The sequence below is a fragment of the Anopheles coluzzii genome, chromosome X (assembly GCF_943734685.1).
Source record: "Anopheles coluzzii chromosome X, AcolN3, whole genome shotgun sequence".
Classification (NCBI taxonomy): domain Eukaryota; kingdom Metazoa; phylum Arthropoda; class Insecta; order Diptera; family Culicidae; genus Anopheles; species Anopheles coluzzii.
The window spans coordinates 12,719,183-12,847,002 of record NC_064669.1 but is presented as its reverse complement, the minus strand read 5'-3'; the positions used below and the strand labels follow the sequence as shown (position 1 = coordinate 12,847,002).

Sequence of the window (127,820 nt, the reverse complement as noted above, 5' to 3'; positions counted from 1 at the left end):
CTTACTGTTATTATGAATTTTTTGTATGTATTTTTTTTTTGTATTAAACTCCTACGTTTTACCCTTTTATTTCGGGAACAGAAAAAAATCAATCAACAAAACAATCTTCTGTTTACCCTTTTCGAATGGGAACGGAAAAATGCTGACATTCCACAAATCCAAGCTAAACTTGTACCCTTTCTTTGAGAGCGTTCAAAAGGAAAGAAACCAATCAGAACACTAACATTCAAATTCCCCTTTTTTGTCGCATGCATAAAAGACCTCGATGCTGCTTTAGGGGAGGAACGTACTCTTTGTAGTACACTGTGCGTCCAGTTATATGGACGAAGTGTACTGCTGAAAAAAAAAAAAAACACACACACACACACAAAGTTTGCCAAACTACTCGACTTGGGAATTTGCGATGCGAATGATCTTGATTGGCGAAGGAAGTTTGCCGTGCCATGTGGTGTGAAGTGATGTGTAAATACGTGCGTTGGCGACGATCTGTCTGAGTCTGGTAAGCTGCAACTACAGTATAGCGACCAGGACGCAGAGGATGCAGCGACGGTATGAAAGAAACCACAACAATTCAAGATACTGGATTGACCAGGAAGATAGATTTGGTGCTAGAAGAATAAATTACTAGTGCTAGTGTAGAATAATACGTTAACGAACTGAAAACAAACGTCTAACAGGTAGCTGCAAACATCAGCAGCATTAATGCCTTGGCACGTGGTACGGCTCTCAGATGGTAACATCAATGTACATGAGATACTGCAAGCCCAGATTTAGTGACGAACCTTCTGTCGATAAATGCCATTTGCAAGAGAGTTCGCAGAGCTCAGAACACCAACTTCATAGCAGAAAATAGGGTAAAAGTGATGTCAAATCTATTGAAGACAGAACTCCTATTGCAGGGCAATAGACATATGAAGAAGTTTGGAGTCATAAGAAGCCTGATCTGCGACTCATACAGTACTTGCTTCGATGGTTCGATTCGAAGCTAACGCGAGCTATTTTTGCATGATATATCCTTTCGTAGCCTCAGAATATGTGTGTATCAACCAGAAAGGAATTGATTCGAATTCAGTCTTAACGTTGTAGTGATTAGCGGAGAATCAAATGAAGTTTCAGAATATTCTCGTGATGTGCAACCAGTGCAATTTGTGGAATTGTTTTCAGAAGATGTAATGTTGCCGATAGAAAATCAGATACAAGCTGCGGTACAAGTTGAATCAGAAAAATTCGCAGGATATGCCGATGCTGATTGGGGTGGATATCACGATAGTAGCAGCGAAATGTATGGCTCTTTCCGGAAGTGTTCTAGAGGCCATGTGGTGGAATTATCGATCGAACAGTTCCATTATTCTGCGACAATCAATCTGCAATCATCATCACAAATAATGAATCTAGACAAGAGAAATTTTGCACATAAGTTGCATAAGAGTCGAAAATTATTGGGTGTGCAACTTAATAACCGTAATTTGACGTTAGGTGTCCGTAGAAACAAATATGATTAAAGCTTGAACTTTATATATATATATATACTCGAACTTTATATATATATAGATGTCATTTTGAAGGTACATTTGACAATTATCAAAATCAGTCAACAAAACAATTTTATCTTATGTGCATAATTATTATTTTTCACTTGCTTGCTTAAGCGAAAACACAGTGTTTTGAATGGTTTCAACGCTTCAAAAGTGTCGATTTTGACATCCAAGATAAAGAACGCCCAGGACAACCAAAAAAGTTTGAAGACGAAGATTTAGAGACGCTTCTCGATTAGGATTCGTGTCAAACACAAAACGAACTTGGTAAATCGTTGGGAGTGACTCAGCAAGCCATTTCGAAACGTTTGAAAGCCTGCCGGATACATTCAGAAGCAAGGTAATTGGGTCCCCTATGAGTTAAAGCCGAGAAACGTTGAACGGCGCTTGTGTATGTCTGAAATGCTACTTGAGCGCTATAAGAAGAAATCATTTTTGCATCGTATCGGATGAAAAATGGATCCATTATGACAATCCCAAGCGCAAAAAGTCATACTTGAAGCCCGGCCAACCAGCCAAATCAACGGCGAAGCCAAATATCCATGGCGCCAAGGTTATGCTATGTATTTGGTGGGATCAGAAGGGGCCGTTACATTGTGGTATGTTTTGGTGACTGTTACAGTCGCCATTTGGGTAGGAGGACATAACTAAACTCTTTAAATGAGAAGTCGATAGATGGTGGATTCTTATTGGATGATATGAAGAAATTTCTGATTGCAACATTCTCCGACAAGTTGTAAGCTTAACTTGCAATAACACGGGATGGATAAATTACCAGGGAATAATCCCCGAGAAAGAAAGTGACGTAAAGGCCCATTGAAAAATTAAGAATTACACAGTAGAGGACAGCATTTGTTGCTTTAAAATTTGATTAGTCTGTGCATGTTAACTTCTCTGTTGGGTCGTCCAGCAAGAGCATCCAAACCCATTTTTACACCCAGTGTTGGATATCAGAGCGCAAAAATTGGACCGAATAAATCATTACACCGACACACACACACACACACACACACACACACATGAACCAGAATAGAGAACATGGATTGCACCACTCGGCCAGTACGATGCAGTTTGCTCAGTCTGGGCACACCTATCCCGGCAAACCAAGCATACTACGACCCACACCACACCACCAAGAACGCTTAAGTTAATCATGAACTTTAATACTGGCTTTGCGAAACTATACCCATCCTATCCTAGAAGTGCGCTACCAGCATGCTCTCCACACCGGATACAGTCCAACAATACACTTCTTATGCGCTCTCCGGAAACTAAAATAAAAAATAAAAAGGAGGTGATACGGCGCCGGGTAAGTGCAGACGAAAGTTTCACCATCTCATCACTTTAACCCCGACCATGTGTGTGTGTCCTAAAGGCACGTTCCTTGTTGTTGAGCTCGGCTGCAAAACAACACCCTACACACAGCAGCCAGCGCGAAAAAGGTAAGGTTCATTACAAAAAAGCAATTGAAATTGACGGTAAATAAGACAACTTCCTAACAAACTGTTATTGCAACGCGGAGAAGAGTGTGCAGGCAGGTAAGCATCCCCTGGTTGCGGTACAACTAGGGGGAGGAGAAACTCCCAGAGTTTAATGCAGCACATGGCGCTGCACCAGCAGTTGGATGATTGTTTTATCCATCCGGGAGGAATCTGTGGTAACAGGTAAAAACTAAAAAGAAGGACTACAGCATCAGGTAGCGCTCTCTCTAATTTGGTCAGACTGTTTGGGCGGAAGGAAGCACGGGCTAGAAACTTTCTCAAAAAAACAATACTAAAACCCAGGATGCACTACTGGCCATAAGCGATTCGATTCGATTCGAGCGATACGATTCGAGCTAGGTCATGATGAGGTGTCCCAGACTGCTCGAGATCGATGGTTGAGCAGGTTGAGGTTGAGCAAGAAGAGTCCCAGCCAGCCCAGTGCAAGGCAGACTAGGCAGTCGAGGGCAAATAGGGCCTCCTCCACGGCCAGAATAAACTATAAAGAGTCGTCCAGCCTTGTTTCTACGTCGTCACCATTGTACATGAATCAGATAACGTGCTGGGAAATGTTGGTGATGTTCGCGATCATCTTCACGAAGCTTATCGTGCAGATGAACACGTACATCGTGCATGAGCAAGAAGCTTTTGAGGCTAACAAAAGCTTTACGAAGCGATGAGTGCCTACGCATTGGCAGCACAGGTCACAACAAATAGGTATATAGGAATTGACACGACCGCTAGGATCCCGGATCCGAACTGGATCACAACGTCGGTAGGTTCATGATCAGGTTGATGCAACTCGAGATGAAGTTTAACTATATGGGCTCCAAGGATCACGATTTCGGCAACTAACTCCCCACAAACTACACGGCCATCATTCATTTTAGTGTTCGCATGGACATCCGCTTCACCTTTCAGAGCCGAAACAGAACGGGGAGCTAGTTTACGAGGGCAGCACAGCATTTGGTGGTGAATCAACTTGGCCTTGCCCACAGCCATATGCCGACTAACCCACACATCGCCGTCGAGCAGAGCGACAGAGGGAAGCAAATACCGAGCGGAGAAAACAAAGCGAGAAACATTAAAATGAAACAAGAAAGGAAGCAAACACGGGCATCAGGAGACGGGAACGGGAGCAAAGTACCTGATGTTGTTACGCTTTGTTGTGTGAGTAGCTAGAGCGCACTTGGCAAACTTCTTATCCAATGATGTGGTTTCCTCTCCCACAAGTGGCGTCCACCAGCATCGGTTGGTGCTGTTTCCAAGCGAGCGAATAGAAAAATGCAAGTTCAAGCTCAAGTACAGCGACTGGCAACGCTTATGACGCCAAGGAATGAAGTTTAATGCGTACACGGTGCAGTGGTTGGCAACTCCCGGGTGACCAAGCAGTGTGCCGAGGAACTCTCCAGGATTGTTCTGTGAGTTAGCTCTTGTTAAGCGGAAACAATGCTTTTTATGTATCAAAAAAAAACTGGAATTCGTCTTAAAACGCCCAAATATATGCTATTTGCATTACACAGCATTCATATTAAGACGTAAGACGAGTCTTAACAAGGCGCATTTTTGCCCAGGGAACAGAAAACAGGTTCGAGACAATCAAAATCAATGCAGACAATGAAGCAGATACGCAAAAACAAACCACTCGTTCACCTACACAGGATGAAAAGTTTAGCCACTACCCGCATCTTCACGAGCAATCGTCACCAAATCGGCCACAGGTCACACAGGGGGCTGCAGCGAGATAAAAACGGCATCCAGAGCTGCCCACAGGAAAGAGTACTGCCGGGAGAAGGGGTTTTATTGCTTTTTGCTGTTTTCGGTTTGCCCCCGCCCCCATTCCCGTGCAGTTCGTCCAACCGGGGCTTCAACTGGACGACGATGACAACGACGACGACGACTTTACACCGCACGCTATACAGCAACAACTCTGTGAAGGCTCCTCTTGGATCACCCTCCCTCCTCCCGCGCCACAAAGACTTCTTTATCTCGTCAAAAGTTTCCTGTCCAAGTGTGTGCGGTTGGCGTGACTACCATCGCAGCGCAGTTCCACCCGATCCCACCCCATGCAGGAACAGGTTCCTTCATTAAGGTGCAAAGAGACTTTCTTCCTTTCCCAATAAAAACGAGACGGACTCCTCGGTGGTGTGGGAGACAGAGATTAAGACTAGAACACACACACACAAACAAGGATGGAACTACTCTCTAAACCGCAATGCCCACACGGGAAAAGCAACCGTCGAGGGGTTGGAAGCCCTGGCAGAAAGGGGATTAAGCATTATCAAGCTGGAACTATCTCTTCTGGCGAGTACTCCCCGGCACACCCCAAACCCAGTTTTGCGTTATTATCGCACCAAAGTAGCTTAAGATAGTTTTTCGATAATACCCCAGCAGCAAACTCGAAAGAAGCAGATGGGTAGGTGAAAGTGGGGGCTTTGTATTGTGTGTTGTTGCTGTTCTTATTAACCTTCTCTAGCCGACGTTCCATCGTACGCTGCATTTAAAGTTGGCACAAAACTTCACGGGAATGCCCACGCTCATTCAAACCACACATTTTGGGAGATCACACTACTGGTGGGGGTGGTGGTAGAAGCAAGAATTTTAATTCCGCCTGCATCCTCTTTCCCGTAAATTCCCGTGTCCTTTTTTTTTTGCCACCCAAAACTACAGTCACCTACTATCCACAAACACCAACACAATGTCGGTTGTGCCCGACTGCTTTCGACTTAATTTTAGCCTCCCAAACACGGCACCACCAAACCCAGTGTTGGTAGCCAGCAGGTGTTTTAAAGTTCACCCCAGAGACGGAGACCCGAAAACCGATGTGAGCGTCCGTCGGTGCCGGGGACGGCGGTGACCGTATCTTTGATGTACAAATTGGACGGGAAGAAGCAGCAAAGCTGAACAATCCTGCTGGCCGAAAGGGGGGAATGGGGAGAGAAAACACCCACCCTGCGCACCCACACAACGGAGTAGTAACACACTGAGCGTGCTGGATGTGGCACCCGTGTGAAGGAAAGTTGCCTAAAGCTAAGCCTGAAAGGTGCGAGCCGAACGGAATGCGAGATAGAGAGAGAAAGCGAGTTTGCAAGAAGCTTTGAAAACGAGATGAAAGATAAAATGCATGAACCTCTTTGTACATCGCCTCTCATGCCCCATTTTTTGCCACCTGATTTTCACACGGGCAGTCGCGGCAAGGAGTGGTGCAGGGGCGAGGCCCGTGGTAAGATTTCTATTAAGCCTTGTTATACTTTTTGTAGCATTCAGCACGAGAGCTGAGCAGATCGTCTCACATCGTTCTGTCTTTTTTTTATTGTTGCTTCCCTGCTAGAGCTCGTGTAGACGAAATCCGACCCGCTTTTTAGCCGTACCTGAGAACGGGTGGGAGCAGTACGGCAAGGAGCATTACGGAGCAAAAGACAGCAGACTTCCTTCTTTGTAAGGAAGGCTGCACAGGCCGTATGGAGCGAAACCGGAAGGCAGCGGGCGAAGGAGATGTAACACTAGGTGTGAAATGATGGATGAAATCAAGCCTCCAGAAGGTGGGCGGAAATTAAGATAGCTTATGGCGCTGTGAGAGAGCCACTGGAGCAGCACCCACCCACTTCCACCGACTGTTGGAGCTACATTCCGGGCATGAGATTGTTTAATAGCCTAACGGAGGTAATCTTTAGCCCGGCGAGACAAGACGCGACTAGGAAAGGTGGGTGAGAACCAGAATGTTGCGATGCGGAATGCTACGATTTTTTCGTACATGGGAGATGGTGATGTGATGCAATAATAACCTTTGCCCGTCATGGTAGTCACTAGAAGCAGATAAGATATTAAATTTACATCAGGACAGAGTGGGAATGCATCAATAGGCAGTAAAGGCATCGAAATTCTAGCTCAAAAACTTTGATAGTTGTATCTCTCGTGGCTAGGACACAGTCAACGAATTGTGAAACTTTGCTGAAGATCGCATTTTGTCATAAAGAATTAGAAGTCGCTGTCATCCAAAAAGCTTGAGAATGAAATAAGCGACACTGGTTAATCGATCCCGAGGATATGCTGCAATCAGCTGTAGCAAAATACGATCCAGTAGATTAAGATAGTGTCCAAGCGACAACCAATTCCAGTAGATGTAGGGAGTATGTGTTCGGAGGTTTGAGCATCGAGAGTTGTCAGGTTCCAAATTTTGGTAAGCTAGCTTGATCGCTGTTTTATCAGATGAATGTTCCTTCCACAGGTTAGAGTGTATATTTCGGTCTGGCTAGAATGTACACATCGGAGAGTAGGCAGTCTTTCAAATGGAACTTGCCAGTTCTTTAAACCAAAACGGCAAACTTCTCTCAAAAAAAACTCTTTTAACTATTTCTTTTTAAAATTATGTTACAGAAAAAATGTGTGCTGAGAGGTGTTACAGACTAACAGTAGGGTGCATCACAAACTAATAAACTATAATTCTTGTCGAACAGTTGTTTGTGCCATCATCTTTTCGAACTAAATAGAGATCATCTGATTGAGAAATATGAAGATCCGTGGTGAAATGTGTTATGCACTATGAAAACTTCAATCTGAGCAATACAAGAAGCAAACAATAATTCTCACTGCCAAAAACAAATAATAACATCTGTCTGCTGTATGTTTGAGTACGTTGAGTATAGCCACATTGAAACGGTCCTGTCGAGAGTCAATCGGACCCTGTCGAGTGTGACACTAGATGCTAATAACTCTACCGCAAGCCCTTTACCATTGCAAAATCTCCTCGCTGCCCTCGCTGCAAGATAGGCAGCGGCAGCAGCTTAGTGAGAATTTCACCACACGACACTGGTCAGCGTGCACAGTTTCGTGGCAGATTACAAACATTAACACTACACTGCACCGTTCGTCTGAGCACACCTCCTTGCAGGACTTCTCCAGCGCAAGCTTAAGATGTTTTCTGTGATGGGTTGCTTAAGGACATACACCCAAAGCAACAGCACGGACACGCTCGCTATTACGAACCAGGCGGGAGAGCAGGTCGCAAAGTTGATCGAAAAAGTTTTACCACACACACACAATATACACACATTCGACGCCTTATCTTCTTCCCTTACTGCCTGACCCCATCCCTTTCTCTTATACACCGTATGCCGTTACCGGACAGCAGAGAACGGACTTGTGCCAATCTTTGCCAGCCCGGAGAGCATTATGCAAGTCACATAGCTATATCTCGTGAGGTACTGCGCGCGCTGGAACTGAACAGAAAGCTAATGGAAGGAGGGGCGGGGGAGTGTACGCTGAAAGAAACCGTACGTGAGAATACTTCCGTCTTCAACTACCCCTAGTCTCCAGCATACATCCAGCATTCAACACGGCAAAACCCTCCCTCCGAAAGCCTACCGAAAACCGCACGAAGAGACGCGGGTTGGGAATGCTACAGTTGCTCTCCTTCAACATGGGACACAGCACCGTCTACGCTTCATACATACATCTTATCATGCAACCATTCACAGATAAGTATGCTGATAACGTCAAACGTTTTACCGAACAAAAGTCCTAGCGATTGCATCATCCTTCAAAATATTATAAATGGGTTTGATAAATGTTTAATTATATTCGTTGTTATGAAGTGCGTTAGATCGTCGTCAGGATGTTTGTGATCTATGTGTTACACTGGACTCTAGTTTAAATTTCCGTTTACTCATTGACAACACTGCTAAAATGGCATACAAAATGCTAGGTTTTATATTTCGACAATTCCGTGAATGTAGTGATATCTCATGTCTTAAGTCGTTTGTTTACCTGTCCTGTGCGCTCGTGCGTGAAGTACTGCTCAGTACTTTGGTTCCCGAATTGCACTACGACGATTAACAGAATAGAAGCAAGACAACGGAAGTTTACAAGACTTGCTTTAAAATGCTACCAATTCAAAGGGCTTACAACCATGTCAAATTATCGTTCGCGTTACCTTCTGCTTGGCCTACAGACTGTTACATGGTTGGTGAGATACAATGATGAGATGGATACAACGAACCGTTACTATCTATGGCAAGGCAATGCAATACATGGTCGAATCACGAATTTAATTTGAATTTAACGAACAACGCAAATGTTAGGAGAATAAATTAGGGATTTGGTGTAGCATAGCTATTAAGTACTCAGTTTGTCTCAGCCTCAAGATTGCAAAAGACATATGTTGGTAAATAAATAATAATAAATAATAAGGGTCCAAACGCCGGCCCAAGCGTAAGTATCGCATGTTTAATATGAAGGAAGTAAAACGAAAATTTAATTTCATTTTAGCATACACTTACTAACCATACACGTTTCTAATGAAGGTCTTAGAATATAACCTCTTTAGATCACAAAATAAAACATGAAATGGCTCAGGAAGACATTCATCTTAGAGAGACAAATATGTTATGTTTCTATTAATTTGCTGCCGTCAGATATTGGAGTATTTTAGCCGTTCGGCGAAGCAGCCAAGCAATCTGCCATAAAGAGAAATGCAATCTTCTCTGCATGGAATAAACAGTTCGTAAAATTAGTAAAAAATAAAAAATAAAATCTGTCCCATTAAAGCTGCAGCCAACTGTATCAGGACGGAGTGCGCGTGAAGCTGAACAGAGCAATGGAGAAATAGAGTGAACGAAACAGCGTGAGTGTGAAACTGTTGGGAAGTTGTGGCGTAAGTTTTTATCCCTTTTTCTTTTACGTTTTATGGCCCCCGTCCCACCGACCCGACCAGCACTACACCTTTCCCGAACCTTACGCGCCTAACACACACATTTCCATATATACACACACACACCCGTCAGCCAGTTCCAACCGGACCGGGGCACGGAGGCAACGAGTTTAAGCCCGGTTTATTTCTCCTCCCGGGGCAAACGCATGCACACGCCGAGGGGGAGGGAGAAAAGGAGCGAGAGGAGCCGCCCGCGCGAAAGGAGAAAAGTTTTCCCATTCACTTTGCTTGCTTCTTTAATTTCTTTTCATTTCTTTTGCCAATTTCGCAACCGAGTGAAGCGCGAAGGGGGGGAGAGGAAGAAAGGATGCTTGGGCTGGGGTTGCACGGGTACGACGATGAACCACCCCCAACGCCCACCCAGTAACCAATTTGGCAGTGTGTATGTGTGTACATGTGGCTTAGCACGGGGATAACGCCAGCATATATAAAGCATTAAACGCGGCCGCAGCGGATTGTTTCCACGCAGCAAGGGGGAGGGAGGGGGGGGGGAAGTTGATATGTGTTTTATGCTCGATTGAGAGAAAGAATGCGATAGGAATGGAGGGGAGGAGGGGGAGTGCAAAAAAGTTCCGCTATCATCATCTTGCGGTGTTTTCTTTCTCGGCTATTTGCCCACTGAAGCATGACGACGGGTGGCACAAGGGCCCGATTTGCACAAGGGCGGCGCTGCAGCACCGGGATAAACAAATCCGTAGCACGCGTGTGTGTGTGCTCGTGCGTACTCCCGCACTCTTCCCACTGTAGACGGTGAGGCTTCTCAGTTTCAGCACGACTACACGCAAATAAACACGCAATTTGCATTAATAGACTTCCCTTTGCTTGACTTGCGCGGTCATGCAGATCATGTGTGCGAGGGAAGCCGCGTGATCGCTACCCTAGTTTTTGGAGGTTAACCGCAGAATTACGCGACTGCGGGGGCAGAGTAACTGCGTGCGCCGTATGTTGCTCTGGTACACATAATTAAAAAAGCTTATCAATTTACTTTGTTCGCACATGGAGGTAAGATGGAAAAAAGAGGGACAACGGGACGCTTTGAAGATTCCACCATTCCATTTGCTTGATGTTGATTGACTCATGTTTACTGGAATGCGTTGACGCTACTCGGAATTTTCACATCATCGACATTGCCCGACGAGCTAGATAAGAAAAATCTCAAAATATGCAACTCATCTTAACTAGTCCTTTAGGAAGGCTAAAACAAGAATGTTAACTATCATCGATGAACACTAGTATGTGTTCGGGAGTCGGACTGCGAGGAGTCGGACTCTCCTCGATTATTAATTTGATGAATTTTCAATCCAAATGAACCGATTTGAACAACCACTTAAATTTCTAATAGCGCCATTCAGAGCAAGACATCAGTGTGCCTGGCAACGGCCTGATGGCGATCAAGAGCTTCCTACAAGGCCACCTCCTCTCTACTCCATCTTGGGTGAAGCTGGCCCGGCTGCTGGCCGCCCACCAGAACCCGAGGTGTACTCGCTGGGCAGCCTGAGCGCAGCGTATGGGCCGTCGAGGATGCTTCACCCATCCACCGCCGGCGCCGGCGAGGAGTTCGAGCGCAAGTCGGAGTTCCACACGCAGCAGCAGATACGCAACCTCGGCAGTCGTCTGCTGGAGAGCGCGGAGTCGTGGGACCGCATCCAGCAAGCGGCTCGGCGGATCCTCTCCGTGCTGCAGGAGGACTGGCGGCAGGAGCAGCTTACCTTGGCAGTCGCTGAGGCTGCTCAGCCAGATCCAGCAGCCAGCCCGCCCGAGGACATGGCGGAGGCAGAGCGGAGATTGCTGAGGCGACGAGAGGTGCGCAACCGCAGCGCCCGGCGAATGCGGCAGCGGCGTCGGCAGGAGCGGCTCGGCGAGAACGAGGTCGTTCCGGCAATCATGGCACGCGCAGCGGCCAACGACGCAGCGGCCAATGACGCAGTGGAGCCGACAGGGGAGGTCGAGGAGGAGGAGGCCAGCCCTCCAGCGCCAACAATCCCCCCGCGCAGCCGGGGATTGCCTCCCTCCCCACGTACGTTGGAGATGCGGCGACTTCGTCGGAACTATATGCAACAACTGTACCGCCGAAGACGACAGGCCGGCGAGTTGGGAGCTGTTCAGCAGGGTCGCCAGCGACGCGGAAGAGCCCCACCTTCAGCGGCGGAGATTGAGCAGCGTCGCACCAATAGGCGGAATAGGGAGAGGCAACGGCGGCTGGAGCAACGGCAAGCGGAAGACGAGGCTCAGTCTCCCCCGTGGGATGAGTTGCCGAGCTCTCAGCTGGCCGAAAGGAGAGCTGGCCTCACGGAGGACGAGCGAGCTGCCGTCACTTCGGCGAACACTTCGGCACGCTGAGGAAAATTTACTTTTGATTTCGAAACACCGGCTTGGATATGGAAAACGCTTAAGGCTTACGGTACAGCACGCATGTTTTGTGCAAAAGGAAAAAAAAATACAGAGGGAAATATTAAAACTGACAGAACTCAACCAGTTTATTCAAAATAAAGAGTAAGGCCCAACGGGCGGAATTCCCAGCGGGGGGGAGTCCGTTAGAGGTAACCCCCCGCTGGTAGGTGCGGGTTTTCTAGGTTAGAATTGAGATACCTCTAATAAAAGAACATCCAATGAATTAAAAAAAAAAAAAAAGCAGCAGATACGCATACACGCGCGAGCTCGAACGAAACCATTCAGGTGAACAAGCGGCTGAAGGCCACGCACGAGCGGCAGGGGCGCAGCAAGACGGCGGCGGGCGCGCGTAACCGGGCGGCGATGCGCGGCGCGGAGCCGGCACCAAACGCCCGGGACTCTTTGATATTAGCAATTTAAGTGGTTGCTTCATTGACTGAATAGCAACTAAACACCGTTATAGATCTACGACTGTGTCTATTGCAAAAAGTAAAAATATCGCCAACAGTACTGAAAGTTCATGAAGAGCTCCATCGGCAATATCGGTGAAGAACATGAAATATGGCGCTATTAGAAATTGAAGTGGTTGTTCAAACCGGTTCATATGGATTGAAAATTCATCAAATTATCAATCGCAGCAACTATTACCCAGCTGAAACCCAGCTTAAAACATGGAGAAGTAATGCTTAATGCAAACAATTGACATGATTCTGCAAACGCCCAAAGAAATCATGAAGATCCTAAAAGAGCAACCCATCTGCAATGTGAGAACTATAGCCAGGAGAACCAAGAACACTAAAGACCCGAACCCAATGCAGAGCATGATTTCAGCTATAAGCACTAAATATCCAATTTCGGTTGATAAGGAGAAAGCAGCTCACATCGGGATCACCTGCTTGTTCATCGAGGTATATCAGGACCAGGTGTACGATCTGCTGGCGGAGAAGCCGGCCGGCACCAACCGCCCGGGACTCTTTGATATTAGCAATTTAAGTGGTTGCTTCATTAACTGAATAGCAACTAAACACCGTTATAGATCTACGACTGTGTCTATTGCAAAAAGTAAAAATATCGCCAACAGTACTGAAAGTTCATGAAGAGCTCCATCGGCAATATCGGTGAAGAACATGAAATATGGCGCTATTAGAAATTTAAGTGGTTGTTCAAACCGGTTCATATGGATTGAAAATTCATCAAATTATCAATCGCAGCAACTATTACCCAGCTGAAACCCAGCTTAAAACTTGGAGAAGTAATGCTTAATGCAAACAATTGACATGATTCTGCAAACGCCCAAAGAAATCATGAAGATCCAAAAAAAGAGCAACCCATCTGCAATGTGAGAACTATAGCCAGGAGAACCAAGAACACTAAAGACCCAAACCCAATGCAGAGCATGATTTCAGCTATAAGCACTAAATATCCAATTTCGGTTGACAAGGAGAAAGCAGCTCACATCGGGATCACCTGCTTGTTCATCGAGGTATATCAGGACCAGGTGTACGATCTGCTGGCGGAGAAGCCGGCCGGCACCAACCGCCCGGGACTCTTTGATATTAGAAATTTAAGTGGTTGCTTCATTAACTGAATAGCAACTAAACACCGTTATAGATCTACGACTGTGTCTATTGCAAAAAGTAAAAATATCGCCAACAGTACTGAAAGTTCATGAAGAGCTCCATCGGCAATATCGGTGAAGAACATGAAATATGGCGCTATTAGAAATTTAAGTGGTTGTTCAAACCGGTTCATATGGATTGAAAATTCATCAAATTATCAATCGCAGCAACTATTACCCAGCTGAAACCCAGCTTAAAACTTGGAGAAGTAATGCTTAATGCAAACAATTGACATGATTCTGCAAACGCCCAAAGAAATCATGAAGATCCTAAAAGAGCAACCCATCTGCAATGTGAGAACTATAGCCAGGAGAACCAAGAACACTAAAGACCCAAACCCAATGCAGAGCATGATTTCAGCTATAAGCACTAAATATCCAATTTCGGTTGACAATGAGAAAGCAGCTCACATCGGGATCACCTGCTTGTTCATCGAGGTATATCAGGACCAGGTGTACGATCTGCTGGCGGAGAAGCCGGCCGGCACCAACCGCCCGGGACTCTTTGATATTAGAAATTTAAGTGGTTGCTTCATTAACTGAATAGCAACTAAACACCGTTATAGATCTACGACTGTGTCTATTTCAAAAAGTAAAAATATCGCCAACAGTACTGAAAGTTCATGAAGAGCTCCATCGGCAATATCGGTGAAGAACATGAAATATGGCGCTATTAGAAATTTAAGTGGTTGTTCAAACCGGTTCATATGGATTGAAAATTCATCAAATTATCAATCGCAGCAACTATTACCCAGCTGAAACCCAGCTTAAAACTTGGAGAAGTAATGCTTAATGCAAACAATTGACATGATTCTGCAAACGCCCAAAGAAATCATGAAGATCCTAAAAGAGCAACCCATCTGCAATGTGAGAACTATAGCCAGGAGAACCAAGAACACTAAAGACCCGAACCCAATGCAGAGCATGATTTCAGCTATAAGCACTAAATATCCAATTTCGGTTGACAAGGAGAAAGCAGCTCACATCGGGATCACCTGCTTGTTCATCGAGGTATATCAGGACCAGGTGTACGATCTGCTGGCGGAGAAGCCGGCCGGCACCAACCGCCCGGGACTCTTTGATATTAGAAATTTAAGTGGTTGCTTCATTAACTGAATAGCAACTAAACACCGTTATAGATCTACGACTGTGTCTATTGCAAAAAGTAAAAATATCGCCAACAGTACTGAAAGTTCATGAAGAGCTCCATCGGCAATATCGGTGAAGAACATGAAATATGGCGCTATTAGAAATTTAAGTGGTTGTTCAAACCGGTTCATATGGATTGAAAATTCATCAAATTATCAATCGCAGCAACTATTACCCAGCTGAAACCCAGCTTAAAACTTGGAGAAGTAATGCTTAATGCAAACAATTGACATGATTCTGCAAACGCCCAAAGAAATCATGAAGATCCTAAAAGAGCAACCCATCTGCAATGTGAGAACTATAGCCAGGAGAACCAAGAACACTAAAGACCCAAACCCAATGCAGAGCATGATTTCAGCTATAAGCACTAAATATCCAATTTCGGTTGACAAGGAGAAAGCAGCTCACATCGGGATCACCTGCTTGTTCATCGAGGTATATCAGGACCAGGTGTACGATCTGCTGGCGGAGAAGCCGGCCGGCACCAACCGCCCGGGACTCTTTGATATTAGAAATTTAAGTGGTTGCTTCATTAACTGAATAGCAACTAAACACCGTTATAGATCTACGACTGTGTCTATTGCAAAAAGTAAAAATATCGCCAACAGTACTGAAAGTTCATGAAGAGCTCCATCGGCAATATCGGTGAAGAACATGAAATATGGCGCTATTAGAAATTTAAGTGGTTGTTCAAACCGGTTCATATGGATTGAAAATTCATCAAATTATCAATCGCAGCAACTATTACCCAGCTGAAACCCAGCTTAAAACTTGGAGAAGTAATGCTTAATGCAAACAATTGACATGATTCTGCAAACGCCCAAAGAAATCATGAAGATCCTAAAAGAGCAACCCATCTGCAATGTGAGAACTATAGCCAGGAGAACCAAGAACACTAAAGACCCAAACCCAATGCAGAGCATGATTTCAGCTATAAGCACTAAATATCCAATTTCGGTTGACAAGGAGAAAGCAGCTCACATCGGGATCACCTGCTTGTTCATCGAGGTATATCAGGACCAGGTGTACGATCTGCTGGCGGAGAAGCCGGCCGGCACCAACCGCCCGGGACTCTTTGATATTAGAAATTTAAGTGGTTGCTTCATTAACTGAATAGCAACTAAACACCGTTATAGATCTACGACTGTGTCTATTGCAAAAAGTAAAAATATCGCCAACAGTACTGAAAGTTCATGAAGAGCTCCATCGGCAATATCGGTGAAGAACATGAAATATGGCGCTATTAGAAATTTAAGTGGTTGTTCAAACCGGTTCATATGGATTGAAAATTCATCAAATTATCAATCGCAGCAACTATTACCCAGCTGAAACCCAGCTTAAAACTTGGAGAAGTAATGCTTAATGCAAACAATTGACATGATTCTGCAAACGCCCAAAGAAATCATGAAGATCCTAAAAGAGCAACCCATCTGCAATGTGAGAACTATAGCCAGGAGAACCAAGAACACTAAAGACCCGAACCCTATGCAGAGCATGATTTCAGCTATAAGCACTAAATATCCAATTTCGGTTGACAAGGAGAAAGCAGCTCACATCGGGATCACCTGCTTGTTCATCTAGGTATATCAGGACCAGGTGTACGATCTGCTGGCGGAGAAGCCGGCCGGCACCAACCGCCCGGGACTCTTTGATATTAGAAATTTAAGTGGTCGTTTCATTAACTGGATAGCAACTAAACACAATTTTTAGAAAGAAAGCGTTCGAAGAGCGTTCACTTAGCGTTGGATCCCAGTTGCCTTTGCCACAGGATAACGGAAGGTAAATCGTGGCTTTGGATTGGGTATAACAGCAGGTTGAACAGCACCGCACGATTCATTCCTAAGTTAACTTCAATAAATCTGTCATTTTATTATAATGTCTGTATTCATCTGAAGTGCGAAGTAATCGGACCTATCATATAGCGTACTTTGAATAAGGCAATCAAGCTGCGTTCAGAGATACCTCGACGTGACGAATGTTTTAAATCTGCTCTTTGTTATTAAAATTAATACAACAACAAAAAAACCTTTCGCAATAGCGTATCAGAGCACGGTTATTCCTGCTTACGGAAACAGCTGTCTGTCGCAGCTCCACCTACAGTCAACTAGCACTACATTTAGTATCGCTGGCACTACTTCATTTGTCATCATACCCCAAAAACCTTAGATTAGTTGCCACCAGTGCAATTCATTATTATTTCAAATTGTGGTAAAACATGCCTATGACAGTGCGCACACCACCAACGGAATCCGAAACGCAAACATTCATCCCGCCCGCTCTAGCCGAATGCATTGTGCCGAATTGCAACCCCACTTCACTAAAAAAAAAGGGAGAACCATCATAAACTATTTCTCCCTTGCCTTCCTCGTGCTTCCCGCCCTAGCCGCTTTTGATTGGCGGTGCCGCACAGCAAACGGGCGCCAGTGTCATAATTAGAAACACATCGCTCCTAGGTACACATACCCAAGCAAGCATGTTTGGGCAAAAACCGATTGTGTTGTTATTAGTGTTTTATATTTTTACTGTCACAAACGGACCGATGGGACACAGCACCGTGTTCCACAGCACTACTAGCCCGAAACGCAGTTACAAGCGCAATGGACCGGGTAGAGAGGGCGCGGGCGGACGGAGAGGTTGGCCGACGGCAATAATCATAAATTTATTTTTCAGCAAAAAAAAACAAACCTTCGAAACTTGAAACTGACGACGAAAAACTCGAAGTGCATATAGCCCTGTGCTCGGCCACGGCAACACAAAACGAAGGTGGAGTTGGAAGGGAAGCCGTGTAACTGAACGCGAACGGAGGTTTGGCAGGGTGTTGCAATTGCAGCGGCCAACTGCTGTTTGGACAGAATAAAACAAACTTATAGTATTAAATTTATTATTTAAACAGCGGCCGAGACAAAGGGTCACAGGCCGGGCGTAAGCGGCAGGAAAAACGGTCTGAGCTTGGAATGCAAGGGGGAGGGTGGAAAAATCGGGACATACAACCACAAAAAGGCACCACCAAACCCTGCAAAGAGAGGAGTGCGAAAAGAAGAGGGAAGGAGACCGGTTGCCGATCCGCCATACCGGAAGTTAAGTTTTTAAAAACTTCAATAACGGCCGCTAGAAGGGTCAACGGGAAGGTAGAGGGTAGCGAGAAACCGCTTCCAATCATCGCACCATTACGGCAGCCGCCATCATCATCAGCAGCATCACCCGTATCGTCGCCATGGTTCTGAGTTCGCTCTTGATTGGAAGGGGCGCTCTGCTTTGGAGAAAGTGCTGGAGGCAGAGAAGTTGTTGTCGTTGTTGTGAGTGTGTGTGTTCGGTAGTTCGCAAAACTATAAAAGTGTCCCAAAAGCGGGGCACAATTTTCGGACACGGTGACGCGCGCGCGCCACAGCACAAATGGCGCCACGACCAGCGGCGCCACTGGACAATAGAGCTGGCAAACTTTGGAACCAGAAGCACGATGCTGCCTGGAGTAAAAGATGGCACATAGAGCAGTAACGTGATCAATTCTGGCGCAAAAAAACCCTATCCAGATGACACTACTGTGCAAACTCAACGCAGCAAGTGAATCAAACGCTGGACCGCGATTAAAACGGAGAGGAAGAATACGAAAAGAAAACACGCTGAGCAAATCGCGGAAACAAAGCCTACGCAAAGACACCATTTCATCGAAGGATATTTGAAGGGTTTATAGATTCATCCACCAACAAGCAAGGCACTACAGCGGAAATAAACAAACAACCTCAAGGAAGGTAGTAATATGGGTCGACAATCACCCAAAAATCATTAGAAATTAGTCGAAATATTATGTTTTCGAGTAGATGATTGCCGTAGCAACGCGACTCTCGTTGCAATGCTGAGAAGGTCAGTAAATCCTGTAGGGGAATTGGATCGTCAGCGTCCCTCCGATCCCCTACTGGCAAAATCTACGTAACGCGCGCGTATTTCAATACCTATGCAGTCTCATACTAACTACTGCTTTTCTTACCTAAAGTAATGCAAATAAGACAATTGATAAAAAACCAAAATCATCATCGTCATCAGATAGCCGGTGAAACTATTATGCTATAAACACAAACAAACTAACACAGTCAAGCATGCACAAATGTACACAGGGTAAGTGTACCAATTGTGGCTACAGCACCAATTATGGCTGTAACGAACAAAGTTTTCGCTGTAAAACAGTTAATTTGCGTTTTGAAACCACGGATAAATTTCTAATCCTTCAACCCATCAGATTCGACTACTGTTCCTCGTATTAACCAGTTGGCAATGTGATAAAATACAGTTCGTACTGGATTGCAGCTTCCCAGACCATCTCTGCAAGGTATGCAAAAATGTGGGTCATAAAAAAGTCTACTGTAATGTCATAAGATCCAAATATCAAAATAAGTAATTTCATTAGAAATCTCATGGTACAATATCGAAGGCAACGTGGCAACATTTGGGTCAGCCAAATCTTTTTTGATCAACTACATTATTGGATCATCGCATGCATCGAGTGGGCAGTCGGAGCTTATCGGTGGATTTTAATTCATTATTCTTTTCAACGCAATAAACAATTGCTATTGTTTTGTCACATAAACAACACCTGTTCCCGATGTGTTACCCCAAAGCTCAAATAGCACTATTTCATTCGAATGGTTTTCAAAGAATCTCTTGGGCTTTTTTAACTAAGTAAAAAAGCGGTTGTGATTTTATTGACAAGTCCTAGTCCTTGCGATATATCGGTAGTAATCATGGATAGCTTCCTTTAAAGAGCTTCTGGAGGAGTAATCTTTTTGAAAAAAAAAATCAAATCCAATATAGAACTTCATAATACGCTCTTCAAGTGACTAAATATAATTAATAAAAATAATAATGACTAACAACTGCATGTCATCAGATTACATTATCCAAGAGAGGCACACTGTAAGACCTTGGATCGGTATAGACAGATAAGTCTTAAGACTTAATGTCTAAATCTAGAACAGAGCGAACGTTAGGAAATTAAGAATTCAATTCAAATACTCTTGTGAAAGTTCTTAGTCAGAGAACAAGGCACGAAGCCATACTAATATTAATTAATGTAATTAATTATTGCTAAACAAAAAAATGACTCTATCATTATTTTGTGTCATGTTTCCGCTAGTGTAAGAAATATAATTAACAAATGAAATATGTCTGTTTGACGTGCTTAATATTAATAAAAGGCTAGAGGGACAATACATAAAAAAATATAGTTTATCTTTGTGTATGAACATATCCAATCCTTCCGAAGTTTAAAACCAAAACATGTTTCACATTCGTTTTTAAAACGCGGGGCCGGTCAAAGTTCAGTGGAGAATTGAGCATTACTAAAACGCACTAAATAAATGTTTTTGTTTTTACTATTTTTAAAATTGTTTTCAATTATTAAGATTAAATTAATTCTTACACAGGCTCGCCTCTATTTAAAGCCCGAAACTGCTAATCGCTATTTACAAAAAATGAAATTTGTAATTGACATAGTGGCGTGAGTGTTCAAGATGCGGAAAGGAGACGTTTGGCAGCAATGCAACATGGATTGTAGCCCATAAACCCATAAAACAAAATTTAAAAGATTGAGTTGATATACCATTTTTTTTATTTTAAGCAACCGTGTCATCTTGTGCTGAAACCAAAACAATCGAACCTGTTTCAATATGCTGTTTTAGGAAAACAGGTAACAATTTCTACCCCGTAACAGACACACCATTTCTTCTGAGAACATCACCTGGAACCGTCTGTGTATCTTTAAATTGTATGAAATAGTATAACTTCTTAGGAACAACTTTTATCACATGATATAATACTATCACAAGGGCAAGAGTATTGATTTAGTGCTTCCTTGTAACCTGTTAAGTTGCATGGATCGTTTCATTGCACAGTATTCCGGGACAGTTTCCAATGTTTTTCAACATACTTAGTGCACACTTGCGAGAGCACGCGTGTTGCGCATGTTTTGCTTCGACAGCTCGATCTCGATCTCGATTCGCATAGTGTTAGAGCGAAGTAATGTTGTGTGTACAGATTTTAAACTGACGATTATGCTATGTTTTACCTCTTACTCCAACAGAGGTTTGAGAAGGCCGGAAGTAGCTTTGCCACAATATTACTCTGAAGTTGTTTTGACAAATTGTACGAAAGCAAGTCGTGGCAAATCGGAAAACATACAAAGGTACTGAACGGATCATTCCCACACTAATGACGATCAATATAGCTCCATCAAGGCACAACTTACTCCATCGAATACAATGGTATCTCTAGCATCCTTTACGTAGCTCGATAAAAACCGACACTACTCATCAGGACGCAACTGCGACATGCATAGGGCCAGTTCCGCTGGTATCCCCGGCTGGTTCCAGGGTCTCTGGTACCAACAGCTGGTACCAGGGTACTACCTTCCGAAGCAGGAGAGCCGAATGTATCTGGCATAAATCATACCCACACCTAACTCGTCCAAGATATGTAGCTTCAGCAATGCAAAACGAGTCTTACTCCATCGAATACAATGGTATCTCTAGCATCCTTTACGTAGCTCGATAAAAACCGACACTACTCATCAGGACGCAACTGCGACATGCATAGGGCCAGTTCCGCTGGTATCCCCGGCTGGTTCCAGGGTCTCTGGCACCAACAGCTGGTACCAGGGCACTACCTTCCGAAGCAGGAGAACCGAACGTATCTGGAATTGACCGCTTACAATCACCAATGTGCTAACTCTTGTTGGGGCCTCACAGACCTCCCGTTGTGACCTCCCCGACTGTATGCAGACAGTGAATTATTCCAAATGTTATCCGATTGTTCACTTGTACGTACGCATGTCTCAAACTTCTGTTGTCGCTGACAAACTGATGTGGCAAGTTACTAGCTTTTTTTTTTTTTTTTGCTTCGCCTCCAATATGTTGTACCATCACATTGAGGACTCACTCAATAAGTGAGGACCCACGCTTTAGTGGACAGATGGTTCCAGGATGGTGCTTCAAGACATGCGAAAATAAAATAACTCATTCATTGTTTAGTGCTAAAACAAAGCATATTTAAACCAATTCTTCTCTGTGGGAATTCTAAACAATGAAGAATGTGCGAGTAAAATGGGTAAGCAATTGTAATGATTTCAAAATGGCAAAATCAACTACTATCCTACTATCCACAGTAAGCTGTCAAACGAGAGTACATGCAAGAGTGAATTACTAACACATTGTCTGCCAGACATTTACCAATTCCTTTCCTGCAACACCCACACACGCTCAACGTCGTAATCCGATTAACCAGCCGAGCGCGCGCGCGCGCGCTTTCCTCCTTCCACACATTTCAGTTGCGGTGTGTAAGCCCACTATTCTCCACTGAAAATTGATTCCCCCAACTGCACCTTCTTGCTCACTTCCTCACTAACGGAACACACCTCTACCGACGAAAGCAAACGTTTGTTTTGTTCATTTCTATCACGCTACTCTCTATCGCTCTCTTTCATTCTTCAAAACTCGCTCCATTACTGCTCGAAAAAAGGGGGCGCCAACCTAACTGACAGGCAGATTGTCAAATTTGAAAACCATCATCCATCGATCAGTACGCGCAAAACCCCCGCCACACCGCAAAAATCGAGTGAATATTCGCATTCCTTCCCTCAAAAGCAATGCGAAGTAAAAACAAAACCTACACATCCGACCAACCCTCACGCACCGAACACTATCACCCCTATCAATTTAATAAAACAACAACAATACGCATTTCAACTAGGGGGGAGACTCGTTAATGAAATTGCTCCACGTGTTACTACTACTGTTTTGATTCCCCCTGTTTTTCACCACACACACACACGCCACCGTACTTCCTGTTTGACCGCTTCCGTTTTTCAGCGGACGCGCGCGGTACCCGTTTTTTTTTTAATTATTTTGACGGTTTGCGATTTGTACGCGGGAAGTTTCCAATCACAACGCACCGTCCGTCCGTCATCGTCATAAGCGTCATTTCTCTTCCCGGTTAGGGACCGGAATGGAATGCAATAGCCAGCGTGCTTCCGCGTTTCCCGCACCGCAAAACCGCAACACATTTTCCCGCACAAAGGCACACACGAGCACACATACACAGAGAGACACACAGAATTTGGTGAATTCTGGTGTGATGGCTGCATCGCTACTTCCGGTTGGGAGGCTTGTAAAGCTCCTCCTGCACCGCACACCCATACACTCTCGCGCATATTTGATCATTCGTTTTTTTCGTCCCCATTGATTCATTTCCCTCCCGTTTCTCCTCCTTCACCATCTTCTCGCTTACCGCAAACAATGCCAATGTGCACGCGGGTTGATTGATCGAAGCGTACCGGGGGTGGTTTGATGATCACGTAAATGTTTCTTTATTTCTTCCTTTTTTCATATCCTTCTCTCCCATTACTGACCAACTGTAATTAGTAGTCAGCAGCATAAGTTTGGTGAAAGGAAGAGATGAGCACCGCGGCAGAAATTAATCTCGGAAGAAGTCACACGCATTCTGCCGCATCATGCGCTGGCGTGTGCGAGAGGCTAACCAGGGGATATTCTAGCGGACATAAATTTGTCATCCTCATCAGCACACTCATCATTTCGATGACTGAAGGAAAGCAGTTAGCGAAAAATACAAAAACCGATTAATGGCGATTAATGATTTTTATTAAAATCAGCGAAAAAGACCATAAATGGCAAAAAAAATCACAAAAGAGTTTGCAACAAACAGGCTGAGCAGGAAAAACAACGAAACAACATTCAATGTTTGCGAAGTATCACAAAAATTAACGGTGTCATAATGTTACAAGTTGTAATGTGCTCTCTACCGTAAGGACGATTTGCTTAGTTTATTTATTTTTTCTGATTGATTGATAGTAGCCGATTTGATACGGCTTTCACATACTATGTATGGCAGCAGCTGATGTTTGATTTAAGTTTTAAAAACATTCAAGGACCGTCTGAGCCGAGCCGAGCGTGGCCTGCCAAGGGATTCAATGGTCAGTAAAATGGTCAGGCAATGGTTACGATAGTCGAAAGAAGGAGCTTTCTAACTTTGCCAAGAACTCCCCAATTCCGAAGTAGAAAAAAAACTCTCCTTTCGTGTAGCACAGCAGCCACATGGAAGGTGGCTGTTTATATTTATAATTTTATTAATTTTCATTTCATTCTTGGTAGGCTAAGATAGGGTGTAAATAAGAGTATAAAAGGAGTAAATTGATTGTAATAAATCAGTCTTACATCAGCATTTGAGCAGTGAGTTTATTTGTTTGGTGCTAAGTTTCCCAGGGTGAAGGTTTGGGCAAATACTATTGTCTTCTCTACGACATCTTACAAAATCAGTAGCGGCGCTAACACGGCATAGACTTCCCAATTTACATTAGAAAAGAAGTAACTACCCTTGTAGGCCAATATTGAAAGACGTTTGTGTCAAGGAGAGAGGGACTGTTGACGCTCCTGAAACCATCTGCCCGGGACGTGCTGTTCCATGGCAGCAGACGGTTGAAAAGCGCTCCAGAACTGCCGAAAGCTTCGCGGTCGGCTTGGCCCGGATCACTTCAAGTATTTAAAAAAGCGCCTCTTGACGATCAAGAGAAAGGTTAATCCTTATTGTGTTGGTAATATTGGTCCGATTAACCAGTCAAACCGCATTGAAGTGCTACGCTCGAGCTCGAGACGAATGAAAAGCAGAGATCAAACCTCAACAGCACCGCTTTCGACTGACCATGTGACTCCCGCCGAGAGTTAATCTTTCACATGGTCTGCGGAAAAGCTCGCTACATAGTAGGAACTATCAAAAGAAGGAAAAAAATGGTAAAAATTTGGTATGTATCATTTTTTACCGAACACACAGTTCCCCACAAATCGGATATAGTGCGAACGGAAAACATGAAGTGCACCCGCGCTATCTGTCAGACTGGTATCCTAGCTTAGAAATTTAATTATTTATACTATCCCTTTCGATTGGAAGACATTTCCCTCTCCAAACCATGGAAGGGCACCTTATTCCGGGAGGACACAGAAGATGGGGAGCTTACGATTTAAAGTAAGCAGAGAAACGATAAGATATGCATGCTGCTTGCACCACGAACGATTGGAATATATCAAGCAACGAACTGGCAAATGTTATAACTCTCATTAAATATTGCTTAGAGTTCCCAAATGGCAGTGAATGTGTCCAAGAAGGAGACCATCAACAGACTCTTAAAAAGGACTAAAGGAATCGGTATTAAATAATCGTCGATTGATGACTAGAGAGACCTTTGCCGATGATATTGGAATAACGCCAGGATCAGTAAATACAATTTTGGAAGAATATTTTGGGCCTAAAACTCTTGACTGGTACCGAAATTGTACCTGTTTTTATTTAAGTTATCGCAATCAAGTGTGTGAAGCAATCTGACTAGAAACCGAAATGTTTGCAAGATTCACCGTGGCTTGATCATAGGTTCAAGCCCCGTATGGGTCGGGTCTCTCAAACGTAGGACCCCTGCTATGGCCACACCAATTTGGGACCAGATAGCAAAGAGACTAAGACAGTCCTAAACCAACATCATTGTTGTCCCAAATAAGAAGAAGAAGAGTTTTTGACATTGGAGCCCTTTCCGTTTTAAAATCGTAGGCTGAAATTTCAGCCTGTCAGCTGTGCACCAATTTTCGAGCAGCTATCTAAGCGGGTATAATATACAGGTGGGCTTATCCCAAGGTGTATGAATTTAGAAGGCTGGTTTTTATCGCTTCTGTTTTTGAATGAAGATTTTAAGAGTGTTTTGTGTATTGTGTAGAAAGCTTGTTTGAACAAAAGTTTTCACCCATCCTGTCAAAAAGTTATATTCAAATTTGGTTATGAAAAAAACATGCTATGAGACCACCTGATCTACATACACTTTGGTTCTAGATTCCATCACCAGATATCTTTAATGCACCTTGGGATAAATGTAAACACCACCTTGTTTTGCCATTTTTCGAGCAGGTACTCGAATCTAATTCCCACTTTGAGAATAATCTAGACTTTTGCAAAGAAAATTGCAGGCTAGTTTTATGTGTGGTTTTGTATGGAGTGTTTACATGGTTTCAGCCTCCAACTGTCAAACCCCATACAAGAAACTGACTAGAATCGTGAAGGGCCCCATTAAGGGCTTTTAATTGAACGTCTGATAAGATTGGATAAAGAGGTGCCTTTCGATTAAGCCAGAATCCTGAAACTTGGTTTGATATTAGTAGATCTCAAAAAGACTTATCTAATTATTGATACAAGAATCCGGATATGATCAGCTGTCAAGATCTTTGAACAGGCCACTTTAAAGTTAAAAGTATTTGGATGAATGATCCTATAGCGAAAACACAGGTATGAAAAAACTGATCAAAAATCAAGCCTATTATTGTTATAAGATTTAACATTAGGTAACACAGGATATCTAATGCATTAAGATGATAACCTGAGTCTGAGATATTGTAAATGGAAAAATTTGAGATGTAATTTGAATCTTGATACAGTGGAAAACCTCGAACAACTAACTAAGCAGGGTATCTCCAGTCGATTGAAAGGTAAATTCCTACATTCTTAAGTCTCTCCTATAGACGATAGTGAGTATTATAATTCAACTCTTCGATTTTCCACCAGCTGGCGAAATAGAATTGGGAGACATAATGCTATACAGCAACACCCCACACACAGTCCATCTCACACAAAGCCTCGTATTTGGGGTTAAAAACGTACCGATTGAACCGGATAATGGATTTATTTGCATAAATTGAAGGTCACCTCTGAGGCTGCTGCTGCTCCGTTTGCGAAGCATTGTAGAGCTGAAGAGCAGGGGGATTAATTCAATCGAAAAGGTAAGCAGCCGAGGCAATCTCAGGGCATGGTGCGAGGCAGGCAGAGACGACAAACACAAACCACCCCCTATAGAGGTTTTGGGCGGGCCATTTTCCATAGTTTGTCTAAAAGAATTGTTACAGCGGAAGGCGGAAAGGGCGCACATACGACGACGAAGACGACGACGACGGTGTGTTCCCGCTATTGAATGCACACACTTCAGCTCGCTAAGGGTACGCTGCTCTGCTCTGTCTCCGCTGCGGAACTGCGAAACATTATACCGCACCGACCCTTCCCCCGCCAGAACAGCGAAGGGGGTGAAGTCACACCGAGAAAATGGAAATTTGCGGTTAAACGAAACAGATCAATCTCAATTTAAAGTTTTTGGCCGTTCGCTCTCGCTCTGTGTGACCCCCCCTCCTTCTACCCTATTGCCATGCCTCGGTAAGGAGGCCAGGGAATTGTTCTCGCTTGCTTATCTCATCGTTACGACATTCCGCCATATACCCGAAAACGCCTTTGCTCTGTAGAGTTTGTGAACGGCGGCGACGGCGACGACGACGACTCCCGTTACGCTCGGGAGGATTTTACCAGCGCTTGTGCTGGTGGATGGGGCGCGCTGGGTGTCCTCAAATTGTGCAAAATTAAACAATTAAAATGCAAAATGGAAAACCTAACCTCAAAATAAAAAGACCGATAGCGGGGAGGACAGGAGGTAAAATATTCCATCTGCTGCAAGATGGTAGACAAGCGAGACGGACAAACAACGCAGGGGAGGCATGCAAAACCGCTCGGGGTGTTAAGGAAGCATTTACTTCTTCTATTTAAAACACGAGACAGCCGATGTTGGTTACCACACAGCAGCATTCCAACAGGAGGGGGTGCGATAAAACCGAACGAAAGAAAGCACGACGGTGCCGGGCTGAATTGAAGAAGCGAGAAAGTTCGCTAAAATGAAGGAAATGCAAATCACTGTATTCTGGGCGGAACTCTTCTGTATGAGCCAACCTATACCTTCTTCCCTGTCGTTGTTAGAGCCATGATTTGTACAAGTAGCAACAGTAAGAGAAATGGCAAGTAATGTTTGCAGTAGTTTCAGAAAAGTGCAGAATTTTCAACGCTACACGATCGCACATCGATCTCGGCATACTTTGTGTGTGTTTTGGTATGATTGACCATGCCAATTTTAATTGTAAATTGAGAAAGCTTGAATAGAAAATCCAACAAAGGATTTGCTATAATATTGTATGATACTAATTACAACGCTATAATACTGATAGCAAGCAACAATCGAGTAGTTTTGCTTTGCGCTTGCATACAATTTGTCACAGAAAAAAAACTCATTAAATAGCTCAAAGCGCACTTAACTACATTCCAATAGTATTCCGGAGCACTTTTTCGAGCAGCGTAAAAAATCCAATAAATTCGGGAATCAATTTCAAGCACCATTAGGTCCACACCGCCGTAAAGCAAAGTTCCTGCAGCAATTATTTGTCCTTTCACCGGCGTGCAATAAACCCCTGGCCCTGGTCGCACCCAAACACTCCTGCCGTGCACAAAGGTGTGCTCGGGCAGCGGCTACAAATTGTCAACCAACCGCGATGTACAGGCGCTGTGGAATTGAAAATTGAAAGTATAATTTCCAATCAGATTGTACGGAGTTCGATCCACTCGTGCTGAGCTTGCGCTTCTCCTGCCAGTTGCTGCACATTTACTATTTGCATTGCAATCGAGTTGGGAGATTGCGGCGGGGGGGGGGGATCGGGCGAAGCCGTCGAATGCCAACGACGAGGTCAGAATGTCATGCCGACTATGAGCTGACGATCGAGCGGCGAAAAAATCGTAACTGCTGCTATGTGTTCGCCTCTTTGCCCCTCAAGCCTTTCACTTTCCTTTATTTTATTTTATTTTTCTCATCTAGTTACAGAAATGCCCGCATACCCCATCCATCCGGTGGGGGGGTGGGGGACAAAAACGATCCTTCGACAGGAAAGGTCAGCTACCCAAGTCTACCTCGCTTTCCCAACGTGCACAAAAAAGAGCCTGTTTTTTGTCAGTGTAAAAGTTTTGTTTACTTTTTATCACACCTTCCCCTTCTTGCCCTTCTACTCATTCGACCAGATTTTTCGCGTCGCATGCTTCGGTCTACAGAAGACGTTTCCGGGGCTCTCTATTAAGAAAATGCTGAGCAGACCACGCGCGCTCTCTCTCTCTCGCTCACCCCACCCATTACCAAACGGCAAGTTCAGAGGACTTGACTCTAAAGTTGAACCACAATTTTCACAACCCTCAGTGTGCCGTCCCACCCACCTTACCAGGATGCGCACACACACCAATGGTGATGGGATTTTCTTCCGAAGCTTTTCCAGCCGAACGCCGGGCCATAAGAAGCAAGCGTTCCGTTACGCTCCGTTTACGCTTCTCGCTCTTCTCTCTTCTTGGCAGCTTGGTTCCGTTTACTTTTTATTTTATTTTTTATTTTTGCTCTACCCCACACTGTGCTGTTAGCAATATGCAGCTGCACTTCGTGCTTCCGGTAATACTCTGGCGCAGCCACAGGAAGCGAAACACTGCAGCGGGCCAGAGTTCCGAAGCTACTGGCGGCGATGGGGATGGGAGTGTGTTTGTTAAAAGACAAATTTAACTTTCAACTCTACCGAACTATTCCCCCTTTCCGAAACCTATTTTTTGTCATTCCTTCAACTCCCATTCCACCCCACAACCCCAGGAGCAGCAGCAGCAGCAGCATCATCGCCCCATCCACTACCTTTTGGGCCATGCAATTTATCGTCTTTGCTGTGGCTAAAAGCGCGAACGCAAAGTTTTTAGTTGCCTATTAAGTGGATCCCGAAGTGACATTGCAGGCAGGCGCAGTGTGTGCGAGGGGTGCGAGGTGGGGTGCTAGACGCTAAGAAAGTGTCACTAGCTTTTTCTTGCCTCTTTATTACCGTCGAGCAGTCAGTCTTAACCTTCTAGTTTTTTTGTGTTTGTGCTTTTTTTGTGTGTTGCTTTTTCGGCTCCAGCGTCTCCGAGAGCGCCCAAACAGTGTGGCGACAGTCTGCTTAATTAATGAAATAAAATGGAAAACTCAACCCGTATGTAAATACAGCTTCATCCACCGCAAGCAACACGGTAGTTCGTTTCAATGGACCGCACCCCACCGATGGGGCAGTTGGGCGTTGTTATGATTGCTAACTTTCATAAATAAATGCATAAATAAATAAACAGCCAGTTAAACCGATTGGCACCGTTAGCGGGTGATGGTACAGTTGCAAAAGGACACGACTCTTAGCATTATGTGGTTCGTGTCGCTAGTTAAATCTACAATAAAATGAGCTAATATTGTGCTAGGAATAGTAAATAAATTAGTCACTGATATTTAAAACCTTATTCACCGCACACCCCAAACAATGGACGCTATTGATCCAAAGCAAAATATGAGAACAACTATGAAAAATTCTGAGAGCTGATTCAATTCGATTAATGCCACTGGACGGTGTATTTGTATTTCGAAAATAACGATTGTACTACTTAGTCCAACACAGATTAAAGTTATTGGAACTGAAGAGACGTTATGACTATCAACAAAAATGGTATACGAGCAGACCAAAGAATTGTTAAAATTAAAACCCAACTTAAATCGCCAAAACAGGTGCAGTTCCCGTGGTACAGTCGTCAACTCGAGCGACTCACAAACATGCCCGTCGTGGATTCAAGCCTACAATGGACCGTTCCCCCCGTCGCAAGGATTGACTATCCGGCTGCGTATGGTAATGGATTCAGTCTCGAAATCCTGTATAGGCCGGCACGTCCGCGTGTAGGACTTAACGCTAAATAGCAGCAGAAGAAGCTACAATTTATGTCTCTCCTGTTCGTGCTTAACCCTGGTTTTACCGACGAATCTATTTTGACACGAAAACTGTCTGTGTGTCGAACTTTCATCAATTACTATGATTTATTTGATTTCAACATATCGCAGAATGTTTTTAGCGCACAATTTACGCAAAAATCATATTTGCAATAAACACATTCTATTCTTGTGCATCAGTTCTTCCCTATCGATTTATGTACCTTATATGGTCTATAAGCATTAATTTAAGTACATTCATGTAGGATCTTCAAGATCCCGTTGGAATAATCGATAAACATATTAAACATATTAATCATATTAGTTTTACTAAAATGTAGCTCAGGAAGAAATACCATCGAAATTGCAATTGGCATGGACAATGGAGAGAAAAAGAAGAAAAAATGACATACCAACATGTGCGGCTACAACGAAGATTAGCACATTATATGGAGAATCTCTGAAAGGTACCGTACCCTGGAACCTGCGAAAAGATAGAACAACAAACAGCAAACTTCTGCTTTCGCTGGCTATAAAGTGCAAATTCGAAGTTCGTAGCATTCAATGAAATTTCCATCAAAATATCAATAACTGAAATTATTTCACGGGCACATTTCCGTGCAGTGCAACGATAAACTTTAAGTAAATAAATATGAATCATCACTTAGCCAATGGTACGAAAATAAGTATCAAAAACACCAGGACCATCATTTCCATCATAACGGTGGTTTGCACTCCCACCAATGCCAACCACAGCAAAAACCCACCGAACTATACAAATTATTATCGATCAACTATAACCCAGCAACAACAACAATGGACACAATCGGAGCGAAAAAGAAAGCTGACCGTGACGAGCTTGGGGCAACAGGGGAGAGAGCAAGAGAGATAAACCTATATCAATAATTACAATGCTGTGCGGAGAGAAAGGGCGCCACTTTGCAGCAATTTCCTTTCTCCCATTCCACCCTTAACACCGGACCCAACCGTCCCAAACCCACCTGTCCCCCTATATTGTTAAGGGGTGTGTCAAGACATCCGATACGATGGCTAATAGGGTATAATTAATTGACTATCAATATTGACTGTCGGCGGTGACAAAGATAAGTTGCACAGGGGGCAGAGAAAGGATGGGAAGGGTCATAACAGATGTAAATCTAGCCCAAATAATGTCCCTCGGGTGCGGGCGGTGGGATGATGGTTGGTATCATTATTGATACAAGAGGTGGCGGCAGTAGCGAGGGGGTGGTTAAATGTATCTCTTTTTTATTTTTTGCATTTTCACTGATGGGATTTCCCTTTTATTGCTGCACACCGCCAGACAAACGGGGGAAGAACCTGTGTCCAATCATTGTACGGGAAAATTAACCATGAGAGTGGGAAAAAAACGAGGTGGATTAAAATAAATCATGCTCCCGCTGGAAGTTACTACTACACGAACCTTCACGATTGTAAGGGCATTTCGATTGGACGTGTGTCATCTTCGTTGGCAAACGTTCAAACGTAAACAAAAAACAAACTTTATTTTTCCCCCTGTTTGGAATGTTGATTGGAATGTGATCGAAGCTTGCAGCACACACACGGTATTAGCAACTGCTGCGCTCTGTGGACGGTCTATTTGCGGCAGAAGATGTCCTGGGTGACGTTGCCACAAAGCACACAAACGAAGCACAAACGAAACATTCACTTCACTTCTTCAGAAACCTTTATCCGGTATTTTGCAAACATAACGCGATAACACACACACACACACACGCGTACAATGCAGTGTCTGAGTGTTGTTCGCTTCAAAGCTTTTCCCTCCATTTTTTTCCCTCCACAGCATGCTGACTACATCATTAAAACTGAATTTGTGTCCTTAGCAATTGTTTGTTTGCAAACAAACATCACACAAACGCACACAAGCAAGGACATTCGTGCACAGCTTTGAGTATGTAATATCCTTTCGCGGTGCACTCTGGAGGTGGTATGAAAATAGATATTCAAATAACAAGCGTAGATTAATAATTGCTAGAATCGAAACCAAGATATGTGCAAAAAAAAAAACAAAATATTTCAAACCTGGCATTGCATTGGGTCACCCTCAGCAAAGCTGTCACAACAGTCGCGTTAGTTTTGTAATTCTATGAACTTCCATTTATGAAGACGGTAAATTGGCGACTGAGCGGGAAAGTTAAAAAATTGAACAATAATAACGCAGATACTTCCAATGTATGAAGAATTCACATGTGTTTAGAAGTAATATATCCCCTTAATGTACCTGGTCCAGAAGCAGCAATCAGCAATATGGAATACTAAATTGAAGGAATATTACAATCAATGCTAGGAGAAGAAAGTTTCAAACGAAACTGAAGCAGTATTTGATGTTTGAGGTAAGTTTTTTCGCAATGTGTATTGCGTGCAATTGTGAATGTAAGTGTCAGGTATTATTAAAACCAGACGGAATCAGATCGCACCAGTTCTAATCGTTTGGTCAGATACAGGGATATCAACACCATCCACCATAATGATGCTGAGGCTAAAATACCGTAGGGAGCTTAACAAACAGCACCAACTAACTGGATCGACCAAAAATCGTTACATAAAGTGCAATGAATCATATTTATTTAATTGAACAGTGTACGTTCTGTATAATATTTATTTGCACAACAGCTTGCAGCTTTCTAATGACGAGAATATTGGCATTAATCATAGCAATAATTATGTTGAAGTTTACAATTGATTTAAGCATACTATGATAAAACTGATGTACAGTTGATCGTAGTATTCTATGAAATAGTGTTAACAGAATGTAGTTGTTAAAATGTTTATTCCTCTTTCCACCATCAAACAGTAAAGGTGTTTTAGCTCTAAATTAGCTAAAAGCTAAATAATAATTTTGACTTCCGCTAGCTAATTAGAGCAGTAGTCGATCTAGAAGAGCGTATCATAGACATTACAAAACTGCGAAAGAATGCTAGCGGTGTATCGAATACTGATGAGTTAATGTGAAGTGTCCAAAATATTCAAGCTTCCGCAAGTACCGAAGTTCCGGAGATTCAAAAATAGACAAGTTTGTGAGAATAACCAAAATTCAAAGATCATAGAACTTTTAACATAGATAAATCATAAAAATAAAACTATAGTAGAAAAACAACAAACCATAATTTCGTTGCCAAAACAATGTATGGAACACATTCAAATTGATTATAAATCAACAAGTAGTAGTTAACTAAATGAAGCTGGTTATTTAGTCTGATGGCACCTCAGGTAGTTGATTCAAAATGCACGTATTAGGCAACATATCATGGTATGCTCCACTTCAGATATGACGGTTCATTTTTTTTAATATTTTTTGTAGAAATGTCGCCAGTTGCGGGTGTGCAGTTCATGTTGCGTTTTATTTAGCTAAAGCTTGCCAATCGTCATCCAACTCGGCAGCACACATACACATAAATGTGGAAGTATGTACCCCGTCGGTGATTATACTTCCACTTAACCCGCTAAGACGGAAACGGAAAAGCCGCCTAGAGAATAGCATAGTGAAGCGTTAGGCAAATTCAATTTACAGCTCACTTCTTCCACGGCTTCCTGCACGTTGCGACCATGCCGAAAAATGAGGACAAAGGCAGAATGAGGAGGGAAGGAAGGGGCGAGAAACCACATCATGTAATAAAACAAGTGTAGATGTTAATTTGAGCCTAAACTAAACGACGTCCTGCCAGTTGTCCCACTCTCACTTTCTCCGTCACTGTGGAACTCGACCGCTCGACACGACGGACGCCGGTTATATCACTATCTAATCACCTTCGCACACGAATCTGCATGATCCACCCAACCACACAGACACTACCTTCCCGTGCGGAGGGGGCAACCAGTTCCCAACGACACATCATTGCACAGCACAGAGAGCAAGACAGAGGTATAGAGAGAGAGAGAAGAAGAAGGTTGTATTCGCTGGTGGCACTGGTAAATGAAAAGGGCGATGAAATCCATCCGCACACATCCTTATGCACCAGCAATGGGCTAAAAATTTGAATAACAAATCATTTGGGAATAATTTACACATTTCCACACACACACACAGAGCGAGGGCTCTCGGCACGCTGGTGGAGCGCAAAAAGGTAGCACGGCAAAGGGAAGAGATGATGAGTGTTACCCGCACCGGCATCGGCAGACGCTCTCGCTTGCTGGTGTGCTCTGTGCCGTCGCTCCATTTATACTAGTGCCACGACACAGGGACGGTTGTGGTGAGCGGAGGCTCATCGGTTTGAGCAGCGCTACGCAACGACGACGCCGTGCCGCGCCGTACACATGCACATGATGCATGAATTTCTATTTTTAGCCCGAACCCGAAAGGCAAGGGCTGAAACCAATCGGCGAGTACTCGGCCGCCACTTACCGAGTGGTTGGTGGTAGTGGTGAGTTGGCGGATTGCAAACGATGCAACTCGCAACTACGCATTTAGATGACCAACCATGTCCCTCTGCACTACTCGGTCACCACTGTAAGCGGTGAATGTACGTTTAGACAGTTCCCCGGCTACATTCAAGCATCCTTGGAAGTGTGTGGTGGACTACGTTTTGGAAAGTACTTCTTCAGAATTCGGTCGTGGCTTCCGAACCGGGAGTTACTGCAAATTGAAAAGTTACCGTAAAGCAGGCGCGAACAATTTGTTCACTTCCGAACGTGAATCAATAATTTTTCGACGCACTCTCTACGCTTTAGCAACATTTCGCTTCTCGGATGTTATGCTCAGTACAGCTCCTTCCTTGCAACGAAATTGTAAGGATTGGGATTGGCAGCAGGGAACATATTTATAAATCACAAATTATGTACGCAATTGTCGTAAAATAAATAGAATGTTGGATCCCAGTTGCCACAGGGATAATGGATAACACATAGCAACACATAGTAACACATAGCAACCATGTGGTATATAAGCAGCTCGATAGCTCATCACCGATTCACTCTTAAGTTGACTTCCAAATACATATCTTAGTATTAAATTCGTTAGTATTAAATTAGTTTTAAGTCTATTATATTTAGCCTTGATGGCGGATATTGTATTAAATAAATGAAATGAAATGAAATGAAAAACTAGAACCTGTGTGCAATAGTCCGAGTAGTTCGGACATATGATACAACATTCTAATACAGGCTTATACGAAGCGATAATTGTAAACAGACAAGGTACATGAAATTCACGAAAAGTAATAGCAACCTCAAAACAAAAATCAGGCTAATTGGTAAAGTTGTAAATGATGAAAATATATCGTAGATCACGACAGACACATGGACTGCTTGGCGACGTGCCGAATCTGCCTCGAGCCATATTCTCCGGAAAATAGCAGTTTTTGCATATAAAATGAATCATTTTAAACAGCGATTCAGCGTGTACTTCTGTTTGAGATCAACCCAAAACCTAACTTGCCGGATTATACGTGTGGTATGTGCTCGGTCAAAGTTTGGGAGTTATTCACCTTCGGTGGATTGGTGAAGGAAACACAACAAAAACTGTGACGAGTCACTGGCAAATGCAGAAGAGTACGCTAAAGCGTCTCAGAAGCGTCAGTTGCCATTATCAACTAAACATATACGGACGAATACTTCGATAGTTACGATACGATATAAAAGACGTTGCAGAGGGCGAAAGAAGTAAAACACATACACGCTAGTTCGGACATATGATACAACATTCTAATACAGGCTTATTACGAAGCGATAATTGTAAACAGACAAGGTACATGAAATTCACGAAAAGTAATAGCAACCTCAAAACAAAAATCAGGCTAATTGGTAAAGTTGTAAATGATGAAAATATATCGTAGATCACGACAGACACATGGACTGCTTGGCGACGTGCCGAATCTGCCTCGAGCCATATTCTCCAGAAAATAGCAGTTTTTACATATAAAATGAATCATTTTAAACAGCGATTCAGCGTGTACTTCTGTTTGAGATCAACCCAAAACCTAATTTGCCGGATTATACGTGTGGTATGTGCTCGGTCAAAGTTTGGGAGTTATTCACCTTCGGTGGATTGGTGAAGGAAACACAACAAAAACTGTGACGAGTCACTGGCAAATGCAGAAGAGTACGCTAAAGCGTCTCAGAAGCGTCAGTTGCCATTATCAACTAAACATATACGGACGAATACTTCGATAGTTACGATACGATATAAAAGACGTTGCAGAGGGTGAAAGAAGTAAAACACATACACGCTAGTTCGGACATATGATACAACATTCTAATACAGGCTTATTACGAAGCGATAATTGTAAACAGACAAGGTACATGAAATTCACGAAAAGTAATAGCAACCTCAAAACAAAAATCAGGCTAATTGGTAAAGTTGTAAATGATGAAAATATATCGTAGATCACGACAGACACATGGACTGCTTGGCGACGTGCCGAATCTGCCTCGAGCCATATTCTCCAGAAAATAGCAGTTTTTGCATATAAAATGAATCATTTTAAACAGCGATTCAGCGTGTACTTCTGTTTGAGATCAACCCAAAACCTAATTTGCCGGATTATACGTGTGGTATGTGCTCGGTCAAAGTTTGGGAGTTATTCACCTTCGGTGGATTGGTGAAGGAAACACAACAAAAACTGTGACGAGTCACTGGCAAATGCAGAAGAGTACGCTAAAGCGTCTCAGAAGCGTCAGTTGCCATTATCAACTAAACATATACGGACGAATACTTCGATAGTTACGATACGATATAAAAGACGTTGCAGAGGGTGAAAGAAGTAAAACACATACACGCTAGTTCGGACATATGATACAACATTCTAATACAGGCTTATTACGAAGCGATAATTGTAAACAGACAAGGTACATGAAATTCACGAAAAGTAATAGCAACCTCAAAACAAAAATCAGGCTAATTGGTAAAGTTGTAAATGATGAAAATATATCGTAGATCACGACAGACACATGGACTGCTTGGCGACGTGCCGAATCTGCCTCGAGCAATATTCTCCGAAAAATAGCAGTTTTTGCATACAAAACGAATCATTTTAAACAGCGATTCAGCTCGATAGCTCATCGCCGATTCACTCTTAAGTTGACTTCCAAATACATATCTTAAAACTAGAACCTGTGTGCAATAGTCCGAGTAGTTCGGACATATGATACAACATTCTAATACAGGCTTATACGAAGCGATAATTGTAAACAGACAAGGTACATGAAATTCACGAAAAGTAATAGCAACCTCAAAACAAAAATCAGGCTAATTGGTAAAGTTGTAAATGATGAAAATATATCGTAGATCACGACAGACACATGGACTGCTTGGCGACGTGCCGAATCTGCCTCGAGCCATATTCTCCGGAAAATAGCAGTTTTTGCATATAAAATGAATCATTTTAAACAGCGATTCAGCGTGTACTTCTGTTTGAGATCAACCCAAAACCTAACTTGCCGGATTATACGTGTGGTATGTGCTCGGTCAAAGTTTGGGAGTTATTCACCTTCGGTGGATTGGTGAAGGAAACACAACAAAAACTGTGACGAGTCACTGGCAAATGCAGAAGAGTACGCTAAAGCGTCTCAGAAGCGTCAGTTGCCATTATCAACTAAACATATACGGACGAATACTTCGATAGTTACGATACGATATAAAAGACGTTGCAGAGGGCGAAAGAAGTAAAACACATACACGCTAGTTCGGACATATGATACAACATTCTAATACAGGCTTATTACGAAGCGATAATTGTAAACAGACAAGGTACATGAAATTCACGAAAAGTAATAGCAACCTCAAAACAAAAATCAGGCTAATTGGTAAAGTTGTAAATGATGAAAATATATCGTAGATCACGACAGACACATGGACTGCTTGGCGACGTGCCGAATCTGCCTCGAGCCATATTCTCCAGAAAATAGCAGTTTTTACATATAAAATGAATCATTTTAAACAGCGATTCAGCGTGTACTTCTGTTTGAGATCAACCCAAAACCTAATTTGCCGGATTATACGTGTGGTATGTGCTCGGTCAAAGTTTGGGAGTTATTCACCTTCGGTGGATTGGTGAAGGAAACACAACAAAAACTGTGACGAGTCACTGGCAAATGCAGAAGAGTACGCTAAAGCGTCTCAGAAGCGTCAGTTGCCATTATCAACTAAACATATACGGACGAATACTTCGATAGTTACGATACGATATAAAAGACGTTGCAGAGGGTGAAAGAAGTAAAACACATACACGCTAGTTCGGACATATGATACAACATTCTAATACAGGCTTATTACGAAGCGATAATTGTAAACAGACAAGGTACATGAAATTCACGAAAAGTAATAGCAACCTCAAAACAAAAATCAGGCTAATTGGTAAAGTTGTAAATGATGAAAATATATCGTAGATCACGACAGACACATGGACTGCTTGGCGACGTGCCGAATCTGCCTCGAGCCATATTCTCCAGAAAATAGCAGTTTTTGCATATAAAATGAATCATTTTAAACAGCGATTCAGCGTGTACTTCTGTTTGAGATCAACCCAAAACCTAATTTGCCGGATTATACGTGTGGTATGTGCTCGGTCAAAGTTTGGGAGTTATTCACCTTCGGTGGATTGGTGAAGGAAACACAACAAAAACTGTGACGAGTCACTGGCAAATGCAGAAGAGTACGCTAAAGCGTCTCAGAAGCGTCAGTTGCCATTATCAACTAAACATATACGGACGAATACTTCGATAGTTACGATACGATATAAAAGACGTTGCAGAGGGTGAAAGAAGTAAAACACATACACGCTAGTTCGGACATATGATACAACATTCTAATACAGGCTTATTACGAAGCGATAATTGTAAACAGACAAGGTACATGAAATTCACGAAAAGTAATAGCAACCTCAAAACAAAAATCAGGCTAATTGGTAAAGTTGTAAATGATGAAAATATATCGTAGATCACGACAGACACATGGACTGCTTGGCGACGTGCCGAATCTGCCTCGAGCAATATTCTCCGAAAAATAGCAGTTTTTGCATACAAAACGAATCATTTTAAACAGCGATTCAGCTCGATAGCTCATCGCCGATTCACTCTTAAGTTGACTTCCAAATACATATCTTAAAACTAGAACCTGTGTGCAATAGTCCGAGTAGTTCGGACATATGATACAACATTCTAATACAGGCTTATTACGAAGCGATAATTGTAAACAGACAAGGTACATGAAATTCACGAAAAGTAATAGCAACCTCAAAACAAAAATCAGGCTAATTGGTAAAGTTGTAAATGATGAAAATATATCGTAGATCACGACAGACACATGGACTGCTTGGCGACGTGCCGAATCTGCCTCGAGCCATATTCTCCGGAAAATAGCAGTTTTTGCATATAAAATGAATCATTTTAAACAGCGATTCAGCGTGTACTTCTGTTTGAGATCAACCCAAAACCTAACTTGCCGGATTATACGTGTGGTATGTGCTCGGTCAAAGTTTGGGAGTTATTCACCTTCGGTGGATTGGTGAAGGAAACACAACAAAAACTGTGACGAGTCACTGGCAAATGCAGAAGAGTACGCTAAAGCGTCTCAGAAGCGTCAGTTGCCATTATCAACTAAACATATACGGACGAATACTTCGATAGTTACGATACGATATAAAAGACGTTGCAGAGGGTGAAAGAAGTAAAACACATACACGCTAGTTCGGACATATGATACAACATTCTAATACAGGCTTATTACGAAGCGATAATTGTAAACAGACAAGGTACATGAAATTCACGAAAAGTAATAGCAACCTCAAAACAAAAATCAGGCTAATTGGTAAAGTTGTAAATGATGAAAATATATCGTAGATCACGACAGACACATGGACTGCTTGGCGACGTGCCGAATCTGCCTCGAGCAATATTCTCCGAAAAATAGCAGTTTTTGCATATAAAACGAATCATTTTAAACAGCGATTCAGCTCGATAGCTCATCACCGATTCACTCTTAAGTTGACTTCCAAATACATATCTTAAAACTAGAACCTGTGTGCAATAGTCCGAGTAGTTCGGACATATGATACAACATTCTAATACAGGCTTATTACGAAGCGATAATTGTAAACAGACAAGGTACATGAAATTCACGAAAAGTAATAGCAACCTCAAAACAAAAATCAGGCTAATTGGTAAAGTTGTAAATGATGAAAATATATCGTAGATCGCGACAGACACATGGACTGCTTGGCGACGTGCCGAATCTGCCTCGAGCCATATTCTCCGGAAAATAGCAGTTTTTGCATATAAAATGAATCATTTTAAACAGCGATTCAGCGTGTACTTCTGTTTGAGATCAACCCAAAACCTAATTTGCCGGATTATACGTGTGGTATGTGCTCGGTCAAAGTTTGGGAGTTATTCACCTTCGGTGGATTGGTGAAGGAAACACAACAAAAACTGTGACGAGTCACTGGCAAATGCAGAAGAGTACGCTAAAGCGTCTCAGAAGCGTCAGTTGCCATTATCAACTAAACATATACGGACGAATACTTCGATAGTTACGATACGATATAAAAGACGTTGCAGAGGGTGAAAGAAGTAAAACACATACACGCTAGTTCGGACATATGATACAACATTCTAATACAGGCTTATTACGAAGCGATAATTGTAAACAGACAAGGTACATGAAATTCACGAAAAGTAATAGCAACCTCAAAACAAAAATCAGGCTAATTGGTAAAGTTGTAAATGATGAAAATATATCGTAGATCACGACAGACACATGGACTGCTTGGCGACGTGCCGAATCTGCCTCGAGCAATATTCTCCGAAAAATAGCAGTTTTTGCATACAAAACGAATCATTTTAAACAGCGATTCAGCTCGATAGCTCATCGCCGATTCACTCTTAAGTTGACTTCCAAATACATATCTTAAAACTAGAACCTGTGTGCAATAGTCCGAGTAGTTCGGACATATGATACAACATTCTAATACAGGCTTATTACGAAGCGATAATTGTAAACAGACAAGGTACATGAAATTCACGAAAAGTAATAGCAACCTCAAAACAAAAATCAGGCTAATTGGTAAAGTTGTAAATGATGAAAATATATCGTAGATCACGACAGACACATGGACTGCTTGGCGACGTGCCGAATCTGCCTCGAGCCATATTCTCCGGAAAAAAGCAGTTTTTGCATATAAAATGAATCATTTTAAACAGCGATTCAGCGTGTACTTCTGTTTGAGATCAACCCAAAACCTAACTTGCCGGATTATACGTGTGGTATGTGCTCGATCAAAGTTTGGGAGTTATTCACCTTCGGTGGATTGGTGAAGGAAACACAAGAAAAACTGTGACGAGTTACTGGCAAATGCAGAAGAGTACGCTAAAGCGTCTCAGAAGCGTCAGTTGCCATTATCAACTAAACATATACGGACGAATACTTCGATAGTTACGATACGATATAAAAGACGTTGCAGAGGGTGAAAGAAGTAAAACACATACACGCTAGTTCGGACATATGATACAACATTCTAATACAGGCTTATTACGAAGCGATAATTGTAAACAGACAAGGTACATGAAATTCACGAAAAGTAATAGCAACCTCAAAACAAAAATCAGGCTAATTGGTAAAGTTGTAAATGATGAAAATATATCGTAGATCACGACAGACACATGGACTGCTTGGCGACGTGCCGAATCTGCCTCGAGCCATATTCTCCGGAAAAAAGCAGTTTTTGCATATAAAATGAATCATTTTAAACAGCGATTCAGCGTGTACTTCTGTTTGAGATCAACCCAAAACCTAACTTGCCGGATTATACGTGTGGTATGTGCTCGATCAAAGTTTGGGAGTTATTCACCTTCGGTGGATTGGTGAAGGAAACACAAGAAAAACTGTGACGAGTTACTGGCAAATGCAGAAGAGTACGCTAAAGCGTCTCAGAAGCGTCAGTTGCCATTATCAACTAAACATATACGGACGAATACTTCGATAGTTACGATACGATATAAAAGACGTTGCAGAGGGTGAAAGAAGTAAAACACATACACGCTAGTTCGGACATATGATACAACATTCTAATACAGGCTTATTACGAAGCGATAATTGTAAACAGACAAGGTACATGAAATTCACGAAAAGTAATAGCAACCTCAAAACAAAAACCAGGCTAATTGGTAAAGTTGTAAATGATGAAAATATATCGTAGATCACGACAGACACATGGACTGTTTGGCGACGTGCCGAATCTGCCTCGAGCAATATTCTCCGAAAAATAGCAGTTTTTGCATATAAAACGAATCATTTTAAACAGCGATTCAGCTCGATAGCTCATCACCGATTCACTCTTAAGTTGACTTCCAAATACATATCTTAAAACTAGAACCTGTGTGCAATAGTCCGAGTAGTTCGGACATATGATACAACATTCTAATACAGGCTTATTACGAAGCGATAATTGTAAACAGACAAGGTACATGAAATTCACGAAAAGTAATAGCAACCTCAAAACAAAAATCAGGCTAATTGGTAAAGTTGTAAATGATGAAAATATATCGTAGATCACGACAGACACATGGACTGCTTGGCGACGTGCCGAATCTGCCTCGAGCCATATTCTCCGGAAAAAAACAGTTTTTGCATATAAAATGAATCATTTTAAACAGCGATTCAGCGTGTACTTCTGTTTGAGATCAACCCAAAACCTAACTTGCCGGATTATACGTGTGGTATGTGCTCGATCAAAGTTTGGGAGTTATTCACCTTCGGTGGATTGGTGAAGGAAACACAAGAAAAACTGTGACGAGTTACTGGCAAATGCAGAAGAGTACGCTAAAGCGTCTCAGAAGCGTCAGTTGCCATTATCAACTAAACATATACGGACGAATACTTCGATAGTTACGATACGATATAAAAGACGTTGCAGAGGGTGAAAGAAGTAAAACACATACACGCTAGTTCGGACATATGATACAACATTCTAATACAGGCTTATTACGAAGCGATAATTGTAAACAGACAAGGTACATGAAATTCACGAAAAGTAATAGCAACCTCAAAACAAAAATCAGGCTAATTGGTAAAGTTGTAAATGATGAAAATATATCGTAGATCACGACAGACACATGGACTGCTTGGCGACGTGCCGAATCTGCCTCGAGCCATATTCTCCGGAAAATATCAGTTTTTGCATATAAAATGAATCATTTTAAACAGCGATTCAGCGTGTACTTCTGTTTGAGATCAACCCAAAACCTAACTTGCCGGATTATACGTGTGGTATGTGCTCGGTCAAAGTTTGGGAGTTATTCACCTTCGGTGGATTGGTGAAGGAAACACAACAAAAACTGTGACGAGTCACTGGCAAATGCAGAAGAGTACGCTAAAGCGTCTCAGAAGCGTCAGTTGCCATTATCAACTAAACATATACGGACGAATACTTCGATAGTTACGATACGATATAAAAGACGTTGCAGAGGGTGAAAGAAGTAAAACACATACACGCTAGTTCGGACATATGATACAACATTCTAATACAGGCTTATTACGAAGCGATAATTGTAAACAGACAAGGTACATGAAATTCACGAAAAGTAATAGCAACCTCAAAACAAAAATCAGGCTAATTGGTAAAGTTGTAAATGATGAAAATATATCGTAGATCACGACAGACACATGGACTGCTTGGCGACGTGCCGAATCTGCCTCGAGCCATATTCTCCGAAAAATAGCAGTTTTTGCATATAAAACCAATCATTTTAAACAGCGATTCAGCTCGATAGCTAATCACCGATTCACTCTTAAGTTGACTTCCAAATACATATCTTAAAACTAGAACCTGTGTGCAATAGTCCGAGTAGTTCGGACATATGATACAACATTCTAATACAGGCTTATTACGAAGCGATAATTGTAAACAGACAAGGTACATGAAATTCACGAAAAGTAATAGCAACCTCAAAACAAAAATCAGGCTAATTGGTAAAGTTGTAAATGATGAAAATATATCGTAGATCACGACAGACACATGGACTGCTTGGCGACGTGCCGAATCTGCCTCGAGCCATATTCTCCGGAAAATAGCAGTTTTTGCATATAAAATGAATCATTTTAAACAGCGATTCAGCGTGTACTTCTGTTTGAGATCAACCCAAAACCTAATTTGCCGGATTATACGTGTGGTATGTGCTCGGTCAAAGTTTGGGAGTTATTCACCTTCGGTGGATTGGTGAAGGAAACACAACAAAAACTGTGACGAGTCACTGGCAAATGCAGAAGAGTACGCTAAAGCGTCTCAGAAGCGTCAGTTGCCATTATCAACTAAACATATACGGACGAATACTTCGATAGTTACGATACGATATAAAAGACGTTGCAGAGGGTGAAAGAAGTAAAACACATACACGCTAGTTCGGACATATGATACAACATTCTAATACAGGCTTATTACGAAGCGATAATTGTAAACAGACAAGGTACATGAAATTCACGAAAAGTAATAGCAACCTCAAAACAAAAATCAGGCTAATTGGTAAAGTTGTAAATGATGAAAATATATCGTAGATCACGACAGACACATGGACTGCTTGGCGACGTGCCGAATCTGCCTCGAGCCATATTCTCCGGAAAATAGCAGTTTTTGCATATAAAATGAATCATTTTAAACAGCGATTCAGCGTGTACTTCTGTTTGAGATCAACCCAAAACCTAATTTGCCGGATTATACGTGTGGTATGTGCTCGGTCAAAGTTTGGGAGTTATTCACCTTCGGTGGATTGGTGAAGGAAACACAACAAAAACTGTGACGAGTCACTGGCAAATGCAGAAGAGTACGCTAAAGCGTCTCAGAAGCGTCAGTTGCCATTATCAACTAAACATATACGGACGAATACTTCGATAGTTACGATACGATATAAAAGACGTTGCAGAGGGTGAAAGAAGTAAAACACATACACGCTAGTTCGGACATATGATACAACATTCTAATACAGGCTTATTACGAAGCGATAATTGTAAACAGACAAGGTACATGAAATTCACGAAAAGTAATAGCAACCTCAAAACAAAAATCAGGCTAATTGGTAAAGTTGTAAATGATGAAAATATATCGTAGATCACGACAGACACATGGACTGCTTGGCGACGTGCCGAATCTGCCTCGAGCCATATTCTCCGGAAAATAGCAGTTTTTGCATATAAAATGAATCATTTTAAACAGCGATTCAGCGTGTACTTCTGTTTGAGATCAACCCAAAACCTAACTTGCCGGATTATACGTGTGGTATGTGCTCGATCAAAGTTTGGGAGTTATTCACCTTCGGTGGATTGGTGAAGGAAACACAAGAAAAACTGTGACGAGTTACTGGCAAATGCAGAAGAGTACGCTAAAGCGTCTCAGAAGCGTCAGTTGCCATTATCAACTAAACATATACGGACGAATACTTCGATAGTTACGATACGATATAAAAGACGTTGCAGAGGGTGAAAGAAGTAAAACACATACACGCTAGTTCGGACATATGATACAACATTCTAATACAGGCTTATTACGAAGCGATAATTGTAAACAGACAAGGTACATGAAATTCACGAAAAGTAATAGCAACCTCAAAACAAAAATCAGGCTAATTGGTAAAGTTGTAAATGATGAAAATATATCGTAGATCACGACAGACACATGGACTGCTTGGCGACGTGCCGAATCTGCCTCGAGCCATATTCTCCGGAAAATAGCAGTTTTTGCATATAAAATGAATCATTTTAAACAGCGATTCAGCGTGTACTTCTGTTTGAGATCAACCCAAAACCTAACTTGCCGGATTATACGTGTGGTATGTGCTCGGTCAAAGTTTGGGAGTTATTCACCTTCGGTGGATTGGTGAAGGAAACACAACAAAAACTGTGACGAGTCACTGGCAAATGCAGAAGAGTACGCTAAAGCGTCTCAGAAGCGTCAGTTGCCATTATCAACTAAACATATACGGACGAATACTTCGATAGTTACGATACGATATAAAAGACGTTGCAGAGGGTGAAAGAAGTAAAACACATACACGCTAGTTCGGACATATGATACAACATTCTAATACAGGCTTATTACGAAGCGATAATTGTAAACAGACAAGGTATATGAAATTCACGAAAAGTAATAGCAACCTCAAAACAAAAATCAGGCTAATTGGTAAAGTTGTAAATGATGAAAATATATCGTAGATCACGACAGACACATGGACTGTTTGGCGACGTGCCGAATCTGCCTCGAGCAATATTCTCCGAAAAATAGCAGTTTTTGCATATAAAACGAATCATTTTAAACAGCGATTCAGCTCGATAGCTCATCACCGATTCACTCTTAAGTTGACTTCCAAATACATATCTTAAAACTAGAACCTGTGTGCAATAGTCCGAGTAGTTCGGACATATGATACAACATTCTAATACAGGCTTATTACGAAGCGATAATTGTAAACAGACAAGGTACATGAAATTCACGAAAAGTAATAGCAACCTCAAAACAAAAATCAGGCTAATTGGTAAAGTTGTAAATGATGAAAATATATCGTAGATCACGACAGACACATGGACTGCTTGGCGACGTGCCGAATCTGCCTCGAGCCATATTCTCCGGAAAAAAACAGTTTTTGCATATAAAATGAATCATTTTAAACAGCGATTCAGCGTGTACTTCTGTTTGAGATCAACCCAAAACCTAACTTGCCGGATTATACGTGTGGTATGTGCTCGATCAAAGTTTGGGAGTTATTCACCTTCGGTGGATTGGTGAAGGAAACACAAGAAAAACTGTGACGAGTTACTGGCAAATGCAGAAGAGTACGCTAAAGCGTCTCAGAAGCGTCAGTTGCCATTATCAACTAAACATATACGGACGAATACTTCGATAGTTACGATACGATATAAAAGACGTTGCAGAGGGTGAAAGAAGTAAAACACATACACGCTAGTTCGGACATATGATACAACATTCTAATACAGGCTTATTACGAAGCGATAATTGTAAACAGACAAGGTACATGAAATTCACGAAAAGTAATAGCAACCTCAAAACAAAAATCAGGCTAATTGGTAAAGTTGTAAATGATGAAAATATATCGTAGATCACGACAGACACATGGACTGCTTGGCGACGTGCCGAATCTGCCTCGAGCCATATTCTCCGGAAAATAGCAGTTTTTGCATATAAAATGAATCATTTTAAACAGCGATTCAGCGTGTACTTCTGTTTGAGATCAACCCAAAACCTAACTTGCCGGATTATACGTGTGGTATGTGCTCGGTCAAAGTTTGGGAGTTATTCACCTTCGGTGGATTGGTGAAGGAAACACAACAAAAACTGTGACGAGTCACTGGCAAATGCAGAAGAGTACGCTAAAGCGTCTCAGAAGCGTCAGTTGCCATTATCAACTAAACATATACGGACGAATACTTCGATAGTTACGATACGATATAAAAGACGTTGCAGAGGGTGAAAGAAGTAAAACACATACACGCTAGTTCGGACATATGATACAACATTCTAATACAGGCTTATTACGAAGCGATAATTGTAAACAGACAAGGTACATGAAATTCACGAAAAGTAATAGCAACCTCAAAACAAAAATCAGGCTAATTGGTAAAGTTGTAAATGATGAAAATATATCGTAGATCACGACAGACACATGGACTGCTTGGCGACGTGCCGAATCTGCCTCGAGCCATATTCTCCGAAAAATAGCAGTTTTTGCATATAAAACCAATCATTTTAAACAGCGATTCAGCTCGATAGCTAATCACCGATTCACTCTTAAGTTGACTTCCAAATACATATCTTAAAACTAGAACCTGTGTGCAATAGTCCGAGTAGTTCGGACATATGATACAACATTCTAATACAGGCTTATTACGAAGCGATAATTGTAAACAGACAAGGTACATGAAATTCACGAAAAGTAATAGCAACCTCAAAACAAAAATCAGGCTAATTGGTAAAGTTGTAAATGATGAAAATATATCGTAGATCACGACAGACACATGGACTGCTTGGCGACGTGCCGAATCTGCCTCGAGCCATATTCTCCGGAAAATAGCAGTTTTTGCATATAAAATGAATCATTTTAAACAGCGATTCAGCGTGTACTTCTGTTTGAGATCAACCCAAAACCTAATTTGCCGGATTATACGTGTGGTATGTGCTCGGTCAAAGTTTGGGAGTTATTCACCTTCGGTGGATTGGTGAAGGAAACACAACAAAAACTGTGACGAGTCACTGGCAAATGCAGAAGAGTACGCTAAAGCGTCTCAGAAGCGTCAGTTGCCATTATCAACTAAACATATACGGACGAATACTTCGATAGTTACGATACGATATAAAAGACGTTGCAGAGGGTGAAAGAAGTAAAACACATACACGCTAGTTCGGACATATGATACAACATTCTAATACAGGCTTATTACGAAGCGATAATTGTAAACAGACAAGGTACATGAAATTCACGAAAAGTAATAGCAACCTCAAAACAAAAATCAGGCTAATTGGTAAAGTTGTAAATGATGAAAATATATCGTAGATCACGACAGACACATGGACTGCTTGGCGACGTGCCGAATCTGCCTCGAGCCATATTCTCCGGAAAATAGCAGTTTTTGCATATAAAATGAATCATTTTAAACAGCGATTCAGCGTGTACTTCTGTTTGAGATCAACCCAAAACCTAACTTGCCGGATTATACGTGTGGTATGTGCTCGATCAAAGTTTGGGAGTTATTCACCTTCGGTGGATTGGTGAAGGAAACACAAGAAAAACTGTGACGAGTTACTGGCAAATGCAGAAGAGTACGCTAAAGCGTCTCAGAAGCGTCAGTTGCCATTATCAACTAAACATATACGGACGAATACTTCGATAGTTACGATACGATATAAAAGACGTTGCAGAGGGTGAAAGAAGTAAAACACATACACGCTAGTTCGGACATATGATACAACATTCTAATACAGGCTTATTACGAAGCGATAATTGTAAACAGACAAGGTACATGAAATTCACGAAAAGTAATAGCAACCTCAAAACAAAAATCAGGCTAATTGGTAAAGTTGTAAATGATGAAAATATATCGTAGATCACGACAGACACATGGACTGCTTGGCGACGTGCCGAATCTGCCTCGAGCCATATTCTCCGGAAAATAGCAGTTTTTGCATATAAAATGAATCATTTTAAACAGCGATTCAGCGTGTACTTCTGTTTGAGATCAACCCAAAACCTAACTTGCCGGATTATACGTGTGGTATGTGCTCGGTCAAAGTTTGGGAGTTATTCACCTTCGGTGGATTGGTGAAGGAAACACAACAAAAACTGTGACGAGTCACTGGCAAATGCAGAAGAGTACGCTAAAGCGTCTCAGAAGCGTCAGTTGCCATTATCAACTAAACATATACGGACGAATACTTCGATAGTTACGATACGATATAAAAGACGTTGCAGAGGGTGAAAGAAGTAAAACACATACACGCTAGTTCGGACATATGATACAACATTCTAATACAGGCTTATTACGAAGCGATAATTGTAAACAGACAAGGTATATGAAATTCACGAAAAGTAATAGCAACCTCAAAACAAAAATCAGGCTAATTGGTAAAGTTGTAAATGATGAAAATATATCGTAGATCACGACAGACACATGGACTGTTTGGCGACGTGCCGAATCTGCCTCGAGCAATATTCTCCGAAAAATAGCAGTTTTTGCATATAAAACGAATCATTTTAAACAGCGATTCAGCTCGATAGCTCATCACCGATTCACTCTTAAGTTGACTTCCAAATACATATCTTAAAACTAGAACCTGTGTGCAATAGTCCGAGTAGTTCGGACATATGATACAACATTCTAATACAGGCTTATTACGAAGCGATAATTGTAAACAGACAAGGTACATGAAATTCACGAAAAGTAATAGCAACCTCAAAACAAAAATCAGGCTAATTGGTAAAGTTGTAAATGATGAAAATATATCGTAGATCACGACAGACACATGGACTGCTTGGCGACGTGCCGAATCTGCCTCGAGCCATATTCTCCGGAAAAAAACAGTTTTTGCATATAAAATGAATCATTTTAAACAGCGATTCAGCGTGTACTTCTGTTTGAGATCAACCCAAAACCTAACTTGCCGGATTATACGTGTGGTATGTGCTCGATCAAAGTTTGGGAGTTATTCACCTTCGGTGGATTGGTGAAGGAAACACAAGAAAAACTGTGACGAGTTACTGGCAAATGCAGAAGAGTACGCTAAAGCGTCTCAGAAGCGTCAGTTGCCATTATCAACTAAACATATACGGACGAATATTTCGATAGTTACGATACGATATAAAAGACGTTGCAGAGGGTGAAAGAAGTAAAACACATACACGCTAGTTCGGACATATGATACAACATTCTAATACAGGCTTATTACGAAGCGATAATTGTAAACAGACAAGGTACATGAAATTCACGAAAAGTAATAGCAACCTCAAAACAAAAATCAGGCTAATTGGTAAAGTTGTAAATGATGAAAATATATCGTAGATCACGACAGACACATGGACTGCTTGGCGACGTGCCGAATCTGCCTCGAGCCATATTCTCCGGAAAAAAACAGTTTTTGCATATAAAATGAATCATTTTAAACAGCGATTCAGCGTGTACTTCTGTTTGAGATCAACCCAAAACCTAACTTGCCGGATTATACGTGTGGTATGTGCTCGGTCAAAGTTTGGGAGTTATTCACCTTCGGTGGATTGGTGAAGGAAACACAACAAAAACTGTGACGAGTCACTGGCAAATGCAGAAGAGTACGCTAAAGCGTCTCAGAAGCGTCAGTTGCCATTATCAACTAAACATATACGGACGAATACTTCGATAGTTACGATACGATATAAAAGACGTTGCAGAGGGTGAAAGAAGTAAAACACATACACGCTAGTTCGGACATATGATACAACATTCTAATACAGGCTTATTACGAAGCGATAATTGTAAACAGACAAGGTATATGAAATTCACGAAAAGTAATAGCAACCTCAAAACAAAAATCAGGCTAATTGGTAAAGTTGTAAATGATGAAAATATATCGTAGATCACGACAGACACATGGACTGTTTGGCGACGTGCCGAATCTGCCTCGAGCAATATTCTCCGAAAAATAGCAGTTTTTGCATATAAAACGAATCATTTTAAACAGCGATTCAGCTCGATAGCTCATCACCGATTCACTCTTAAGTTGACTTCCAAATACATATCTTAAAACTAGAACCTGTGTGCAATAGTCCGAGTAGTTCGGACATATGATACAACATTCTAATACAGGCTTATTACGAAGCGATAATTGTAAACAGACAAGGTACATGAAATTCACGAAAAGTAATAGCAACCTCAAAACAAAAATCAGGCTAATTGGTAAAGTTGTAAATGATGAAAATATATCGTAGATCACGACAGACACATGGACTGCTTGGCGACGTGCCGAATCTGCCTCGAGCCATATTCTCCGGAAAATAGCAGTTTTTGCATATAAAATGAATCATTTTAAACAGCGATTCAGCGTGTACTTCTGTTTGAGATCAACCCAAAACCTAATTTGCCGGATTATACGTGTGGTATGTGCTCGATCAAAGTTTGGGAGTTATTCACCTTCGGTGGATTGGTGAAGGAAACACAACAAAAACTGTGACGAGTCACTGGCAAATGCAGAAGAGTACGCTAAAGCGTCTCAGAAGCGTCAGTTGCCATTATCAACTAAACATATACGGACGAATACTTCGATAGTTACGATACGATATAAAAGACGTTGCAGAGGGTGAAAGAAGTAAAACACATACACGCTAGTTCGGACATATGATACAACATTCTAATACAGGCTTATTACGAAGCGATAATTGTAAACAGACAAGGTACATGAAATTCACGAAAAGTAATAGCAACCTCAAAACAAAAATCAGGCTAATTGGTAAAGTTGTAAATGATGAAAATATATCGTAGATCACGACAGACACATGGACTGCTTGGCGACGTGCCGAATCTGCCTCGAGCCATATTCTCCGAAAAATAGCAGTTTTTGCATATAAAACCAATCATTTTAAACAGCGATTCAGCTCGATAGCTAATCACCGATTCACTCTTAAGTTGACTTCCAAATACATATCTTAAAACTAGAACCTGTGTGCAATAGTCCGAGTAGTTCGGACATATGATACAACATTCTAATACAGGCTTATTACGAAGCGATAATTGTAAACAGACAAGGTACATGAAATTCACGAAAAGTAATAGCAACCTCAAAACAAAAATCAGGCTAATTGGTAAAGTTGTAAATGATGAAAATATATCGTAGATCACGACAGACACATGGACTGCTTGGCGACGTGCCGAATCTGCCTCGAGCCATATTCTCCGGAAAATAGCAGTTTTTGCATATAAAATGAATCATTTTAAACAGCGATTCAGCGTGTACTTCTGTTTGAGATCAACCCAAAACCTAATTTGCCGGATTATACGTGTGGTATGTGCTCGGTCAAAGTTTGGGAGTTATTCACCTTCGGTGGATTGGTGAAGGAAACACAACAAAAACTGTGACGAGTCACTGGCAAATGCAGAAGAGTACGCTAAAGCGTCTCAGAAGCGTCAGTTGCCATTATCAACTAAACATATACGGACGAATACTTCGATAGTTACGATACGATATAAAAGACGTTGCAGAGGGTGAAAGAAGTAAAACACATACACGCTAGTTCGGACATATGATACAACATTCTAATACAGGCTTATTACGAAGCGATAATTGTAAACAGACAAGGTATATGAAATTCACGAAAAGTAATAGCAACCTCAAAACAAAAATCAGGCTAATTGGTAAAGTTGTAAATGATGAAAATATATCGTAGATCACGACAGACACATGGACTGCTTGGCGACGTGCCGAATCTGCCTCGAGCCATATTCTCCGGAAAATAGCAGTTTTTGCATATAAAATGAATCATTTTAAACAGCGATTCAGCGTGTACTTCTGTTTGAGATCAACCCAAAACCTAATTTGCCGGATTATACGTGTGGTATGTGCTCGGTCAAAGTTTGGGAGTTATTCACCTTCGGTGGATTGGTGAAGGAAACACAACAAAAACTGTGACGAGCCACTGGCAAATGCAGAAGAGTACGCTAAAGCGTCTCAGAAGCGTCAGTTGCCATTATCAACTAAACATATACGGACGAATACTTCGATAGTTACGATACGATATAAAAGACGTTGCAGAGGGTGAAAGAAGTAAAACACATACACGCTAGTTCGGACATATGATACAACATTCTAATACAGGCTTATTACGAAGCGATAATTGTAAACAGACAAGGTACATGAAATTCACGAAAAGTAATAGCAACCTCAAAACAAAAATCAGGCTAATTGGTAAAGTTGTAAATGATGAAAATATATCGTAGATCACGACAGACACATGGACTGCTTGGCGACGTGCCGAATCTGCCTCGAGCCATATTCTCCGGAAAATAGCAGTTTTTGCATATAAAATGAATCATTTTAAACAGCGATTCAGCGTGTACTTCTGTTTGAGATCAACCCAAAACCTAACTTGCCGGATTATACGTGTGGTATGTGCTCGATCAAAGTTTGGGAGTTATTCACCTTCGGTGGATTGGTGAAGGAAACACAAGAAAAACTGTGACGAGTTACTGGCAAATGCAGAAGAGTACGCTAAAGCGTCTCAGAAGCGTCAGTTGCCATTATCAACTAAACATATACGGACGAATACTTCGATAGTTACGATACGATATAAAAGACGTTGCAGAGGGTGAAAGAAGTAAAACACATACACGCTAGTTCGGACATATGATACAACATTCTAATACAGGCTTATTACGAAGCGATAATTGTAAACAGACAAGGTACATGAAATTCACGAAAAGTAATAGCAACCTCAAAACAAAAATCAGGCTAATTGGTAAAGTTGTAAATGATGAAAATATATCGTAGATCACGACAGACACATGGACTGCTTGGCGACGTGCCGAATCTGCCTCGAGCCATATTCTCCGGAAAATAGCAGTTTTTGCATATAAAATGAATCATTTTAAACAGCGATTCAGCGTGTACTTCTGTTTGAGATCAACCCAAAACCTAACTTGCCGGATTATACGTGTGGTATGTGCTCGGTCAAAGTTTGGGAGTTATTCACCTTCGGTGGATTGGTGAAGGAAACACAACAAAAACTGTGACGAGTCACTGGCAAATGCAGAAGAGTACGCTAAAGCGTCTCAGAAGCGTCAGTTGCCATTATCAACTAAACATATACGGACGAATACTTCGATAGTTACGATACGATATAAAAGACGTTGCAGAGGGTGAAAGAAGTAAAACACATACACGCTAGTTCGGACATATGATACAACATTCTAATACAGGCTTATTACGAAGCGATAATTGTAAACAGACAAGGTATATGAAATTCACGAAAAGTAATAGCAACCTCAAAACAAAAATCAGGCTAATTGGTAAAGTTGTAAATGATGAAAATATATCGTAGATCACGACAGACACATGGACTGTTTGGCGACGTGCCGAATCTGCCTCGAGCAATATTCTCCGAAAAATAGCAGTTTTTGCATATAAAACGAATCATTTTAAACAGCGATTCAGCTCGATAGCTCATCACCGATTCACTCTTAAGTTGACTTCCAAATACATATCTTAAAACTAGAACCTGTGTGCAATAGTCCGAGTAGTTCGGACATATGATACAACATTCTAATACAGGCTTATTACGAAGCGATAATTGTAAACAGACAAGGTACATGAAATTCACGAAAAGTAATAGCAACCTCAAAACAAAAATCAGGCTAATTGGTAAAGTTGTAAATGATGAAAATATATCGTAGATCACGACAGACACATGGACTGCTTGGCGACGTGCCGAATCTGCCTCGAGCCATATTCTCCGGAAAAAAGCAGTTTTTGCATATAAAATGAATCATTTTAAACAGCGATTCAGCGTGTACTTCTGTTTGAGATCAACCCAAAACCTAACTTGCCGGATTATACGTGTGGTATGTGCTCGATCAAAGTTTGGGAGTTATTCACCTTCGGTGGATTGGTGAAGGAAACACAACAAAAACTGTGACGAGTCACTGGCAAATGCAGAAGAGTACGCTAAAGCGTCTCAGAAGCGTCAGTTGCCATTATCAACTAAACATATACGGACGAATACTTCGATAGTTACGATACGATATAAAAGACGTTGCAGAGGGTGAAAGAAGTAAAACACATACACGCTAGTTCGAACATATGATACAACATTCTAATACAGGCTTATTACGAAGCGATAATTGTAAACAGACAAGGTACATGAAATTCACGAAAAGTAATAGCAACCTCAAAACAAAAATCAGGCTAATTGGTAAAGTTGTAAATGATGAAAATATATCGTAGATCACGACAGACACATGGACTGCTTGGCGACGTGCCGAATCTGCCTCGAGCCATATTCTCCGGAAAATAGCAGTTTTTGCATATAAAATGAATCATTTTAAACAGCGATTCAGCGTGTACTTCTGTTTGAGATCAACCCAAAACCTAACTTGCCGGATTATACGTGTGGTATGTGCTCGGTCAAAGTTTGGGAGTTATTCACCTTCGGTGGATTGGTGAAGGAAACACAACAAAAACTGTGACGAGTCACTGGCAAATGCAGAAGAGTACGCTAAAGCGTCTCAGAAGCGTCAGTTGCCATTATCAACTAAACATATACGGACGAATACTTCGATAGTTACGATACGATATAAAAGACGTTGCAGAGGGTGAAAGAAGTAAAACACATACACGCTAGTTCGGACATATGATACAACATTCTAATACAGGCTTATTACGAAGCGATAATTGTAAACAGACAAGGTATATGAAATTCACGAAAAGTAATAGCAACCTCAAAACAAAAATCAGGCTAATTGGTAAAGTTGTAAATGATGAAAATATATCGTAGATCACGACAGACACATGGACTGTTTGGCGACGTGCCGAATCTGCCTCGAGCAATATTCTCCGAAAAATAGCAGTTTTTGCATATAAAACGAATCATTTTAAACAGCGATTCAGCTCGATAGCTCATCACCGATTCACTCTTAAGTTGACTTCCAAATACATATCTTAAAACTAGAACCTGTGTGCAATAGTCCGAGTAGTTCGGACATATGATACAACATTCTAATACAGGCTTATTACGAAGCGATAATTGTAAACAGACAAGGTACATGAAATTCACGAAAAGTAATAGCAACCTCAAAACAAAAATCAGGCTAATTGGTAAAGTTGTAAATGATGAAAATATATCGTAGATCACGACAGACACATGGACTGCTTGGCGACGTGCCGAATCTGCCTCGAGCCATATTCTCCGGAAAATAGCAGTTTTTGCATATAAAATGAATCATTTTAAACAGCGATTCAGCGTGTACTTCTGTTTGAGATCAACCCAAAACCTAATTTGCCGGATCATACGTGTGGTATGTGCTCGGTCAAAGTTTGGGAGTTATTCACCTTCGGTGGATTGGTGAAGGAAACACAACAAAAACTGTGACGAGTCACTGGCAAATGCAGAAGAGTACGCTAAAGCGTCTCAGAAGCGTCAGTTGCCATTATCAACTAAACATATACGGACGAATACTTCGATAGTTACGATACGATATAAAAGACGTTGCAGAGGGTGAAAGAAGTAAAACACATACACGCTAGTTCGGACATATGATACAACATTCTAATACAGGCTTATTACGAAGCGATAATTGTAAACAGACAAGGTACATGAAATTCACGAAAAGTAATAGCAACCTCAAAACAAAAATCAGGCTAATTGGTAAAGTTGTAAATGATGAAAATATATCGTAGATCACGACAGACACATGGACTGCTTGGCGACGTGCCGAATCTGCCTCGAGCCATATTCTCCGAAAAATAGCAGTTTTTGCATATAAAACCAATCATTTTAAACAGCGATTCAGCTCGATAGCTAATCACCGATTCACTCTTAAGTTGACTTCCAAATACATATCTTAAAACTAGAACCTGTGTGCAATAGTCCGAGTAGTTCGGACATATGATACAACATTCTAATACAGGCTTATTACGAAGCGATAATTGTAAACAGACAAGGTACATGAAATTCACGAAAAGTAATAGCAACCTCAAAACAAAAATCAGGCTAATTGGTAAAGTTGTAAATGATGAAAATATATCGTAGATCACGACAGACACATGGACTGCTTGGCGACGTGCCGAATCTGCCTCGAGCCATATTCTCCGGAAAATAGCAGTTTTTGCATATAAAATGAATCATTTTAAACAGCGATTCAGCGTGTACTTCTGTTTGAGATCAACCCAAAACCTAATTTGCCGGATCATACGTGTGGTATGTGCTCGGTCAAAGTTTGGGAGTTATTCACCTTCGGTGGATTGGTGAAGGAAACACAACAAAAACTGTGACGAGTCACTGGCAAATGCAGAAGAGTACGCTAAAGCGTCTCAGAAGCGTCAGTTGCCATTATCAACTAAACATATACGGACGAATACTTCGATAGTTACGATACGATATAAAAGACGTTGCAGAGGGTGAAAGAAGTAAAACACATACACGCTAGTTCGGACATATGATACAACATTCTAATACAGGCTTATTACGAAGCGATAATTGTAAACAGACAAGGTACATGAAATTCACGAGAAGTAATAGCAACCTCAAAACAAAAATCAGGCTAATTGGTAAAGTTGTAAATGATGAAAATATATCGTAGATCACGACAGACACATGGACTGCTTGGCGACGTGCCGAATCTGCCTCGAGCCATATTCTCCGAAAAATAGCAGTTTTTGCATATAAAACGAATCATTTTAAACAGCGATTCAGCTCGATAGCTCATCACCGATTCACTCTTAAGTTGACTTCCAAATACATATCTTAAAACTAGAACCTGTGTGCAATAGTCCGAGTAGTTCGGACATATGATACAACAGGCTTATTACGAAGCGATAATTGTAAACAGACAAGGTACATGAAATTCACGAAAAGTAATAGCAACCTCAAAACAAAAATCAGGCTAATTGGTAAAGTTGTAAATGATGAAAATATATCGTAGATCGCGACAGACACATGGACTGCTTGGCGACGTGCCGAATCTGCCTCGAGCCATATTCTCCGGAAAAAAGCAGTTTTTGCATATAAAATGAATCATTTTAAACAGCGATTCAGCGTGTACTTCTGTTTGAGATCAACCCAAAACCTAACTTGCCGGATTATACGTGTGGTATGTGCTCGATCAAAGTTTGGGAGTTATTCACCTTCGGTGGATTGGTGAAGGAAACACAAGAAAAACTGTGACGAGTTACTGGCAAATGCAGAAGAGTACGCTAAAGCGTCTCAGAAGCGTCAGTTGCCATTATCAACTAAACATATACGGACGAATACTTCGATAGTTACGATACGATATAAAAGACGTTGCAGAGGGTGAAAGAAGTAAAACACATACACGCTAGTTCGGACATATGATACAACATTCTAATACAGGCTTATTACGAAGCGATAATTGTAAACAGACAAGGTACATGAAATTCACGAAAAGTAATAGCAACCTCAAAACAAAAATCAGGCTAATTGGTAAAGTTGTAAATGATGAAAATATATCGTAGATCACGACAGACACATGGACTGCTTGGCGACGTGCCGAATCTGCCTCGAGCCATATTCTCCGGAAAATAGCAGTTTTTGCATATAAAATGAATCATTTTAAACAGCGATTCAGCGTGTACTTCTGTTTGAGATCAACCCAAAACCTAACTTGCCGGATTATACGTGTGGTATGTGCTCGGTCAAAGTTTGGGAGTTATTCACCTTCGGTGGATTGGTGAAGGAAACACAACAAAAACTGTGACGAGTCACTGGCAAATGCAGAAGAGTACGCTAAAGCGTCTCAGAAGCGTCAGTTGCCATTATCAACTAAACATATACGGACGAATACTTCGATAGTTACGATACGATATAAAAGACGTTGCAGAGGGTGAAAGAAGTAAAACACATACACGCTCAAGCCCTAATTGAATAGCCCGGCGAAATAGGGCGAGCAACCAACCATTCAGAGTTAAGAGGAATCGACAAGCGACAAGAAGTAGGATTAATAAATAGAGAGAGAGAGAGAGAGACCACACATCGACCGAATCAAAAACCAACTAAAACTAATAGCCCTGAGAGCTATCATGAGCCTGTTTGACCCGTTAGGATTTGTGGCGCCAGTACATATTCAAGGTACAATGATGATGCAAGACGTATGGCGTGACAACTTTGGGTCGGGATGACGAACTGACTGATATACAACAAAACAAACGGAGGACGGGTTTGCTTCTCGAGACACAAACGCTGATAATCCAGCCTGGAGGTAGTTCGGAGCTACTTCTCCAAATGCGTGCTATTCTGTACAACTACACGTATTCACAGACGCCAGACAAACAAATGATAAACAATCATCTGACAGCGCCGCGAAGCGAACGGATCAACCAGAGCGATTTTGCCACCAAGCGCAGATTGGCGCTACTATATGATGAGAAGGATAGACTTAGATAAGATCGAGAAAACTTGCGTTGCATGCAAAAGGTGGGAACCCGCAGTACAAGGGTGAATGCAGGTCGGGTTTGGCACAAAAAGCGACCATCAGGTCGAGCGCGAACACGACAGAGACCAGAAAAAATTGAAATTTTGTTACTTTAGTAACAAATAAATATATTGCAGGCAATTCTCGACAACAACGATTTGGCAACTCGCGTGTTCGGTTGTTTAGTGGGAAATTCACGCCACTATCAGAAAGCTTGTCGGGGGCGTGCAAGGCCCACCACCGTATCATTTTAGTCAGAGTTCCGAAATGATGACCGAAGATTACACCATTGGGTGCAATGATAATCGAGGATAAGTTTCATGCACATTACACACATCCGCCCGGTACCAATTTCGTGCGAATACGGACACAAACACTCACAAATGGGAAAGACTCAGTTACCGTGATGTATGGGTTCACCTACCCACAATACACTATCTCGCTTAAAAGATCATTCAACGCAATCTCTCGGAACGGACTGGACCAACACACTGACATCTCATCACGGAAATATAGAATAATGTTAAACTAGTTTTCATTCTACAGCTTTAAGTGTGCTTGCGGTTAAGCACACATTCAACGCTGAATTAAAGACCCACTCACACATGCTGGAGGTTAGGATGGATCCTAGAAGGGTTGCGCAAGTTTTCCGACATGCCAGCAAACGGCCCAGAATTATTATGACCTTTCTGGGGGAGCATTACTGGGTCAAAAGTTAACGGGCCCACCGGGTATTTCCGGCAGCTCGTAACTTCGAGCCCGCGTGTACCAACATTCGTCATAAGTGTGTGTGTGTGTGTGTGTGTGTGTGTGTGTGTGTGTGTGTGTGTGTGTGTGTGTGTGTGTGTGTGTGTGTGTGTGTGTGTGTGTGTGTGTGTGTGTATGTGTCTGTTTAGAATGCAAGAACGGAGGGCAAATTTGACAAGCTACTCGATCGTCCACCGGAAACCATACTAAGTACGCCCGCTGCCCAAACCATCCCACCGAAATGAGGCAGCAATGTAATGGCGGACCGCACTACGGAAGTCATTCGTTGACAATTTCGACGATAGAGAGAGAGAGAGAGTGAGCAATGTGATGGAGGTACACTCCAAAAGTCGTACCCCGCTCGAACATTGAATGCCATTGCCAGACATTTAAGCATGGCCGGAGTACACACCAAATCCACACAAATCAGTTAAATTCCCCTAGGCGCTGAAGTGAGACGGACGCCTAAGTGATGTGCGTTTGTGACGCAACGTGCTTTCAAGCACTCGCAACATACGGGATGCACCTGAATGTCTCCGAGCTCAAAAATCCGGCTCGAAGGACCAGTAGCGAACAATACAGCACCGGAGAAGCGCTCGCACGTAAAGGATTGTTTCTCAAGTATCTCCGGGGAAGGAGCGCAAGGACGTGCTACCTACTCCATAAGCGGTACTTCAAGTGGAACCTTCATTAAAGTCGTTAGCGTAAGCTTGAAGATACACGCACAAACACAGACACATACAAACGAAAACGACATTCGCACGCACGCCGTAGGCAGCGAGCGACGAAGAGACCAATCTTTTTCCGTTCATTTTTTTTTTTTGCATAATTAACGGGGTCGCCACACAGACTGTGGAATGGGTGATCACAAGCATGAAGTGTGAGAAACGAAAACTGCTGCAAATGACAGACAATACAACTCAATTGAACCGTACGGCAACGCACATTCTACCTGCCTAGCTTTTGTACATCATTTTCACACATCGGGAAGATTTGGAATCATTAAAATCGGCTTCACTCGCCTACCACCGAAAATGTTGAGAGCAAATGTTTTCCAACTAATATTGTGGGCACTGTACAAAGTTTAGAGAAGTTAGGGAGATAAAACGTCCAGGGAGTAGGAGTAGCTCATGGAGAAGGAAAGGTGGGGAACTGCCCTATCACCTCCTCCGTGCCGTGGACGTCAATGTGGACGATCTTTGCAGCCGTTTGCTGGAGAGTGCCGAGGCCTGGAACCGCATCCAGCAAGCTGCCAGGCGTATCTTCTGTTAGATATCATAGTATACAACGTTGTGTTGTTGCATAAAAATAGTCTATAGAATAGAATAAATAAGTTTAGTTTTCTGTGTTACTTCAATATATACAGAACAGTTTAAGTTGTGTCCACCATTTATTTGAAATTCCAACATCTTCTCCGTTCTTCAGGTGGATTGGTGGGAAAAGCAAATTGCTTTGGCAGCTTCTGAAGCAACACAGCCAATCCCCGCTCCAGGCCCGCCCGAGGACATGGCGGAGGAAGAACGGAGACTCCAGTGGAGGCGCGAGATACGCAACCGGGGTGCGCGTAGACAACGGCAGCGACGGCTATTGGAGCGGCTCGGCGATGCTGAGTTGGTGCCTGCACTCTTGGCACGCGCAGCGGTGAATACAGGTCAGAAAATGTGAAACTTGAAAAGAGCGTGAAACAGTGACAAAACAGAGCTATTTTGACATCAAATGTAACACACACTTATTCGTGGATGCATCACCAACGGACCTAGGAGCAATCCTCATTCCATTTGACAAACAGAGAACGTCTCGTATCATAGCAAGCGCGTTAAATAAGATGCAAGAGGCACTAGCTATCGTATGGGTCGTTGAGAACTTTACATTACATTCAGTTTTATTTTATCAAGAAGTCATTTATTGTCAGAACAGATTCCGAAGCATTCGGAGGGACTTACTTTGTTAAGCAACAATTTATATAATATTTAACCATTACCGAAATTTCAACCAATTCTATTTCAAAATATGGGTTATTTAACAAAAATAATTCTAACTGTTCCAGCTAGACAACAGCGAACTGGGAGTTCTCGTTTTAAAAATCACAGCAATGCAAACAAAGACGAACAAAAATTTGCATACAAATACAGCCGTCCCTGTGGGAGCACAGCCTTTTCCCGATTCGCGCAACACAATCCTGTGTGTGGTTTCACTATTACCATACCACTATTACCGGCAAACCATGCAACTAAAAATGCACACACACACACACTTCCACGCGCCTCAGAGCAACAGTGCTGAGAGAATTGCACTTGCGGTGCGGCGAGCCCCAGGATGGAAATGAAAATAGCCCAAACAAAGAAAGCGTGCAATAGAAAGCAAACAACTCTGGAGCTATCCGATTCTCCGCATGATCTTCGTGTAACGTGGCGCGCGTTGGTGACGCTTTCGCCATAGAACATTCCAAACATCATGATATGGGATATTCGCAGTCGCTCTCTTCTCCAGCGCGCTCGAGCATGTTTGTGTCCTGGGAGGGGTAGGGGGGACTTTTCCACCGCATATTTGTTTTGAATTAATTTATGGAATAAAATTGGAAAAACATGTTTCCTTTGCTTACAAAGGAAGAGAAGGAATGGATTGGTGGAGTTCAATTTTAACGTACCGTCTGGGCACGCTATCTTCGGCACTCTATCAGCTTGCTCATTTAATAAAAACAAGCGAGGCTGAGAAGCTCAACGGAGCTCATTCAAGTGTATTATCCGGAACATTGAAGATTAGTTCTCAAATACAACATCGTCAGTGTTAAAAGATTGTCTTCATCTGCGTTTCAATTTTCGTTAGTTTACAAGAATTAATAAAACTTGTACTGTAGACCGGCGGAGGTCCGACCGAGACCTGCCTCCCTTAGCTTTGGAGCTGTTGGTAATGACGGCACAGCTCGTAAAGATCATTGGAGAATCATGTGTTGCTACGGATGTAGCTATCTATTTATTATGAGTAGCTTGGTAGACGTTTTTAGAACTGGCTTTGTGTTTATATTTATTTGCGCAGTTTAAAAATTCGTCTGTCCTTTCTAACTTAATATTTGCTACTCATAATAAATAGATAGCTACATCCGTAGCAACATTTAAAAATTCGTGCGAAACTTTCTAACGCAAGTTATTTTTCATAAAAGTGTTCGCGATGACCAAGCGCGGTTTTGATTTGATTTTTGGTGGCTGCGAGCGGCATAACACCGTGGAAGATATGGTGCCTTGCGAAAAGTGCAGAAAGTGGTACCATTACGGGTGTGTCGGCGTCACTGTGATGTCAAAATCTTGGTGCAATTTGTGTGTGATGAAGGTGGCAAAGTGCGAAGCTATGGAGATGGGCCGTCTAAAGTCCTCTAAGGCAGCCATTGCGATGACTGGGGTGCCTGCTGAAAGCTGCGAAGGCGACAAAAGAGCCAAAAGAGCAGCACATAGCGATGGCGAAGTCTCGGCGAATAAGCTGGCTACAGAGGAAAAAGAGCCCACTACATTCCATGCTGCAAAAAGGCCTCCTACCACTAATTTACCGACAACAACGCAACTCAAAAGGTCTAGGCAAGCGGCACTCGAAAAGCTTATGGAAGTGCAACAGCAAGAACGGGAGATGGCCATAAAAGAGTACGAGCTCAAAATGGCTAACCTCAAGCTCGAACATTTAAAGATTCGACTTCAGCTCGAGGAGGAAAAGGTTTCGATTCGATCTGTGACCGATGCACGGATCAAGCATCAGCAGCAGCAGCATCAGCAGCAGCATCAGCAGCATCAGCAGCATCAGCAGCATCAGCAGCAGCAGCATCAGCAGCAGCAGCATCAGCAGCAGCAGCATCAGCAGCAGCAGCATCAGCTGCAGCAGCAGCATCAGCTGCAGCAGCATCATCAGCATCATCAGCATCATCAGCATCAGCAGCATCAGCAGCAGCAGCAGCAGCAGCAGCAGCAGCAGCAGCATCAGCATCAGCATCAGCATCAGCAACAGCACAAGCAGAAACAGTGTACGATAGCAGTGAGTGATGGTGAAATTGGTGAGCCCGCTAACGTCGAAATGGTAAATGTGAATCCTGCGACAGTGGCAGTCGTAGACATGTCAGTTTTTGCCAAGTATCCTGAGATGGCGCGGCGATCCACGCAATCACATAACCTTCCGTCGGATCACGTACACTCCCTACTAAACTGCCATGTGCGACACAACACATTTCTCCATGAGACGGTCCAATCTGGAGGAACAGAATCATTGACAAAAACTTGTGCGTCGTGACCCACGGTGCCGAGGGTACCAATCCGCAAAGTGTCCGTCACGATTCACGAGCAAGGAGAACAAAACACCAACACATTCGACCAAGAAACAGCGACAGTACTGAACTGCGAAGTGCGATCAGAACTGGCACGACACGTCGGTGTAACTAGAAGGCCAGGATCACAGGAGAACAGCTGCGCGGTAGGCGTAGCGAAGGACGATTCGTTTGGGAGGCGGCGGAACTTGGCTATTTCGGCGAGCGGCAACGGCACACAACATGAGTTTGCCAACACTCGTTTCACAACACAGCTAAGTTTGCCGCTTGAAGAACCGTACATCATTCCACTAATCATTAATTTTACTCACTTTCAGGGACTGTCGATTCTGCCGTTCCTGAAGGGGGAGTCAAGGTTAATGATCGGGACAAAACACACCGATTTGATGGCACCAACTGGCAACACTGGTGACCCTGTAGCTGAGCGAAGACGATTGAGAGGGACAATATTTGGTTCCGGCAACCTCAGCGGGACCGAAACTATTTTCACTACCTTGTTCAAAGATAGATCGTAGCATAACATGCACCGCATTACATTCGTCAATAGGGTTTGTCTAAAAGAAAACAGTCACAAATTAGAAAACGGATAGGCAACACCAATTTTAAAACTACGCTGCGAACATCACCAAAAGCTAGTTTGTGAATTTTGTCATCCTTTCTTTTTTAAACTCAAATATAGATTGCTACACACGTAGCAACATCATGCCTACATGTTGATGGTCTTTTATAACCACCCGAAAACAGTCAATTTTTATGCAAACGAATAATTACTACGAATCAACTATAACCACACTTTCTCTTGTGGTATACTATAACTATAACCAACGAACTATGCGTATGATCGTGGCTATGCTCAAAGCCTGCGACGAGATGATGCAACGAATCAGCTGCTTGCATCAGGACCCCGCATCGGGACAACTTCTGATGTTCATCTCAAGATAGATTCGTCTGTATGCTGCTGACGAGTGCCCTGGAGGAGTGCAGCGTACCAGTAGTAGAACACAGGACGGGGCAAGAGCAAAGCTCAGCCGCGCGATTCGAGGCGGCAAGCGGAACATGTCCCAGGAGCTGTACAACGATCAAGATCATTGAAGTAATCGGAAAAGTAACGTGCAATATTCCTCTGCAAGAATGAAATGAAAGTCCGAAAATCCGTAGTCGACTCCGATCCGACTCCGATAAATTCGGAATCGACTCCGGAAGGTAGGTCCGCGCTGCAATATCCGGAGTCGTTCCGAATCGTCCGGAGTCGTACGGAGTCACCCGAAGTCGCCCGGAGTCGGAGTCATCCGGAATCGTTCGGAGTCGTTCGGAGTCGTTCGGAGTCGTTCGGAGTCGTCCGGAGTCGCCCGGAGTTGGAGTCGTCCGAATCCATTTTGCCAGAGTTGGAAACGAACTAACAATTGTCGGAGTCGGATCGGAGTCGTGGGTGCGCTCCATACAGCACATCACTAGTCTGGAGCCTCATTACAAAAGTCATGGAGAAGGCGCCGTGTGTGGAGACGAGCGGTCCAAGGACGGCTATGTCCGGGTTTTTGGCTTATGTGGCCGAGTCGGTGATGCGGTACGCCGCTCCCATTACGACTAAGGCTGGGATTGTCGACGGCTGATGCAGAGTTCAGCGGAAAGCCACCATCAGGGTGGGGTATTAGGGGAGTCCCCGTGCAGTTGTGCCGCATACTGCAGGACTACTTCGCCGACAGGGAGCTCACGTACGACACGGCGGACGGGCCGGTTACCCGCCGAGTATCGGCAGGTGTTCCACAGGGGTCCATATTGGGCCCCACATTGTGGAACATTATGTACGACGGCGTGCTAGCCGTAGAGCTCCCTGAGGGCGCCTCCATCGTGGGATTCGCCGATGATCTTGCGATCCTGGCAGCGGGGACAACACCGGAGCACGCAGCAGCGATTGCGGAGGAAGCAGTGGCTGCAGTCAACAGCTGGATGGTGCAGCACCATCTCTCCCTGGCACCGGAGAAGATGAAGCTGCTGATGGTGTCGAGCAAGCGCAGCGGTTATAAAAACATCCCGGTGAACATCTGTGGAGTGGAAGTGCGCTCGAAGCGGTCGATCCGCTACTTGGGGGTCATGCTTCACGACCACCTGTCGTGGCGCCCACACGTCGAGATGGTCGCGGACAAGGCCCTCCGTGTGGTGCGAGCATTGCGTGGCGTCATGCGCAACCACAGCGGCCCCCAAGTGAGCAAGCGGAAGCTGCTCGCCGCAGTGGCCGCGTCCATCATCCGCTACGGCGCACCTGTCTGGGCGGAAGCCGCGGACCTGCAGTGGTGCAGGCGGATTTTGGACCGCGTGCAACGGCCCTTGGCCCAGGGTATCACGAGCGCCTTCCACTCCACCAGCTGCGAGGTAGCGGTGGTTCTAGCCGGAGAACTGCCCTACCATCTCCTGGTGAAGGAAGACGCCCGCTGCTACAACCGACTGCAGCTAAGCCCGGACAGCAGTCGAGAGGCGATTCGCCAGGAGGAAAATGAGTCATCGCTGCAGCTGTGGCAGCAACAGTGAGACGACGAGGCGGCGCATAACACCAGCCGCTATTTACGTTGGGCCCACCGACAAGTGCCAGACGTGCGCCTGTGGACGGGACGGAAGCACGGGGAGGTAGACTTCTACCTCGCGCAGGTATTGAGTGGACACGCCTTCGTCCACGAATTCCTGCACGTGTTCGGGTTCGCTCCGTCCCCGGACTGTCCCAGGTGCGCAGGGTCGGTCGAGTCGGTGGCCCACGTACTCTTCGAGTGTCCCCACTTCGCAGATGTTCGGGTGGAGTTACTGCACGGCGTCGACGAGGACAACCTCGGCAGTCGTCTGCTGGAGAGCGCGGAGTCGTGGGACCGCATCCAGCAAGCGGCTCGGCGGATCCTCTCCGTGCTGCAGGAGGACTGGCGGCAGGAGCAGCTTACCTTGGCAGTCGCTGAGGCTGCTCAGCCAGATCCAGCAGCCAGCCCGCCCGAGGACATGGCGGAGGCAGAGCGGAGATTGCTGAGGCGACGAGAGGTGCGCAACCGCAGCGCCCGGCGAATGCGGCAGCGGCGTCGGCAGGAGCGGCTCGGCGAGAACGAGGTCGTTCCGGCAATCATGGCACGCGCAGCGGCCAACGACGCAGCGGCCAATGACGCAGTGGAGCCGACAGGGGAGGTCGAGGAGGAGGAGGCCAGCCCTCCAGCGCCAACAATCCCCCCGCGCAGCCGGGGATTGCCTCCCTCCCCACGTACGTTGGAGATGCGGCGACTTCGTCGGAACTATATGCAACAACTGTACCGCCGAAGACGACAGGCCGGCGAGTTGGGAGCTGTTCAGCAGGGTCGCCAGCGACGCGGAAGAGCCCCACCTTCAGCGGCGGAGATTGAGCAGCGTCGCACCAATAGGCGGAATAGGGAGAGGCAACGGCGGCTGGAGCAACGGCAAGCGGAAGACGAGGCTCAGTCTCCCCCGTGGGATGAGTTGCCGAGCTCTCAGCTGGCCGAAAGGAGAGCTGGCCTCACGGAGGACGAGCGAGCTGCCGTCACTTCGGCGAACACTTCGGCACGCTGAGGAAAATTTACTTTTGATTTCGAAACACCGGCTTGGATATGGAAAACGCTTAAGGCTTACGGTACAGCACGCATGTTTTGTGCAAAAGGAAAAAAAAATAAATACAGAGGGAAATATTAAAACTGACAGAACTCAACCAGAACTCAAAATAAAGAGTAAGGCCCAACGGGCGGAATTCCCAGCGGGGGGGAGTCCGTTAGAGGTAACCCCCCGCTGGTAGGTGCGGGTTTTCTAGGTTAGAATTGAGATACCTCTAATAAAAGAAAATCCAATGAATTAAAAAAAAAAAGGGTGGGGTATTAGGAATGGTTGCAAAACTCTAAAATAAATGGATCGCAAGTTAAGGCCTCGGCAGCCGTCTGTCGATTGTAGCTTGGGAGCGATCCCAAAGAAGACCACAGTTTCTGCGAAAGTCGACACTGGACGCACGTCCATGACGGCGAAGACGAACGAGGAGAAAGAAATCCGCCTGCACCTCATGCTGCAGGCGGAGAACGCCGAAAAGGCGGAACTTATGAAGACGGTGGCAAGTTTTCAAGCCACAATAGAGGGCCTTCAGAAGCAGCTGGCGGAGGCACAGCAGGCCAGGCTTGTTGCTGAAGCTGAGGCAAAGAAGGAGCGAGACGCACTGCTCACCGAGATTCGTGATCTTGGGCAACAATTGCGTCAGGAGCTGACCTGGCAACGCCAGCAACAGCAGCAATCGCAACCTGGCCCCTCAGCAGCAGCGGCGGTATCGCTCCGGGCAACACCCCAGGCGACGATGGGGGAAAGCAACCAGCAGGAGGAGCAGGTGAGCTATGCCGAGGTTATCCGCCGCAAGTATCCCGTCACGGCTAAGGGGAAACCCCGGCAGCCCCCACAGCAGCAGCAGCAGCAACACCAGCAGCAGCAGCAGCAGCGCCTGCCGCAGCGACAGTCGGTCGCAGGCTCGCAGCAGCAACAACAGCAGCAGCATCGTCAGCCACAGCGACAGGTGGTCGCTGGCACGCAGCAGCAGCAACAGCGTCGGCAGCAGCAACAGCAGCAGCAGCAACAACACCAGTAGCGGCCAAATGCTACACAGGCGCAGCGCCGTGAAGAGCTGCGGCACGAGCAACGGTGTCCAGCGCGCCCTCGGCAGGACCAGCTCATTTTCGAGCCAGCCGAGGGAATATCTTATAAGGCGTTGTACGAAAAGATCCACCTGAACCCGCACCTGGAGGAAGAAAATAAGGGAGTCCACCAGGGCTACCGCACGATCCGTGACTTCCTCCGTCTTGAACTGAAGAAGGATGCAGACGCTGCTGTGTTGCTGCAGCGCATGCAGGAGGAGGTTGGTGACTTGGCCACTGGCCGGATCATAACGGAGATGGCCGAGGTTATCATCACCGGGATTGATATGCTGGCCAAGAAGGAGGATGTGGAGCGTGGACTGATGCGCGCGCTGAAACGCTCAGCGATGGCAGCTACCACATCCATGTGGGAGCGCCGAGATGGCACGCAGCGTGCCCGTGTCCGACTACCACGGCGGATTTCTTGTTGGAAAAACGCATCGTGGTCGGACATTCGGTGTGCTTGGTGCACAGTGCCCCTAAGCAGTAGCGAAGCGCGGTTCACTGTTTCCGCTGACTTGAACGTGGCCACACCACAGCGGATTGCCGGGGTGAGGACCGTTCGGGTCTCTGCTTACGCTGTGGAGCTGCCGACCATCGCGCAGCAACGTGCACGAAGGACCCGAAGTGCATCGTTTGTGGCGGCCCTCACCGAATCGCCGCCCCCATGTGCAAAGGACCGCCATCACAATGTTGAACATTCTGCAGTTCAACGCAAATCACTGCGAGAACGCCCAGGACCTGGGGTTGCACGTGATGACCACCGAGGGTCTCGACGTTCTGCTCTTGTCCGAGCCCTATTGCGTACCGCGCAATAACGGCAACTAGGTGACGGACGAAAGTAAGACGGTTGCCATTGTCGTTAACGGCAACCGGCTTCCGATACAACGTATCAGGCACCGTCAGACCCTCGGTGTGGTTGCAGTCGACGTGGGAGGCATTACCATCGTGAGCTGCTACGTGTCGCCGCAGACGGGAGTCCCGGAGTTCCGGGGAGTAATGGAGAGAATCGACATGGTCGTCCGCGGGTGCAGCCGGGTTCTCCTGGCCGGCGACTTCAACGCCATGCATCTCGACTGGGATAGCAGCAGGACTTGCCCGAAGGGCTTGGAGCTTCTCCAGTTGGCGGACAACCTCGGGCTGGAGCTCTTGGACAAGGCAGACTGCCTTCCAACGTTCAAGGGGAACCGAGCGGACACAACTCGGTTTCCGCTCAGCCTCAGACGAGGACCATTCCGCCGGACCAACAGCTCCTAACGGAACTTCAAGCTACCAGGGAGAGCCTTCGGAAGGCTATTCGTGTGAGCAAGAACGAGGCGTTCGACCGGTTCTTGCTGATGATCAGAGAGGACGAAACCGGAAACTTTTTCCGGAAAGTTTTCCACTGGTTCCAGGGGGGCCCGCTCAGCCCCGGAACGTGATCCAGCGAATTGTCGACGCCTTGTTCCCGGTTCATCCGCCGGTCGAGTGGAATGATCTCGGAGTTGGCAACATGGCGCCGCTTCGATCGATCGGCCTGCCCTCGCGGGCACCGAATACAAGGGTGGAAGAGGGTTTTGGTTTCTAAATGAAACCAGTCATAAAAAACCCTGGTTGCCTGGTTGGCGATTTGACAACCGAACTCGTGTCATCGCACGCTGGTCGCCGACCGGGGAAGGAATCGTACAATACATGCATGCACTGCTGAGTCACAGACAAGCGAACAATTACCGGACTAAACGTTAATCATTGCCACCGATCATTGATACTGACATCGCACCTACCCACCCTTCTCCCTTGTCCACCGATCCATCGAGTCGGGTGTTCGGCAGCAGCAACCGTCTTTGGAAGCGTTCCGGGTCCGGGAACTTTGTCTAAACGATGTTGTGTGAAGGGAAAAGGAACTCATGCTCCACCACCAGTGTACACACCACACCAATACACAATGGGTGGTCACTTATATTTATGAGCCTACCGGGTTGACTTTCAACCTGTACACTGTTATACACAGCTCCCCCCTCCGCTCGCACGCGCTGTGGTCAGTGTTTGTGAAATATTTATGATGCCCCATGGTACGACGCGTACAGGGCGAGCAGCGGGCTGCACACACTGGCTAAATAAACGACCGAATCTCGCTCTACTACGCTGCCCGTTGTAGCACGCGGGCAGTACTACTACGGGCTAATGTAGTATTCACTTCACACGTCCTCCCACTCATTCCGGGGATGGGAAATCAACAAGCGGAAAAGAAAGCATAGCCGTCAATACCGCAAACGGACAACGGGGAGCGGGTGGGGCGGTAACGTTGCCCTATCTCTGTCACACTAATAAAGAGCCCTGAAGAGGGTATGAGTTTGTGTGTAAATGGACCATTGTTCAACAACTGGTAGCTGCTGTAGTACGCGCGTTTGGGACAATTATTAAGCCCGGTCAGTTGCACCACTTTCGATCTTTGGCAGTGGTCGGGAAAGGGATTGGCACTGAAAAACCCGTTGCTGAGAGAAGGTTAAACCAATCAAGCGCTTGAGATTTCGCATCATCGCTTAAGAATGATGTTGGAATCAAGAATCTAAAGCACAAATTACAAGCAGAATGTGTCTATAGAGCCGCACAGGCAAGTGATTACAATTTGTTACAATGTTTTAAAACATAGTCATAATTATGTTACATTATTACAGTTTGCACGTAAAAAAATTGATATTTAAAAAACAGTTAGGTAGAACGTCGCGGTACACGTTTGACAACCGTTTCTTTAAATGTAACCTTACTGGATGGCAATACAAATAACGCAGCGCCTAGTTAGCGTGGAAAGAAGTAAATGGCAAGGAGCAGTAAAGCAACGTTGCAATGGCGAATACAGAGATCGTTCCGGTGAACATAAAGGTAGTGAGCACAACTATGGTGTGTCCCACGCTGTCTACTGGATTTGCCGTGTCAGTTACGCTGTCTTGTGTTACTGTGTGTTGCGATAGGTACCGGCAGTAGTACATCTGCATCGCTATGGGAAAGAGCAGGTAGCGCTGATAGCGGAAATTTCTAGCGAATATGGTGTCAACAAGCACGAACGTAGAACATGTTGGCGAGCAATCACTCTCGGCGGAATCTTCACTGTTCCCGGAACAAGCAATTCAGTTAATGCAGTAATAAAGTTATTTGCTCAAAGATAAAATAGTTGCTATCCAAGCGAATGGATGCATTAAGGTGTGAATTGGGTGTATTATTCAACAAGCGAGGCCAGCCGCAACAGCAGACATAGATCGTTCCGGTGAGCATACGAGCACAACTACTGTTTGCGCCGCCGTGCTGACCCCTGGTGCGACCACATTCGGCAGAGTCTTCAGTGTTCCCGGAACAGCAACGAGCAGCAGGAGGATGGCGCCTCTCTAACAGCCCCCGATAGCAGTTCACCCGTTCGATTTGAGCGAATTCAAAAGCCTGTGTTTAGATTAGAGGTGTGCTAAATGAACCAGAACCGTACGGTTCGTTCAGTTCACGTGAAAAAAATTAATGAACCGGTTCACAAGAAAAGTACGCAATATTCGTAAATTTAGAGTAAAAACAAAAAATGGCCGATTTTAAAGTGTTTGTGTGAATCACTTTCTTGTGTGAAATGATACATTGTGAACATTGGTTTGCTTTTCATGTAATCAGACCAAAGGATTGATCTGTGGTTCTTCCGATTTTCGAGTAGTGTACCGATTCACATACTTTAAATGTATTGTTATTTGCAAAAAAAAACGGAAGAACCGAAATTACGTTCACGTTCACAGCAATGAACGATTCGGTTCACTCACGTTCACTTAAAAGAACCGAAATGCCCACCCCTATTTTAGATTAGCTTAAAATCTTCATTCAAACCATACCCAACAAAACTTTGCAATTAATTAGAACCGCGACGGTAGGAGTTACTGAACGGTAAATTAATCGAGTAGACATCAATGAAGGAAATTACCACAGGCCGTAGAAAACCAAATCAAGATGGTTTAGATAGGCTAGGGTTGAAAAAATAGTTTTAACACCAAGTACCAGGCGCCTCCATTAGGAAAGGAAATCGCGCTTAGATGCCCAACAAACACCACAGTGGTGCGCATCCCACACCATCCGGTGAACATAAAGGTAGTGAGCACAACTATGGTGTGTCCCACGCTGTCTACTGGATTTGCCGTGGCAGTTACGCTGTGTTGTGTTACTGTGTGTTGCGATAGGTACCGGCAGTAGTACATCTGCATCGCTATGGGAAAGAGCAGGTAGCGCTGATAGCGGAAATTTCTAGCGAATATGGTGTCAACAAGCACGAACGTAGAACATGTTGGCGAGCAATCACTCTCGGCGGAATCTTCACTGTTCCCGGAACAAGCAATTCAGTTAATGCAGTAATAAAGTTATTTGCTCAAAGATAAAATAGTTGCTATCCAAGCGAATTGATGCATTAAGGTGTGAATTGGGTGTATTATTCAACAAGCGAGGCCAGCCGCAACAGCAGACATAGATCGTTCCGGTGAGCATACGAGCACAACTACTGTTTGCGCCGCCGTGCTGACCCCTGGTGCGACCACATTCGGCAGAGTCTTCAGTGTTCCCGGAACAGCAACGAGCAGCAGGAGGATGGCGCCTCTCTAACAGCCCCCGATAGCAGTTCACCCGTTCGATTTGAGCGAATTCAAAAGCCTGTGTTTAGATTAGAGGTGTGCTAAATGAACCAGAACCGTACGGTTCGTTCAGTTCACGTGAAAAAATTAATGAACCGGTTCACAAGAAAAGTACGCAATATTCGTAAATTTAGAGTAAAAACAAGAAATGGCCGATTTTAAAGTGTTTGAGTGAATCACTTTCTTGTGTGAAATGATACATTGTGAACATTGGTTTGCTTTTCATGTAATCAGACCAAAGGATTGATCTGTGGTTCTTCCGATTTTCGAGTAGTGTACCGATTCACATACTTTAAATGTATTGTTATTTGCAAAAAAACGGAAGAACCGAAATTACGTTCACGTTCACAGCAATGAACGATTCGGTTCACTCACGTTCACTTAAAAGAACCGAAATGCCCACCCCTATTTTAGATTAGCTTAAAATCTTCATTCAAACCATACCCAACAAAACTTCGCAATTAATTAGAACCGCGACGGTAGGAGTTACTGAACGGTAAATTAATCGAGTAGACATTAATGAAGGAAATTACCACAGGCCGTAGAAAACCAAATCAAGATGGTTTAGATAGGCTAGGGTTGAAAAAATAATTTTAACACCAAGTACCAGGCGCCTCCATTAGGAAAGGAAATCGCGCTCAGATGCCCAACAAACACCACAGTGGTGCGCATCCCACACCATCCGGTGAACATAAAGGTAGTGAGCACAACTATGGTGTGTCCCACGCTGTCTACTGGATTTGCCGTGGCAGTTACGCTGTGTTGTGTTACTGTGTGTTGCGATAGGTACCGGCAGTAGTACATCTGCATCGCTATGGGAAAGAGCAGGTAGCGCTGATAGCGGAAATTTCTAGCGAATATGGTGTCAACAAGCACGAACGTAGAACATGTTGGCGAGCAATCACTCTCGGCGGAATCTTCACTGTTCCCGGAACAAGCAATTCAGTTAATGCAGTAATAAAGTTATTTGCTCAAAGATAAAATAGTTGCTATCCAAGCGAATTGATGCATTAAGGTGTGAATTGGGTGTATTATTCAACAAGCGAGGCCAGCCGCAACAGCAGACATAGATCGTTCCGGTGAGCATACGAGCACAACTACTGTTTGCGCCGCCGTGCTGACCCCTGGTGCGACCACATTCGGCAGAGTCTTCAGTGTTCCCGGAACAGCAACGAGCAGCAGGAGGATGGCGCCTCTCTAACAGCCCCCGATAGCAGTTCACCCGTTCGATTTGAGCGAATTCAAAAGCCTGTGTTTAGATTAGAGGTGTGCTAAATGAACCAGAACCGTACGGTTCGTTCAGTTCACGTGAAAAAATTAATGAACCGGTTCACAAGAAAAGTACGCAATATTCGTAAATTTAGAGTAAAAACAAGAAATGGCCGATTTTAAAGTGTTTGAGTGAATCACTTTCTTGTGTGAAATGATACATTGTGAACATTGGTTTGCTTTTCATGTAATCAGACCAAAGGATTGATCTGTGGTTCTTCCGATTTTCGAGTAGTGTACCGATTCACATACTTTAAATGTATTGTTATTTGCAAAAAAAAACGGAAGAACCGAAATTACGTTCACGTTCACAGCAATGAACGATTCGGTTCACTCACGTTCACTTAAAAGAACCGAAATGCCCACCCCTATTTTAGATTAGCTTAAAATCTTCATTCAAACCATACCCAACAAAACTTCGCAATTAATTAGAACCGCGACGGTAGGAGTTACTGAACGGTAAATTAATCGAGTAGACATTAATGAAGGAAATTACCACAGGCCGTAGAAAACCAAATCAAGATGGTTTAGATAGGCTAGGGTTGAAAAAATAATTTTAACACCAAGTACCAGGCGCCTCCATTAGGAAAGGAAATCGCGCTTAGATGCCCAACAAACACCACAGTGGTGCGCATCCCACACCATGGCTTTGCTGCAAGTGTCATCGCATCCAAAATAGCTTAAGTGTGATATTTAATAGTTGACGAATAGTCACTGCTTTAGTGTATTGATACAACTACTACAACTATAGTATTAGTGCCGAGGGAAAATAGTGTCGATGAATGCTCGGACAAACACTATCCTATTTACACAACAACTCAGTTAATTCCCTACAGTCCATTAAGTGCATCCGGTTTCTCGAATGTACGCGAGAAATCAAAAATCTAAACTGCACTAAAGCGAAAAATGTCAGAGAATAAATCATGTTCCTTGATTAATCAGACGAGGGAGATGACGATCGGTGGGTTGATATTGATTCAACAAGAAACAGAAAACGAATTTGAAGAAACCTCAGGGGCCAAACATAGTCCCTGATGATGCGAAAAGTATCAAAGATGTAGTGGAATTATAAATCAGCAATAATCATAATTCCGCCAAGAAAAGTGTATAAAACATCGTTAGGTTTTGAAGTTGTAGCTACCGCACAACTGGCAAAACAGTTTGTGCGCTTTCAATTCTAAGAAGAATCGTGGAAAAACCCTACAATTGCTGAATAAATCAGCTTATGGAAACTCCAATATGAAAACAATGCTACACAACAGGTTCAGGCAAAGAATATCTTTTTATCGGATAATTGAATTACATTACCGTATTTTGATGATAATATAAATATCCATAGCTTTCAGATATGGCTCCCAACTTATTAAATGATCGATCAATTCGCTCAGCCACTTATCGTACATCGATTGAGCGAAATGGTGCTGCCAAACATGGACAAGATAATGGACTTTTGTCCACGATCCACGAAAAACAAAGGTCGATCGCGATCGCAACGAGTTTTAACGAATAGACGGGATATTGGAGCCGCTAAATCTAAATGAAATACAAGAGCAACTGACAACAAAGGTCGATCGCGATCGCAACGAGTTTTAACGAATAGACGGGATATTGGAGCCGCTAAATCTAAATGAAATACAAGAGCAACTGACAACAAAGGTCGATCGCGATCGCAACGAGTTTTAACGAATAGACGGGATATTGGAGCCGCTAAATCTAAATGAAATACAAGAGCAACTGACAACAAAGGTCGATCGCGATCGCAACGAGTTTTAACGAATAGACGGGATTGCAGCCGCTAACTCTAAATGAAATACAAGAGCAACTGACAACACAACTGTTGATAATTTAACAATTTAATAAAATGGAAGACGAATAAATGCAAAAGCAAGAATCAAGATAGCGACTAGAAAAAGAGCATGCATCACACTAACAATGAGCAAACGCCAAGATATGATTGATTTTGCATCAACCTGAAGTCTGATTGCACTTGAGTTTGATTGAGTTTGCAAGAAACCATTGAAAGAAATGGAGCTATGGCAAATGTTTTGAAAACAGAGCAAGAGGCAATGACAGTCTGCAACTATGGACACGATGCCTTCGATGCAGTTGCAATCAACACCGCAGGCTGAGACGACAGTACAATATAGCGAACTGCAACAGCCATTGAGGGAACGTAACAGTGCAGTTCAAAAACATAGTCGAGATCCTGATTAGTGATGTGGACACACGCTGTGTAATGCTGACGACGGATCGACGGTAAGCCTAATCAGTGAAGCAGTAGAGGCACATCAGGCTGAGGATAGTGTCGACAAACCCGCTGATAGTATGCTGAACAAACAAAATTAACAAAAGGCGGAATCGATGGTGTCTGCGAAACGATCAACTGCTGCATTTCGGTATGAGCGGCAAAAAGATTTAGAACTAGTATGAATACTAATCATATTTAGGTTTAAATTCGATCAACCGGTGTTATTAAAGTTTATTCCTAACAGACAGCGGTACAACACTTTCATGATAGCCCGGATCAAACAGTTTATATTTAGGGGTCAAAACAATTGTTACCTTCTGGCTCTGATCGCATAACTTGCATCAATCATCGAAGCAGATTATCATTCTAGTTTAATTTACATTAAATTTACATCCCAAAGATTTTTGACCATTTTCTACAATTGATACCACTAATGATGGTTAGTCTTGACAAAATCAACCTGGTTGCAACGCTAGAACCATAAATCGGCATGCCGGATGTTCAGATTGCTGTCTAGTAAGTGACAGGCGAACTGTGTAGGGTTCCGGTGGCACAAGTCAATTGCAAATCGGAAACTCAGTCCGCGTCTGCATGAATTTATCAATATGCTCAAGCATGAGATGTCTTCTGTTTGTGACCCAGGCCACCGATAGCTTCTGATTTGGCTACTCCTGTCAGCTGTCGAGCTCAAATAAACGTTGGTAGAGGAAGCAGTACAGCTCACTTGCATATCTCGCTGCGTCACCCCAAGAGCATCATTACACACGCTCCCCCATCACCATGACAAGCAGTCCACATGGAACATTATACCGATCATGCGGGCTTCAACGATCGCTCCCAGCGACAGTACATGGCATGGGTGATGCTAGTATTGTAGACGATTCGGTGCGCGTAATGCGTGGTAACGCGTACGATACAGACATGTACGATTCTTACGACGAGAAGGAAGACGCTAGCAACCTTTCCGATTGGAATCTGCGCAAACTTAGTGCGGCTACGTTCGAACTGCTGGCGAACGTTTTCAAGGAGACATCATGTCAATCCAGTAGCCCGTGCTCAAGAAAACACTGTTCCAAACACAAGGATTAGATGATTAAGGAGTGCCGTGTACTGTCGCTGGGAGCAACCGTTGAAGCCCGTATGATCGATATGATGTTCCATGTGGCCACAGTGATGGCGGAGCGTGTTTAATGATGCTCTTGGGGCGACGCAGCGAGATATGCAAGTGAGCTCTACTGCTTCCTCCATCAACGTTTATTTGAGCTCGACAGCTGACAGGAGTAGCCAGAATCAGAAGCTAACGGTGGCCTGGGTCACAACCAGAAGACATCTTATGCTTCAACATATTGATAAATTCATGCTGATGAACTGAGTTCCCGATTTGCAATTGGCATGTGGCACCTGAACCCTACACAGTCCAGCCAAGCGCTGACTTGACAGCAATCTGTACAACCAACACACCGATTACTGATACCAGCATTGGGTGGATATATACTCAAATGGGAACAACACAGAAAAGATAAGCATGGCCCCTGCGCAAGAATGACACGCACAATCTTGACTCGTTCCGCATTTTTTCTATCATAACAACAAGTTAATGCTGTATCTCGTACTAACCATCACATAATACCAAAGAAAAAAAACCGTTGACATTCTCGATTTAAGGTACGTTTGTTATACTAGACACGCCGCTACCAATCAACCGAACGTTTACATGGGTTTAATATAACGTACAAAAAATACATCATGACAACATAACGACCGCCATAAGAGCATCAAGCCACTTATGGGCTCAACCAAGAAAGAAACTTCTTATCAGGCATACACAACTCCAAGAGCATCCGAGAGCACCCACGCATCAGAGGGCAACAAGTTCTTCCCAAGACATGACTCCACATCGGTAGATGGAAGGAGTCGGGAGATACTGGTTTGAATTTCATCATTGCGCGAGCTCACACTCTCCAGAAGTCTAGAACAGTGTAACCTAATGTTATTCCTTTCCTCTCACGGGCATATTTGCCGCGCATAAGAGTTTTGAGTAAAATCCTGATCGATAGACAGTCGGAGGAAATTATAATGATCTTCAACGTGGTCTATTAACTCGCTCGACTACATAAGAATAGTTCACAAGATCGATTAAAATGTGTCTCATGTTGATGACTCTATCAGGATTTCTTTATTTTTATTTCAGAATAGGCTATGTCATTTCCCATGGTACTCCAGAAACCTCTGTATCGTGAAGTTCGATCGTAGAAGATAATCTGCTTATATAAAATGATCTCAAAGAGCTGGACTAGTTCAGGGTTCGCTTATGGCTTTTAAGCTACATAAAAAGGTATTTCTCACGATACGGGAGCCTTTGTTACTAGGTTAAGAAACGGCTACAGCTGATCGACATAGCACTGTGACGCAACGAGATAAACACAATCAAGAACATCTTCAAACACATCAATGGAAGGCAATATTGAGAAGTCAATCGATGACATCAATTACATCGATGACATCAATTTTAACATTCGACACACAGATCACTTTTCCCAGCTTTACATGGATATGTACTCGAATGAGAACAACGCAGAAAGGATTGACTTGTTCTACTTTTTTCTGTCATAACAACAAGTAAATGGTGTAGCTTGCACTAACCATCGAGTAATATCAAAGAAAAAAGATAAAAAAACGGCGAAGGTCTCGATCTTAGGTATCATTTTTTTTTATACTAGGCTACCAATACCGAACGATTGGTTTTATATAACCGAAAACAACACAAGGGTAAGGCCATACGTGTTTCAAGCCATCCGGAACCAACATGTCGGAAATTAAACTATCGAACACCGTCCTTTAATGTGATGGAACGTATCGGACAGATACGGGACGCGGGACGTGCATCACAACGTGAGGTGGATAGGTATTCAAATTCATGACGGCCATCACATCTACTAGCAGAGAGATAATGATGACGATAATGCACTTAAGTGATTCCATTCCATCGCTGTGTTACTTCTTCGCTCGCCGTGCTTTGTCCTGGCCATTGTAGCTGTAGTTGATATGGCTCGCGACCCTTTTTCCTGTCGAGAGGCACTCTTCACTCGCACCACCACCCTCCGTTAGGGGACGAACGCGACCGCATGCTATGTCGCCGCCGCCGACGCTATCACGGCATGCAGATTTACCACGTGCTCAAGCAAAAGCAGCGAATGGCGCAGGAGGGAGGTTGGAGCCTCCCATTAATCTTCCCTCTTTTGGGGGCGAATTGCTATTATTATTTTATTTTTGTATTCATAAGAACCTAGTCCAGATCACTGTGTTCATTTTGTCTCGTTGCGGTAGTGGTAGTGTGCTGATGGTGGTTGAATGCTTCCACCAAAGAAGGAGGGAAAGTAAGAGGCATAATTTTCTATGCAAAGCCACCGCCTCCTCCCGTACCCGTACCCGCAGCCCGTTGTTGAACGACAAATGTTTTTTTCCCTCCTCCATCGCGTACACGCACACCTCCTCTTTTCGTAGATCTTCAAATATTGGAATCAATGAAAGAAGACACACACACACACGCACGCAGCTGTCGAAAAATATGTCGCACGGTTTTCACCGGACATCCTGCTGACTGTGCTGCTTGCGCCAAACAATAATAAGAATGCTTCAGTAGTAGTGAAGAAGGGAGAGAAGGGGGAGGGAAGGCATGAGAATATTTCTTTGCTTCTTTGTTTTCCAGTGGGCAGGGGAAGCAGCAACGACCGAAGTCCTTTTCAAAAGCTGATGGCGTTATAATGACGTTGTCATTTTTCTTGTCCTTTGGTGTGTGTGTGTGTGTGTGTGTGTGCCCCCACTTTCGGTTTTACTTTCTTTTGCATCCTCTCTGTCTGCCCGCCCTTCGCCCTAGTAACAATGCTTTCTTTTCAAGGAACAAAACGAATTACACATTGCCTGGAATGGCGTGTGCTGCAAAGCTGGTAAGGTGACGACAGAGGACGTAAGGGAGACATCTTCTTTTACGCTTCTTCCTGTTTGCTCTTCTCACTGACAAAAAGAGAAAGTGCGGAAGAGCACAGCAAGCCGGTGCAACTATTATTTAATTAGTTCCAAAAAGCAAGCAAGATAAATTGCAAGACTAACCCTCGCGACAGCAATGGAAGAGTTCAAGCATTAAAATGAATGATAGCACGCGAGCTGAGAAGGGCTGTACACTTTTATGCAAAAAAAAAAAAGATTCGCACCCCTTTCCATTGTCCGAAAGTGAGCAGCAAAGGTTAACAAAGCTTTCTTTTGAAATTGGAAAAAATGGCATCCCGAAGTAGCACGACGAAAGGCAAATAATAATCATTCCACCACTCGGAAATTGATTTCGTGTTTTGGGGCTTTTGCACTGCGACAAAATAAAAAGAACAGAATGCAGACACAAGGGGCTAGGTTGACCGCTATTAACCACCCACTTGAACCCGCTCTCCAGGGAGGGGCAAAAATGCTGAAGAGATCAACCACCTTTTTTTAATATGTATGTATTTTGAATCTCACCAGCACCATGCAAGCGAATGGAGCAAAGGATTGCTTTTCTGTAACGAGCAACAACTTTAAACACACATGTATACATATAGGGGCATCTTTACAGATCGTTAGCAGCACAAAAGAGGACGAGACGACATGACAAAAAAAAAACCCCCACAGCATTCCGGGGAAAAGGGGGTACGGTGAAAAGAAATTAGGACGAGAACAAGGTGATCAAAAACGGACAGTTTGCCGGCGCCTTCGCCTCGGAATAGTTCTCGGGTTCGATTGACAGGAGGGTGGCGACAAACAAACTGCGAAAACTGTTTGACACAGCTCGCACCGAACCCGTACAGCTCACACGGTGGGTAAAGAATCATGTGAGCTACAGAGAGAGAGAGAGAGAGAGAGGGCAGGACACGACAACACAAAGCTCATTAAAAAAGGGGATCCACCAGCGTGTGTTTGCGTTGTGCCGTGTTGTTATCGAATTCGAACGGATGTTTGCACACGGCTGCGACGGACCGTGTTTGGACAGTACTGCCCGTGTCCCGTCCAGGCAGAGAGAGCAAGTTTGATAAGTTTCATTCTAAGAATCGTAAACCCTTTCACTCTAACCTATCGGCCTTCTTCAAAGTTCGAGATGCTCAAAAGCCAGGCGTATCCTGTATGTTATCTGTCACACGGGCTCCCATATCCGGGGAAAGAAACTCTCACCAAGCCGACAGTTAAAAGATGAGTGGAAACAAGAGAGTGAGAAAGCGAGGGGCAATATTTAATAAGTTTTGGTTTTTGCATCTATCTATGTCAATTTTGATTAGATTTCGCAGGAAAAATTCACTATCAGCCGTTGACGTTGCAGAGATATTAACCAATGTGGGTTGAGAGTGAGTGTAACATCGGTCATTACCTTAGGATAACCTGCAACAATATAGCAAAATTTCAAGAATTCACCAAAAGTCACGGAAAGCCTGCCCGGCTTCTTTGCTGTTTTGTCGCGCGTCCCGAACAAATATTTGTTTCCTAACCCAAGTGGTTCTAAACCCAAAGAAGCAGCATGGGAAAGTTTACGCTCGCATGTAAACAACCTTACTTAAGAAATTGGATAAGAGACCAGCGTGTGTAATGATGCGAGAAAGAAAGAGAAAGAGAGCATACAAACTGGCTGTGGGATTGTTCTTTTTCGCTGACGTGTCCATAGGTTCTGCACTTTGAGATTAAGACTGATCGCCCATCGGGGCTCCGTGCCGGTGGAAACAGGATGCTCTCTCTCTACTTCTCCATCAGCACATTCTGCCACTGGTTCTGATCCTCCTGGTTCTGAGGACAGTCTGGAGCTGGGCCATAATATTAAATCTGTATTATTTACCATGACAATTTTAACAAATTAGTTTTGCTATTCCAAAAATATGCTTTAATATGCTGGTATCTTGAGCGCTGTGCCGTGGTGTGATGAAGCTATCTTTCATCGAAAGACTGAAATAATGTTCAAAAAAAAAGCTCAAGCACGCGGTCATATCATGGTAAGATCACAGACTTATGAGTATTTGAGTATTTTGCATGTACCTCTGCCAATTTTGATTAGAATTCCCAGGCATTCAATTCAAAGCTTCAACGTGATTACCAACAAACAGTTCACGTTCCAGATATAGTAGCTAAATATATTTACGTACGTACTCACGTATTAACGAACAAATATTGGTTTCAAAATCCAAGTGCTAACCCACAAAGAAGCAGCCTGAACAAAGTTGCGCTCGCATGTCAATAACCTTATCACAGAAACCGGGATAAGAGACCAGCAAGTGTAATGGTGCGAGAGAGCATAAAAACCAGCTCACACACCTTTGTCAACATTGACATGAATATCTAACCCGAGATGTGGGACTTATTATTCGCTGACGTGTCCATAATGAATGATCGCCCATCGGGACTCCGCCGGTGGACACAGCATTCCCTGGGCGTCACACAGCTAAATGCAGGGTGTATTACCGCCTCACATGCTTAACGCATCTTCTCAAACTCAAAAACGAGATGGAAATCGACATTTATATGGCATTAAAGTGTGCAAGTGTACACACACACATGCAAGACCGCTGCGGTCTTCGTCGTGTACGCGGCAAGAGCCCTGCAAAACCCTGCAGGCAGGTTTAGGTTGCGATTTTAATTACGCTCAAATCGTTCGGAAGAGAGAACGCACAGGCAGGCACATTCTTCGTTTGAGCGGACCGGCAAAATGATTTGTTGTGACATTGTACGCTCCTGTGACATTGTACGTTGTGAGCAGCTACCCTGCTCCTTACCGTTTGCACACTTTGCGTGTGTATGCTGGCTTGTGAAAGTGTACGCGTTTGTGTCGCGCCGACATCGTGGCTGGCTGTGTCCTTCCGTTATTGATTAATTGACAAGGCCTGCTCTACTACACTTCCTACCGACCGTGTGCGTATCTCTCCGCCGTCTTGTCTCCGGTGGAATGTCGGCGCATCGAATTGCAGGGATATCTATTATCGATATCGATTACTTCACAGCACCGACCCCCGCCTTGGTTGTGTGGCGCATCGGAATCAGAATTCCTTATGTCTTGGCTTTATGCTGCATCTGCTGGAGACATCTCCAACTCAACCCGAGCTGTTTCCCGCAGCAAGTTTGCAATGAGACACGAGGCCACTGGGTGCAGACGGAGTCTGCTGGGTGAAGGAGCAGATAAATGAACCGGTAAAAATAAATCAATTATTAAGCGTGTTGCTTCAGTTTCGCTGTCATGCGAGCGCTCCTAGCGGGATCCGTGCGAACTAAGACAAGCGGTTAGGTTTAAGAGTTTGAAAGTACGGAAAAGATTTTGATGTGTGGGAAAGTACTTAAATTGAATTAAATTAAATTTTCCCCTGTTTTCTGAAACCTTTCATAGTGATAGAATAATTACGTAGAACTGATACTTTGGCAAGGGCAGCAGGTTGGCTTTAAGAAGCATATAATTTGTTATTGAGAGGCCAATTTGAATTAATTTAATTGCACAATGCTCTGTCTTGGGAATCAGCAACAGCAGCAATCGTAATAACATTCTGCAAAAAAAACCTTGAAACACGGCCACGGTGAGCTTCAAACGCATCAAAAACAACCGGAAAAGGCCCAGCGCCTCTGCAATAAAAAGGATGAACAGAGGAAGAGAGAGAGAGAGAGAGAGAGAGAGAGAGAGAGAGAGAGAGAGAGAGTCGCGGTAAAACAAAACCAAAAATAATCGATCGAAGGGAAGAGGCAGCTCTGCACGAAGAGAAACGAACGGCGGCAGCAATAATGAAGTGTATGATTGACCACGGGGTTTCGCAGGGGTAGCGCTACTGCAGCGACATATTACCATCATCAGCAACATCAATTACACACTAACTACACCAATCTGCAGTAAAGCAAAACAAAGGACGCAACAAAGCAGCAACAGCAGCACGCACAAACGCCACCGCCGCCACCGTGGCCCGATTTACAGTAAATATTGATTAAATTTTCAACACATTTGTGCAACTCCTCGCATCCGTCCTTGCGCCCCTCCCCATTCATCCGGGATTTCATTTCGCGCTGGGCGCCAGCGTGTCCGAAAAACTCCATTACCCAAATGGTGTGCGCACGCACACACACACACACACAACCCTTGCGTGCCCTCCTTCCCAAACCAGCCCTACCGAGTCAATTGTCTGGTCACGGTCTGTGACAGACGGACAGACAGTCGGACGAACAGGAGGCAAACTTCCGCATGTGTCACCGAAACCATGTAATCCGCATGGGCATGGGAAAAGCGGGCGTAGAAGGAAAGGGTAGGAGAATGCGGTGGCAAGGGAGCGGGGAGGGAATTAAAAACATTCCATCATCTACCTCTCCATCAGTTGCTGGCAAGCAGATAACCAGGCACGCCATCCGAATTGCCCGTTTATGGTAACAAGGGACCACATCATGATGCTCTGCTAAATAGTGTATTTTATTTCATGCTCAGCCATTACGGTACAGCATACAGCAAGAGGAAAACGAGCACGGGGGAGTCCGCGAAGAAAATGGAATGATTTTGGTGCGGTGCTAATTAAGCGAAATCAATTCGATACTTATTAAAACGCACGCTTCGCTAAGGAGTTTGCAAACGAAATCAATTAGCAACAAACCTGCGGAAATTTGGATGTTGAGGTAGATTTATGGATTGAATCGATTGTAGAGCACTTTTTTTCCTTTTAAACACTATAAAACCAGCCCACAAATGTCACAAAATGTTGCACTTTTCGGGCCCGATGGTCGAAATGTACGACTGGCGGCACCAAACCCTCCCTCTCCCGCTAACGAATCGTTGCAACTGTCAGAAAGAAAGCGGGAGTCCGGGAGACGGGCCGGCCTTGAGAGCGTGTTCATAATTAAAAAGTTTTTAATTAAACTTCAACACGTCCACACCCATTCTCTTCGCCGCTATTGCTGGCTACGGAAATCCAGCGAACGGTCCCGCTCTCTGTCAACATCAATCCTCAGTGACACGAGGCACGTGGCGGGGGCCAAGTGTGTCACGGTTAACCCGTTGCGGAGCGAGAACAACAAATGAAATGGAATTGAATGTCCGAAAAGTGGGTAACTATGGACCGTGCAAACGGAAAACGAAACCACAAATGACATCCTGACGAGCAGGACGAAGATCACAACAATGCTGGCACACGGCGTAGAGTAAAGCCGTTTCTTGGGTGATGCTTCACGTATCGCTGAAAATATTTTGTTTCTGGAACGATCAGGGAGTGAGTAACTCTTTCTAATGTTTTACTTTTAGGCTCAAAGATAGAAGTAAACTTCTTATCAAATATACACAACTCTAAGAGCAACCGAGAGCTCCCACGCATCGAAGGGGAACAAGGTCTTATGAAGACATGACTCCACATTAGTAGATGGAAGGAGTCGGGAGATACTGGTTTGAATTTCATCATTGCGGGAGCTCACACTCTCCAGAAGTCTAGAACAGTGCAACCTAATGTAATTCCGTTCCATTCATGGACATATTTACCGCGCATAAGAGTTTGAGTAAAAGCCTGGTCGATAGACATTCGTAGGAAATTGGAATGATCTTCAACATGGTCTATTAACTCACGGGACTAGATAAGAATAGTTCATAAGATCGATTAAAATGTGTCTCAAGTAAATGACTCAATCAGGATTTCTCAAGTTTTATTTAAGAATAAACCATGTCATTTCTTATGGTACTCCATAAAATCTTTAACCACTCTGTATCATGAAGTTCGATCGTAGAAGATAACTTACACGAAGATATCTACAACTGCCACATATTCGACACATTTAATATCATAACAACAACACTATGTTTATATGAAATGATCTCAAAGAGCTAGACTAGTTCAGGGTTTGTTTATAAGCTTTTAGGCTACAAGAAAAGGAATTTCTCACGAAGCTTAAAACGAGAGCCTGTGTGCTGTGTGCTAAGACACAGCTGTAGCTCATCGCCATATCACAATCAAGAGCATCTTCAAACGCATCGATAGAAGGCAATATCGAGAAATACTAACGTTAGAAACCGAACCAAACCATAGACGACAACGATCAGAAACGAAGCGAAAACCCCACTAAAACTCAATCCAAAGATCAACCAAGATACGATAACCGGAGCGCAGTAAGACAAAGTCAAACTCAATGCATTCCCAAACGCTTGAGTGTCGTAATGTCAGCTCGATGATACACGTCATTCGGTGTAGCACAATGCTCCGTTGGTGCGCGAAGTGTGTCGACCGGCCGCACACGACAGACTGATTTGTGTAACGTTTCTCCTTCCCTGGAGTGCTACCATCACGCGCGCACACGTGTTATAGCACAAACATTATGGCAGCCGAAGTTAACCGAAGCTCGTGCTTTATAGCGCGCCGCCGCACCAGGTAAAAAAAGCGTATGAAAGGGGAAAACAATACAAAACTATAGAAAGGGGAAGGAACCAAAGCACGCAACAGTAGCAGCGTGGTGTCGTCGCCGTCACACCTGCTACTCTGCCTGCAGAAAGGTAAGCAGCTGTCGCAGCGACACGAACCAGCGGGAGGCGAGCTCGAGCAGCAGCAGCCCGGTGGCGACCAGCAGCAAACCAAACAGTGTCTCGTAGCACCCGACCAGCTGATCGGTGGTAAGGGGCGTCGGAAGGGGCTGGTAGTCGGCCGGTCCCTTGAAAGCGTCGTAGTTCAGGTAGTGCCCGAGCCGGTAGCTGACGTAGCCGGACGTCCGCAGGCGGTCCAGCTCGTGGTCGAACCGATTGGCGAGGCAGGATTTCTTCGGGTAGTAGATACCGATGGGCAGTCGCACCAGCACTACGTTTGCGATGTACACGAGCCCGCCGCGCACGTAAAACCGGTTGTGGTAGGCTACGCGCTCCAGATCGATAAAGAGTGCGCTGGTGAGAGCCTGCCGAGTGGCCAGCTCGGTCAGTAACCGATCGACCGACGCGTCATCGTCCGGTAGCCAGGTGATGCTACAACAAAAAAGGAAGTAACAGCAGATGTAACAGTGTTCAGTGGTACCGTCTTCCCCTTTTCTCATTCTGTGTAGGAGCTACCAACCGCGACAGTATCTGAGGCATCTGTTCCAGATAGAGCGAGGTTCCGTGCAGCGAGTAAAAGCGATAATCGTTCCGCACCAGCGCATCGACCGTCTGCAGCGGGCTGAAGTTTTTGCGCTCCTGCAAATACTCGTACAGCGAGCCCTGGTAGCAGGTGCGCACCACCAGACAGTAGTACATCCACAGGAAGAGCAGCGTGCGGGCGAAGTTGCGCATCGGCAGCTGGACCACCGCACCGCCAAACAGTACGCTGAGCAGATTGAGCACCGGCGTGGACACACCGCGCCCGTACACAAAGTCGCGCACGGCCGGCCGGTGCAGCAGCTGAACGGTGCCGATCACGACCATCCCGGCCAGCAGATAGAGCGTCACCAGCACCCAGACGGAGCGGCTGAACGGGCGGAACAGCTTCTCGAACGGGGTGTACTCCCGCCCAGCCGGCACAGCCAACACCATCCGCACCGTGTAGTAGCTGCGGCTGCTCTTCATCACGAGATTCCGATCGCCCCGAATGGCGAACCGACCGAGCGTGAGATTGACCCGCTCGGTCAGCACCAGCCGCACGCAGCCGGAAGCCGAGGACGCACCACCTCTGGTACGGTTCGCGTCAGCGACAACCACCGACGGTGATGGCGTACGTCCCCACAGCTCACCGTCATCCGGCACCACCAGCCGCACGGTAAAGTTCAGCTTCCGGCTAAGCGCACGCAGCAGATCCCCCTCGAGCCCCCCGTACCGGCCGGCCGGTGTCAGCAGCATGTACGGCGGCAAATGGAACGTCCCGACCGTCACCGGGCACCCGTGCAGATTGGACAGCTTGCTCGGGAACAGCTCGACCGACCGGTCCAACCGCTGGCCCTTGCGGAACCGGTGCAGCAGGTGGGGCACGATCCGCTCGCAGTTACCGCCCGCCCGGTACGGGTAGTAGGTGTGCATCAGGACGCTCTGCCACCGGCTCTGGTCCTCCAGGTCGGCCGACACGATGTTCACGTTGATCACGTTCATCGTCCACAGCAGGGCGAAGATGCGCGCGAGCGTATCGGGCGCGATGCGGCGCCCGTACGCCGTCAGCACGATCAGATAGTAGCCGGCGAAGTCGTTCTCGGCCGGATCGAGCGACCGGAACAGCTGCTCGAACGCACCGTACCCGTCGATGAAGGCGATGTTGAAGATGCGAGGCCGCCGCGACGGGCCCAACGCCGACCGGAACTCGTACGCGATGCTGCGCGACGTCCGCTGCATCACCTCGTCCATAATGTCGGACTGCAGATCGTACGTGCCGTCGCTGACGGTGGACAGCCGCATCACCTGCGTGGAGGAGTGGTTCTGCACGTAGTACCGGGTGAGCGCGTTCACGATTACCTCCGAGAAGTGGTTGCCGACCGTTTCGCGCACGACCAGCCGCTTCATGCCGCCGTTGCTATCCTCGGGGCAGCACTCGCGCAGTCCGGCGGCAAGCAGCAGGATCGTCCATCGGTTCATGACGATTTGTGTCGCACTGGTGTAGACGCAGAAATAGAAACGCGTCGAACTCAAATGCACCGTGTGTAGGGAAAGGGGTTTCTTTAAATACTCGATCTTTACCGGGCTAAAAGTGCATACAAAACGTTGGTGATTTTAATTTACCAAAACACCAGCCACAGCAACATTGATTGATGACAGAAAATTATACTGTACTGGCAAGGGTGAGTCAACACATTTCAACAAAAACGGTTTATAAAACGTTAAAACTTCGAATCTAGCTGCGATTGAATGGCGAATGACTCGGGCAATCGAAAGACCAGTCCCCAACGATGACTATTTGGTGTTGGACAGATTCAGCACGAGAAAAAAATTGTTACTAGTCTATGTTAATAAAAACATTTATTACGAACGTCAGAAATGTAGGTGCGGATACGTGAAACGCGATCAGAATGTATGGAACAACGAAGGCAACATGAACACCCTAAATTAAGGATTATTAACCAATCCGGTTGATAAGATGGTGTAAGTTTATGATATACTTAACGGCTGCAAATTAAATAGTTGGTGTGTTGCATCAGAAGCAAACTGCTGGAAAGAGTTTTCCCCGAAAGGAATGCCCACCAAACAAATGCATCAGCGGTCAACACCAGACACACTAGACCTGAAGAGCGATCACAATGTTTGCTCGAACGGTGGTAAAGATAGCGACAGCGAAAGCGAATGCCAAGGACATTAATCCACTTTTCTTTGTGGATGAAAACCGACAAACCCATGCCGGATACAAGTTTAGAACAAATTAAACCGCAACAGTCAAAACGATAGCGAAAGCGAATGTCAAGGAGATTAATCCTCCTTTCTTTGTGGATGAGAACCGGAAATCCATTCCGGATGTAAGTTTAGATCAAATACAAGTCAGTCGTTTATGTAATCACTGGAAACGTTCCAGAAGGCCCTTACAATTTGATTTTGGAGGCAAAGATCAAACCAGCGTGGATTTTCAGAGGCATTTTAAATACGATCAAAATTATGACTCAAAGTGTATTTGTCAACAGCATGTAAGATTTAGGTTATTGTAGACACAATATGATATCAATCTGGTATATAATTCTTAATTTTATGATTACAAAACATCGAGCTGCCATAAACAGCTCGAATCGTTACAACAAAAACAAACCCTACAAATGATGTATCGCAACACAAACACAATTCAACTATATGCCCACACACTAATGCTGAAGAGCGATCACAATGTTTGCTCGAACGGGGAAAAAGATAGTGACAGCGAAAGCGAATGCCAAGGACATTCTTTGTAGATGAAAATCTAAAACCCATGCCGGATGTAAGTTTAAAAGATATACGAGTCAACTGTTCAGTAAATCTCTGCATAATATTCTACTAAGAAAAGTACAGTAGCAATCAATTAATCGATTATAGCATGAAAAATATAGCTTGTATGAATTCTATGTAATAGATTTCATAGTTGTACGTTGTCTAGATAAGGAAAGGATTTAAATGTTAAATGTTTAAATGTATTTAACCCAATTTTAGCTTGTTGAATAGCCAGAAGTCGTCTGGTGCCAAATCTTTCAAAATCCGGCGGTTGCGGAACAATATGGGTGCTAGTTTTTGCGATTTTTGCGAAAAATTGATTTTCGACCGGCTTTGGCGACCGTCCGTTCGGGGAGACCATCCACCGACCGACCGACGACACTTGTACTTGACGCAGCTCCGAAAACAATTTGTCACTCCTAGCCGGGATGATGTAGTGACTTGAAATTTGGCAGATATGTAAAAAACATACATATTGACAAATGAATAAAATCATGGGGCTACTTTTGGCGCGCTAAATTTTACATCCAATGTCACCTTACTTTTTGGACACAGTAGTATATGATATGAGAATAGGATAGAGTTATAAAAGCTTTTAATCTCATTAAGATATGTTAAAGATAAATACGTTTTGCCAATAGGACAACATTGGATAAGCTTTGGCGCGAAATAAATTAGAGTCAGGAATTGAAATTAAGCTATTCCGAGGAGATGTAGCCCGACCAAATATAGAAAAGCACAGTAGCTTTATACTGTTATTTAAACGAATTTAACAAACGAAAGAATCTTCCTGTTATACTTAACTAGTTTGGAGAGTTGATGCAATTTAGAAATGAACTCGGGAATGAATTCTGTACAGATTAAGTCAAGCACAGATTGAAAATTGTAAAAGAACTTTGAAGCAATAAGGACATCATTTGAATACGAGCCATCGAAAAACTTCCACCACAACTGGAAACACTCCAGAGAATCCTTAAAATTGAATTTTGAAAGCAAAGATCCTGCACAAAAACCATCGTGGACTTCCAGAGAAACTTGCAGTAGCTTAGAGCAAACCATTTCCCATCGGATTAAAAGCAATGGGAATGATAGGAATAATGGGGGTGATTGAGTTCCACGTCAAATGCAGCTGTTGGAGGACTACAATTACGAAGAAGTAAAAAAAAGAGATATATATATATTTCCATAACAAAAATAGGCAAAGGTAGTAGTTCATATTTTTACTATAATTCTTTACTATAATTAATGTATCATTAAATTGTCCCAAAGCATCCATTTTCGATGATTATTGATTTTAAACAGGATTGATTTGATAGATGCAATTTGAATACAAAACGTTAATAATGCCACTCAAAACAGGGCAAATGGAAGAAAAGAATAATTGTCCACCCTTTAGACGAAGACCGCTAAACAAACGCAACGAAACAATAAAGTTATTAACTTGCTACTCTGTTCCTCCACCACCAATAATACAAAAACCAACTCAATACCTTGTAATCGGCCAATCTTAATCCATGCAAAATTCCAACACCCGCCGAAGGGCCGCCAGACGCAGCGAAACGAGCTCGAGCAGAAAGATCACGAACGCAAGCAGATGCGCTGCGGCCAGCAGCTGGTACGCACCGACCAGATGGGCCAGCGTCAGCTTGCGCGGTTCCCCGCCGCCGGCCGGTTCGCGCCGGTTCGCCTCAAAGTCGTAGTCGCCGTAGCTGCGCACCCAGAAGCTGACCAGGCCGCTCTCGACGACGTGCCGCACCAACCGGTCGAACGGTTGCGTGAGGCAGGACTTTTTCGGATAGTAGATCGTGAGCGGAAACAGCGTGATCGACTCGCGCGTCACCTGTATCGGGGCGGCGGCCGGCTGCCGCCCCCGGCTGGCCCGATTGTTGTACGCCACCATGTCCTGCGGGCAGACGACGACCCGGTCGGTGTAGCGCGCCGCCATGCCGGCCACCTGCTCGCCGAGCGTGTCCAGCCCGGGCGGTATGAAGCGGACGCGCGGCTTTATCTCCGGCCGATCGACGAAGAACCGCATCGCGATGTTCACCATGTGGTAGTGCAGCGTGGAGCGGTGCACCTGCTCGATCGTGGCGAGCGGCGGAAAGGTGGCACTGCGCTGTAGGTACAGATACAGCGAGCCCTGGTACAGCGTGCGCACCACGAACGTGAAGCCGAGCCAGAGGGCCAGCAGCGAGCGGGCAAAGTTGCGCCCCGGCACGGCGACGACCGAGCCGCCCCAGAGCAGATAGAGCGCGCCGAGCAGCGGCATGCGTACCGCCGGCCCGTACACGAACCGGCGCCAGCTGCGGGCACGCCGCCCGCAGCTCAGCCCGCCGACCACGCCGGCCACACCGAGCAGCGTGCCGGCGAGCGCCGCCCAGATGGCCGTGCCGAACGGGCGGAACAGCTTCTCGAACGCGGTGTACGGCCGGCCCTGCGGCACCGCGAACAGGATGCGCGAGGTGTAGTGGGCCCAGCCCGCCTTCAGGTACAGGCCGCGCGTCACGTCCAGCGCCATGCAGGCGATGACCAGATCGACCAGCTCGTCCTGCACCAGCTGCATCGTGCCGGTGCTGTTGCCGGGCGCCCCGATCACGCCCCACTGCACCTGGTGCGGCGATTCGGTCACGTTCACGCGGAACTGCAGCCGGCTGGCGAGCAGATGCAGCAGGTCGCCCTCGAACCCGCCCAGCTCGGTGTAGCCGTCCACCTTGGGCCGCAGCAGCGTGTACGGTTTCGCCTCGAACGAGCCGACCTGCAGCGTGCAGTTGCAGAACGTGGTCAGCCGCGGGTAGAGATGCGGTTGAGCGTCGACCGAGCTGCCGGGCGCGAAGACGGCCGCCAGCTTGACCGCAGGTTTGCCGCACCGTTCCGGCGTGTACGGTTGGTAGGTGTAGGCGCGAACCGTACCGTTGGCGGCGGCGATCAGCACGTTCACGTGCACGATGTGCCGCGCCCAGAGTGCGCCGAACAGTCGAGGCAGATGTTTGGTTTCGAGCTGGTGGACACTACCGGACGCCCCGGTTAGGACGCACAGGTAGCGACCGGAGTAGTCGTTGAGGGTGGTGCTGAAGTTCGCCACCAGTCGCTCGAACGCAACGAAATCTTCGCCAAACAGGATGGCGCGAGAGCGCTGCTGCTGTACCGCTGCCCGCAAGCCGACTGGGTTGTTGGTGCTGCTGCCGAACGTCACTGCAGCCTGTCCGCTGGTGTGCCTCAGCACCTGGGAGAGCAGATCGCGCTGTACTAGAAGATGTGGTGCTGTGTTAGCGGCTAGAAAGAACTGGACCGGTTGAAAGGGATGACGCAGGTAGCGCTGCAGCAAGTGGGTAACGATGTGCGGCAGCAACTGCTGATCCGTGTCCGGCTGGGGTGGAATCTGCGCTCGAGCGGTCGTTGTTGTCCAAAGCAGCCAGCAGCACATCAACCGACTCGTCCACCATACCGGTAAGGGCGCCATCGCTTTGCAGACTGAGTGCTGCAGCAATCGTGCAAGATGCAGAAAGGATGAAGGAGTTACGCACCGCTCAAGGGTTCATCCAGAAATTACGAACGATGATCCAAAAACCCAAAATACTGAAATACGAATTCCGTTAGAAAAGCGACAATGGACCAACGGAACTACATCCACAGAACTACATAGAGAGACTGTGACGAAGAATACAACTTCCAGCCCGATTCAAGCCATATTGGATGATGAAACCTTAAGGAGAGAAATATTGGAGACCAGTTCCCTTTGCCACAGGATAATGGAATATAAATCATAGCAACCTTGGAGTTGGGTATAAAAGCAACTTCCTTCATTTATAAGTTGACTTCAATAGAAATAGCATCAAACTAGAATGTCTATGTTGTAGTACGAAGTAACCGGACATATCGCTGAGCTAATAAATGAATGAAGGAATGCGAGCAGGCAGATTTGAAGCTTTACAATCTTAGCACGCATGGTTGTAGAAATTCAATTACATTGCATGCAAAAATGTTAAACCCACCCAAAACGGCGTCCTGAAGAACGTGCAGAAACTCCCGAATATGCTGAAGCATCTGGCAGATCCTGGAATGATTTGGTTCTTTTCGGCAGAAATTAAACGTCAGAGCAGAAATTAAACGTTCAGAACAACCGATAGCTGGCCTATTGGACTTCGGACGTTTCGCGGGAGCCGCAGACTAAATATCCCCGGACGGTGATGGTGTTCGGGTGTCGTCAGAAAGGGACATGATGCCACCGCTCTTCTTTGAACAAAGTTTCCGGCTCAATTCCGATCGCTTAATTAAAATTCTAGAAACAAGAATGAGGCCTTCTATCACCAGAGTGGTCAATGGCAGGCCGCGTATGTGTTCCAGCAGGATTTCACACCCTGCCAATGTTTACGAATGAGTAGACTCCTAACTCGCCGGAACTAAATCTTCTGGGTCATTTTGTTTGGGGCTCAGTTGAACGTGACTCTAATAGATTGTACACCAAAGCGGTCAAGGCTTGCTCCAGGTTCCGGAGTCGAATCAAGATACAAAATTATGCACAGGGTGGATATTTCGGATAGCTTCAATAAACAGCATAGTAAACTTCTCTTTCAACAAACAAAAATGACGTAAATGATTGATTTTCCCAAGCATTTCTTTACCGCGAGTACCCTATATGTGCAGATGTATGTTTTAATAGTACGTTAGTAATTACCGCCTGCAGAGCCTAGTGGTACTACTCTAGAGGCATTCAAGTAGCCTAGTCTAAAATGAATGGCAGAAAGTTTGATATCGAAAAACACCATAGTAGTTAGTTCATACAATCCTGTGAAAATACGTGTCAATGGCCGCCCTTGAACTGATCAATTCTTCTAGAAAAAAAATACTCCAAGGCCAGAACTACGATCGCTCTTCTTGTGGATGACTGCCAGCACACCCTTTCATCCGTGGCTGCAAGACGGCAGGAAAGGTACGTAGGATACAATCAGCACAATCATCAGAAAACGACGATATCTACTGAAGTATTACTCCTGAAGAGATTCTGCAACGGAGGAGGAACTAATGGTTCGGAAGGACAAATCCTTTCTAAGCTGTCTGGACAGAGGTACAGCTAACACTGCGAGGTGTATAACCTGACGTTGATGCTGACTGTACCGTACCCGTAGATCGAACTCGGGATACATCTTCCATTTAAAAGGTGAACCTTTTTCGGGGTCTGCTCGGAAACAGCAGCGCGTGATCTTTTCGTCGACCGAAGTGGAATATGACGCCTTTGCGGAGCTGACAACAAAAACTTATGAAAGATGTAGGTGAGAAGGTCACTGAACCAACTGTTATCCGTGCAGATAACCAGAGTTGCATGGCGCTGCTAGGAGCCTTAGGGAGGAAGTCGTAGAACTAAATATATTCACTCTATTCAATTGAGTTGGGAAGCTGGGAAGCAACAACGTTATGCAGGTTAGTAATGCCCTACTAGTAATGACAGAACCGTTGTCGGAAGTAAAATTGCGATGCTGAACTTCAATTCAAAGAAGATGGAACTTCAATAGCTGAAGCTTGTGAATGTCAATCTGAAAATGTCAATAATTTAATCAGTGGTATTTAAAAAGGAATAAAATGCGGTGAAGCATTTTTGAGGAGTTGTTCCAAGTTCGAAAAGCTTTGAACAATGGTTATAAGATTATTCCAACTTTCAACGAGTCGTTGCTGTGCAACTCCAGGCAAATAATGTAGGCAAACCAATGAACATTAAAAAAAAACATAACATCATAGATGATATGACAAAAAGATAGAGGAAGAAGAAATTATAAGATTCCGGTGAAGATGCATTCTTGCGTTAAAATTTGTTGCAAAAGGCGAAAGATGCAAAATACTCATATTATGCGTTACGCAATTCAAGGATAAGCCTCCCTAGTGAGACTACATTTGTCTCCCATTTGCTGGAACTGCCGCATCCTAATCTGCACAATGCATTATTGTCCAGCGCATTGTTACCGTACACCATTGTTAACCCTAATCGAGGCCGTCCCCTCCCTACCCCAATGGGCGTATAAAGACCGGCGACCGACAATCACTGCGACGCATTCAACCCGAATCCCGCAATGTGGTGGCGTCGTCGTGTCCAGCTACTAATAGCCCCCCTGTGGTTCCACTGCTGCTGTTGGGCCCAGCCGCCACTCCCGACGCAGCCGCTGGTCAACCTGGCCGACATCGTGGGTGTGGTGCTGCACACCCACTTCCGGACACCGTTCGCCACCACCCTGGTGACGGTGCGAAGCGCCACCCAGCGCGGGGCCTGGCTGCAGCAGGACCTGCTCGAGCGGCTGCTCGTCCGCCACGGCCAGGGCCAGCTGGTGGTGCAGCTGGAGGGTGTGCCGTCGCCGGTCCAGCTGCTGCACCGCCATCCGCCCTGGTCGCGCACGCTGCTGCTGGCGGAAAGCTACGACGCCCTGCGGACCGTGTTCGGCCAGCTCACGCCCGACCGGTTCGACTTTACCGGGCGCTACCTGATCGCGCTCAGCGAGGCGCCCGCCACCCTCGCCACCGTCGACCGCATCTTTCACGAGCTGTGGTTGCGCCAGATCGTGAACGTGGTCGTGGCGCTGCGCCCGCTCGACGACGACCATTCCTCCGCGGCGGCGGCGGCCGGCCCGGTCCAGCTGTGGACGTACTTCCCGTTCTCGCCCGGTCTGTGCCGCATCCCGAAGCCCCACCTGCTGTTCACCTGGCCGAACGATACGCTGCTGTACGGGGTCGACTTCTATCCGCGCAAGAGCGACCAGTTCCACGGCTGCCCGCTGCGCGTGGGCAGCTTCGAGACGCGCCCGTTCACCATCCTGGCCGGCGGGGACGGCGCGAACCCGCCGGCGGTGGGCGGCTTCGAAGGCGACCTGCTGCACAGCCTGTCCGCGCGGCTCAACTTCCGGGAGGACGTGCGGGTGCCCCCGCGCGCCCAGCAGTGGGGCGAGGCGGCGTTCGAGAACAGCACCGGCCTGATGCGCATGCTCTACACGGAGGAGGTCGACTTCGGCCTCTCCTGTCTCGGCGTGTCGGTCGAGCGGTCCGCCATGCTGAAGGCGGGCAAGGTGCACTTCACCACCGACCTGGTGGTGGTGGTGCCGCCCGGCAAACCCTACACCGCCTTCGAGAAGCTGTTCCAACCGTTCCAGCCCCCGGTCTGGCTGGCGGTTGGGTTCTGCACCGGGGTCGGGCTCGGGGTGCTCGCCACCCTGCGCCTCCTGCCGCTGGACGGCCGCCGGCGGGCGACCGTGCGGCGCTACGTGGCGGGCGACGCGCGGCTCCAGGCGCCCGCCCTCAACCTGGTGCGCGTCCTGCTCTCCTCCCCGCTGCCCTTCACCCCGACCGGTACCTTCCCGCGGACGCTGCTCGCCCAGTGGATGCTGGTGTCGCTGCTGCTGAGCCTGCTGTACCAGGGTTCGCTCTTCCAGTACCTCCAGCGGGCCTCGACCCACCCGCCGATGCGCACGCTCGCCGAGATCGATCGGGCCGGCGCGCTGTACCACATCGCGAGCTCGGCCCGCCGCTTCTTCCTGCCCTATCCGCAGCGGCTCTCGCGGCTCCGATACTTCCCGCCGGTGCCGGACAGCATTGCCGCCTGGCTGCGGTGGATGGGCAGCCATCCGGGCGAGCCGCACGTCGCCATGTGCACCCGGGACCACGTGGCGTACCATAACGCGCAGCACGGCCGCACGGACGGCCGGCAGCTGCTGATTGCGCGCGAATCGATGGCCCTGTACGCGATCACCATCCTGTACCCGAAGCGGTCCATGCTGACCGCCAGCTTCGACCAGCACATCGAGCGGATCGGCTCGTCCGGCCTGCTCAAGTACTGGTCGGCCCGGTACGGGGACTACCACTTTGGGGAGTCACGCGCCTCCTCCTCCTCCACGACCGACCAGCGGGCAACGGCGACGGCCGGACCGCGACCGGTCAGCGTGGAGCAGCTGGCCGGCGCACTACAGCTGCTGCTCGGAATGCTGCTCGCCGCGACGCTCCTCTTTCTGGTGGAGCTTGGCTGGGCGCGACACACGCGACGATGGAGACACAACTGCTAGAATTTGACGAACATAACGCGTTTATTTACACACAAAAGAGGAAGGACAAAAATAGTAAAAAGCTCCCCGGTATACTAAGGTACCCAAACTACTAAGAACAGTGTCACTTAATAAAAGAAATACAACTGAGCGAAACATTGAGTTACCTAAATTGATTCACAAGAAAACGACACAACTTCTACCGATGTGAAAGTAGACAAAGAAACCGATTGAGAAGATCAAAAAGAACAAGAAGACGATGATAATGATGATGATGATGTAGCAAAAGAGGAAGAACAAGAAGAAGGATCCCAAGTCCCAACGATTCTCCAATTTACTCAAAAAGATGTCAAATTTCAGTTCAACTTCGAATATCTCTTCCCTAACCGTAAACTGGAGAAACGTATGAGGTCCAACCAATTGTAGATAGAGTATAGTAATAGGCTCCGGATCACACCCAAACTACTAAGAACACTCAATAAAAGAATCCCAAATGAGCAAAACATTGAGTTACCTAAATTGATTCACAAGAAAATGACACAACTTCTACCGATGTGAAAGTAGACATAGGAACAAGAAGAACAAGAAGATGATGATGATGATGGAGAAGAAAATGAGGAAGAACAAGAAGAAGGATCTAAGCCCCAACAAATTACCAATTCACTCAAAAAGATATCAAACTTAAATTCAACTGCAACAAATATCGCTTCCCGTAAGCTGGCGAAACGAATTCAGACGAACCTATCGCAGACAGAATGCAGTAGCAGCCACCAGCAGCCAAGTCACAGCATCAAAGAATCAGCTCCAAATAGCACTGGATGAAAATGACGACGAAAACAACTCACGGCGAAGGAAACATCACAAACGATCTCAACATCCTAACGCTTAACCTGCTAGGAACTAGGAAGCATCTGAAGATCAGAAGTAGAAAAACGATTCAAATTTCATGAAACACATTCCCGGCAGCATTATCGGCAGTGGATCAAGAGCAAGATGACGCATGCCAATGGTGCAAAGCGGACAACACGACAACAACAGAAACAGCTGCAAAGAGAAAAGCAGCAGCAACCAAATCAGCTCAGAATTGCCGATGAAGAAGATGGCCAAGATGACATATCATCATTTTTAATGTATGAAAGGAATGATTGATGTAACTGGTAGAATCGTTTTGAAAGTAGGAAAGAAATTATACCAGACGGGCGTTAGTAGCGATCTTCCCAATGATGTAGCAGATAATCAGAATGTTAAAATAATCCAAAAACTTTAGGATGTAAAGAAATCTTCAAAGCGTTTTAACCTAACTGTTGGCACGATATTGACCTCGTGTGAAATCTATCAGGCGAATGTTGACATATATCGACCTATCTTGATAATAGCTCGAATAAGTCACAATAAACCCCTCAGATGGCGCTGTAATATACAGACAAGGACGAAACTACGAGACAGCTAGATCTTCAACATTAGGGCCAAATAGGAGATAGTCCATCTGTGGTCAACTTTAGGACAAACAAGATCAAGGAGATCAGCTGATCGAGTAAAATGCCGCCATCGCAAAAGGGACTGCAGCAAATTTACAGCGAAAGAATAAGGAACATTTTTTTAACTGTGCGACGAAAACCCTATACGCTAGAGCCAGCTACAAGAAAGTCTAACCAGCTACCAAAATAAACAGATTGTTACCAGGTGTTGGCACGATATCGACCTCGTGCGGATTAGCCAAGCGAATGTTTATGAAAACAACGAGCTGTCAAGGACAGCTCGAATAATTTATCAAGAAAACATCAGATGGCGCTGCTGAACAGACAAGGGCAGAAAGATAACCCTTAATTATGAGACAACTATATTAGCGATTTTAGGGCCAATTAGCAATAAGTTCGGCTAAGGTCGTTAAGCAGAGACAAACGGGTTCGACACAGATCAGCTGTTGAACAAAAAGCGCCATCGGGACAGTAGCAAAAGTCAAGCGACGGAAGACAGACTAATTTTTAAACTGCGCAATAAAATCTAAATAAGCCAGTTCCAGAAAAGTCTATCAGCCGTAATAACACTAACCGTAACCTCCGCAGCAAGGCAACGGAATAGGGTACGGATTAGGGCAAGGGCAGCCAATCTGCAAACAAAAACGGACCCTGAACTTTGGCTAGAGCAAATGTAATGTTTTGCGGGAGAAAAAGTATAGCTTCCCCTGAGAGTTCTCGAAACGGACCAAACAATCCTACAGCGACGAATGCTACAATTAGCTGACGAGCGCACGCGACACAAAACTCTTCGCACCTCAGGAAGTTCAAACCAACGCCAAAGTCAACGGTTGAATTGCATATCGCGTGCAGTCGCTAACGCACGACACGCTGGCGCGTAATATTGGTCCAGTGGAGCCTCTCTACCAAGAGCGCACACCGCTCAGAACCACTGTACAATGCGGCTATCGTGGACGTGTACCGGGCAGCTCCTGGTGCTGCTGCTCTCGGTGCTTCGTTTTTCAGCAGCAGCAGCCAATCTCGCAAACAACAAAACGCTAGCGAAACTCACCGGACAGTTGCAGTCCGCATCCTTCACCCACACCGAGCTGCTGATAGGTGCGACAGCCGAAATCCTACTGCAGCACTACACCACCTTGACCAGCAAGCAGCTGTACGTGCGCTGGGAGGATGGCGCTTCAGGCCCGCTAGTCGACGAGATCCTGCGACGCACCGCCACCCATCTGTCCGTGCTGGTCGAGCGGGATCCACCGGTGACGCCGGCCGACGGGCTCGACCAGTCCCACCACCCGCAGCTGCGCCTGCTCAACCTGCTGCTCGTGACGGACCGCGCCGAGTTCGATCACGTTGTCGCCGGCCTTACCGACGAGCTGTACGACTATTCCGGCCTCTACACGGTGCTGCTGGTCGGTGCGTCCAGCAAGCGCCAGCACCTGGAAACGGCCGGCATCATCCTGCGCACCCTCTGGGCACTGTACATCGTGAACGTGGTGGTGCTGATAGGGGACGGGCGACAGCAGCAGGCGGACGGTGACGATGACGACGATGACGTGCGGCTCTACACGTACTTCCCGTACGGCGAGGATTACTGCGAGCGTGCCCTGCCCGTGGTGTGGAACGTGTACGAACGGGGCGTCGGCTTTGTGCATCGCGAGCACAGCCCGTTCCCCCCGAAGCTGGACAACTTTTACCATTGCCCGCTGGCGGTGGCCACCTTTCCCGTGTATCCCTTCATCATACCGAGCGCGATGATGGCGGACCTATGGCCGGGTCATCCCGAGCGCACCGAGCAGGAGGAGGAGGAGGACCTGAAAGGCATCGAGGCGATGGTGCTGCGGACGCTGCGCCAGCGGCTCAACTTTCGGCTGCAGCTGATGAACGTCGATCCGCCCGACTGGGGAACGGCTGGGCCGCGCGATCAGGCCACCGGAGCCTCCGCTTACGTAAGTAGTACCGAAGAGCCCGAGAAACCGTGTCCTTCTGCTTCGCAAAGAACTGCTGTGCAAACTCCTAACCTCACAAAACAGATTCGACATCTTCGCGCGAACCTAACGATCGGCTACTGGGCGACGACCCTGCACCGCAACCGGTACATGGCGAGCAGCTTCGCCTACTACACCTCCCAGCTGGTGCTGGCCGTACCGCCCGGCGCACCGTACACCTCGCTGGAGCTGCTCCGCTGCCCGCTCGCCAAACCGATCTGGACGTTTCTGCTCTGCTCGCTCGCGGCCGGGCTGGCCGTGATCGGGTTGCTCCAGTGGGCCGGGTCGCCCACCGCCCGGCACTTCGTGCTCGGGCACGACGCGCCCAACCGCGCCTGGCCGGCCATGATCGCCGTGCTGCTCGGTGCCGGCCTGTCCCGTGCGCCCCGGGGCAGCTTCGCCCGCGCCCTGCTGCTCTGCTGGCTCGCCGGCACGCTGGTGCTGCGCAGCGCCTACACCGGCTCGATGATACGGTTTCTCCAGTCCGACCGCAATCACACCGTGCCGGCCAACCTGCCGGCCCTGCTGGACGCCGGCTACCAGCCGTACATGTACCGGAACTACAGCTTCGTCTTCGACGCTTACCCGCACATCGGGCGGCGCGTCCAGCTTGTCACCGCGCACCAGTTCCGCACGGCGATTGTCCGCCGGCTGCAGCGGCCGGGCGCGCGGCTCTGCGTACTGCTGCCGCTCGAAACGGTCACGTTTCTGAACCGGAATCTGACGCGCACCGGCCAGCTGCTGCGCATTGCGCGCGAGCGCGTAACCGTCGCCAAGCTGGCCATCTACACGCAGCGGACGTCCGCGCTGCTCGGGCCGCTGAACAAGCTGCTGGAGCGGTTCGTCGCCTCCGGGCTGCTGCACCGGTGGGCCGCCCAGTACCACCAGCTGCGGTTCCTGGCCAACCCGTACCAGTACCGCGGCCGGCAGCAGCTCGTGCTCGCCGACATGGACGGCCCGTTCGAAATACTGCTGGTCGGGCTGGGCCTAGGCGCCGGCACCTTTCTCATCGAGCTCGTCGTTGGGCGTTGGGAGGGGGGGGGGACGCAAAAAACGCCAAAGCGGCGAGCAGAACAGCAGAACAAAAAACCGGACGGCCGTGTGTCTCTCATCGTGTGTCACGCGATCAATAATGACGAATGACGCAAGCACAGGCAATCAAAGGGCAGGTGAACACTATTACTACACAGTGCACGAGCATTAGACCGATAAGAATCGTTTGATTGAACAACGAGGCACACCCAACTCGCCCCGGGTCATTAGTATGCTCATCCTCCGCCCAAGGGCAATGAAAGTGCAAGCGACAATACAGGGTTTACTAAGTCGCTGCACAATTCATCTCACTTGAGGCGTTTTTTTTTCTATTCTGACGCGCTACTTCATTTGGCCCGAAATAATTTTCTATTCTGCCGCATTCATTTTCATCCATTATATGAAGTCTTTTCACAGGGGATGTTAGCTGATTTGAGCCGTCTGCGATATTTACTTTTTTTTGCAAAAATTAATTTTAGGGCTTTTAGTGCTGATTTATGATACAATTATGTTGTTTAACAAAGAATAGAAGTTTATCTTTGCTCTACAAATACAGAACATTCCAATTGCACTAATTAAAAAAAAAAACGTTAAGATTGCGAATCAGAATCAGATAGAGCTTTTCACATAGCGACATACGTAGAACAGATTTTGCTAAGAAATTAAATAAAATATTTAAAGCTTTCGCGACTCTTCTTTTTGATCTGTAACGACTTACATGGTCATACAAGGGTTCGAGTATTTTTTTAATACCACAAACAGCCGGACAATCAGTCCATGCTACAATCGATACGCGACTTGAACCCAAGACGAGGATGTTAAGTTAAGTAAAGTGCAGTTAAGTAGAGTTATGATAAGTAAAACAATAAAATAAAGTTAGCCCTACATTTGCTCTTACTACTGGATGAATAAACACATCAGAGCTGCAAAGCTTTGTAATGATACAGTAATTTCTACATCATCTATTAATGACCAGACTTCTGAAGTATGAAAGTACAAAACGGAGCCTGAAGTTGTCCAAGAAGAAGCTGTCCCGACATGGAGAAGATTATGGTCTGAAATAGACGGAGAGGCGTGTCATATAATCGGTATGACTGTAGGACACGACCAGTTGGTCTACATTTGCCGGAAAACTACCGCGAAGGACATGTGGGACAGTCTCCTAGGTACCCATGAAGTAGAATCAGTGAATACGATGATAATGCAAACGATGTGTTCCTTAAAGCTGCCCGCAAGACGGCAGTCTCCCGCAACAACTAAAGCAGTAGACGGCGATGCACAACCGTTTGGAAGTGGCATATGAGAATTTGACAAAGAATTATGTATAGATAATGAACAGTTCATGCTACAGATGACCGAGTCTTCAGTGTTCCCGGAACAGCAAACACAGCAGGAAGACTATGGCACCATAAACTACGGTTGACGAAACTGATGATCTAGGTCGACGACCTTCTCATTGTTGAAAGAAATATTCCAACGATCGAGTAGCTAAAGCGACGACTTTCTGATGAATTTGAAATGGCCGACTGTGCACAAACGAAGTTTTTCATGGAAATGCGAGTAGAGTATAACTGAAGCTGTAACAGGAGACAGGAATAAAAATTTAGAAAAAAAAATGATATGTCTGAATGTAATCCAGCGAAGACCCCGATGGAGAAAGGACTCTAATTGAATTGAGAAGGAAACCATACTTCACCGCCGTATCGAGAGAGTCGCTGGGCAGTTTGAGGTATCAAACTCAGGCTATGTGTGCGACAAGATTTGTGTCTGCTGCGACATACATAGGCGATTCATTGGGCAGACCGAGCGAGGATTCTTCAGACTTGAAGAATATGTCGATGCTAACTGGGCGTCTAATGCAGAAGAATGCTGAATCCAAAACGATAATACATACACTTGAATATAGAACATAATTTTATCAAAGATCATGATATGATGGTTATGTCAAGATACAACCGATTAGTACTGCTGAACAGCAAGCTAACTTATCAACGAAAGCTTTGATCATTTTATCAAAGATCATAATATGATTGTAATGTCAAGATACAATCGATTAGTACTGCTGAACAGCAAGCTAACTTATCAACGAAAGCTTTGTTGTGAAAGCAACATGTGTGCAATGAAGTAGATGGTGTATGCACATCATAGTAGTCTTTAGGAAATGTTCATTATAGTTAGTCTCGTTTCAAATACATTACACTCATGTTGGTTATTTAGTTTCTGATCTTTTTCACTGTGTAGTAACTCCGCTCAACAAGCTCTAAATGTTGACCGTTTCGAATAACATAGGAGCAAGATCGGCGACAGCATTTGAGAGGGGTTGTAGTATATCTAGGAATTATGTATAGTGTAACCGATCTTGGATGTCTATAACATAACAGCTTCATGTAAAAGTTAGATGTAATAAAACCACCAGCAAGAACGGACCTCTTTAGCGAACTTTCGTCTGAAATATAATAAATCATTCAAAGCAAAACATATTATGACTATCGTATCAAAAAGACAACAGTTTGTGACGCTTAAAAGAACATATCGCACTAAATCATAACGAACGTTTAATTATAGGTCCCCTAGTTTTTATGTGATATATGTAGGCCACGGAGGCCAGATACTTTTTCAAGAAATAAATAAATGTCTAAATTTTCTTCTAGATAACCAGGCACGAACACTAGGCGAACGATTGAGCACTTGGCAAACCGTGCCGCATCTGACGTTTGATCGATCGAAGTCGACAATTTTTAATTGAGATGGACAGTGTGCCAAAATGGGGCTGAATTATTTATAAGTAGTGGGGACATTATAAAAAATGCTGTCCTGCAAAAAAAAGGATATTTAGATTCTAAGCATGAGTGGCGCTAATTGTATTTCACAAAGTATCAACCGGAACTCGAAAAGGCGCTCGATTTTTTATGTTATATTATGTTCTAAATCGCCAAAATACCCCTTTAATCCACCCACAATGAGCGAATACTACGAATGAAGTTCCCAGAGGACCGAAAACCGGGAATATATCCCAGCCACAAAATGAGCACTCGATCGAATTGACCGCTGTATGCAAGACTACTAATTCCCAGGAGGATGTGGAGAACTTCACGGTCAATGGTAGATGTTGTTACACACACTAGTGATGTGCACTTCGAAAGTGCACCAACCAGCTCCGAACCACTGGTTTTCCGGAGATAGGTAGCAAACGATAGGGTAAAAACTAACCGAATCTATCTTCGCACCAGTGTGGAAGACAACACCCAGATGTGCAATGATCAAACTTACAGCTTCGTTCTTGCTTTCAGTATTGAAGGTATGTCATGCATTTTGAGGAATTCGTTGGTTACGACTCACTTATCAAATGTCGTCCCGATTGGATCGCCCGTTCTCGAGATATACAACTCTGCCACTCAACTAGGTGCAATACTCATCAAACTGTTTGATGAATTCTTTTCGAATTTATTTGCTCAACTGTTTAACGACCTACTTTAATGTCCGGCCCGCCTCAAGTGAAAGCCCGTAAGGTCGTGCACAGTGTACTTTTGGTCCCCCCAAACTATGATCAGACACTTCCGGTCCAGATATTGCACAGGGTTTCACTACGTTCAGTGGATGTACTTAAACTTCAGGATCTTCCGCAGTTTCCAATGGGATTTTCTCGTTTGACTTTTGATTGGAAATGCATTCTTAATTACAGGGTTGGTGGAGTCAACTTCCAATATCAACAGTATTTGAGATGTTTTTTTCTATAGCTGTCAAATGTTATATTAGAATTACCGTAAATGCTTGGTTCTTTTACGTGATTTTCAAGAGCTTACAAAGAACTGTCAGTCCTTGCTGGTGGCAAGAGTCGCATATCTCGAGAACGGGCGATCCAATCGGGACGACATTTGATAAGTGAGTCGTAACCAACGAATTCCTCAAAATGCATGACATACCTTCAATACTGAAAGCAAGAACGAAGCTGTAAGTTTGGTCATTGCACATCTGGATGTTGTCTTCTACACTGGCGAGAGGATAGATTCAGTTAGTTTTTACCGTATCGCTGGCAACCTATCTCCGGGAACTGTTGGAACGGTGCCTTCGAACCATTTCCCCCTCCCATCACTATTACAATAGCTACGCAAACAAGTACCTTCCATCATATAATCGATGAATTATGCATGAGCTGATGCACCGGGGTCCGACACGATAAGCGCGTTGTTTCAATATTAATCAACTACATAATTAAAGCCGCTCGGGGAGAACCCGCTAGTGCAGCCCAATGTGTGACAAAATGAGTGTGAGAGCGAAGCCGGACAGTGGAAAGGATTCAAGTTCACTGCTTCACCGTGACCATGTGCAACGAACACTTGCGTTTCGTCATGCTGCTGCTGCTGCTGCTAGTGACGCTGCAACAGCACACGGCCGGCAGTGCCATCGCCGACGAACGGCCCAATCACATCGACCGCTGGGTTTCCTGTATCGGTGAGATAGTGCTGGCCAATGCCGACACCTTCCGGCACGAGCTAAACATCTTCACGCTGGGTGGAGGGGAGACAGAAGAAGAGAGCCTACATTTCGAGCACGATCTACTGGATCGACTCTTGGCACGGTTGGTGTACCAACACGCCGGCAAAAAACCGTTCACCTTCAACCTCGCGCCGTACGATCGCACGGTCAGCTACAACCAGCGCAACCTGGTCCTGATCCTGCTGCACGATCTGCGCCAGCTCGAGCAGCACCTGCTGCCCCAGCTGGCGGCGAAGAATGTGGAACAACGCGGCTACTTCCTGCTGCTGCTGGTGCCTTCCAACGCAACAACGACGACCACCGCGGAGAAGCACGTTGCCGCCACGTTTCGGCTGCTCTGGAGCGTCCGCCTGCACAACGTGGTGCTGGCGCTGGAACGACGACGCCCGACGACCCGGATAGACCTGCTCGCGTACGACCCGTACGGCCCGGGGTGCTGCGGCTGCAGCCGTCCCCGCCTGCTCGCCCACTGCAACGCGCCACCCCCGCCACTGTACGATCGGTTCGGGCGCAACCTGCACGGCTGCCAGCTGCGCATCGCGTCGTTCGAGCGGGCCCCCTTCCTGGAGTTTGTGCACCGGCCGGGACGGAACGGGACGGCCACCGCCACCCCGAAGCTGACCGGCATCGAGGGCAATCTGGTGGAGCTGCTGGCCGCGCACCTCAACTTTCGCGTCGCGATCGTGCAGCCGGCGGACGGGCGGACCTGGGGCCGCATCTACCCGAACGGCACGGCGAACGGGGCGCTCGGGCTGCTGCTGAACGGCACCGTCCACATGACGGTCGGCGGCTACTTCCCCTACCCGGCCCTGCTCGCCGCCACCACGCAGACGCACCACTACTACACGGCCGAGCTGGTGCTGGCCGTGCCGGAGGAGCTCGCGACGCTCAGCCCGCTCGAGCAGCTGCTCAAACCGTTCCAGCCCGCCATCTGGACGGTGGTGGCGGTCGAGCTGGCGATCGGGGCGCTCGGGGCGCTGCACCGCCGCCACCGCCTCCTGCACTTCTGGCGCACCGTCATCGGCGAGTCGCTGCCGGGGCGCACCGTCCCACGCCGCACCGTGGCCCGGCTCGCCCTGCTGCTCTGGGTCGTGCATGCCGCGCTGCTGCGCGAATCGTACAAGGGCTCGCTGGTGGGCTTCCTGACCGAGCCGAACCCGCTCGCCGACATCCACAGCCTGGAGGCGCTGGTGCAGGCCGGCTACCGGTTCGTGATGACCGAAACGGTCTACCACACCGTGTTCGACCGGTCGAGCACGAACCGTCGGCCGCTCGCCCCGCACCAGGTGCTGCTGATCAAGTCGGCCGACCGGCAGGCGCTGCTCGAGCGCACCATCCGCAGCCGGGACCGGCTCGCCTTCACCAGCACCCGCGAGGAGATCGTGAAGTTTAACTCGCGCAACCGGACGGACATCAACTACCGCACGTCGGACGAGACGCTGCTGACGTTCCACTTCGCGATGTACTTCAAGCGGTCAAGCCCGATCGCGGCCGCGTGCGACTGGTACATACGGCGCGTCGTCGCGACCGGCTTCGTCGCCCGCTGGCACCACCAGCATCTCGATCTGCGGTTCGAGCGGCCGACGCTCGCGGGCAGCGGCCAGGCGGAGGTACTGCAGCTGCACCATCTGCACGGCAGCTACCTGCTGCTGGCCGCCGGGCTGCTGCTTGCCACCGCCATCTTTACCCTGGAGCTGCTGTGGGGTAGGTGGTGCGAGCGGAGGCGTCGACCCAACTACCCCGGACCGTACCCTTACCTGCACGAGCTGAGTCGACAGTACCCGGCAGTAGGCCGGCGTAAACGTACGCGGCGCATCGCCTAGCGCGTTGCCATTAGACGTTTCCCTATATACTTATGAGCGCTATCCCTCTCTCTTCATCTCTCTGGCTTAATTCAAAACATAGCAACAAAAAAAGGACAAATGTTTCACCCCACCTATGTAAATCACACACCCCCCCCCCCCCCCCCTCTCCCCAAAAATCGCTACAAAAAGGGCACGCATCCCAAGCCGACCAACCACACTCACTACACGTCCGCGCACGCTAGCGCACCGAGCAAGTAAGCATCGTAAGAGACCAGAGAGGAGAGTCACAAACACACCAGCACACGGAAATATGGAAACGGTCCCACTGTTTACGGCGATGGGCCACCGGGTGGCCAAGCTGCCGCCGGCCCAGCAGAACGAAATCATCGGCAGCGTGCTGCGGATGATCGACGCGTCCCAGCAGCTGCACGACAGTGCCGCCCTGACGCAGGCCGACTTTCAGCGCCCCGCCCGCCACAACCTGTCCAAGAGCGTGTCCCAGTCGGCGGCCACGCTGCTGAACGGCGGGGCGGCCCCCCTGGTCGCCTCGCCGATCGTCTCCTCGCCGTCCTGTCTGCTGTGAGCCGGCGACCGGAGAGGAGAGTGTGGTGCGATGCGGATTGTAACAAACATTAGCTTACTTACTCGTTCTACGTTTTTAGTTGCGTTGTCGGTAGTGTCTTCTTAACAATAAAGGTAGTTATTTTTTTGCATTTTTAAAATGGAGGGTTATTTTTTAGTTTTCAGTGAAGTTGTGAGATAACAAGGGTGAGTGCGTATTTCAACCTTTCACAGGTGCTGCCTAATAAAAATGCTTGTAGAGGCCACTGCAGTCTGAACTTTGGGAGAGCATTTGCCTAAAATGCAGCCAAGGACAGTCTAAAAAGCGGTGCGAAAACAGATACAGGTTGGCCACTCGAATCAGGATTTTAAATTCCCGGGTTTTCCCGGCTTTTCTCGGGTTTTCTCAGTTTTTCTCGGTTTCCCGGTTTTTCTCGGTTTTTCTCGGTTTTCCCCGAATTTTTTTGGGATTTTCCCGGTTCACTATACATCGTGTGTCGGTTATCGATACTTCAATTCCAAATTATTATATCATAAAGCGTTTTCAAAAATCGATATCTTTATAAGACGGGCATTACGGGAAAGATGGACACTTGTCATAAATACTGGATAAACGTTACATTCATTATATTCAACAATGCAACATCCAATCTGATGGTGTGACAACACATTTGAGAACCATTTTTGGCAAATCAAACCAGAAACCATTCTATCAAATTTGTACAAACAAATTTTAAATCGTGTGCTCGTTTATGGATCTAATTTGACAACTATAAATCTTAAGCTTTTTAAATATGCATTCTTTACATTTTACATTTTTTACATAATGTCTTTAGATGTCTTCACACAACCTTAAAAAGGGGTAACCGTTCCATGGACCAATCAGCCACTGGAGAAATCATAAAAATCTGCGAAGAACAGAATTCTGATGAAACAGCAGCCATGCATTATGCTGTTACTCGCACGACGCTGATGATGCACATCACCACTAGACACATGAGATTTCAGGGTTTTTTTTTACATGTTGGGACACTTTCCTGATTGTGTTTTACGGGAAGTGTACTTTATGTGCTAAGAAGTGGGTTCTACGGCACCCTTTTTCAACAGGCTCTTATCTATTTACTCCTGCGTAGAAACACAAGCTCATGATTTTAACCTCAACACATGGTTCAACACAAGCCAGAATAGAATTTGCTACCTAATACATGACGTAGAAAAGGAAATGGCCTAAGTTTACCCATTCCATTCCATTCGAAAAGAATCCACGATAATGGCTGGACTATCAGAACGGTTGTTCTTCGATTCTCGGAAACGGTGAGGAAGGTAGCAATGCTGATCCATAGCGCTAGTGAAGAATGGATGAGTTAGTGCAAATCTCGTGAAAAGAAAGAATCAACGATCGGATTGCAGAAGCGACGTCAGCTCAACCTGCGCGTATCAGCGTGGGAACCCAGTCAACCGGGCGAAATGAAGGTAGAGGCCCCTAAACCAAAATGCAAAATGTCAATGTACAGGCCATGTGTGAGTGGTTAACCTTAATTCGACACGACCGCAACTTCACGAGAGATCAATATCGTTAACAAAAGACGAATGCAAGGTACAACTGAAAAAATTCAGAAAAAAATTCAGAATTCAGAAAAAAGTCTGAATTTCGCACACTATTTCGTTTGTCACATCGTGCACGAAATATCAATCGAAAACACAGCTGAAAAGTGACATTTTCACTCACTTGGGAACAGGCACACCATGCCCGAAATGTGCAAGAACCGGTATCGGTGAACGTGGTTATTGCACCAGTGCGAATAAGAAGTACATATATTGCGTACCATGTGTGAGATACGGAAAATGTGTATGGACATTGGTGCGATGTTGCTGGACTGTGGTAAGTTGGGAACAATATACAAAACATCCCGTTGATTTAAAATGCACTTGGTACGATCGTAAACAATGATCGCAAAAATTTGTGATAATTTCCCGTTTTTTTTTTTTATTTCCTGGGTTTTCCTGGTTTTCCCCGGAAAAATAAAGTTCCCGCCTAATTCCCTGATTTCCCGGTTGAGTGGCCACCCTTGGATAGAGATGATTGGAAGGCAGAGAAGCGCAGTGAGAGATAGGCTGCGTAAGAACAGTTCAGGAGAGTGAGATGAGATGCCCAATCTCCAAGGGTTGAGCGATGCGCCAACAATAGACAGCGTGGCGTTTTTGGAAGCGACAAGTATCCAGGTGGAAAGGACAAAGCGAAGGAGATGCTTTCGTGATGGATTCCCAAACAGCTAAAATGGGTACACTTTCGATCGTTGGTATTAAGACCAAAACCGAAGATACTGGCGATTTTGTTGGCAAGCTAAGAACGATCCCAAGAGGTGTACTGCAACTGTTCGTACCCAGGAGAAGAAGGATATCTGCGAGACGCTCGCCTTAATGTAAAAAAAAAACCACAACCGGGATGTTCAATGTACGCAGCAGGAAGAATACTAAGATTGGACAAGCCGTTCGTTGGAATTCTAAATACGAAGGCAGCTTCTTGGGTTATAGTGCGAAGACGCTGCCAAAGTGAGACTGTGAGACTGTGCTAAGAAAACTTAGTGTCACTGTCTACGATGAACATTTAGAATTCGCTTCTACCAAAAACGGGATACTTCATTCGAGGACACGGTGTTATCAACAATTGTTTCGGATAACGGTAGCCATTGTTACATCCACGTAATTCCATACTTTTTGTAAGAAAGGTGGAACTAATCACTTGAAATCCGCTCCATATCATCCCATAATATAATGGCCAGATGAAGCAGAAAGATTGGATGATACTTTCTAAAAGAAAGAATTGATGAAAATCAACAAATGAGCGAAGATAGCGCGCTCTCTACACTTTTTCCTTCAAGTTGTCCCAAATATTTAAAATAGCTATCAATAATATTTGCAATGCTTCACAATCAATTATAACATCAAATATATAGGTTTGAAACGTATTAAACTATTGTGTGTACACAATGAATGTGTATGCACTGTATGTGTTTTGGCATGGAGGTTTGTTTACATTTTTGAAAATTAAAATTGAATGATTTTTATGTTATTATTCATGTGAATAACTAGTAAATGATTTGTTGAATCTTCCCCCTGCAGATGGACATTAATTTAAACTATGAAAATGCTTCATTGTTGAGATGAAAAGATAGGCGTATTGCAGTGCATCATGACAGGTCTATAAGACATCGAACAGCTGACAGAGCACCTATCGAACAGAGCCGTGTTTGTTTGTCTCGTTCGATTGGTCCCAGAGCGCCGCCTAAGCCAACAAGGGCTCGCTATTTCATAGCAGCAAGAAATCTGTTTAGCATGACATGATCAGGAAAGCAAATCGTACAATACTAGTAGGGCGAGATTCGATAACGGCAATGAGTAACTTAAACGAGCGCTAGAAATGGAACGTTCACAGCAATGTGCTCATAATTTGGAGGTTTGGTCTGCAAATAAAGTACGATCCCTAGATGAATAATGTAACGATTCGAACCCGTCGCTCTATGAGAAGCTCGCCGTAATGTACAAATGCAAAACCTGCAAATTCAAAGCCCAAGAACCGCCCGGCCACCACGGACTGTACTAGAAGAAGTAGAAGAGGACGCAAGAAGTTTACCTTAATTGTGCGTATAAGTGGAAAAAAATATTCCGCTCAAAAGGAATGAGAATATAGGCAATAGCTGGAAAATCCAACTCAAAGTGTTGCATCTGTGATAGTGTGATACTAACGACAGCGATTACTAACCACAGCATCGAATCCGCATTACTTGCCTAGAGCAACACACACCAACATCGAAAAGGGTAAAAACTAATCTACAAGCACATGTTCTCAATATTTCTTTTCCTATTTAGTCGTTGGTGTACGTTGGAATAGCGATCTCGGATGTTCAGACCGTTTTGGTGTTGTTAATTTTTATTTACATTATGGGAAAAGGTATAAGAAAAATAACTTAACTGTATAGTTATAGATCACTTGCTTTTTTCTTTGCTCACAACCCCCTTAGGCAACGTACGCGAGACTTGTACACTCTCACACACAGGTGTGCGTTTGTACACGCAAGAGAACGCAACTGGAGAGCGTCGATAATGACAACAAATGTGAACCAGCGTCCGGGGCCCACCGCTCTCTTCCGGACGCTCTCTGCTCTACAAAAACACACCTGAGTGATTCAATATAACGCACGCGGTCCTTTTCTATAACTATGTTTTTTCCTGTTTGCTGCCTTCTCGCTCGCTCACTGTCTTATGCTTAAAAACTTTTGCATGGTTTTTCTTTTTTCAACTCTTTCCTCAATGTTCATTTCTTTGGATCAACGTTACTGTGGGGGCGTTTTTGTTATTGTTTTTGTTTTAAATACGTTCTTAACACGAAGGCTGGCACCATCGTTTACTGTGACGGTTTCAAAGTTTATCTTACAATCGTTTTCATTGTGTGTATGTGTGTGTGTGTGGTCATTGTCTCTGTCTTGCTAAAAACAAAAATGCAACTGAATTAAAATTAAAAACAAACGCAAAACAAATGCACTTATTGTGGGTACGAAATGGCAACGGATGGCTGCAATGTTTAGAAAAGATGTTTAGTTTCAGGGGGTAAAAAAAGTTTTAATTTTAATCAGAAACAAAAGGAAAGGAACACATTTTGCTGATCGCGTGGGTATTGGAAAGGCCACACACCAGGGAGAGTGTGAAAAGAAATGTAAGTCATGCACAGTGGTAAAAATAACATCGCATTTAAAACAGGATTTAAGGCGACTCGGTAAAACAAAAAGGATATTTGGCAGACACACGAAAACAAACCCCCAGTTGCAAACACAGGAGACACAATTTGTACCGTAAAGAGTGATGTCACACTTCGCAAACATACTCCGCGGAGCTTCCTCTGCTTCCCTGACTCGCGTCGAAACCGGTCCGCGATAGGGTTCTGCCGCCCTGCTTTTAACCCAGCCTTTTGACTATCAGTAACCCATACACACATACAACTTTCTTCTTTGTCACTCTTTTCTCTCTCTCTAACGCTCTCAAATCCTTTCATTGTATAATAGTTTGTGTTAACTGCACTGTATATGTAGGTTCAGAATATTAAAGCAACTGTTATTTAAAAAAACAAACCAACACGGTGCTCTAAATTCTAGCGAGAGACTGCTTGCTTGTGTATATGAAGAAAAAAAACGGAAATGGAATGACAAACGGATGGGTGGACGAAGGAGGTTAAGGAATTTAGTTTTTCGTCAATTTCTTGTTTTTTTTTGTGTAACGCGGGGATGTGTATTAATTAAATGCATTCGAATTGCTATCTATACAAACGCGTCCAAACACAGTAAGCGCACAAACTGAACCGAGGCTATCGAATAAAAACCATTTTGCTGTTACTGCCGGTGCACTGCGCCTGGCGGCTATATGTTATGCTCTACTTACTAAGCGTGCTTGCACACGCACACACACGCACAAACACATCAGGCCAGCTCTCCAGTGATAAACGTGTGGAGCAAATGTGTACCCCACTCTCTCTCTCTCTCTCTCTCTCTCTCTCTCGCTCTGTTTCATCCCTTGCGCGTTACACATCATTAGGCACATCATGGTAGAACAACTTTGTCCTTTTTTTCTGTCCGCTCCTTCCCCTAAATCGTGCGCGTCTGTGTTTCTACTACTGCTACACGCGGGATTAGGTTTTGTTTTTCTTCCTTTTGTAAACGGAATCAACTACATAATTTATCCCTATTAATGGTAAAAACGCACATTTCATGCTCAACTGATGTGTATATGTGTATATGTGTATGTCTTTTGTTGCTTGTGCAAAACGAGTAATTTATCCTACAACATAATAAGGTTAGAATAGGGGAGTGCTGGAGCGAGCGAGAAGGGGGAGGGGGGGGGACAGGTGTCAGGAGAAAAGGGAGCATTTTTGCACTCTCGGTAGCTTTTTTCCTCAATGGCTGGTACGCCGCCCGAAGCTAACTCTGCGCTCCCGTTTTCCTGCTGGCTCCCGCCGCCGCCGCCGTTCTCCTCCAACCACTCCACCATCTTAGCTTAGGCTTGTAACATTCGTATTGGGCGTATAGACACACTTAAAGAATAATGCATTCACATAAGTCTTGCTTCGATTAATTTTAAATAAGCCATTGTAAAGTGTTTCGCCCTAAATGGTTCCCGTTCCTTTTATTCGCGAAACAACAATCTTGCTATTAGTAGCACACACTCACACACCCACCTTGTTATAGCACAAACAAACGGCCACGCGACGACGGCAACAAATGCCGAAGCAATAATTGCTTAAGCTCTTGATTAGATTACTTCCTTACAGGAGGGGATATACTACTCCGCTGTTGTGTACCGAGGTTTTAAGATAATTCGCAAAACCCCTGTAACACTAACAAACACATACACACACACATACACACCTGCACGTACGATGATGATATGGTCGAGCCAGCGATTTTACGTTTACACAACGCGTAATGTAAATATATAAATAAGTGTGTACGTGTGTGTGTGTGTGGGTCCATCATCTAGGAGAACACTTTTGCTTCTAGTGACAGAAAAATGACAAATTGGGGGGAAAATAGCATTCATTAATGTGGTGGGAGTTTGAACCAATTCAACCAACTGCGCAAAACCGTTCGCAAACAGTATTGGGGGGTGATATTGGTTCGAAGCGACAAAATAGCAACATTATTTGGCTTTATCCTTGTTGCCAAAACACAACCAACTGACAAGAGACAAAAAAAACGCCAACAAATTCCAATGAACGGCGTAACCCACATGTACACACTTCTGCATGTAACCCTCACTCTCACTTAAACAGTGTGGATTTGTGGTTTTGTGTTACGTCCAGCAAAAAAAAACAAAGTGGTGTTACCTGCTCTCCCACACAGTGTGTAACCAAAGTTCTCTTACGTAGATAGTCTATTATTTTGGCAACGTGTTATAGTAACCCCGGCTACTGTGCTTTGCTCGTTAAGTACCGAACCCTACTAACCCACCCACCCACCAACCCCAAGTAACAAAACCACAGCACTTCTCTCCCCGGCCCTCTTCCTGAGAAGTTGGGGCGAAGCAGCTGTTTTCCTCGTTCTGACTGATTTTTTTTTTTGTTTCTCGTTGTGCATCGTTCTCTTTCAGCATTGGGCGGGTGGGAGCGAGCGCAAAGCGCCTTACGTCACAACAATGACTCTTCTCTTTCAGAGCAGCACATTTCATCCCGGTGTCGTGTTACAGGGGGCTTTCCAAGACATTGTATGCAATGTATGCTCCTGCATATTTTGTCGCTCACGAAAATTACTTTGACCCCTGGCAGGTATTTGTACTTGCATTAGTCCAAATACCTACTAGGTGTCAAAATAAGTTTCGTGAGCGACAAATTATGCGGAACACATAGCAAAATGAATTGTAAAACCCTGTAATATATATTAATATATATATTACTCCCTCTTTTTCCAAGGTTAAATTTTCTCGTTCTCTTCTTGTTCTCTCTTATTGTTCTCTCTTATTGTTCTCTCTTCTTGTTCTTTCTTATTGTTTTCTCTTATTTTTCTCTTCTTGTTTTCTGTTCTTCTTCTCCTGCGAAGGCTCCTCGTTTCTTTATCTTCTCTTTCTTCTTCTCTTTTCTTCTTTTTCTCTTTTCTTCTTTTTCTCTTTTCTTCTTGTTCTCTTTTCTTGTTCTTTTCTTGTTCTCTTTTCTTCTTCTTCCCTTTTCTTCTTCTCGTTCTCTTCGTCTCTTTTTCTCTTCTGCTCTTTCTCCTTCTCTCTTCTCTCGATCATCTTACTTAAGCAGATAGAAGTTGAATTTTCTTTTCCTACGGGAAAACTAATGCTTCGATCGAGCATTACTGTTTCTATTTTGTGTTTCTGTTGCTCGCATTGTGTGAGTGTGTTTTTTCTTCGTCTAACACCTCTACCAACCGTCGTACTAATACAATAGCCGATCCTATTTTATCAGCAGATAATGGCATCCTTTTCGCACTGCTGTAGCGTCTTGTGACCGGGTGAAGCGAGGTGCCGGCTGTCCGCACCGCCTACCGATGATGCTTCGGTACAATTCAATGCACATAGCGCGGCACCGGCCGCTACCGTTGTTCGGCAACTGCTATTACTACTATTACTATTACTACTGCTGCTGCACCCATTGCTGCTGCTGACCGGTGGTGTGACAGGGGCGAAGGAGGAAGCATGTTCGGGCGGGTCGCAGCATTCAACGTTGCCACCGTTACTACTGCTCGCATTGCAGCTGCTCGCTGCCATCCCTGTCGTACCGGAGGGGCTTACAATTTTGCTCTCCATCTCTTCGAGTGACACCATCGTGTTTGCATCCTGTTTGCTGGTGGTGGTGGTTGTCGCCATCTCGCCCCCAGCAGGCACCACCAACTGCTGCTGTAGGTGCATCTTCTGTATGTACTTCTTCACACAGGACGGTGAACCTTGGCGGGACACGAACGGGCTGCCGGGGCCACCACTAGCCGCACCTGTCACGCCACCACTGTTGTTGTTATTGTTGTTGGGCGGCGCCGGATGCAGCACAGCCTGATTGGCGTGGTGTTGGTGGCTCGAATTGAGCACGTGGTGACTGTTCGCGCCATTGCTGTGATGCAGGTGGTTGTGGTGGTGGTGATGGTGGTTTTGATGAAGATGGCTACTGTGATGGTGATGATGGTGGTGATTATGATGCTGCAGATGGTGGTGATGGTGGTGGTGCTGCTGAAGGTTGTAGTGCAGCCCGCCCCCGTCGTTCAGCGGCTCGACCGGCAGGGCCTTGCGGCTCACCTTCGGCGTGGTCGGCGCGTCCGGAAACAGCGCACACGCGGCGCTGCTTACCACCAGCCCGCCTCCCCCGCCGCCCACAACAATCACATTCTCCTTGTTGTCCTCGGTGGACGCGGAGGAAGCATCGGAGGGTATTACCATGGTGCCACCACCACCATTGTTGTTGCGCTGCAGCGGCCTTAACTCACCAGCAAGCGACGGCGGAGATGCTGTTCCCCCTCCTTCGTCGCTTTCATCTCCTCCACCTTCTCCCGCTCCCGCATCGTACTGCGGCTTTTCTTCCGATGGTGCGATTACTGTGCCATTGTTGCTGCCGGCTGCCAGCATATGCTGCTGCTGCTTCGTACCGGTTTCGTGCGGCCGCACCACTCCTCCCACCACGTTACAACCGTTGCTGCTGCCATTCTCTAGTACCAACGCTCCGCCACCGCCGCCGCCACCGCCTCCGCCACCATCACCATTTGTCGGTTCGCATTTATTCAGCAGCGCATCGTCACCCATCAGGGTGGTGGTGGTGGTCGTGCTGTAGTCCCACTCGCCAATGCCCGTCCCATTGCGGCTGAGCGTTGCGCGGGCAGCCAGCAGCTCTTCCCGCAGGCACACCGTCTTCTCTTTCAGCCACCGGTGCTCGAGACACTCGTCCACCGTCAGTCGTTCCCTAAAATGTACGCAAAAAAAAACGCCACAAATCGCACAAACACACACACACAGAAAAGTTTAGTACACGTTTTATTAGTGCAAGCTACATTACTACTTCCAGCCTGGCAACCTACTTTGGCTTGATGCGCAGCGCACTCTTGATGAAGTCGATCGCATCGCTCGATATTCCGTCGAACAGCTCGTCCGGAAAGGTGAGCGAGCATTTGGTGACGTTCAGGAACGTTTCCTGCTTGCTGTCTCCGCCGAACGGCGACAAACCGGTCAGCAGGACGTAGGCGACCACGCCGATCGACCAGATGTCCGTCTGCAGGGACAGCGGATCGTAGTGCAGCACCTCCGGCGCGACGTAGTCGGGCGTGCCGACGATCTCGTAGATCTTGTTCTTCTCCGCTATGAACCGGGCGATGCCGAAGTCGCACAGCTTGAGCCCATCTGAGCGAGTGAGTGTGGCGGGTTTGGGAGGGCATGAGTGAAGAAAAAAAAACAGTTTCTTTTTAGTTTCGGGTACCAGATGACAGCGCTACTGAGCTATATATTAATACAATAGTACGCGCGTGCAGTTTTCGTGTCACGGGGTTCGGCCCGCCCTTACCGTCAACGGTTTTGCCCGCCAGCAGTATGTTCTGTGGCTTCAGGTCGAGATGGGCGATCGATTTGCTGTGCATGTGCTGGAGGGCGCGCAAAATTTCCCGCATGCAGACGCGCGTCTTCTGCTCCGACAGGTGGCCCTGCTCGTCGATCAGTGTCTGCAGCTCGCCACCGGTCGCTCTGCCGCCACAGGGGGGAGAGAGAGAGAGAGAGAGAGAGAGAGAGAGAGAGAGAGAGAGGGAAAGCATAGAAACAAGGGACACACGCGTTGATTAGATTGGACACACGGAATTGGCAGCGAAAGCTGCTCCCCCTCCCCAATTACTACTTACAGCTCCAGTATGAGCGCGATCTCCGAGCGCGTCTCGTGGACGGCCTGCAGCTTGACGACGTGGTCCGAGTCGGCACACAGCATCAGTACCGCGATCTCGTGGTTGATCTCGTTCAGGCAGCACTGGCCCCGCCGCCGGCGGCGCAGAAACTTGGCCGCATAGCTGATGCCGGACTGCTTCGATATGGCACTCCGCACGATTCCGTACATTCCCCTGAAGAATGGTGTGTGGTGCGCGCGTGTTTGGGTAACAACGCGGTAGGGAGGTTTATAATGGTGATTTTTGTTTTCGTTTTTTTGTTCTATTCTATATGATTGTGCGTCGATTCTACTGGTGCGCAGTGTGCTAAGGGCGGAATGTGTTAGCATAGGGGGCAGAGCGTAGATCTTATTCGTACCATTGGCGATTCTTCGCGTGTGCAATACATTATTGGGATGCGCAGCGACTTTCTCTTTAAAGCAATGCAAATGTTTTGGATTTGATTTCTTCGTTCTGTGGCTTCGTAATTTTTCTTGTTCTTCGAATGGTTTCAACATTTCAAAGTTGCATCCTTTTCGAGTAATTTTGACGGATTGTATTGAATGGTTGCATTTTCTTTTTGAATAACAATCAATTTCGAACGCACGGGAATATCTTAACAACAGAACGAAACAATCACGCTGAGCGTTCACAAACACTCTCAAAAAAAAAAGAACACAGATTTTTTTCCGAATATACCCCCCTCCCGCTCGCAAAGCATAATTTTACTACCGAAGTAAAGTTTGCATAGTGTTAGGAGCAAGCATACAATATACAGGCGAACTAAAATCTACAGCGAATTAAAAAGCAAGACATTTTCCCAAGAAACCCCCCTTTACCGATACTGCAAAATGTAATAAAAAGATCTGACTGAAACAAAATCCATATAAGCGTTACGTATTCAATTGGGATAATCAGATATGATACTCAAAACGATTGGTGTGAGCAATGCATGGCTTCGTGACATTTTTTCGACCATCGCCTGGTCAATCACTATGTCATGACATTTTTTTTTTTTCAAACAAGTCATGACAAATTCTGGCTGAAACAAAATCATGTCAGCGTCACGAGCTCTACTGTCATGATCAGAGGTGAGACTCAAACAGTTGGTACGACCATCACATGCTTGGTGACATTGTGTGTAACCAACTCTTGGTCTGTCACTTGATTGCGACATTTTCCGTCGGTGATCATCGCGATAGTCATGGGAGATATGCGGTGCGTGCGAGTGGTTCCAAAAAACAAAATGAGCGTGGTATCCTCGCTCTGTTTGATCAGACCGACAATCAAAGCAGACAAAGCGAGTAAGAATGCTCACTGCTTTGGACCACGTATATTCTAAATGTAGAATGTTATAATTTTCATTGGGAGAAAATGTCATGATCAAGTGAGTGACCAAGTGTTGGGTGCTAAACAAATTGTCACCAAGAATGTGATTGGTCCACCAACTGTTTGAATCTCACCTTTGATCATCTCAGGAATCTCAGTCATCTTGCTTGAGCTTCGTTTTAGTCATGAGTGTGGGTGACTGCAACAGTGGCGATTGGCAGCCAGAAAAAAAGTTATGATTATGCTCCTGTTGACATTAAGCTCAGCTTGTCAGTCAGAATATTGGGTTTGACTCAAGCACTCGCACGTTGCATTCCGAATGCTCATGACGCACTTTCAGTGAGTATCAGCAATGAGCATCAAGCTACCACGGATATCTTCATCGTTTTCGTTGATGAAGATCTCGTGATGCTCATGACATTTTGCAACACTGCCCTTTACACAAACATGTTGAACACTAGTTATACACCATTTTAAACCTAATTTAGACTTTTTTGTTTCAGATAAAATATAACCAGAACGGCCAAAAAAAACCCTCCGATATGACTACTGCGAATCTCTACCTACACACACACACATACACACACCGCAAGCCACACATTGAGAAAACGACAATAACGCTCCCCGGGGCGTGTAACACTGGCAAGAACGTGTGTTACGTGAAAACTTCACAAAATACCCTACACCACACACCCTCCCTCCCTCCCTCCCGGCGCCCCGCACACGCACAGAGCCGCCGACACAAAGAAAAAGCTCTTTCGTAATGGGAGCTTCATTCAAAGGGGGGGGGTATAAAAAGCAGTGGAAAAAATGCCCGCCCGGAGCGTTTTTCGCACGCGGGCGGGTAAATCCAACACCAGAGAGCACACAACACATAATCTCTGTTGCAGGGGGGGGGGGGTTGGAGAGGGGTGGTGAGGAGGGGGGAGACTCCAGAAGCGTCGTGCGGTGTGTGTGGTGAGATTTTTCCTTCCCAACACTGCTGAAAAGGTAACATCAAAACGCATTGCATTGTGGAGCATTCTTGTTGTTGGCACCCCGGGGGCGAGGGGGAGCGCGTTGTGCCGGTGGTAAACGATCGGTGTGTGTGAGAAACAAAACAAAAAATCTCCCGCAAACAACTAATGCTATCCGCGTGCGCGCGCTCCACCTTTCCACGCCGGGTATGCTGCTTTTGAGTGGTGGAAAACACAATAGACAGTCACAGCAGCAGTGAGGGTGGAGAGAGAAATTCCAGAGCGACTTCAAGTACGAAACCAAACCAGCGGAAAAGGTGTTAACGCTTGTTTATACTGTAATAGGAACAACTGTCAGTAAATATGTAAATATGAGACCAAACATTGAATTTGCTAGTATAGTTTGGACTTCTTTACAATAAGATAGAATAGATTGATAAGAGGACATGAAAAAGACGTCTCCAAAAACACTCTCCTTTCGCTTACCTTGGTCGAACAGTTTCCCTTACCGGACTAGATGTTTCCCAATCGGACTAGAATCTTTACAAAAATTGAAGAATGACGACACAGTGTATTTTCCTTCACAAATTTGTAACAGGAATGGATGCCCTATCTATTCCAAGTCAAAATATCTTTTTATGTGCAGCTAGATTTTTTAGAGCAAGGCATCTTTCTACGATCAAACGTCAGCAGGGCTACTCTATATTGCTCCAGCGACCCGATACTCCAAATGATGAGCTCTAATAGCGCTCTAGGACATGAAGTTGGTTTTCATATGACGACCAAACAACTAAGGAATTGTTTAAAACAGCTTTTCAGACGATTATTTCATGTTCGGTGTAGTTATTTATGTTTCTTTTTTCCTCTTTATTTGCTAACGTTCAATTTATGCTTGCTGTTCAGAGCTTTGCTCAGAGGATCAACTTTTTATAGTTCTAATAATGGTTTCGTAATGTGTTACACTTGTAGGCAAAACAAAAATGTCAAACTTGCTGCAAAAAGGCTTTTTTTGCTTGAAATATGTGGACACTTGTTTATTGGACTGTGAATCCCTGTTTGACGGATGATTTAGAAAGCACGAGCAAACACAAGCAAGATATCTTTACACGTAAAAACAACTCTTTTAATAAGGGATATATGCATGGTTTTTTCAACCACTGATTAACAACTAAACAAAGTAATACATCTACGGGTATATCATTCGTAAACAGCAAATAATATCCCCATCGGTACTGAAGGTTCATCTAGACCTCCATCAGCAATATCAATGAAGGAAAAGAACAAGGAAACAATAAAAATTTCAAGTGGTTGTTCAAATTATAAAGTTGCCGATTAGACACGATGGTCCGTCGGTTGTGTACAAAAAAAAATCAAATGGATTAAAAGTGTATCCGATAGTATATCGATCGCAGCATCTATCAGCAAACACTAAACATTTTAGTCATGCCTGTAACACCGAAACTGCCTGGAATTACTGGAAAGTTCTGGGGTTGCTTCAATGACTGAATAACAACTAAATACAGCACTAGATCCACGGCTATATCATCCGTAAAAGGCAAAGAATATCTCCATCAGTACTGAAGGTTCTTCAAGATGTCTAGCAGCAATATCGTTGAAAGCGAAGAATCAACAGAGCAAGAAATTTAAGTGGTTGTTCGAAACGGTTCACAAGGATTGAAGATTCATCCAATACTACATTTAAGTACGTATATTTGGAATTCCGGGCCATTTTTCACTAGTTGTACCCAAATTTGCATTTCATCGTGCGAAATCAACAATGTACGGAAACTCCTGAATATATATATAGGGTTTTCCAGGGGTTCTCATAGTTGTGGGACACTTCCGTGACTCTTTCTTATGGGAAGTGAACTTGATATGATGGAAATTGGACTCTATGGTTCCTTTTAAATTCCTATTAGATTTGTCCAACAAGGGTGGCTATAGAGTCAAATTCCAATTACTTTTCACCGCAAATTCCATTACAAATTAAAGATAATTTCATCGCGCAACTTACTACTAATTAGCGAGTATATATTGTTGTTTCATTGGGATACAATCGCATTTGGTAAGAGAAATACGATCAATAGTGAACATGTTTCCTATAATCATTTCAATATAATAAAATGTTACGGCGAATGGTTTGTCTTGCATTGTTTGAGCAAGAATGGCATCGTAATAGACTCTATATTTGGCCAAAAACGAGAAGTACCTTACATATTGCCTGACCAGTATGTGTGACAAGGGGGGAAGAATGTGCACATCATATTTCATCAAATTTTGTCCTTACTTTACAGCTGCGCTTTCCAAACACAACACATGTTATCCATTTTTAAATTTTAAATGATGAATCTGCCACATTACCTTTATTGTGTGCAATGGTGTGCAATTTTTACTAACATTCTTTGGATGGAAATATGCTACTGTGTATACCTAATACCAGTACCTCGACCAACAAAAGTAATGCCAGATGTGATTTTGGTAACACACCGACATTATGTTCCTAGTTGTAAACAAACATTATTTACAAATCTTTGATATCAGAAATTTTAGTGGTTGTTTCCAGTACTGAATAACATCTAAACATCTTAAAAAAAAAAAAACAAAGAATATCTCCATCAGTACTAAAAGTTATTCAAGATCTCCAACATCATCAAGCAGCAACAGTGAAGGAAAAGAGCAAGGAAACAATATGAAATTTCAAGTGGTTGTTCTAAACGGTGGAGAGGAATTGAAAATTCATCAAATACTTCATCGATGTGAGCAGCTATTAGCAAAGAATCCAAATTTGATCTTGTCCATAGCACCAATACCACCTGGAATTACTGGACAATTTTGGGGTTGCTTCAATGACTGTACAACGAACTGAACACCGCTCGAGATCTACGGCTATATGTCGTTCGTAAACAGCAAAGAATGACTCCATCAGGACATTGAAGGTTCTTCAAGATCTCAAACATCAGCAAATCGTTTTTCAAAACATCTGGCCACCAGAGTATGGCGCACCAATCTTCCCTAATTTGAAATAATAAGTAATAAAAATTTGAGCCGTTGCTTGGAACGAAGGAGTGATTCAGAAATCACACATGTGTTGTTGTTGGACATTGGTGTTGAATTCCAAAGCATCCAGAATCGCTACCAAGTGTAATTAAAAAAATAGTTCACAAAGAAACGAGCATTCCTTAGGCGCAGGGGCAGGGGCGACAACACAACAATATTACAACAATATTTCCTCTTCGATGGAAATATTCGACACACGAAAAGGAAAAAGTTTTCTTTGCAAATTATTCTTCTTCTGCTGTCGTTTTAACAATTGCGCCAATATTGACCATCCGTTTTTGATGTAGCTCCACCCCGGTGGTCTCGCTGGTGGTAGAGGAGTTAGTTATGCTTAGCTAGGCGGGAAGCATGTGTGCGCTAGTAGTGCCAAACGCTAATGGATGTCGCCCCCGTCTGGGTCTGTGGTTCGAGGGGCATCCTCTCTGCTGCAACACGCCACAACATCATGGGTTAATAATATCAAGGGCACGCACCCTCTTCCAAGAAGAAATGCCGTTCAGAGTAGAGAAAAAAAAAACAAACAAAAAAACATTTTATTGTATTCCGATGCAACTGAGTACCAGAGGGCACCTTTAAGATGGGAGTTTTTTTTTTGTTCACCCGAAATGCATTTTGAGCCAAAATATTCATATGACCGGCCATACATTTGGCAAGCCGCACACATTCGCCAAGCAGCAGCACAAGTGAATAATAATAACAGGCGCCAAAAGAAATGCCACAAATCAAGTACGCGCCAAAAAGCGAAAAAAAAAACAAGAAAATTAAAATCAACGTTACACCAATCAAACGAAAAACAAACAGTCAGCAAATACCTTAGAAATGACACATTACCACCCACCCACCCCCCCCCCTCCCCCACCACACTCTGAGATATCGCGACACCTTTCTAGAAG

At 45.1% G+C, this 127,820-nt stretch overlaps 5 protein-coding genes and 1 non-coding gene across 6 annotated transcripts; 4 read left to right on the top strand and 2 right to left on the bottom strand.

Annotated features, from left to right (window-relative positions):
* Positions 1–66,689: 66,689 nt before the first annotated feature.
* Positions 66,690–68,766, top strand: LOC125908308 (uncharacterized). Its single transcript, XM_049611002.1, has 3 exons — positions 66,690–66,767; positions 66,898–67,733; positions 67,929–68,766. Exons 1-3 carry the CDS (start codon positions 66,690–66,692, stop codon positions 68,764–68,766), a joined length of 1,752 nt encoding a protein of 583 aa, XP_049466959.1.
* Positions 68,767–79,477: 10,711 nt separating this feature from the next.
* On the top strand, positions 79,478–79,582 carry LOC120960967 (U6 spliceosomal RNA). Its single transcript, XR_005752671.1, has one exon. It is a non-coding gene; the product is annotated as a U6 spliceosomal RNA (small nuclear RNA).
* Positions 79,583–88,958: 9,376 nt separating this feature from the next.
* On the bottom strand, positions 88,959–95,513 carry LOC120955077 (uncharacterized). Its single transcript, XM_049610996.1, has 2 exons — positions 93,351–95,513; positions 88,959–90,637 (listed from the first exon to the last, which is right to left on the bottom strand). Exons 1-2 carry the CDS (start codon positions 95,300–95,302, stop codon positions 89,002–89,004), a joined length of 3,588 nt encoding a protein of 1,195 aa, XP_049466953.1. The 5' UTR covers positions 95,303–95,513; the 3' UTR covers positions 88,959–89,001.
* Positions 95,514–97,699: 2,186 nt separating this feature from the next.
* Positions 97,700–100,783, top strand: LOC120959800 (uncharacterized). The gene has a single exon (XM_040383450.2). The coding sequence runs from the start codon at positions 97,905–97,907 to the stop codon at positions 99,876–99,878; it is 1,974 nt and encodes a 657-aa protein (XP_040239384.2). The 5' UTR covers positions 97,700–97,904; the 3' UTR covers positions 99,879–100,783.
* A 1,371-nt stretch (positions 100,784–102,154) lies between these two features.
* On the top strand, positions 102,155–110,747 carry LOC120961253 (uncharacterized). The gene is made up of 2 exons (XM_049610991.1): positions 102,155–104,439; positions 108,624–110,747. Exons 1-2 carry the CDS (start codon positions 102,274–102,276, stop codon positions 110,667–110,669), a joined length of 4,212 nt encoding a protein of 1,403 aa, XP_049466948.1. The 5' UTR covers positions 102,155–102,273; the 3' UTR covers positions 110,670–110,747.
* Positions 110,748–115,109: 4,362 nt separating this feature from the next.
* Positions 115,110–122,893, bottom strand: LOC120951154 (death-associated protein kinase related). Its single transcript, XM_049608397.1, has 4 exons — positions 121,568–122,893; positions 121,240–121,415; positions 120,761–121,079; positions 115,110–120,645 (listed from the first exon to the last, which is right to left on the bottom strand). Exons 1-4 carry the CDS (start codon positions 122,101–122,103, stop codon positions 119,163–119,165), a joined length of 2,514 nt encoding a protein of 837 aa, XP_049464354.1. The 5' UTR covers positions 122,104–122,893; the 3' UTR covers positions 115,110–119,162.
* Between the last annotated feature and the right edge of the window lie 4,927 nt (positions 122,894–127,820).

Bases quoted from the DNA above. Each gene is read 5' to 3' on its own strand.
- LOC120959800 (XM_040383450.2), top strand. From the start codon at position 97,905: ATGTGGTGGCGTCGTCGTGTCCAGCTACTAATAGCCCCCCTGTGGTTC.
- LOC120951154 (XM_049608397.1), bottom strand. From the start codon at position 122,103: ATGTTGAAACCATTCGAAGAACAAGAAAAATTACGAAGCCACAGAACG. The intron at 121,416-121,567 runs GTAAGTAGTAAT...CTGTGGCGGCAG, and splicing joins ATCGCGCTCATACTGGAGCT to AGCGACCGGTGGCGAGCTGC. The intron at 120,646-120,760 runs GTAGGTTGCCAG...CGTACATTTTAG, and splicing joins GCGCTGCGCATCAAGCCAAA to GGAACGACTGACGGTGGACG.
- LOC120961253 (XM_049610991.1), top strand. From the start codon at position 102,274: ATGCGGCTATCGTGGACGTGTACCGGGCAGCTCCTGGTGCTGCTGCTC. The intron at 104,440-108,623 runs GCGATCAATAAT...TGAGTGTGAGAG, and splicing joins TGTCTCTCATCGTGTGTCAC to CGAAGCCGGACAGTGGAAAG.
- LOC125908308 (XM_049611002.1), top strand. From the start codon at position 66,690: ATGGAGAAGGCGCCGTGTGTGGAGACGAGCGGTCCAAGGACGGCTATG. The intron at 66,768-66,897 runs GTGATGCGGTAC...CGCATACTGCAG, and splicing joins TGGCTTATGTGGCCGAGTCG to GACTACTTCGCCGACAGGGA. The intron at 67,734-67,928 runs GTGAGACGACGA...GGACTGTCCCAG, and splicing joins CTGCAGCTGTGGCAGCAACA to GTGCGCAGGGTCGGTCGAGT.
- LOC120955077 (XM_049610996.1), bottom strand. From the start codon at position 95,302: ATGGCGCCCTTACCGGTATGGTGGACGAGTCGGTTGATGTGCTGCTGG. The intron at 90,638-93,350 runs AGATTGGCCGAT...ATGCACTTTTAG, and splicing joins TTGGAATTTTGCATGGATTA to CCCGGTAAAGATCGAGTATT.